General features: G+C 47.5%; 4 protein-coding genes and 1 long non-coding RNA gene across 5 annotated transcripts; 4 read left to right on the top strand and 1 right to left on the bottom strand.

Annotated features, from left to right (window-relative positions):
• Positions 1 to 68,568: 68,568 nt before the first annotated feature.
• LOC120709812 lies at positions 68,569 to 74,216 on the top strand. The gene is made up of 3 exons (XM_039995455.1): positions 68,569 to 69,016; positions 73,909 to 74,050; positions 74,195 to 74,216. The coding sequence occupies exons 1-3, from the start codon at positions 68,569 to 68,571 to the stop codon at positions 74,214 to 74,216; spliced, it is 612 nt and encodes a 203-aa protein (XP_039851389.1).
• Positions 74,217 to 92,649: 18,433 nt separating this feature from the next.
• LOC120706994 lies at positions 92,650 to 94,119 on the top strand. Its single transcript, XR_005688623.1, has 2 exons — positions 92,650 to 92,887; positions 93,916 to 94,119. It is a non-coding gene; the product is annotated as an uncharacterized LOC120706994 (long non-coding RNA).
• Positions 94,120 to 99,374: 5,255 nt separating this feature from the next.
• Positions 99,375 to 106,847, bottom strand: LOC120706993 (ELL-associated factor 1-like). Its single transcript, XM_039991749.1, has 4 exons — positions 106,557 to 106,847; positions 104,249 to 104,610; positions 103,038 to 103,080; positions 99,375 to 100,057 (listed from the first exon to the last, which is right to left on the bottom strand). Exons 1-4 carry the CDS (start codon positions 106,678 to 106,680, stop codon positions 99,624 to 99,626), a joined length of 963 nt encoding a protein of 320 aa, XP_039847683.1. The 5' UTR covers positions 106,681 to 106,847; the 3' UTR covers positions 99,375 to 99,623.
• A 4,555-nt stretch (positions 106,848 to 111,402) lies between these two features.
• On the top strand, positions 111,403 to 118,842 carry LOC120706992 (probable protein phosphatase 2C 3). The gene is made up of 8 exons (XM_039991748.1): positions 111,403 to 111,869; positions 112,297 to 112,468; positions 112,559 to 112,712; positions 113,170 to 113,233; positions 113,396 to 113,503; positions 113,598 to 113,723; positions 113,853 to 114,085; positions 118,278 to 118,842. Exons 1-8 carry the CDS (start codon positions 111,513 to 111,515, stop codon positions 118,495 to 118,497), a joined length of 1,434 nt encoding a protein of 477 aa, XP_039847682.1. The 5' UTR covers positions 111,403 to 111,512; the 3' UTR covers positions 118,498 to 118,842.
• A 22,211-nt stretch (positions 118,843 to 141,053) lies between these two features.
• Positions 141,054 to 142,061, top strand: LOC120710605. Its single transcript, XM_039996241.1, has 2 exons — positions 141,054 to 141,251; positions 141,576 to 142,061. The coding sequence occupies exons 1-2, from the start codon at positions 141,105 to 141,107 to the stop codon at positions 141,777 to 141,779; spliced, it is 351 nt and encodes a 116-aa protein (XP_039852175.1). The 5' UTR covers positions 141,054 to 141,104; the 3' UTR covers positions 141,780 to 142,061.
• Positions 142,062 to 144,179: the final 2,118 nt, after the last annotated feature.

The raw sequence follows: 144,179 nt of genomic DNA, 5'->3' as shown, positions 1-144,179 counted from the left end.
TGCTTTTCTCTCTGTGCGCTGGTGTCGCCTGCCACGCTCATGTTAGCCGCGCCAGCGCTGCGCCTTCCCCACTCCACGACAATGCGCGGAGGAGGCCACCACGTTGCCTTTTTTTCCCTTTTTCCCCCTGCTCCTTTGACCGCCCATCGCACCACCTCGAGCCAAGCCATGCCGTCGGATGCCGCCGCATGTGCTGGCCTGGATGCCAAGAATCCTCGGCCGTCCGCAAGCCAAGGCCACTCCGTGCCCTAGCCTGTCGCCTATAAAACCCCGCGGCCGCCACAAACCCTAGAACCCAAAGCTCTTTTCTTCCGCCACCGCCGCACCTGCAAAACAGAGGAGAGGGAGAGGAGTAGAGGAAGGGAGGAGAAAGAGAAGGGGAAGCCGGAGTGCCGCCGCCGGAGGGCGTCTCCGCCGAGCGCCAGGAGAAGGAAGGAGGAAGGAGAGGGACACACCGCCACCAAGGAGCTTCACCACGCCAGCGCCCGATCGACGACATCGACGAACCCGCGCGGCACGGCATGACCTCACTTCCTCGCTGCTCCGACACGCCACCGAATCGCGACGTCACCCTCGACCTGACCCGGTAGGCCGCCTCCCTCACTTTGCTCACCTCGACTCGTTGCCGTGTCTCCACCTTGCCGCTGCAGTTGAGCCGCTGTAGGAACAGCCTAGGACCCCCGTTTCCGATCTTGCCTGCAGAAGCCTGGCACCATGCCGCGGTTCTAGATTCGCCTTGACCCGCGTGCACACTCGAGCCACAGAGCCGCAACCACATTGCAGACCAGGTTCCGCCTGGCCTTGTGCCCGCGATGTCGCCACCGCGACGACGTGTGCACACCGCGCACACACCTCACCGGGCAGGACCAGAAGGCCGTGCCTTTGGACCTTCCCCGAACACAGGCCATCGCGCGCATGAATGCATGCATCTCTGGAACCAATGCACCCCCAGCGACGCCTTTGCCCTGGCCTTGTTCAGCCACCGCCGCCATCGCACCATGGCCGCGTCCATGCCGTGATGTCGCGGTCACGTCGCACCCGCATGCCCCTTGGGCACGCACGCGCACCCTGGCCAAAGGCCCTCGCCACTGTCGCCATGCATCCGTGGGCACCATAGCCCACACACACACAAACCCCACGCACGCCATGGGAGCACGCACACAGTGCATGCGTCGACCTCACCGTCGCTTTGCCGCCGCTGAGAAGCCGAAGCCGGTCGCCGCCATGAGAAGACCCGGAGCCAGGGAAGAAGGAGACGACGACGCCCATGGAGGACGAGCCCGTCGGGACAGATCCGCCGCCACCAAGCCTACGACGTTTCTCCACATTTTGGCCTCCGCTTTGACCCATGCTCGCCGTCGCAGGCATGAGTAGCCCCGGGACACCCGCCGCGAACCTGGGGATCCAGACCCCCCGCGTGCACGGCCTAGCCGTCGACCTTGCCCACCGCCGCGGGCCGGGAATGCCCGGACTCCTCGCGCGCAAGCTGCCCTCCGCTGGACCGAGCCTCGCCCTCCTCCTGCCTCAACCGTGCTCGCCACTGAGCCGTTGCTCCGGCCTAACCCCGCAGCACGACCACGCGCGGCCCTGAGCGCGTACCAAGCCTTAGCTTCGACCTCGCCACGGGACGTGGGACCACCTCACCGCCTCTACCCCGCCTTGCCGACGACCCGGAGCCACTTCGTTGTAACATCCCAAAAATTCACCAAAACAAATCACTCGCTAAAAATAATTTTCAAAACTTTTTCGTCGCTGAGCTCGAATCGTTTCAGAATCTTTTTCCGTCCGAGCTCCTAATCTCCCAAAATCTTTCCCGGCGTTTCGCCGCCCGACACCGAAATCAATCGCCATCACTTCTCTTTCTTTTCCTCGTCCCGCGTGTTGCGCTGCGTGTCGCCCGACCGCCGTGTGTGCTCGATCAACCCCGCGGTCACCGCCGCGCGTGGTCGACCGTCGCCGCGAATCCTGCCGACCGCCGCTCTCTCTTTTTTTCCTCCCTCTCTTCTTTTTCTTTTCTTCTCCTTTTTCCCTTTTTCTTTTTCTTCTTTTCTTTTTCTTTCTCTTTCCTCCTTCATGCTTCCTGTCCGCGCGCACGCGTGCCCCTGCTCCCATGTGAACCACGCGCCCGGATGCTCGCCGTGCCGCCCGTTGTCAAGCACAGCGCCACCTCCCCCGCTTGCGCCTGCCCGAGCCGTCCCGTCACCCTGTACCGCCTCACCGCTCGCACCGCCGCTCCGCGACGCTCCGAACGCAATTAATGGCCACGAGCTGCCCCGCCGGCTGCCCGACGCGCCCCGCCCTCCCCACTGCCTTACCCCGCCTATAAATAGGCTCCTCGCGCAGCCCCGACCACCATCACTGCCCCTCGCCACCGCGTGCCCCTCACCTAGCCCGCAGCGCCACCGCATCGCACGCCTCTGCCCGCCGCCGCAGGCCACCGTCGCGCCGCCTCCTCGCTCCATCCGAGCCCAAGGTCAGAAGGGAAATAGAATGCCCTCGCTCCCCTCATTGTTTTCCCCTAGACCTAGCCGCCGCCGGGCCCCGCAGCGCCACCGCCACGCACGCCGGCCGCCGCCCGCCGCCCGCTACCATGGCGCCGCCTCTACAGGCCGCCGCCACCCAAATCGAGGAGGGGAATCGATCCCCCGTGTCGCTCTCCCCGTTTTCCCCTCCTCCCGGCCGCTGCCGTGCCCAGGGCTGCCGGCAGGAGCGCCCCCTCCTCTGTTCCCCATGGGAGGGAGGAAGAAGAAGGGCAAATTTGCCCAAAACCCCCTCCCTTCCTTTCTATTCTATTAAGAGCCCCCCTCTCTCTATTTCCTTTTAAAAGAAACCCCCTCCATCTTTAATTATTCCAAATCAACCCTTCCACCATTCAAGATAATTACCAATCGGTCCCTGCACATAAGCCCCTGGATCCTTATTTAACCCTAAACCCCCCTCCGACCCAACATTTCATGCGCCAAAAATCCTCCAATCACCCCGAAACTTTACCACGCCATTTCTAAAATATTTTTGGCCGTGCCATTAGAAAATCTCCTGAAAATATTATTCCTATCTCCATATCTTGACCTTCTCCGATTCGAGCTCAATGATAAAACCTTTATTTCTTTTTATTTATTGTGTGTTTGTTTGTGTGCGCCGTAGATATCGGTTTTAATGAGGGAGAACCCGTCGAGGAGTTCGCCGAGCAGTACCGTGAGCCGGAGCCCGAAGAACCGTACCGCGAACAGGAACTCCCGGAAGGCTTTGAAGACGGCAAGTTCAATCTCATCCTTTGACTGCATATTTCGACCCAATTTTGTAAACACAACCTATTGGCCTGTTTTAAAAATTGCATATACTTTACTGCTGAAAACATGGTTGGATAGCCACCCCTTGATTTGCTATAACCATTCCTTGACCACCTAGATTAATGTCTAAATATGATTTATTCTATTTGGATGTTAATCACTGCTAGAACGCTTAGGACCTTGTGCTTAAATTACAACACAACGAATATGGTACAACTTGTTTTATAAAAGAAAAATGTGTGAGTTTGTGTAAAGGGAAAAATGGGACATTTGATAAATTAAAGAAAAGAAAGTTAGGATGGGATGGATGGATGGCATTTCTGTGTGGATTGCCATATTGGAGGCTCGTACCTTGGTGGTTGAGCGAGAAGGTTGGGAGATATCCATCTCGTCACGATTAAGGACCGAGTTGATGTGTCATCTTGCCTAACTCATCTATCGTACAAACCACTCGACCGTTGTGTGTGGCAACGGCTTAGCATAAACCCCACTAGTTAGTCTGATAGCCATCAGGAGAGCTGAGAGCAACGGGTGATCAAGGAGAAGGGATAAGGTCATGGTGACATATGCCCCGGCTAAACATCAGTGATAGGTCAATGGCCCCTTGGTGGAGCCCGGGTTGGCTAGTCAGGTCTAGCTAAGGTGGGTAATGGCTTTGTTGGGATCTGCGCCGACACTAAGGTGATCGTGCTGTGGTACCCCACTTGTGGGTAAAGTTGTACACCTCTGCAGAGTTTAAAACCTATTCGAATAGCCGTGCCCACGGTATTGAGCGAGTTACAGTTTGGTCACACAACTAGCACTTCTTCTGGGTTTGGTTGGGTTGGCGTGAGTGTTTTGGAAAAGTGTCCGGCAGTTGTGCCGTGGGCTACTGCGGATGGGAAGTCTGGTAGCATTAAAACTTGGATCCTTTGTATAGGATCAACCTCACTCAATATACGGTCAAGTAAAGAACTGCTTTGAGAAAACCCTTTTCAAAAATAAACCCTTGCATGTGTAAAATCTAGCTTTACTGCAAATAAACCTCTGCCTTATCCTTGATTTATCCTGTGCATAGCTGTGATACCCCCCTCCGTGGATGGGGTTGGACTTGTTGAGTACTTTTGTACTCACCCGATATATATTTGTGGTTTTTCTTCAGAAGAAGATCCGGACCTCGTTGTTGAAGACGTTGAGTAGAGGTCGCGTCCGCGCCCAACTTTGCCTGTGGTGTTGGTCCTCTGCAAGATGCTTCTGCTAGCGTATTACTCTGAGCCCAAGCTGGAGACCATCTGGGTCATGCTTTGGTGTATCACCGTAGCTGTTTTATTACTTATTATCGTTTGTATCGACTGTCCGCCTCTTTGGAGGTTTGCATGGTGACGGAACCATCTGTTGAATAAATGTATTATCAGCCTCCAGGGACTGATATTTGTATCACAGTTAATCTCTACTTATGTGGGGACGCTTCATTCGTCGCCGCCATCGAAGCCCGGCGGACCTGCCGCTGCGGGAGGAAGTGTTGACGGTCCTTAAGTGTCATTTTCGACCGTCAACTCTTGCAGCTTTTTGCCGGAAATAATCACCAAATGTAGATACAGGGCTTACAACTAATCATTTTCACGAGTTTTGGTGAATTGTCATCTGCAGGCACCCACATCCGTAAAAGAGGGAAAACACAAGTGAACACGAGGAAAAATGCACAAAAGATCAACACTGAGACGTGTCACTTACAAAGAGGGCCCACAAGTCAGAGCAAACGGGGGAACCAAGGCAAATGCACCACGGGATCTTGACAAGGGCCCACAGATCAGACTCTCCGAGGAAGATAAGGACGAGCAGCTGCCAGGTGGGGTCGGCCGAACCCAGGGTTCGGCCGAACCTGGCCAGCATCCTGTCCAGATACAGTTTGACGTGGCGTGCCCCCCTACTCCTCCTGATCACCTTCCATATATGCATTTGGCGGGAACCGACCCTGAAGGCTATAAAAGGGGCATTCCTCCACCTCTCACAAGACACACCATTTCATATGTGAAGGAGAAGAGTAGAGAGGCTCCACCTCTTTGTATCATTAGCCTAGGGAGTGTGTGAGGAAGGAAGTGTGGAGAAGAGCCGGACTTGTCGGCGTCTCTTCGGCTTTGTACCTCTACGGATACGGTACGGTTGGAGTACATATCCGGGTTCTTCTATTCGGTGAGTTCTAGTAAAGTTATTCTTTTGTTCTCTTTCGTTCGCGGGTTCATCATCAATTCTCGTAGTGGATACTCTAGAAGAGGCCCCCTGATAAAGATGGGATAACCCTACGCGACTCTAAAGTAGTAGTCGAAGGCATAGGCATGGTATCTGGGCCTTAGATTACCTTTGTTTGTCTCGTATCCAGCTGGTTTTATGGGGTAGATGGCAGGGGGTGACATCACTGTCCGTCCGCTACGGAGACAGTCTGCGTAGTTAGTGCACTCCCCCCCCCCCGCCTGGGTACGGCATAGAGCGATACTGGAGGTCCCTGGTAGACTAGGGTCAGACCGGTGCCTGATGTGAGCGAATGAAAATATTAGTGTATCTTCTCTTGAACCCATCCATTGGTCAGAACCACACTATCCTAAGGTCTCTCTACCTCTTATCTTCCTTTGGGGTAATCTAGTTAGAAGACAGTTACACACCCGTTCCTCGTGGAAAATACGATACCCTGAATACTCCCGGGTGAAGTGCTACAACGGTATTTCCGTGCGCTTGCGGATCACTCTGTGAGAGTTAAGAAATACCAACAAGCATTTCTGGCGCCGTTGCCGGGGAGCGGTAGCCGTAGTTGTCTTCGAACCTAGTTGCCCGTGTATCGTTTCTTTTATCCTTTCTTTTCTTTTTATCCTTATTCCATGGACACTCTTTCTATCCACCAACTTTCTGCTCCCTCGGGTGAGTTCTTAGTGCCACCACAGTCATCCAAGCCAATCACAGCTTTAGGTTTTGAACTCCGCCCTGGCTTCGTAGCCATGGTCCGGGAACAACCCTTCTCAGGTTATGAACTAGAAAATCCCTACCATCACCAACGAGAGTTCGAGCAAATGTGCTCTTGCTTGTCCATTGCAGGCATGGCACAAGAAACACTTCGGTGGAAGTTATTTCCTTTCTCCCTTGCCGAGAGAGTGAAACAATGGTATACCCATAACGTAGGAAAGGTAAAAGGAGATTGGAAGGAATTGCGAAACAGGTTTTGTCTCGCATTCTTCCCTATTTCTCGCATCGCTTCCCTGCGTAAAGAAATCCTCGACTTTCGTCGGGATGAGAAGGAGACCCTTGGGACAGCCTGGGCTAGATTCTCACAGCTCACACATGCCGGCCCAGACTTGTCCATTCCCAACCATGTGCTGCTTCAGCACTTCTTGTTGGGGCTGAACAATGACACAGCCCAACAGCTTGATATTACTGCTGGGGAATCTTTCGCCTATAAAACCACTTCCGAAGGGGTGGAACTCCTGGATCGTATCCTGGAGAACACCTCCTTCACAGAACCCCTCCCAGTAGTACAACCTTCAAGCCAGGAGGAAGTTTCGATAGCCAAACCCATTCACTCCTTAGTAACTCATGACGAATCACCGGCCGAACCTTCCCCTGAACCAGAAGATCCGGAGGAGAAAGAAATTCTGCCTCCGGAATTCCCATTTAATATTGAGGAGGATATATTCTATGACTTTGGCAATAACACATTATAACCCCTCCAGAAAAGGCCTCCATTCCCTTTAGACCCTTCAAGCAGTCTCGTTAAGGCTTCTCTTAAAGAGACCGTAAAAAGGGTAGCTGCTATCATGAATAGCGAACGGATACAAGAAGGGGAGACTTCATCTGAAATAATTCAATTTCATGCCCCCTCCTTGACCATTCCATGCTTCGTAAAAGGGGCTGCAGTCACAACCTTTTATAATCCCACAGTTGGAGTAAACATCATTTCTGCCTCGTTCGCTTCCGATTACTCGGGCGAAAAGCACGTTACTCCAACCACAAAGTCCCTTAGAATTGGACCGAACTCCATTTTAAAAGGGATTGGGATTATGCAAGATGTGCCAGTCTGGCACATGAAAACGGAGATCGCTCTAGACTTTCATATCTTCGAAGGCCAAGACTTCGACATCTTGATAGGGCATCCCATAGAAAAACTTTTCCTAGATGTTTCTACTCTAGGAAGATTAGACGTGTCTCTTGGGGGAAAAGCTTACTCCTTGCCTATCGACTCAGCCAAGATTTTCATGGCCGAATCTGTTCCCCAAGAAGAACCAATTGAGGAAGTGTTGGCAGTCATGCCAGAAGACGACACTAAGCCCTCCTTAGAACGAGATGCTGAACTCTTCATCCAAGAAGAGGATGACTTAGAGGAAAAACTCGAACTGCCCATTCACGAGAAGCCAACACGACCTCCAATAGAGCTAAAAGTCCTTCCCGACGGCCTTCGCTATGCTTTCCTCAATGGTGACACACAAACTCCCGTCATCATTAGTAGTCACCTTTCCGACGAGGAAACGGCTAAACTTTTAGCTATTTTAGAAAAGCATAGACCCGTCTTTGGCTACTCACTTGAGGATCTGAAAGGGATCAGTCCTGCCCTTTGCACTCATCGTATCACTATCGACTCTACCTGCACACCTTCTAGGGAGCCTCGGCGTAGGCCAAGGTTCCGCTAGGCGCTAGGCGGATTCTAGGTTCTGACCCTCAGCCTAGCGCCTAGTCGGGAGTAATCGCGCCTAGGCGTTGCTAGGCGTTTTTCTAGGCGATGAATAATACATGTATAAATACTTAAAAGAAAAGAAAAAAGGAGATGAGTGGTCATGAAAAAGGAGAAAGGGAAAAAGGCCCATTTGAAGGCCCAACTAAACCCTCAGACCCTCTCTCTGAGGTGAGGTGAGCAGAGTAGGAGAAACGCGTGCTCTGCTTGCAACCGCACGCCCGCTCCCACACGAGAAACGCATGCTCTGCTTCCAGCCACGAGCCGCCCGCCTCAACCACTGCCGGCCTCCTCCCTGCTGCCTCCACCGGCTCCTCTTCCTCCTCCTCCGCCGCCGCCTGATGTCCCTGCCTCCACCTCCGCCACCGCTCTCTGCTGCGCCTCATCCCCGGGTCGCCGGATCTGCACGTGGGACCACACCGGCAGGAGCAGCTAAGTAGGGCGACAGGCGGGAGCAGGGAAGCTGGCACACCGTCGCAGGTGGAGCCGCTGTCAGACCCGGAGTAGCAGGACAGCTCACGGGCATAGAATATTCTAGAGTAGGGAGTACTGCATGGGTACGCCTTATGTGACACTTCAGGTGTCAGTTTAACCAAAGCCAGGAAATTAACATAACTTCACACACAAATGAGCTAAGAAAACTTAGATAAGAACCCTATGTCTAGTTCTTGCAAACTTGTGTGTAAATGTATGTGTGCATGTGTTTGAGTGAAATGTGTTTGAAAAACAATAATTGGTACTCTTTTAAACTTGACTTGACATGTGTGGTAAATAAGGCCATAAAATACACTTTTCATAATGAGCTATAAACTTGCTATGAAAATCAAACCCAAACTGGAAAGCCCTCAAATGCAAAGATCAATGGAACCATTATTTGATTTATGAAGAGTTACTAGTTTAAACGAAATAAAAATGCGAACAAGAGGTTAAACATTCCATTGGCTCATGATAACAAAGATTTATAGGAAACAAGAATGCATCCTTGTATATGAGTATGTGAGGATATAAAACTTGTTCATTTTAATTTCCTAAAACATTCATAAAAATATAGTACGAAGACACACTCATATTTCGTCACACATAGTTTAATTTAAAAGGCTTGTTGCAGATTCAAAATGGAAACAAATTAAATAAAAAGGAGTTCAAATTCTAGTAGCAAGGCAGTTAAAATAACTTCCAAACCAATGCACTTATGCATAGGAAAATGAATATATATATTCACCATGTCATGTTAAACAAAAGCCTAGTTGAAGCCTAGGAGTAAAAGTGCCAAAATTCACATGAAATGATAAGTACATTAAATGGCAGTTTTTGAAATAATTAAATAACTCTCAAACCATTGCTCGAATGAAAAAGTGCATAACATGAAAGTTGTAGATCTCGAAAAACTGAGCAAAAGTGGTATTCAAAACTTTTTCATTTGAGGCCAAGAAGAAGAAGAAAAATTGAAATTACAGAACTGAGTTTTGGAACTTTGGTCTAATTACGAAATTGCCACTGACCGTTTCTACCACCTCCGTCTCCCTGCACCTCGTCCACCGGCGACGCCGTACGCCGGCGCCGTCCACCTGGGTAGACAGGTGCCGAGCCCCAGGCCCAAACCACACTGGCCGCCCCTAGACTCGCCCCCAAACCAGCTCTCCTGGCGCTGCACGGCCACGACACGCGCCCCTGCTCGCCACGCCATCGCCGTGGCCGAGCGACATGCCGAGTCCGCGTTCTCCCCTCGCTTCGCGCCCTGCCCCAGCCCCCTCGCGCGCCCAGACCCCCATTTCCCCATCCGCCGCCCGCCATTAAAGCCGGCGACGCCCCTGCACGCCGAGCTCCTCCCTCCGCCTCCCCATTCTACAATCCAAGCTGCCCACGACATTCTCCACCTTCCGTTGACCCTCTACAACCCAACCCCCATAGCCCAGGACCATCAGAGAGGCCACATTGGCCGCCACCATTGCCGGGCGCCGCCGGAGCTCCGTGGAGCCACCATCCCGGCCTGTTCCTCCCCAAATCGAACCCTCCACGAGCTTGGCCTCTCCCCACCGAAGCTCCTCGGTCCGACTTCACCCTCCCAGCGTCGCCGGAGAAGCACCGCCGCCGCCCAGTCCCGCCGTCGTCCGCCCTCGCCGTGGAGAGCCCCGTTCCGACCACCTCCGCTCCTCCCACGACCACCCAAGGGTAGCTCTCGAGCCCCTCTCCGTTTTCCCCCACTTTCCCCTCGCCGCCGGCCAACCCCATCGCCGGGAAACGCCGCTTCCGTTCCCTGCTCTGTTCTGAACTTCCGCCAGGGGCCTACAGTTAAAAGAAACAAAACCTCCAGGGTCCTAAGTGCAAAATGTACATGAACCTAAAAACAGCAAACTTCAAAAATGCCTAGAAAATCGTATAAAAATCAGAAAAATGCAAACTAAAATGTTTTGGAATTCTTGAAACAAGAACTACAACTTTGGTTACAGTCACATGTTTATATTTTGCTTTTATTTTAATCTAAGAAAAAGACTATTTTAAATGGCACATAAATGTTCTAGGAATTTGGTTCAGTAACTATGCTTGATTTTTGGATATTTTGAACTTATTACAGTTAGAAGAACCTGGTAAAAATATGAGCTCTGTTTGAAATTGTTTGCTTGCTCAAATGATCAAGATTCCTAAATCTACTAGTATTGCTCATGTATTAATGCTGGTAGAAATAATGAGGTTCTGTGTATGAAACTTTTTCTGTGTATGCATGCTACTAAATCCTTACTGTTGCACAGTTTTGAGAAATTATTGAACTAATTAACTATATATTTGAGTTAATGCTTGATAAGTAGGATTTATTTGTGATATATTGTTCCTGTGCTTAGAAAAATCTAGGTTTATTTCTGAAACCTTGTTTTAGTCATATAAACAATCATGAAAATTTTAAGAACCATTTACTGAATATTCTTACAGTTATAATCCATGCTTGAGATATCATACTTAGTTTTACTATTTTTGTTCTGGAAGAAATCTGTCATATATGGTCTTCATATTTGTATATGTTACTAGTTAGAATGAGAACTAGCTATGGTAAAAGTTTCACATGTAGTAGTAGTCATATTAAAGTCCAAATGAATATGCATGTTCATATCTAGTTTAATGCATGAGTAATTTATCTTCAAGAAATAATGCCTGAAAATTTTACTGAAGCATTTTTAGTCTATTTTTAGGCTCTGGTAAAAATTTGAGAACCATATCCCTAGTATAACTCTCTGTAGAATTAATCTTAGTTAATAGCTTGCTAAATTTGCTCATTTTGTCACCTCTGATGTATAAGTATATAAAATCTATAAAAATTACGATACTGAGCAGATGCCTTGTAGATGCTCCCGTAAAATTTGTAGCACCAGAACCCATGTCAAATGTTCTGTGCAAAAAGGTGAAGCGACTAGAGTAATCTACTTACATGAATAGTTATGGTAAATTGCTTTATGGTTAGATGCTGAATTTTATACCATAGATGTTAAAGTTTGGGATTTGTGTTACTTTAGTTTTTCATCACTATCTCATTAGTAGATTTGTTGTTATGAAATAGTGAAAGCATGCTATGTTTTAATGATAAAAATGAAAACCAAACCGCACAGCTCTTTTATGAAGTAAAGTGAATTTAATAACTACTTTATAAACGATTGCCCAGAAAATAAAGTTAACTAAGACCACCACAACAAACACATGCTATATCGGACTACAACTTTATAGTGAAGGAAAGAAATATGTTTATATCATGTTGTAACAATATCATTTCTGCATGCATATAGAAACGGTAAATCTACTCGACGGTGATTACGAGTTGGTGCCCGCGAATACTACCACTCCGGAGAGTGTCTCTCTTAATTATACTGACTTGAATCAAGACCCGAACCAATGTTCAGAAGAGCCCAAGGCTACTTTTGAACAGTGCCCAAGGAGGCAAGCCCCGGTGCATAATTCCATTATTTTACGCCTTATATTCATCCAACTATTTGTATATGTTGTAATAATTTTATTGCGCATTTACGTTTTCTAGGAGTTGATCGAAAACCTTAGAGGCACGATCCCTAGGTACCTATGTTTGATACCCGGATCTTTTTATCGACTAGTTGCCATGCTAATTAGGTACGGTAGAAGTCGAGGGGTTTCCTGCCTCTCGCGAGCATATAGGAATTTTACTGACTTTAAATTCCTGCTGAAATATAAGGACAACGGGCGGGGTTGTGTAGTTGTGATACCCCGCTGGTGTAGTCAAAAATGGCTAAGGTCGCGGTGTGTGGCTCATTTCGTTAAGCGTTTGAAAGTACTAGCCACATGCCGAGAAATATGGTAATCGGTAAGCTTAAGTACCTGATTGGACCAGCGAGTGGAACGATCTCGCACCCTCCTGGTAGAAGTAGGTTTATTTTTTTTTCGGACGTACGGGTGCAGAGACGTCGGGCTCTGTAGTCGGGGAGGGTGTGCCGAATCCACGGACTGTAAAGAAATGGGGAAAGTTGTGTGGGTGACTTGGTTCCCATACGTGTGGTCTAGGTTCCCCTGGCCAGGTTGAAATTCGATTCAGAATCGTTCGCCTCTCACGGCATGAGACTGCTTAATGTTTTCGGTCACACAGAGTAACAAGTGGAACTTGATGATGATAATACTGCTGGTTGATTAAATGGTTGCTCTACCATGTTTGTGTAGAGTTAGATGCAAAGTTAGAATGGTTAATCCAACTGGAAGATGGCTAAATAAAATCTGAAAATAAGGATCAACATTTATTGGCGTTTTTGGCAAAACAAACCCCACCAACCAAAAAGCCTTGCATGTCTAGTTATCGGACTATGTTATATCCGGTGACGGGTCAGTCTTGCTGAGTATTAGTATACTCAGCCTTGCTTGTATCACTGTTTTTTAGGTACTAACTTCGAAGATCTGTTTGCAAGTCTTACTTGGCCGTGTACTTTGCCTCCGGGCTGGTCTGTTGAGTGGGATGGTCCTTCAGCTGGTGCTGACCACCCTCCCACTAAGTGACGTTTTCGTACGGGCTTTATCGATGCGTCACGTTTTTCGCTAGTTATCTTTTAATGCTTCCGCTGAACAATGAGACTTGAATAATTTGAGTAGATGGAACTCTATAGTACTTTACTAGTCTGAACCTGGTTTGTAATAAATTTCTTTTCCGCTACAATCACTCTGAGATGTATGAAATGTTATGTGTTGTAATCTCTGGGCTCACCTTCGTGTGAGTGTTGTCTGCTGATCCTGGAATAGCGTGGCTTTTATCGAGGCTTCACTCGAGGAACTACCGGTGAGTGCCAATTTGGGTCAGAGTTGCTTAGCAACGAAGATCAGTGCACCCGGGCCCAGTAGTTTTGGGTGGTTCCGCCATAGCTGGTATCAGAGCTCGCAGATAGCCTACCAGAGATGGCAGCCTCGGTTTTCAAAACAACAAATTAAAACTTGACTTCAAAACTACTAAAGTTTTTGAAAGAGTTTAGGATCTCCAAGGACAAGTCTAGGACGTAAAGCCCTAGGGGATCTTATGGGTATAATCAGGTGGCTTATATTGTATGCCTAACTTCCAGCACTTTATAATTCAATATTTAAATTCCGCAATTTAAATTCTGCAACTACATCATCGCCGCGAAGGTATGCTTGCTCAGTCAGCTGAGGGAGTCTGACCTTCCCGTCGGTGATGCGAGCCGAACGCTGGAGCTCAAGCAGTGGCCTACTTGAGTTGCTGCCCATATACCAACTTCGGTTGATTATATGGGGAGTAATGGTTCGAAATTGGAATTCAATTCCCCGTCAAAGACGGTACACAGTCAATATGTTATTTCGATGATGTATGCTTAACGTTGTCCATACGGCGGTAATTGTATGGATGCCGGTTCTATAGTGATTGGTAATGTATGTGAACGCTTTCGTGGGTGCTGGCACGGAAGGTTCAATTTTATATACTATCAATTTTCTGCAGGTACGCTAACTCGAAATCGAATCCTAGGCTATCTAGCTATATCGAGTAGCTACATAGTGAGAGACGTATTATGTATGCCACCGAAGCTAACCACGTAAGTCCAATGTTGCTTGGCAATTCTTTTCTTTGGTGAGGATGATTAAGATATGCATTCATTCTCAAATTCATCAGCAAAGAAACTTTTGGAAGAAATCGTAATAAAAAAGGTTAAAACACAATCTCAAGGATCATCTAGACAGTCTGCAAATTCTGGAAAATTTGGCTTTCTCGAATTTTTAAGATATGAATATTTGCTCAAATCAAGTTGGGTCAGTAATATTAAATGAAGCTACCTAAATCACCTAACTACTTTAAAATTTTGAGAATTTTTGAAGCCTCCTAGCTTGATGTTTTTGAACTTAGATCGATCCTCTGTAAAACTGTCAGCTTTGAGCAGTCTGTACAAACTGAATTTTTTCGACCTATTTAAGTTGCTCAAATGAAAACTAGTACAATATGAAAGTTGTAGATAACTTAATGATGAAATTACCATAAAAATTTGAATTATCTTGGTCAATTGGTTTGGTAGATATGGTCAAATCACTCGCTCTCTGGACAATCTATTTTCTGGTTTGACATCACTTCAAAACCTTGAGCATATCACCTTGTTAGGATCTGAACTGGCCTTAGTGTTGACTAGATGAAATGTTCCTCACTACCTTGGCCATATTATGTAAAATTTTGAGAATGTTTGACCAAGTATATTGTCCTTGGTTAAGAAAACACTAGCCCTCTGTTTGCTGAATTTCCTGGACATCCAGTGAGGAAAACTTTTAAGGAAAAGACCATCATAAGGTTTTAATTAGACTTGGTCTTGACTAGAAAAGTTGTGCACAATTACTTAATACACATCCTAGAAAAATTTCAAAAAATTTTGGACCCCTAAATTTCGAGTTATGAAACTCTAAGGTTGCTTCCGGAACAATTGAAATCTCATTGTCCAATTTATATCCTACGGGATATTGCTAAAATTTTCACCCTTATAGATGAATTTTCTTTAATATGAGTTGAATACCAAAGTGGTCACAAAATTTCATTACCTAAATTCTCACAAATTTTCAGCTTCTTAATATTAGTGTACTCCAAGCTATAGACAAAACCCCATTTGCCCGGCCTGCTGAAAACAGCCAGAACAGAGAAGCAAAGACGGAATATTTCACCCATTTTAACCATTGTTCCAGCCTTGGGGTTGAATACCAAAGTTGGTCCAAACATCCTAAGCTACATGCCTACAAAATTTAAACTTCATTAGATGTATATAGTAGGAGTTATGGCCTAAATATAGAGACTCTATTTAGAAAACCAGAGGTGTAGTAATGGACAATTTCGACCATTTTACTCTTAGAATTAGCCTCTGAGTTGACTACCAAAGATGTAGCACGTGAAATTATCTAGTTGCTGTCAAAATTTCACAAAGTTTCGATGAACGAAAAGAAAGTTATGAATTTCTTTGTAACGACTAACGCTGCACAAACTGGTTACACAACATTTGTTGTGTTCTATTGTGTTGCACACTTGTTCATTGCATCTTGGAAGCTATACGAATCATATCGCTGATACTTGAACTCATATATTTCAGATGGTGAGAGAAACCCATAGTACTCTAGATAATTTCGGTGCCAGTGGTAGCGGATCGCAGCCACCACCACCCGGCCTTGAGGAATTACTTGCCACCCAAAATGAGTTGCTTCGACAACTTGTTCAGGGACAGCAAGCGATTTCTCATTTTCTGCAGCAACAACAATTTCAACTAGATGGGCACAAGGTCCATCAATATCCAGTTGCAGACTATCAAGAGCTCCATGAAGACACACAAGAAATAAAGGATGTTCACTCGGACTCCCTAATGCCACCATCACAACTTCCGATGAAACTTAAGGATGACCAAGTAAAGTGTCTGACCCCCAAGCTTGGCTCAAGCAATATAGACTTGACTGGATGGGAAATTACATGTACGAAATTCGTTCCCCGTGGTAAAAGGCAAACCCGCAATGCTATTGTTGCCAACACAGTCCTAAGAGCAAGAACTCGCTCGCCTGTCCGTGAAACCATGGACCCAGCTAGGTGCACTATACCCGAGAATGGTTCAGTAGATATGCCAGTGATGACATCCTTACAATGCAAACAGCACAGTGGTCCGAGTGAGATGAACCATTGTTTCATCTGTAGAAGTCCTACCCACTTCGCTCGAAGATGCCCTCAAGCCACACAGCAAAATCAGGACCAAGGTTCTAGCCAAACAAATAAAAGCATGTGCAAAAGATTGCGGGATGAGCGCAAGAAACAGGCTGATCAGGTCGAACAAGGAAGGATCAATTTCACCACTCTTGAAGAAATTCATGAAGGTCAACAGAAGTATAAAGAACTTACATAACTTTCTTGGTCAGTACACTGCATTGCAACATGTGCAACGCATGCCCACGCACATACTCAACACACTTGTGTGTACCACATTATGTGCATAAACCATGTGTACCATCACACCATGAACCGCACATCCACTAGCTTACCTCAGGACAAATGCACCAATCCGTGTGCATATTTCTTAGGAGTATGGGTCGTTGTATCCGTATATTACATCGACACAAACTTATCTCCCATGGGTGCTTTAACTCACTTAACCACATATCTGCATTGCCACATTGCACCCAAAAAAAATCAAATTCATGATTCATGATATGTTGGTATTTCCACAATACGTCATGACATTGAAACATCATGCATCTTTCTCAAAACAAGTACCAACTATTAAATAAAAGCATCTTGAGCAAGAATGTCTTGAGAAAAGTTTGCTTCTGCCGAAGAATAAGACCTCCATTCTAGAAAGCTGTCAATATAACTGGACCAGCAGGTACAGAAGGAAAACCCAAATCTTAGACCTGGCCAACTACCTCAAAATAAGTTGAGCCTGTGGAATAAGATGTAGTAAAACAAATCTCCTTACTGCTGTAAAATTTTGAAATTTTTTGGAGAATTGTAACCCTCAAAATTCGGTCTTTTGGTAAACCCCTATGATCCTGTCAACTTGTAGCAGTCTGGCCACATGAATTTTTCGACCCACTTAAACGCTTTTCCTGAGAAAACGTTCAACATGAAAGTTTCTTCTAACTAAGTCTAGAAGCTACTGAAATTTTTTGAGAATTTTATTTCAAGTGGTTTGGTACTTACAGTCAAAATACTAGCCCTCTGTTCATTCTGAAATCTGGGTCAACCTTTAGGCAAACACTTAAGAATTTGACTATATTAACCTCTGTTTCTGAGTTGGAGTTGACTAGAGCAAATGATCAAAATTATCTTAGGCACCCCCTAGTAAAAATTGAGAATTTTTAGACCTTGGATTCATCAGTTATACTCCATTTTATCAACTTCCCAGAATCATCAAGTACAAGCTCTCTTAAAGAGTGGAGAAGCCTACTGCGACAAGGATAGAGTTGTATGGTTTGAATCTCCATAGTGGATCAACTGAATCGTGATGTCAGAAAACCAATTCTTCATAGGTCACCTTTTTTCCAAAGATTTCCAATCACTTGGGTATTAACAAAGTATATCAAGACCCTAGGCAAATTTCTCGCTAAGTATATCTCATAATGCTATACCGAGACCACTTATAAATACCTGTTACACTCCAATTTTTGCCGATTATGGATTTCATGATTGGTTTGCCAAGCACCTCTCCAAGGCCTGATTCCATTTGGATCATTATCGACAACCAACTGTTTCTTCAATTACACACTATTCACACTACCAAGAAGTGTACCGGTATTCCTCTTGATCATATTGTGGTCTACATATCATACCACGTACAATTAAATTCAATAGTGGTGCTCAACTCCTAGCACACATTTTGGGAAATCCCTTGCAATCTTCTCCTGTCACCAAACTGATCCGAAGTTCAGCTTATCATCCTCGAACCGACGGCCAAACTGAAAAGTGGACCAAATCTTAAAAGACATGCTAAGATCTTACATCATTCATTATGACAACCATGAAGACAATTGCCCGTTTTTAGCAGAGTTCTAGCCCAGCTATCAAGCAAGCTTGAAAATGGCACTATTAAAGCTTCGTATGGTCAAAGGTGTCGAACTCCTCTGAGTTTGTCGCAAACCGAAGACCACTAAATATTTGGACCAGACTTGATAATCAGGAAAAATAACCAGCAAAGATAATACTAGAAAATCTTAAAGCTACCCGCTCTAGCCAAATGAGTTATTTGGATAAAAAGAAGAAAACCTTTGCAACTGGAAGTCGGTAATAATGTCTACCTTCTGGTTTCACCAACCAAAGGTACACACACTTGCCACACTTAGTTTATTCACCTGAATCTCGGGGCGAGATTGTTTTTAAGGGGGGTAGGCTGTGACACTTCAGGTGTCAGTTTAACCAAAGCTAGGAAATTAACATAACTTCACACACAAATGAGCTAAGAAAACTTAGATAAGAACCCTATGTCTACTTCTTGCAAACTTGTATGTGTGCATGTGTTTGAGTGCAATGTGTTTGAAAAACAATAATTGGTACCCTTTTAAACTTGACTTGACATGTGTGGTAAATAAGGCCATAAAATACACTTTTCATAATGAGCTATAAACTTGCTATGCAAATCAAAACCAAACTGGAAAGCCCTCAAATGCAAAGATCAATGGAACCATTATTTGATTTATGAAGAGTTACTAGTTTAAACGAAATAAAAATGCGAACAAGAGGTTAAACATTCCATTGGCTCATGATAACAAAGATTTATAGGAAACAAGAATGCATCCTTGTATATGAGTATGTCAGGATATAAAACTTGTTCATTTAATTTCCTAAAACATTCATAAAAATATAGTATGAAGACACACTCATATTTCGTCACACATAGTTTAATTTAAAAGGCTTGTTGCAGATTCAAAATGGAAACAAATTAAATAAAAAAGGAGTTCAAATTCTAGTAGCAAGGCAGTTAAAATAACTTCCAAACCAATGCACTTATGCATAGGAAAATGAATATACATATTCACCATGTCATGTTAAACAAAAGCCTAGTTGAAGCCTAGGAGTAAAAGTGCCAAAATTCACATGAAATGATAAGTACTGTAAATGGCAGTTTTTGAAATAATTAAATAACTCTCAAACCATTGCTCGAATGATAAAGTGCATAACACAAAAGTTGTAGATCTCGAAAAACTGAGCAAAAGTGGTATTCAACACTTTTTCATTTGAGACCAAGAAGAAGGAGACAAATTGAAATTACAGAACTGGGTTTTGGAACTTTGGTCTAATTACGAAATTGCCACTGACCGTTTCTTCCACCTCCGTCTCCCTGCACCTCGTCCACCGGTGACGCCGTACGCCGGCGCCGGCCACCTGGGCGGACAGGTGCCGAGCCCCAGGCCCAAACCACACTGGCCGCCCCTAGACTCGCCCCCAAACCAGCTCTCCTGGCGCTGCACGGCCGCGACACGCGCCCCTGCTCGCCACGCCATCGCCGTGGCTGAGCGACGTGCCGAGTCCGCGTTCTCCCCTCGCTTCGCGCCTTGCCCCGGCTGCTCCCTCCCCAGTTCGCCCTCCCTCTCCTTGCCACCTATAAAACGAGCCCCTAGCCCCCTCGCGCACCCAGACCCCCATTTCCCCATCCGCCGCCCGCCATTGAAGCCGGCGACGCCCCTGCACGCCGAGCTCCTCCCTCCGCCTCCCCATTCTACAATCCAAGCAGCCCACGACATTCTCCACCTTCCGTTGACCCTCTACAACCCAACCCCCATTGCCCAGGACCATCAGAGAGGCCACATTGGCCGCCACCATTGCCGGACGCCACCGGAGCTCCGTGGAGCCACCATCCCAGCCTGTTCCTCCCCAAATCGAACCCTCCACGAGCTTGGCCTCTCCCCACCGAAGCTCCTCGGTCCGACTTCACCCTCCCAGCGTTGCCGGAGAAGCGCCGCCGCCGCCCAGTCCCGCCGTCGTCCGCCCCTCACCGTGGAGAGCCCCGCTCCGACCACCTCCGCTCCTCCCACGACCACCCAAGGGTAGCTCTTGAGCCCCTCTCCGTTTTCCCCCACTTTCCCCTCGCCGCCGGCCAACCCCATCGCCGGGAAACGCCGCTTCCGTTCCCTGCTCTGTTCTGAACTTTCGCCAGGGACCTATAGTTAAAAGAAACAAAACCTCCAGGGTCCTAATTGCAAAATGTACATGAACCTAAAAACAGCAAACTTCAAAAATGCCTAGAAAATCGTATAAAAATCAGAAAAAATCAAACTAAAATGTTTTGGAATCCTTGAAACAAGAAATACAACTTTGGTTACAGTCACATATTCATATTTTGCTTTTATTTTAATCTAAGAAAAAGACTAGTTTAAATGGCACATAAATGTTCTAGGAGTTTGGTTCAGTAACTATGCTTGATTTTTGGATATGTTGAACTTAGTACAGTTAGAAGAACCTGGTAAAAATATGAGCTCTGTTTGAAATTGTTTGCTTGCTCAAATGATCAAGATTCCTAAATCTACTAGTATTGCTCATGTATTAATGTTGGTAGAAATAATGAGGTTCTGTGTATGAAACTTTTTCTGTGTATGCATGTTACTAAATACTTACTGTTGCACAAGTTTGAGAAATTATTGAACTAACTAACTATATATTTGAGTTAATGCTTGATAAGAAGGATTTATTTGTGATATATTGTTCCTTTGCTTAGAAAAATCTAGGTTTATTTCTTAAACTTTATTTTAGTCATATAAACATTCCTGAAAAGTTTAAGAACCATTTACTAAATATTATTACAGTTATAATCCATGATTGATATATCATACTTAGTTTTACTATTTTTGTTCTGGAAGAAATCTGTCATATATGGTCTTCATATTTGGATATGTTACTAGTTAGAATGAGAACTAGCTATGGTAAAAGTTTCACATGCAGTAGTAGTCATATTAAAGTCCAAATGAATATGCATGTTCATATCTAGTTTAATGCATGAGTAATTTATCTTCTAGAAATAATGCCTGAAAATTTTACTGAAGCATTTTTAGTCTATTTTTAGGCTCTGGTAAAAATTTGAGAACCATATCCCTAGTATAACTCTCTGTAGAATTAATCTTAGTTAATAGCTTGCTAAATTTGCTCATTTTGTCACCTCTGATGTATAAGTATATAAAATCTATAAAAATTACGGTACTGAGAAGATGCCTTGTAGATGCTCCCGTAAAATTTGTAGCACCAGAACCCATGTCAAATGTTCTGTGCAAAAAGGTGAAGCAACTAGAGTAATCTACTTACATGAATAGTTATGGTAAATTGCTTTATGGTTAGATGCTGAATTTTATACCATAGATGTTAAAGTTTGGGATTTGTGTTACTTTAGTTTTTCATCACTAGCTCATTAGTAGATTTGTTGTTATGAAATAGTGAAAGCATGCTATGTTTTAATGATAAAAATGAAAACCAAATCACACAGCTCTTTTATGAAGTAAAGTGAATTTAATAACTACTCTATAAACGATTGCCCAGAAAATAAAGTTAACTAAGACCACCACAACAAACACATGCTATATCGGACTACAACTTTATAGTGAAGGAAAGAAATATGTTTATATCATGTTGTAACAATATCATTTCTGCATGCATATAGAAACGGTAAATCTACTCGACGGTGATTACGAGTTGGTGCCCGCGAATACTACCACTCCGAAGAGTGTCTCTCTTAATTATACTGACTTGAATCAAGACCCGAACCAATGTTCGGAAGAGCCCAAGGCTACTTTTGAACAGTGCCCAAGGAGGCAAGCCCCGGTGCATAATTCCATTATTTTACGCCTTATATTCATCCAACTATTTGTATATGTTGTAATAATTTTATTGCGGATTTACGTTTTCTAGGAGTTGATCGAAAACCTTAGAGGCACGATCCCTAGGTACCTATGTTTGATACCCGGATCTTTTTATCGACTAGTTGCCATGCTAATTAGGTACGGTAGAAGTCGAGGGGTTTCCTGCCTCTCGCGAGCATATAGGAATTTTACTGACTTTAAATTCCTGCTGAAATATAAGGACAACGGGCAGGGTTGTGTAGTTGTGATACCCCGCTGGTGTAGTCAAAAATGGCTAAGGTCGCGGTGTGTGGCTCATTTCGTTAAGCGTTTGAAAATACTAGCCACATGCCGAGAAATATGGTAATCGGTAAGCTTAAGTACCTGATTGGACCAGCAAGTGGAACGATCTCGCACCCTCCTGGTAGGAGTAGGTTTATTTTTTTGTCCAGACATACGGGTGCAGAGACGTCGGGCTCTGTAGTCGGGGAGGGTGTGCCGGATCCACGGACTAGAAAGAAAGGGGGAAAGTTGTGTGGGTGACTTGGTTCCCATACGTGTGGTCTAGGTTCCCCTGGCCAGGTTGAAATTCGATTCAGAATCGTTCGCCTCTCACGGCATGAGACTGCTTAATGTTTTCGGTCACACAGAGTAACAAGTGGAACTTGATGATGATAATACTGCTGGTTGATTAAATGGTTGCTCTACCATGTTTGTGTAGAGTTAGATGCAAATTTAGAATGGTTAATCCAACTGGAAGATGGCTAAATAAAATCTGAAAATAAGGATCAACATTTAGTGGCGTTTTTGGCAAAACAAACCCCACCAACCAAAAAGCCTTGCATGTCTAGTTATCGGACTATGTTATATCCGGTGACGGGTCAGTCTTGCTGAGTATTAGTATACTCAGCCTTGCTTGTGGCACTGTTTTTCAGGTACTAACTTCGAAGATCTGTTTGCAAGTCTTACTTGGCCGTGTACTTTGCCTCCGGGCTGGTCTGTTGAGTGGGATGGTCCTTCAGCTAGTGCTGACCACCCTCCCACTGAGTGACGCTTTCGTACGAGCTTTATCGATGCGTCACGTTTTTCGCTAGTTATCTTTTAATGCTTCCGCTGAACAATGAGACTTGAATAATTTGAGTAGATGGAACTCTGTAGTACTTTACTATTCTGAACCTGGTTTGTAATAAATTTCTTTTCCGCTGCAATCACTCTGAGATGTATGAAATGTTATGTGTTGTAATCTCTGGGCTCACCTTCGTGTGAGTGTTGTCTGCTGATCCTGGAATAGCGTGGCTTTTATCGAGGCTTCACTCGAGGAACTACCGGTGAGTGCCAATTTGGGTCAGAGTTGCTTAGCAATGAAGATTAGTGCACCCGGGCCCAGTAGTTTTGGGTGGTTCCGCCACACCTTACATCTACTGTAACTACTCGTACAGCTGTAGAACTAGCCCACGTACATGGAAGCTACCTGACCCACTCGGAGTAGGACTCTAAACGTACTCGGCTAGAACTTCCCATGTAACCCTGTTCCCCCAGACTATATAAGGGTGAACAGGGATCCCTCCAAAGGATCGAACAATACCAGAGGGAATACAAACAACCACACAGGACGTAGGGTATTACGCTCCGGCGGCCCGAACCTGTCTAAATCCTTGTGTTCCTTGCACCATCGCGTTCTGATCTCGGCGAGACCCTACTCATAACCACTCTCCTCGGGATACCACTCGGAGAACCCGACGGTAAAACACCGACAGCTGGCGCCCACCGTGGGGCCTCTCGCCAAAGATCAACAGAAGAATTCGATGGCTTCCTTCGAATTCAGCTTCCCGGTGATCGACGCCGGAACCACCATCGTATTCGGCTCGTGGGTCTGCATCGCCGATGGATCGGGAGGTTTTTCGAGCCGCCTGATCAACACCGCGAGCACGAAGACATCCCGGCGAGAACAACTCGGCGAAATCACTTCCACCGAAATCCTTCTCCCCGAAATCACTAAGGAGATTGAGAACTTGTCCTCATCGGACCCGACACCAACTCGCTTTCCCTTCGGACTGAAGAATTCCGCCATAACATACTAAGCACTTTCCCGCTAGTGGGACTGGACCGGGACTCGGACTCCTCCCCTGTTCGACTCCTACCCGGATTCAGACAGCGACTTCGACTCGGATTCACTCGATCTCTAGAGTCTGACCATCCTGGCTATGCCTCAAAGCCGAGTCGTCTTCTGGAAGAACTCTGAATCCACCAACAATGTCAACAATGCTCGGATGGTAGCTTACCTACGGGATTTGCCCTATCAGCCAGGCAAACCTCTTTCCCAAGTCAGAGGAGAGGATGTTGGTGACACCGCTCTGGTCGATTACAGCACGACTCACTCGACCCCGGACAGACAGGTGTACGTTTCACTTCATGGAGATGAAAGTGCACTTGGCTCTCAAGCTGATCGGTACGCTAACGAGAATCTAGATCAAATTTCAGATGATGAGCTATCAGTCAACGCTCCGCAAGATGAATTCCAACAAGACAAGGAAAGCCGGTGACAACACAACCGCCGCCGTGCTCGCAGAAGGAACACAACTACTCGAGCTCAGCGCACTCCGGCTCCACATGGGCTGCGAAACCTGCAGCAAGACCTGGACGAAGCAGCCGATAATGCTTTCGACAGTCCTCTGATCAACCTAGCTGAGGCAGCTATATTGATGCAAGCCTTGCCAGACACTCCTTAAATTCATGAGATTCAACGCTTGACCAGAGATGCCTTGTGTCAGATTGGAAGACAGAACCGACTCCATCTGTGTCCCACAACAGCCGGACCCCTGCTAAACAGAAGGGGCATCAGGATGCAAACCAAGGCAACCACCCGCGTGGCCAACCCCGGCCTAGATTCCATGAGGAGAGCTATCACGCTGGTCCTTCGAGAAGCCATGAACGATATCCTAATGACGCACGGGATATCATCAATGCCAAACGTCATGGACGACCTGCGGATGAAACTGATCGATTCCCAGCCTTCAGCCAGAACATAAATTACGCCGAGTACCAGACTAGTTTCAACCCGGAAAACATACATAACCTGAAGAAATATGACGGCAAATACAATCCCCGTCAGTGGTTACGCATCTACTCGACTGCCATTGAAGTAGCTGGAGGAACGAATTCCACCAAGGTTATATACTTCCCGATGGCCCTAGAGTCCGCCCCTCTCACATGGCTGGAGAGTTTGAGACATGACTCTATCCATTCGTGGGAGGACTTGAAAAATATCTTCATCGACAACTTTCAAGGCTCCATTCATCGCCCAGCTACTCGCCACGACTTACGACTATGTAGACAGGAGCGAGGTGAAGCCCTGAGATCATACATAAAGAGATTCTTTGATACTCGAGCCACCATTGCCAACATAGCGGACGACGATGTGATCGACTGCTTCCACAATGGCCTCGCTGCTCTGCAACTATACCGAGACTTCGGGAGAAACCGACCCCGCTCAGTCGTTGCACTGTGAGACATGATGCTCGCGGGGGCTGATCAAGAAGAACAAGAGCGCGATCGCTTCCCCCGCCACGAAGACAACAATCAAAAACGCAACGGGGACTCGCGACCAGATAAAGTCCAACGTAACTTCGACAAAAAGCGAAAGCCGGAGGATACAGTGGCCACAATGGAATGGGGTCAAAAAGGCAAGAAGGGAAACCAGCAGGACGATTTCCAAAAGCTACTCGATAGACCGTGCCCTTTACACCCTAAAGGAAAGCACACGATCCTCGAGTGTGTGTTCACAAGTCTCTCCAACAATACCAATTGGAAGAAGACAAAAAGAAGAAAGATAAACAAAATGATGAAGAAGGCGACAAAGATGGGACCATGGGATTCCAACAACCCGCCAACAGGGTCAACATGATCTACGGAGGAGACTCATCCTTCAACAAGAGAAACCAGAAACTGGTCTGGTGTGAAATACTGAAGATGGCACCAGTAGTCCAGAAACTACTAAAGCACAGTGAAACACCCATAACCTTCTCAAGGGAGGATCAATGGACTAGCTTTTCCGAGCCTGGAAAATTCCCACTCGTCCTGGACCCATTGGTAGCCGGTTCCATTCTCACTCGAGTACTAATCGACGGAGGCAGTGGCCTAAATCTCATTTTTATGAGCACAATCACCAAGATGGGACTCGATATATCTGACAAACTGAAGCCTAGCAAAGCACCCTTCTACGGCATCGTCCCTGGGAATGCCTCTTTCACAGTTGGAACCGTAGTGCTCTCGGTCACCTTCGGTACACCAGAAAACTACCGAACGGAACTCATCAAGTTCGAGGTAGCAGACTCAGAGTCCTCATTTCATGCCATACTTGGACGGCCAGCATTGGCCAAATTCATAGCAATCCCCCACTACGTCTACCTTCTGCTGAAGATGCTGGGAAAAACAGGAGTCCTCACCTTCTGCGGGGACCTTCAAAGATCCTTCGAATGTGAAAAGGAAGCTATAACCTACGCCTCCACAAATCGACTCCCGGATACCGTAGGAGAAAAACTGGCAGCAGCCCAGCAATACTCTACGTCGGGATCAGAGATCCTAACAAAGAAGACAAACCGCTCTGCTCCAAAGCCACCCGACAGCATCGGGGTCAAGGCAATTCTACTGCAAGAAGACGACCCGTCGAAGACAGCCTTGATCGGGACAGAGCTTTCTGACAAATAGGAAAGCGCGCTCATCAACTTCCTTAGGGCCAACCACGACGTATTTGCATGGAAACCAGCCGACATGCCCGGTGTCCCAAAGGAGTTGATCGAGCACTCCCTGAATGTGAACCCTACTGCCACTCCAAAGAAGCAAAGGCTACAAAGATTCTCGGAAGAGAAAAGAGAAGCCATCAAAAAAGAACTCGCCAAGCTTCTCGCAGCTGGATTCATCAAAGAAGTTTACCACCCCGAATGGCTGGCAAACCTAGTACTCGTTCTCAAGAAGAACAACAATGAGTGGAGGATGTGCGTCGACTACACAGACCTCAACAAGCATTGCCCTAAGGATCCTTTCGGGCTCCCTCGCATCGACCAAGTCATCGACTCGACGGCCGGATGCGTATTGCTATCCTTCCTCAACTGCTACTCGGGCTATCATCAAATAGCTCTCAAGGAAGAAGACCAGGTCAAAACGGCGTTCATCACTCCATTTGGCGCATACGCTTACAACACTATGTCCTTCGGACTGAAAAACGACGCAGCGACTTATCAGCGCACTATACAGTTATGCTTCACCAGCCAGCTCCATCGCAACGTGGAAGCATACGTCGATGATGTGGTCGTGAAAATAAAAGAATTTGACTCTTTTATTCCCGACCTAGAAGAAACCTTCAACAGTCTGTGAAGCTTCAAGTGGAAATTGAACCCGACCAAGTGCGTTTTCGGTGTACCATCCAGAAAACTACTCGGCTTCATTGTCAGCCACAGAGGAATCGAAGCAAACCTAGAGAAGATTAATGCCACCCTGAACATGGAAGCTCCGGCATCCATCAAAGACGTTCAGAAGCTCATAGGATGCATGGCTGCCCTAAACAGATTCTTATCAAGGCTCGGAGAAAAAGGCCTCCCTTTCTTTAAGCTGCTCAAGAATCAAGACAAATTCAGATGGTCTCAAGAGGCAGCCGACGCTCTCGAAGATCTCAAGCAGCACCTCCAGTCTCCTCCCATCCTCACATCCCCATTGCCAGGAGAGGAACTTTTTCTCTACATTGCAGCCACCACACACGTCGTCAGCACGACAATTGTGGTAGAACGCAAAGAAGAAGGTCACGCCTATGGTGTCCAAAGACCAGTCTACTTCATAAGTGAAGTACTCTCTGAAGCAAAGGTGCGATACCCACCGATCCAGAAACTACTCTACGCGATACTGATCACCTCAAGGAAGCTGCGACATTATTTCGACGAGTACAAGATATCAGTCATCACAGACTTCCCACTGGGAGACATCTTACACAACCGAGACGCAACTGGTCATATCTCAAAGTGGGCTGTCGAACTAGGGGCACTCGAGCTAAAATTCACTCCAAGAACAGCAATCAAGTCCCAAGCTCTAGTTGACTTTTTGGCTGAATGGAGAGAAAACCAAGTACCTACCCCACCATCCATATCAAATCACTGGACCATGTACTTCGACGGCTCACTGAAATTGGGTGGAGGAGGAGCAGGCGTACTCTTCATCTCTCCAAAAGACGAACAACTCAAGTATGTCTTCCAAATTCTCTTCGAAGTATCCAACAACGAAGCAGAATATGAATTTCTCCTACATGGCCTCCGACTGGCTATTTCACTCGGCATCAAGCGACTACTCGTCTATGAAGACTCCCTCCTCGTGGTCCAGCAAGTAAACAAAGAGTGGGACATCAACAAAGAAACCATGGACGCCTACGTTGCAGAAATCATAAAACTTGAAAACAAGTTTTCAGGATTAGAAATCCACCACGTCGTCCGTGACAACAATGTGGCAGCAGACGTCCTTTCAAAACTCGGCTCTGACCGAGCAGAAGTTCCCCCAGGAATCTTCATCCATGAACTTCATCACCCCTCAATCAATACTTCCACCCCAATGGAAATCAACCCAGTTCCTCAAGAAACCAGTCGAGAGGTAATAATGATCGAAGCTGATTGGCGAATCACATTTATCGACTACATCAAGGACAAAGTACTCCCACGGGGAATCAAAAGGGATGACGCAGAAGCAGTACACATCATGCGTCGCAGCAAGAACTACGTCCTTATCGACAACAAACTCTACAAACGAGGCGCAGGATCAGGAATCCTCATGAAATGCGTCACAACAGAAGATGGAAAAGGAATCCTACAAGAAGCTCATGAAGGCACATGTGGAAACCACGCGGCTTCACGCACGCTGGTCGGCAAAGTCTTTAGATCAGGATTCCTACTGGCCAACTGCATTATCAGACGCAGAACTACTCGTCAAACAATGCCCAGGATGCCAGTACTTCGCCAAACAAAGTCACTTGCCTGCTCACAACTTGATAACCATACCTCCATCATGGCCGTTCGCTTACTGGAGCCTTGACATGATAGGACCACTCCCAATAGCGCCAGGAGGTTTCACACACGTTCTAGTGGCAGTCGACAAATTTACCAAATGGATCGAAGTCAACCCAATCAAGAAGATCTCATCAGATCGTGCAGTCGAGTTCATCAATGAAATACTCCACAGATTCGGTTTCCCCAACACAATCATAACCGACCTTGGATCAAACTTCACTTCACAAGAATTCTGGGATTATTGTGAGAACTCTAGCATTGACGTCAAATATGTAACAGTCGCACACCCAAGAGCCAACGGCCAAGTGGAACGCATCAACGCACTGATAATTGATGGCTTAAAGAAAAGGATTTTCGACTCTACAAGCAAGAAAGGAGGCAAATGGCTAGCTGAACTACCATTGGTAATCTGGGGGCTACGCACCCAACCTAGCAAGGCCACAGGTCAAACACCTTTCTTCCTGGTTTACGGCTCTGAAGCAATAATGCCGGCAGACGTCATGTGGAAGTCACCTCTGTTATCTCCATAAATTAACAGGGTTAATTAATGGGCCGCGAGTGAGTTGGGCTTAATGAAGAGATTGAAGAAGGCTTACGAATCGGCTCCAGCGCGAGTATTTGGGCCATGTGGGCCATGTATCTTTAGATTCAGTTTAGATTAGAGTCCGTTTTGGACGCGATTAGGTTAGATTGTTTCCCAAGTCTCCGGACTATAAATATGTACCCTATGATATTCGTAAAAAGAGAACGTCATCACGTTTGCAATCAACAACTCTCGGCGCACCGCCACCCCTAATCTTAGGGTTTCATCCAAGTAAGCGCCATGCTGCCCTGATCGCTTCTTGTGATCAGGGCAGCGTTGTTCTTGCTTTTACCTTGGTATTACTCGTACTGAAGCATTTTTGATGGCGAGTAGTACTAATTATCTTGATGTTCGTAGCATGGCTTTTAGTAGATTTATTATGCTTTTCTTGCTTACCATCTACAAATATCATGTTGTCTCTATGCAGTCACGTTTCAATCTTATGCTAATTCTTGTTGCATAGAGTTAGTTGCATGGAGGCAACACCTTGCTTCTCTTCTATCTAGTAGATCCAATCTGTTACGGTTTGTTCTTATTTTATAAGGATTAGCTCAATATCCGCTAGGTTAGGCCCTGCAAACGGATTGGATGTTCCGGTGATGTAATAGATGCTTTATTTTAGCCTTAATAGGGATTGTTCCGGGAATCGGCTCTTGCTAGTTCTTAGGCCTCTGTTTTAGGTTATGGTTTAGTTATCTGTTATGTTCGCTAGGCCTAGTTATGTGTAGGATGTTCCGATCTAGTGGTGAAGCTTTTACTGTCGTGGATCAGATCAGCTAGATTTAATTGAAGCAAGTTTCTCATAATTATTTGCTTTATTCATCAATATCCGGATACATACAGATCCAATCTGACACCGGGACTCGATCGACTCTTTAAAGCCGATGCAAGAGTCATCCCGGGGAGCCGACCACGGCTCGGACTTATGTTTCCACATGTTTGTGTATGCAGGCAAACCGTTGCAAGCATGTTCGACCTTCCTGATCGGGTATAGGTCAGGTGGCACGCCATGCGTCTTCGAAAGACGCAGCGTGTGCTGGAATTGCGGGCCGTTGACGAGGGAGCAGTGCCTGCCAGCGCCCCGGCGACCTCCCGGCTCTTCTTGTTGCCTGTCGCTACTCGCCGGTGGGTTTTGACCGACAACACATTCTGGCACGCCTGGTGGGACCTTCATCAACAACGACGCCCGCTGCAGAGATGACAGGAGCTCAGGACCAAGCACCGGTTCCGCCGGTCACCAAACCTGTCACATATGAAGAGCTGACTCTAGAGCACAAGCAAAAATACGACGAGGTCAAAGCTCAGTTCGAAGCCGATCTCATCGGCTCTTTTGAGAGGACCCGCAACCACGACATCAGGTGGAAGGGGTTCTCACCAGAGGGCGCTCTCGACAACGTTGATCTGTCCGTGCCATCAGAGGAGCGCACCAGAGCCCTACGCCAGGAGATGAACTATATGGTGGCTCATGCGCTTCATCGGCACTCAGAGAGCCTGGTGAACGAGCTTGAGCGCGTGGCACATCGCGTTGTCCAGGAGGTGATCAAGAACCAGTACTCCCCATCGGGACCAATCCTGGGATGCCACAGGGGAGAGGCTGCATTGCAATCCAGGCCGCCAGTGTCCTACTCGCTCGCGGTAGCAGGACAGCAGAGCTCGCCGATCTACGTCGTATACAAGATCGGCGGTGACCCTGGAGAAGGCCAGTTCCTGAACGAGCCACCTAAGGAGATCCCGCATGGCTACACGTGCGTGTACATACCTGACAACATCAGTGCAACGCGCGTGGGACAGATGGTGGGTACTGGAGCCTTGGGAGCAGACGCGGAGAAATAGGCATGGCTGGCAAAGTACGCTACCGGGCCGAGTGCTGAGCCCTCGTCCCCAGGAGTTCTTAGTGTGGAGCAGGTCAGTGCAATACTAAGGGACTAGTTTGGCATCCTGCCCATGAGAAAGGCGATCGGCTATTCCAAGCCGTATCCAAGTGACTACGATTTGGTCCCGTTGCCACCCAAGTATCGGCTTCCGGAGTTCACCAAATTCAGTGGATCAGAAGGAGCCAGCTCCATTGAACATGTGAGCCGATACCTTACATAGCTTGGGATGATCTCAGTATCAGATCCTCTGAGGGTCCGTTTCTTCTCTCAGTCTCTCACAGGTTCAGCTTTCAGATGGTACACATCACTGCCTCCAGATTCGATTCGGACTTGGAGACAACTGGAAGATCAGTTTCATACCCAGTATCATTCAGAGGCTGCTGAAGCCGGGATTGCCGACCTCGCCCAAGTCAGGCAGAAGCGAGGGGAGAGTGTCTCAGAGTACGTGCAGCGCTTCCGAGAGGTCAAGAACCGATGCTACACGTCACGCATAACAGAGAAGGAAGCGGTTGATCTGGCAGTTCTGGGACTCGCTAAGCCGATCAAGGATCTGGCTTTTCAGTTGGAGTTTTCCTCGCTGGCACACATGGTGCAGAAGCTCACTGTAACACCCTAATTTAATTTTTCCGATTTAATAATAAATTTAATTGGCTTTATTTAATTTTCTAAGGTTTATATGTCTAGTCTTGCATTTAATCTAAATTTTTGTTCTATAAGTAATTAAAATCTACCTTAGGTTTAATTTCGTTGTTGCATCATGCTGGAGCATTGCTTTAATTGTTTGAGTGCTTGAGTGAATTCAAATTCAGATTTGAATTCATTTGCCTTGAGTTTGAATTAGAATTAGCATTAGAAAGGAAAAGAAATAGAAAGAGAAAACCCAAAACCCAAAACCCAAACTCAAACCCAAAACCCAGCCCAAAGTTTCCAAACCCAGCAGGCTCACCTCCCCTTTTTCCTTTCCCACTCAGCCCAAGCCCACCAGCAGCCCGGACCACCTCCCCCGCGCGACCCACTTCTCCCCCACGCCCTCCTGCTCGGGCCAGCCCGGCGTTCCTCACCCCGCTCGGCTCAGCTCCTCTTTCCTTTCCGCGTGGCCTGCTCCGTTCGGCCCAGCGCACCCCCACGCTCAGCCCGCTCGGCCTACCCCGCACGCCACGCGCGTCGCCCACCCAAACCGACGGGCCCACCCGCCAGCGTCGCTCCGCAGCCGCGCTCCGCAGACCTCGCTTCGCCCGCTGCGCTCCGGGCCCGCACGTCAGCGCCCGCTGCCGCGACCCCGCACTCGCCCGCGACCCTCTCCCCGTCTCGCTGACCCGCCGGGCCCGCCTGGCAGGGTCGTCTTCCCCGCGAGACGGCCCGCCGAGATCTCCGGCGAGGCACCCGGGGATTCCCTTCCCCAACCGCGCCCGAAATCCCCGGCTCCTCCCTTTAAACTCACCCCGTGAACCCTCCCTGCACCCTATCCACCTCCGTCGCCACTCCAGGAACCTAGCAAGCCGCGCGCCTAGCCCCGCCGTGCCGCCGCTCCTCTGCGACGCCGCGCCCACGCCACCCCGCTGCGCCTCCACCCCGGAAGATCCTCGCAAGAGCACAGTCGAGCATCCTGGAGGCTTCCCGAACCCTCTACACCGGCCCTAGGGACTTGCCTCGCCGGAATCGGGCCCGAGCTCCACCGTGCCGCTTCCGCCGGATCTCGACGCCGGCGCTGCTGCGCTACGTTCCCATCCAATTACAAGCCCGGTGAGCACCGCCCCAGTTTCATGATTCTTTTGCGCTAGATGATGTAGGCCATAGCGCGCCCTAGAGGGCCGGTCACCGGCCATCGGCGCTGCACCGCCGCCGCGCCATGACCAGAGCCCGCTCTGCTGGTTGAACACTAATGCTAGGCGCTGGAGAAGATCACCCATACCCCGTTGACACTCCTAGTAGCAAGAACCGACCCAGAACGGGACCGGGACCGGGAGAACGCGGCTCGCCGGCGAGAGCCACCGTGCAGAGCCACCGCCGTCCTTGCTCTCACCGCCACGGACCTCCCAGAGGCCCGCCAAGGTCCCAGGTGGACTACGCATGACGCGTAGTCCATCCTAGACACTAACCCGCGTCGAATCGAGACCCTGAGCGTCGATTTCGGCTTACGCCGGCGATCCCCCGCCGCGGGAGAGGAATCCCGGCGAGTCCCGCCGCCGCCGTCAGTCGCGTTCGACCTCAGCCGTCCGATCAGAAGCCATCGGCCAAGATTAGATCCCGAGCCGATCTGTTCTAAGCCGCTCGATCCAGATCCAAGAGCTCAGTTTGAAACTTACCGCTTCGGCCTAGAGTTTTTGCTAAAGAGCCCTTTCCTTTTGTTAATATCAACCCGCGGTCCAGAGTTAGTCAAAAATAATTCCACTTAGGTCCTGTTTTTTTTAACGTTTTAACCCCTGAGCTCTTTAGAAATAGCACCCGCCGTCCAGAGCCGTCGGTTTTGCAGTTTAGCCCCTGAAAACTAAGGTTTAATTATGTTTAAGCCCTCAGTTTTTGCAGAAAACCCCCTGGAACTTAGTTTTTCTCGCAGAAAAGCCCCTGAACCTTGTTTTAGGCCTAGTTTGTGCGTTTTAGCTCCGATTTTAGCGTTCTTTATATCCACGCGATCGTTGTAACGAGTAGAACAGTTTAGACTTAGTTTTTCTTGCTGTTTTATTTTATTGATGTACTGTTTCTTAGCTTTTGTTAGTGTTTGCTCGTATGCTTATTTCCGTGCATTGTTTTGGCCATGTGTTCGTGAGTAGACGTTGATCCATCTGAGGAGCCCCAGTACCAGTACCCGGAGCAGCCGTCTTCCGAGCACTTTGAGCAGCAGCCAGAGCAGTACGAGGAAGGCAAGTGTAACATGAACAACCCATCACTTTTAAATACATTTTCATACTGCATTTTAATATTGTATGCCTTTAAGGATTTCCTAGCCACTTTATATCCTTTATATATGCCTTTGGGTTGCATTTTGGTTAGTTGTGCTAGGTTGCTGCGCTATAACACACTTTGGTCCTTTTTAATTAAATTGATTAATGGTTTACTTGAATTTAATTCTGAGAGTGGCACTCTGTGTGGCTTGAGTGGCTCACGTCTCGTTAAAATTGGCTTTTGTTAGAAACATGGTTTAGGGGGGCCAGCACGGTGCTTAGTGCTTGGTTGGCCACTCTCCATAAGGACCGGTTCATAGAGCGACAACCTGGGACAACAGCGCTACCACAAGGCTAGAATGGGATAGACTTGGCGTAATAATTAGATCTTTTTGGTTTGGAGTAACTTACCTGCGGGGCAAGAGTAGTAAGCTTCAATGGTCCCTGCTCCTCCGGCTTGGTCTGTGCTACGTGCTTGTACCCCTGGAGGTGGGCCCCATCGTCGCCGACCTAACTCTCGCGGTTACGCCTTACCAACGAGATTCTTTTTAAAGGCCTCGTAGTGAGTCGCTGGCCATCTCACCTAAGGAAGTGTGATGAACAACTGGCGTAGCTCACGACTTGTGGGTAAAGATGTGCAACCTCTGCAGAGTGTAAAACTGGTATACTAGCCGTGCTCACGGTTATGAGCGGCCCAGATCCTCCTTTTGATTAGTGAAGTTATCTCCTTCCGACGAGGGAGGTGCTTCTCGGGGTTACCTTGGTGGCTTGGTTTCGGTTTGGTTCTCAGTAGTTTCTTAATTAATTCTGATTAATTACTATGTAACTGGGTTAATGGTAATTCATCAACTCGTAGTAAATAGCTTTAATAAAATTTTGCCAACACTTAAAAGCTATTGCAGTTGAGTCAGCCAGCCTAGAGCCTCATAGTTTGTGTTATACTTGTTGAGTACAAGTTGTGTACTCACCCTTGCCTCTTCTCTACTTTTTCCTCTTGGCTACGCTACTGCTGCTCAGTTCCTGCCGACTCGAGGGAGTTCGTCCAGCGCTACCAGGACTACGAGGACTTCTAGGTGCTTCGTCTCCCAGTCGACGTCCCTGTGGCGCCCTGCTTCAGCTTCGGAGAGCTTTATCGTCTTTTGTACTTCGCTTCCGCTGTATCAGACATTTTGTCATTTATTGTAATAAATAACATTCGTATTCGCTTTATTATATCTTATTCGTGATATGTGCTGTGATATACTGTTCATTCTGTTGTATATACGTGTGACTTGATCCTGGCACGTATATGATTGCTCGGTTTATGTTCTTTTATAAACCGGGTGTTACAGAGTGGTATCAGAGCCGTATCGACTGTAGGACGAAGCCTAGATAGAACTGGTCGAGTTTTAGGACTTCTTCTCACCAATCCTTGTCTGCTGAAACTATTTTACTATTATACCCTTGACTTCTTTGACTTTTACCCTTCTTGCCTTGATTTCTCTCTCTGGAGAATAGTTTTCGTAGATTTGGCCTGAATCAGTCATCTGACCACCATGAGTATCAGCTAGGTGACCCTTCATAATAATACGATAGCACGTTCTGCGACGCGTTGTGGTTAGTCGAGTCGGATGTTAAACTCGGCTAAGTTGTGAAAATTGTCTGCTTGTTATTATGCTACCTGTTTGATTTGGATTTTTGACTGATTGCATAGTTTAGTAGTTTAAATTTGTTTAAAGAAAATCACTTTTATGTTAAAGTTAACTAATTAATAAAATGAGTTAGATCGTTGGGGGTAAAACCCTCCACTCTATCCTCTCTACCTTATCCTGCCTTGGGTTTCTTCCGTCTTACCTGTTGAAAAGAAGGATAGTGCGAAGAGGATGTGATATCCAGGGATCACCGACGAGGATGTCGGTTTCTGTAAGGGGGTAGGGGATGTGACACCCCGGCCTACAACTAGTACAAGAGAAGTTGAAAATCTCTCTGATGAAACAGAAGAATTATGCTTTAGTTCCTTTTTCCCGGATTTATGTGACATTTATCTGGAGTTAGCCGCAGTGATGTCTGCGCAATGTTGTCTAAATGAGATAGAACCTTAAATAGTGGAGTTTTTCTCTTTTCCTTGACCTTACAAGTCTGTGTTTTCCTCTTTACCCAGCTCAGATGTCGGCAGAACAAAAAGACCTTGGAGTCAGTGCAATGGGTGATGGTGAGAAAGCTTGCCCGTGTTGTCAATTCTATGGCATTCCTTGTCGTCAAGCTCGTGCGACTGAAGATGAAGCTACAATTAGGAGGAACCAGAGGTTGTTCTCCGGTACGAAGAGAAAGAGGTCTCATCAAGAGCAGCTGACAGAGGATTCCCTTTTCCTCGACGGTCCATCGGTCGATGAGCTACAGACTATCCAGAAGAGAAATAATCCTGAGTGCTCTAGAGATACACAGGTCAGGAACCAAGCACTCTATGATTATGTTGATGGGTTGACTATCACTATGAATGTGATCCAGCCACGCGGTCGCAAGGAGTCCAAAGAGCAAGCAGCAGAAATAATGCAAGATGTGAAGATAAGTTCACAGGGAGGTCAACCAAGTAGCGCCATTCACCGCCACCGCATGTGCTACAAATGCGGGCAAAAAGGTCATTATGCTAAAAGTTGTCCAGCACCTCAGAATCCACGGCAGGCAGGACAATAGGGGCGCCCAGCCCAACCCAGGGCGCCACGACAAGGGAAGGTGAACCACGTGACGGCCAAGTCAGCTGCTGAGGCTCCTAACGTGGTTATTGGTACATTCATGGTCAACTCTTATCCAGCTACGGTGCTTTTCGATACCGGTGCTACTCATTCTTTCATTTCCAAGTCATTTGCCGAGCAGCATCGTATTCCAGTTTCGTGTCTGAGGTCAGCTATGGTAGTTACCTCACCTGGGGGCCAGATACACACATGCTCTATATGCTCCAGAGTTAGTATTGTCATAAGGGGGGCAGAATTCCGCACTGGTTTGATCGTCATTGATTCCTCAGAGATAGATGTGATTTTGGGCATGGAGACCCTTACCAGATGGGGAGTCCGTATTGATGGTGCTCAGCAGACAGTTCACTTGACAGCATCTGATTGGCCAAGAGGTGACAGTCAGTGCTACAGAGCCTTCTAGTTTTCTTCATCAGATGGAGACTAGACCTACGGATGGTATTCACGTGGTGTCTGATTCCCGGATGTCTTTCCGGAGGACTCGCCAGAAGAAGGAAGAGAAGTTGATGAAGACATATCCGGATCTCTTTGCTAGCCAGCCCAGAATCTCGGGACGAGATTCCTGTAAGGGGGTAGGATTTGTAACACCCTAATTTAATTTTTCCGATTTAATAATAAATTTAATTGGCTTTATTTAATTTTCTAAGGTTTATATGTCTAGTCTTGCATTTAATCTAAATTTTTGTTCTATAAGTAATTAAAATCTACCTTAGGTTTAATTTCGTTGTTGCATCATGCTGGAGCATTGCTTTAATTGTTTGAGTGCTTGAGTGAATTCAAATTCAGATTTGAATTCATTTGCCTTGAGTTTGAATTAGAATTAGCATTAGAAAGGAAAAGAAATAGAAAGAGAAAACCCAAAACCCAAAACCCAAACTCAAACCCAAAACCCAGCCCAAAGTTTCCAAACCCAGCAGGCTCACCTCCCCTTTTTCCTTTCCCACTCAGCCCAAGCCCACCAGCAGCCCGGACCACCTCCCCCGCGCGACCCACTTCTCCCCCACGCCCTCCTGCTCGGGCCAGCCCGGCGTTCCTCACCCCGCTCGGCTCAGCTCCTCTTTCCTTTCCGCGTGGCCTGCTCCGTTCGGCCCAGCGCACCCCCACGCTCAGCCCGCTCGGCCTACCCCGCACGCCACGCGCGTCGCCCACCCAAACCGACGGGCCCACCCGCCAGCGTCGCTCCGCAGCCGCGCTCCGCAGACCTCGCTTCGCCCGCTGCGCTCCGGGCCCGCACGTCAGCGCCCGCTGCCGCGACCCCGCACTCGCCCGCGACCCTCTCCCCGTCTCGCTGACCCGCCGGGCCCGCCTGGCAGGGTCGTCTTCCCCGCGGGACGGCCCGCCGAGATCTCCGGCGAGGCACCCGGGGATTCCCTTCCCCAACCGCGCCCGAAATCCCCGGCTCCTCCCTTTAAACTCACCCCGTGAACCCTCCCTGCACCCTATCCACCTCCGTCGCCACTCCAGGAACCTAGCAAGCCGCGCGCCTAGCCCCGCCGTGCCGCCGCTCCTCTGCGACGCCGCGCCCACGCCACCCCGCTGCGCCTCCACCCCGGAAGATCCTCGCAAGAGCACAGCCGAGCATCCTGGAGGCTTCCCGAACCCTCTACACCGGCCCTAGGGACTTGCCTCGCCGGAATCGGGCCCGAGCTCCACCGTGCCGCTTCCGCCGGATCTCGACGCCGGCGCTGCTGCGCTACGTTCCCATCCAATTACAAGCCCGGTGAGCACCGCCCCAGTTTCATGATTCTTTTGCGCTAGATGATGTAGGCCATAGCGCGCCCTAGAGGGCCGGTCACCGGCCATCGGCGCTGCACCGCCGCCGCGCCATGACCAGAGCCCGCTCTGCTGGTTGAACACTAATGCTAGGCGCTGGAGAAGATCACCCATACCCCGTTGACACTCCTAGTAGCAAGAACCGACCCAGAACGGGACCGGGACCGGGAGAACGCGGCTCGCCGGCGAGAGCCACCGTGCAGAGCCACCGCCGTCCTTGCTCTCATCGCCACGGACCTCCCAGAGGCCCGCCAAGGTCCCAGGTGGACTACGCATGACGCGTAGTCCATCCTAGACACTAACCCGCGTCGAATCGAGACCCTGAGCATCGATTTCGGCTTACGCCGGCGATCCCCCGCCGCGGGAGAGGAATCCCGGCGAGTCCCGCCGCCGCCGTCAGTCGCGTTCGACCTCAGCCGTCCGATCAGAAGCCATCGGCCAAGATTAGATCCCGAGCCGATCTGTTCTAAGCCGCTCGATCCAGATCCAAGAGCTCAGTTTGAAACTTACCGCTTCGGCCTAGAGTTTTTGCTAAAGAGCCCTTTCCTTTTGTTAATATCAACCCGCGGTCCAGAGTTAGTCAAAAATAATTCCACTTAGGTCCTGTTTTTTTTAACGTTTTAACCCCTGAGCTCTTTAGAAATAGCACCCGCCGTCCAGAGCCGTCGGTTTTGCAGTTTAGCCCCTGAAAACTAAGGTTTAATTACGTTTAAGCCCTCAGTTTTTGCAGAAAACCCCCTGGAACTTAGTTTTTCTCGCAGAAAAGCCCCTGAACCTTGTTTTAGGCCTAGTTTGTGCGTTTTAGCTCCGATTTTAGCGTTCTTTATATCCACGCGATCGTTGTAACGAGTAGAACAGTTTAGACTTAGTTTTTCTTGCTGTTTTATTTTATTGATGTACTGTTTCTTAGCTTTTGTTAGTGTTTGCTCGTATGCTTATTTCCGTGCATTGTTTTGGCCATGTGTTCGTGAGTAGACGTTGATCCATCTGAGGAGCCCCAGTACCAGTACCCGGAGCAGCCGTCTTCCGAGCACTTTGAGCAGCAGCCAGAGCAGTACGAGGAAGGCAAGTGTAACATGAACAACCCATCACTTTTAAATACATTTTCATACTGCATTTTAATATTGTATGCCTTTAAGGATTTCCTAGCCACTTTATATCCTTTATATATGCCTTTGGGTTGCATTTTGGTTAGTTGTGCTAGGTTGCTGCGCTATAACACACTTTGGTCCTTTTTAATTAAATTGATTAATGGTTTACTTGAATTTAATTCTGAGAGTGGCACTCTGTGTGGCTTGAGTGGCTCACGTCTCGTTAAAATTGGCTTTTGTTAGAAACATGGTTTAGGGGGCCAGCACGGTGCTTAGTGCTTGGTTGGCCACTCTCCATAAGGACCGGTTCATAGAGCGACAACCTGGGACAACAGCGCTACCACAAGGCTAGAATGGGATAGACTTGGCGTAATAATTAGATCTTTTTGGTTTGGAGTAACTTACCTGCGGGGCAAGAGTAGTAAGCTTCAATGGTCCCTGCTCCTCCGGCTTGGTCTGTGCTACGTGCTTGTACCCCTGGAGGTGGGCCCCATCGTCGCCGACCTAACTCTCGCGGTTACGCCTTACCAACGAGATTCTTTTTAAAGGCCTCGTAGTGAGTCGCTGGCCATCTCACCTAAGGAAGTGTGATGAACAACTGGCGTAGCTCACGACTTGTGGGTAAAGATGTGCAACCTCTGCAGAGTGTAAAACTGGTATACTAGCCGTGCTCACGGTTATGAGCGGCCCAGATCCTCCTTTTGATTAGTGAAGTTATCTCCTTCCGACGAGGGAGGTGCTTCTCGGGGTTACCTTGGTGGCTTGGTTTCGGTTTGGTTCTCAGTAGTTTCTTAATTAATTCTGATTAATTACTATGTAACTGGGTTAATGGTAATTCATCAACTCGTAGTAAATAGCTTTAATAAAATTTTGCCAACACTTAAAAGCTATTGCAGTTGAGTCAGCCAGCCTAGAGCCTCATAGTTTGTGTTATACTTGTTGAGTACAAGTTGTGTACTCACCCTTGCCTCTTCTCTACTTTTTCCTCTTGGCTACGCTACTGCTGCTCAGTTCCTGCCGACTCGAGGGAGTTCGTCCAGCGCTACCAGGACTACGAGGACTTCTAGGTGCTTCGTCTCCCAGTCGACGTCCCTGTGGCGCCCTGCTTCAGCTTCGGAGAGCTTTATCGTCTTTTGTACTTCGCTTCCGCTGTATCAGACATTTTGTCATTTATTGTAATAAATAACATTCGTATTCGCTTTATTATATCTTATTCGTGATATGTGCTGTGATATACTGTTCATTCTGTTGTATATACGTGTGACTTGATCCTGGCACGTATATGATTGCTCGGTTTATGTTCTTTTATAAACCGGGTGTTACAGAGTGGTATCAGAGCCGTATCGACTGTAGGACGAAGCCTAGATAGAACTGGTCGAGTTTTAGGACTTCTTCTCACCAATCCTTGTCTGCTGAAACTATTTTACTATTATACCCTTGACTTCTTTGACTTTTACCCTTCTTGCCTTGATTTCTCTCTCTGGAGAATAGTTTTCGTAGATTTGGCCTGAATCAGTCATCTGACCACCATGAGTATCAGCTAGGTGACCCTTCATAATAATACGATAGCACGTTCTGCGACGCGTTGTGGTTAGTCGAGTCGGATGTTAAACTCGGCTAAGTTGTGAAAATTGTCTGCTTGTTATTATGCTACCTGTTTGATTTGGATTTTTGACTGATTGCATAGTTTAGTAGTTTAAATTTGTTTAAAGAAAATCACTTTTATGTTAAAGTTAACTAATTAATAAAATGAGTTAGATCGTTGGGGGTAAAACCCTCCACTCTATCCTCTCTACCTTATCCTGCCTTGGGTTTCTTCCGTCTTACCTGTTGAAAAGAAGGATAGTGCGAAGAGGATGTGATATCCAGGGATCACCGACGAGGACGTCGGTTTCTGTAAGGGGGTAGGGGATGTGACACCCCGGCCTACAACTAGTACAAGAGAAGTTGAAAATCTCTCTGATGAAACAGAAGAATTATGCTTTAGTTCCTTTTTCCCGGATTTATGTGACATTTATCTGGAGTTAGCCGCAGTGATGTCTGCGCAATGTTGTCTAAATGAGATAGAACCTTAAATAGTGGAGTTTTTCTCTTTTCCTTGACCTTACAAGTCTGTGTTTTCCTCTTTACCCAGCTCAGATGTCGGCAGAACAAAAAGACCTTGGAGTCAGTGCAATGGGTGATGGTGAGAAAGCTTGCCCGTGTTGTCAATTCTATGGCGTTCCTTGTCGTCAAGCTCGTGCGACTGAAGATGAAGCTACAATTAGGAGGAACCAGAGGTTGTTCTCCGGTACGAAGAGAAAGAGGTCTCATCAAGAGCAGCTGACAGAGGATTCCCTTTTCCTCGACGGTCCATCGGTCGATGAGCTACAGACTATCCAGAAGAGAAATGATCCTGAGTGCTCTAGAGATACACAGGTCAGGAACCAAGCACTCTATGATTATGTTGATGGGTTGACTATCACTATGAATGTGATCCAGCCACGCGGTCGCAAGGAGTCCAAAGAGCAAGCAGCAGAAATAATGCAAGATGTGAAGATAAGTTCACAGGGAGGTCAACCAAGTAGCGCCATTCACCGCCACCGCATGTGCTACAAATGCGGGCAAAAAGGTCATTATGCTAAAAGTTGTCCAGCACCTCAGAATCCACGGCAGGCAGGACAATAGGGGCGCCCAGCCCAACCCAGGGCGCCACGACAAGGGAAGGTGAACCACGTGACGGCCAAGTCAGCTGCTGAGGCTCCTAACGTGGTTATTGGTACATTCATGGTCAACTCTTATCCAGCTACGGTGCTTTTCGATACCGGTGCTACTCATTCTTTCATTTCCAAGTCATTTGCCGAGCAGCATCGTATTCCAGTTTCGTGTCTGAGGTCAGCTATGGTAGTTACCTCACCTGGGGGCCAGATACACACATGCTCTATATGCTCCAGAGTTAGTATTGTCATAAGGGGGGCAGAATTCCGCACTGGTTTGATCGTCATTGATTCCTCAGAGATAGATGTGATTTTGGGCATGGAGACCCTTACCAGATGGGGAGTCCGTATTGATGGTGCTCAGCAGATAGTTCACTTGACAGCATCTGATTGGCCAAGAGGTGACAGTCAGTGCTACAGAGCCTTCTAGTTTTCTTCATCAGATGGAGACTAGACCTACGGATGGTATTCACGTGGTGTCTGAATTCCCGGATGTCTTTCCGGAGGACTCGCCAGAAGAAGGAAGAGAAGTTGATGAAGACATATCCGGATCTCTTTGCTAGCCAGCCCAGAATCTCGGGACGAGATTCCTGTAAGGGGGTAGGATTTGTAACACCCTAATTTAATTTTTCCGATTTAATAATAAATTTAATTGGCTTTATTTAATTTTCTAAGGTTTATATGTCTAGTCTTGCATTTAATCTAAATTTTTGTTCTATAAGTAATTAAAATCTACCTTAGGTTTAATTTCGTTGTTGCATCATGCTGGAGCATTGCTTTAATTGTTTGAGTGCTTGAGTGAATTCAAATTCAGATTTGAATTCATTTGCCTTGAGTTTGAATTAGAATTAGCATTAGAAAGGAAAAGAAATAGAAAGAGAAAACCCAAAACCCAAAACCCAAACTCAAACCCAAAACCCAGCCCAAAGTTTCCAAACCCAGCAGGCTCACCTCCCCTTTTTCCTTTCCCACTCAGCCCAAGCCCACCAGCAGCCCGGACCACCTCCCCCGCGCGACCCACTTCTCCCCCACGCCCTCCTGCTCGGGCCAGCCCGGCGTTCCTCACCCCGCTCGGCTCAGTTCCTCTTTCCTTTCCGCGTGGCCTGCTCCGTTCGGCCCAGCGCACCCCCACGCTCAGCCCGCTCGGCCTACCCCGCACGCCACGCGCGTCGCCCACCCAAACCGACGGGCCCACCCGCCAGCGTCGCTCCGCAGCCGCGCTCCGCAGACCTCGCTTCGCCCGCTGCGCTCCGGGCCCGCACGTCAGCGCCCGCTGCCGCGACCCCGCACTCGCCCGCGACCCTCTCCCCGTCTCGCTGACCCGCCGGGCCCGCCTGGCAGGGTCGTCTTCCCCGCGGGACGGCCCGCCGAGATCTCCGGCGAGGCACCCGGGGATTCCCTTCCCCAACCGCGCCCGAAATCCCCGGCTCCTCCCTTTAAACTCACCCCGTGAACCCTCCCTGCACCCTATCCACCTCCGTCGCCACTCCAGGAACCTAGCAAGCCGCGCGCCTAGCCCCGCCGTGCCGCCGCTCCTCTGCGACGCCGCGCCCACGCCACCCCGCTGCGCCTCCACCCCGGAAGATCCTCGCAAGAGCACAGCCGAGCATCCTGGAGGCTTCCCGAACCCTCTACACCGGCCCTAGGGACTTGCCTCGCCGGAATCGGGCCCGAGCTCCACCGTGCCGCTTCCGCCGGATCTCGACGCCGGCGCTGCTGCGCTACGTTCCCATCCAATTACAAGCCCGGTGAGCACCGCCCCAGTTTCATGATTCTTTTGCGCTAGATGATGTAGGCCATAGCGCGCCCTAGAGGGCCGGTCACCGGCCATCGGCGCTGCACCGCCGCCGCGCCATGACCAGAGCCCGCTCTGCTGGTTGAACACTAATGCTAGGCGCTGGAGAAGATCACCCATACCCCGTTGACACTCCTAGTAGCAAGAACCGACCCAGAACGGGACCGGGACCGGGAGAACGCGGCTCGCCGGCGAGAGCCACCGTGCAGAGCCACCGCCGTCCTTGCTCTCACCGCCACGGACCTCCCAGAGGCCCGCCAAGGTCCCAGGTGGACTACGCATGACGCGTAGTCCATCCTAGACAATAACCCGCGTCGAATCGAGACCCTGAGCGTCGATTTCGGCTTACGCCGGCGATCCCCCGCCGCGGGAGAGGAATCCCGGCGAGTCCCGCCGCCGCCGTCAGTCGCGTTCGACCTCAGCCGTCCGATCAGAAGCCATCGGCCAAGATTAGATCCCGAGCCGATCTGTTCTAAGCCGCTCGATCCAGATCCAAGAGCTCAGTTTGAAACTTACCGCTTCGGCCTAGAGTTTTTGCTAAAGAGCCCTTTCCTTTTGTTAATATCAACCCGCGGTCCAGAGTTAGTCAAAAATAATTCCACTTAGGTCCTGTTTTTTTAACGTTTTAACCCCTGAGCTCTTTAGAAATAGCACCCGCCGTCCAGAGCCGTCGGTTTTGCAGTTTAGCCCCTGAAAACTAAGGTTTAATTACGTTTAAGCCCTCAGTTTTTGCAGAAAACCCCCTGGAACTTAGTTTTTCTCGCAGAAAAGCCCCTGAACCTTGTTTTAGGCCTAGTTTGTGCGTTTTAGCTCCGATTTTAGCGTTCTTTATATCCACGCGATCGTTGTAACGAGTAGAACAGTTTAGACTTAGTTTTTCTTGCTGTTTTATTTTATTGATGTACTGTTTCTTAGCTTTTGTTAGTGTTTGCTCGTATGCTTATTTCCGTGCATTGTTTTGGCCATGTGTTCGTGAGTAGACGTTGATCCATCTGAGGAGCCCCAGTACCAGTACCCGGAGCAGCCGTCTTCCGAGCACTTTGAGCAGCAGCCAGAGCAGTACGAGGAAGGCAAGTGTAACATGAACAACCCATCACTTTTAAATACATTTTCATACTGCATTTTAATATTGTATGCCTTTAAGGATTTCCTAGCCACTTTATATCCTTTATATATGCCTTTGGGTTGCATTTTGGTTAGTTGTGCTAGGTTGCTGCGCTATAACACACTTTGGTCCTTTTTAATTAAATTGATTAATGGTTTACTTGAATTTAATTCTGAGAGTGGCACTCTGTGTGGCTTGAGTGGCTCACGTCTCGTTAAAATTGGCTTTTGTTAGAAACATGGTTTAGGGGGCCAGCACGGTGCTTAGTGCTTGGTTGGCCACTCTCCATAAGGACCGGTTCATAGAGCGACAACCTGGGACAACAGCGCTACCACAAGGCTAGAATGGGATAGACTTGGCGTAATAATTAGATCTTTTTGGTTTGGAGTAACTTACCTGCGGGGCAAGAGTAGTAAGCTTCAATGGTCCCTGCTCCTCCGGCTTGGTCTGTGCTACGTGCTTGTACCCCTGGAGGTGGGCCCCATCGTCGCCGACCTAACTCTCGCGGTTACGCCTTACCAACGAGATTCTTTTTAAAGGCCTCGTAGTGAGTCGCTGGCCATCTCACCTAAGGAAGTGTGATGAACAACTGGCGTAGCTCACGACTTGTGGGTAAAGATGTGCAACCTCTGCAGAGTGTAAAACTGGTATACTAGCCATGCTCACGGTTATGAGCGGCCCAGATCCTCCTTTGGATTAGTGAAGTTATCTCCTTCCGACGAGGGAGGTGCTTCTCGGGGTTACCTTGGTGGCTTGGTTTCGGTTTGGTTCTCAGTAGTTTCTTAATTAATTCTGATTAATTACTATGTAACTGGGTTAATGGTAATTCATCAACTCGTAGTAAATAGCTTTAATAAAATTTTGCCAACACTTAAAAGCTATTGCAGTTGAGTCAGCCAGCCTAGAGCCTCATAGTTTGTGTTATACTTGTTGAGTACAAGTTGTGTACTCACCCTTGCCTCTTCTCTACTTTTTCCTCTTGGCTACGCTACTGCTGCTCAGTTCCTGCCGACTCGAGGGAGTTCGTCCAGCGCTACCAGGACTACGAGGACTTCTAGGTGCTTCGTCTCCCAGTCGACGTCCCTGTGGCGCCCTGCTTCAGCTTCGGAGAGCTTTATCGTCTTTTGTACTTCGCTTCCGCTGTATCAGACATTTTGTCATTTATTGTAATAAATAACATTCGTATTCGCTTTATTATATCTTATTCGTGATATGTGCTGTGATATACTGTTCATTCTGTTGTATATACGTGTGACTTGATCCTGGCACGTATATGATTGCTCGGTTTATGTTCTTTTATAAACCGGGTGTTACACTCACGGCATATGAGCACTACCACTCAGAGCTATACCAGGAGAAATTCAGGCGCCAGGTCAATATGGCCCAAGCAGGAGATTCTGATGATTCTGGTGAGGAACAAGAAGTGGTTGTGGTAGAGTGGACCCGGGGGGCAAACCCCGTCCCGTGCAAGTGGGTCAAACAGAAGGGGCTCGTGAAGGGTTTTGACTTTGATGTGGCCAAGGCAGAGCAGATATTCGATCTACTGCTCAAGGAAAAGCAGTTGAAGCTCCCAGAAAATCACAAGCTGCCGACGGCACAAGAGCTGCAGGGAAGGCTGTACTACAAGTGGCACCACTCGTTCACCCATGCCACAAACGACTGTAAAGAGCTACGTTGGCAAATCCAATCGGCTATCGAGCAAGGCCGATTAATTCTGGCCTAACACATGATGAAAGTGGACAGTCAACCGTTCCCACAGGCTAACGTGGTGGAGCTGTCAGATTTCGGACCCAAGGGGTAGAATTTGGCGTTTCAGATCAACATGGCGGGACCCGTGCGCCACCGTGACAAGCAGAGGAAAGAGGCCGCTTCTGGCAAATGGCCCCAGAATGAACATGAGCTGGAGCAGCAACATGTGACAGAAGAGCAAGTGCGTCACATCCGCAAGCAGCTCCCAGCTTCTAATCGGCTTCTGGAGAAGTACCAGTATCAGTACAAGCTGCGCCGCCGATACGAATCGGAAGAAGATGAGTACAAGCACCACACAGGGAGGACGCTGGGGAGACGCCAGGCTGTATGCGACCACTGGCATTGCCCGCTCTTCAGGTACTGTTGGAACTCCGACATGAGCCGATTGCCTACTATAGATGATTGCTTGGAGTGCAGGCCTCGGGGACGCCAGCAAGGCGAGACATCGGTGTTCCAGCGCTTAGGGCCCAGGACGCGCCATGATGACCGTGTGAGGCGGCCATCCAGGGATGATCTTGAGCTAGAAGAAAAAGACAAGTATCATCATCCGCGGTGGTGTCCTGACGGGCTCAGCCGATCACAGAAGCGCAGGGTGCAGCGCTTACGCAACCTCGAAGAGACGGAAGCAAAGTACCTTGACGTGCTGAGGAAAGCACGTCCAGATCTCGTAGAGCAAGTCAGGCGCCCGCAAAGGGTGGAAAGGCACCCTCCAAGGAGGGAGTGGCGCCCCAAGAAGCCAAGAGCCGATGACAAGCCATCGGCTGATGTCAACATGGTGTTCGTGCTCCCGTCGGAGTTTCGGGCACCCCAACTGGAGGAATTGGCCATTGCGCAGTTGGATCTTGGCCCACAGCCGATCATCTTCGAGAAGCCCAAGGAGAAAAGCTACAAGCACCTGAAGGGATTGTATCTCAAGGGCCTCATCGATGGCAAGCCTGTGAATAGGATGTTGGTCGACACTGGCGCCGCGGTCAACCTGATGCCGTACTCAGTGCTGCGCCGATTGGGTCGTTCCACTGCTGATCTTATCAAGACCAATGTGATGCTCAATGATTTCAACGGTCAGCCATCGGAGGCACAAGGAGTCCTCAATGTGGAGCTGACAGTTGGCCGCAAGACCGTCCCAACCTCGTTCTTCATCGTCAATAGCAAGAGTACGTATATAGTGCTGCTTGGGAGGGATTGGATTCATGCCAATTGTTGTGTTCCTTCCACGATGCACCAGTGTTTGGTCCAGTGGGATGGCGATGAAGTGGAGGTGGTCCGTGCAGATGACTCTAGCGAGGTTTCGCTCATAGACATGAACGCCTGGGATGCGGAAGGGCAAGAGCCGATCTCAGGAATCGCGCTGGAAGATTGTGATCGGATCGAAGCGACAAAAAATGGGCTGAGGCTGGTCTTATCCACTGGCCTCACAGAGTAGACACATCTTGGCGAGCTACAAAATCTAGCAAGATTAGAGAGGCCAGTCCCAGCGACCGGCCTTAAAAAATGAGTAATATATGTTTGGAGTTAAAGTTGTTACATTATGTAAAAACAATGGCCCGCTCTGTTAGCTGGCCAGTTAATGTGCATTCAGTCTCAAGGAGTAATATAGAAACGGCCGGCCCGTGCGGCCGGCCGAAAATTTTCTTTTGTCATTTCCCCGTGTTTGCTGTCGACGTGGCAGATGATGACGAGTCGCCTGCGTCCACAGTCGATTTAACAGGCGACGGCAAGTTGGTGTACGGGTTTACATCAGCTGACGATTTGGAGGAAGTCGATATTTGTCCCGGGGATAAGCCGCGACCAACATTTATCAGCAAGAAGCTAGACCCGAGTCTGCGTGAGCCGATGATTGCACTCTTGAGGGAATACCGGGATTGTTTCGCATGGGATTATACTGAAATGCCTGGTCTGGACAGAAGCATCGTTGAACATCGGCTCCCACTTAAGAAAGGATTTCGGCCATTTCAACAACGAGCAAGGCAGATGAAGGCCGAAGTCCTAGAGGAGGTCAAGAAAGAGGTGCAAAAGATGTTGGACGCAGGGTTCATCAGGCCATGTAGGTACGCAGAATGGATCTCTAGTGTGGTCCCTGTACAGAAGAAGGATGGCCGATGGAGAGTCTGCGTGGACTTCAGAGACCTCAACAGAGCAACGCCAAAGGACGAATATCCGATGCTCGTGGCAGAAACATTGATCAACGCCGCTGCTGGTCACAAAATGCTCAGTTTTATGGACGGTAACGCTGGTTACAACCAGATCTTCATGGCCCTAGAAGACATAAGCAAGACTGCGTTCAGAGTACCAGGTGCGGTCGGCTTGTTCGAGTACTTGGTTATGACCTTTGTATTAAAAAATGCCGGTGCAACGTATCAACGCGCCATGAATTACATCTTTCATGATCTCATCGGCAAGCTGGTAGAAATTTACATTGATGATGTTGTGGTCAAGTCCATGTCAGCTGGGGGCATCTGGAACATCTGCGTAAGGTTTTGGAGCGAACTCGGAAGTTTGGGCTCAAAATGAACCCAAAGAAATGTGCCTTTGGCGTGTCAGCCGGTCAGTTCTTAGGATTCCTGGTGCATGAGCGGGGAATCGAGATCGGCTTGAAGAGTCAAGAAGCGGTAAAAACAATGAAACCGCCTACTACGAAGAAGGAACTACAGAAACTCATCGGCAAAATCAACTTTGACAGACGATTTATATCCAATCTGTCTGGGCGTATCGAGCCGTTCATGGGTCTGGTGAAGATCAAGTCCGATGATGAATTTCACTGGGGGCAGAGCAGCAGCAAGCTTTTGATGAAATCAAGGAATATTTGTCGAAGCCTCCAGTTTTGGTTCCTCCACGGCAAGACAGGCCTTTCTACGTGTACTTGTCCATGGGTGACACTTCCATCGCCTCAGTTCTGATACAGAAGCATGACGACCAAGAGAGGGTTGTCTTCTACCTTAGCAGGCGCATGTTGGACGCCGGGACCAGGTATCCTGAGATCGAAAAGCTTTGTCTTTGTTTATTCTTTACAATTGTCATATGTAAATCGGATGTCATCAAGCATATGTTGTCGGCTCCTATTCTGAAAGGCCGACTGGGAAAATGGATGTTTGCATTGTCAGAATTCGTTATCCGATATCAACCTGCAAAGGCAGTCAAGGGGCAGGCACTAGCGGATCTCATTGCAGACAGGGTCAACACTAGTGTGTCCGCACTTTTTGTACGTGCCTGGGCCATGTTCTTTAACGGATCGGCTTGTGATGATGGGTGCGGCATAGGAATTCTGTTGGTATCGCCTCGTGGGGCGACATATTCTTTTTCCATCAGAATGGCTACTCCATGCACCAATAATTTAGTAGAGTATGAAGCCGTTCGCAAGGGAATGGAACTACTTTTGGAGGTTGGTGCAGAAGCAGTGGAAATATTTGGGGATTCGAAGCTTGTGATTTCTCAGCTCACCCGAAGAATATAAATGTGAGAGCGAGGCTCTCTTTCCGATATGGATGCAATGCCGTGAGTTGATGTCACAATTCAGGTACATTAATTTCCACTGGATACGAAGGACTTTGAACAGTGAAGCCAATGATTTGGCACAGATGGCTTCTGGATACAAGGAAACAACCGATGGAGTCGATGTAGAGGTTCAATTTCTAGAACCTGGAGACTGGAGAGCCGATATCTTCAATTATTTGAAGGATTCAGCTCGGGGGGCACCCAGAAGGATAAGACTCAAAGCCATGAAGTATGTTCTGATAAGGGACGATATGTTCTACAGGACTTTGGAAGGGCTACTGCTTAAATGTCTGGGACCTGCAGAGTCGAATCGGCTTTTGCATGAGATTCATGAAGGAGCCTGCGGCACTCACCAATCGGCTCATAAGATGAAATGGCTGATTAGGCGATCGGGATATTACTGGCCTACCATGCTTGAAGATTGCTTCAAATATTACAAGGGGTGTCAGGCATGTCTGAGATTCGGCAAAATTCAGCTGGTACCGGCATCAGTAATGAATCCTATCATTAAGCCATGGCCGTTTAGGGGTCGGGCCATGGATATGATTGGCCAGATTAACCCACCATCTAGTAAAGGTCACCAATGGGTGCTAATTGTCACGGATTATTTCACAAAATGGGTGGAGACAGTACCCATGAGGTCGGTGGCATCGAAAGATGTGATCAATTTTGTTAAAGAGCACATCATTCATAGGTTTAGGATCCCCCAGACCATTACGACCAATGGAGGATCGGTCTTTATATCGGAGGAATTCAGAAAGTTTGCCGATGACACGGGGTTCAAGCTGATCAGATCATCTCCATATTATGCCCAGGCTAATGGACAAGCTGAAGCATCCAACCAGAGCCTGATCAAGTTGATTAAAAGAAAGATCGATGAATATCCTAGGTGCTGGCATGAGGTTTTGTCAGAGGCTTTTTGGGCATATCGTATTTCGTGTCACGGATCCATCAAGACGTCACCATACCATTTGGTCTACGGCCAAGATGTTGTGTTACCATGGGAGATTACGGCCGGATCAAGACGTGTTGAGTTTCAAAATGATCTATCGGCTGATCAGTATGCAGCCTTGATGAGCGATAATGTGGAGGATCTTACAGAGCTAAGACTTTGGTCGCTAGAGAAGATCAAGGAAAACAAGGCTAATGTTGCTCGTGCATATAACAAGAAGGTCAGGTCGAAGGAATTCCAGGTTGGAGATTTAGTTTGGGAGGCAGTGTTACCATTGGGAACCCAAGATAGAAAATATGGAAAGTGGTCTCCAACTTGGCACGGGCCGTACAAAGTTGATCAGGTTTTGCCTGGAAATGCCTACATGCTTGAAGAATTGGATGGTGTCAAGTTTCCTGTGGCGGTTAATGGCCAACACCTCAAGAAATATTTACCGAGCATGTGGGAAGGCGATTGACAAGAGCCGATGAGATCCATCTGGCTGCAGTATAATAGGCCAACACGTTGAGTTGGCCAATGAGATCCATCTGGCTGCAGTATAATAGGCCAACACGTTGAGTTGGCCACTAAAAAAATCACGAGAGGCCAACACGCTGAGTTGGCTAATAAAAAAAATCATGAGAGGCCAACACGTTGAGTTGGCCAGTAAAAAAAGAGAGATAATATATGAGAAGCGAGATAGCCGATGTGTGACCATCGACTTAAGATGTTTTAAACAGTTACAAGTTTCAGGTTAACAGGCAATACTAAATATTTCTTGAGCCTATCTATTAGTTCAGAAATTCTTCAATGGCATGGATGGCTTCTGTACGGACAGCGTCTGCTCGTGCTATGATTGCTTCATCATCTTTGTCATCGCCTGATATTATCTGTCGACTCAAGGTGCTTACCTCTGCAAGCTCTGTCTGTATTTGTTCAGACATTTCTTGGGCTTCCTGCTTGGAGTTTGCGATCGAAGCTTTCTCCTCTTGGATTAGTCTTTGGGTATTGCGGACCTTTTCTTCAAGTTCCATCAGTTCCTTTTCCAAGAGGTTGAGTCGTCTTGTGCTCTCGGAGATATCAGCTTTAGCATCCAGAGTTGCCTTCTTTTGGTTGAGTAGTTTGCACTTCTTAGCGATGTCGGCTTTCAGAGGGATTTGAGAATGACGCAGTTCTATTCTCTGTTGTGCTGCCTTCACCTCTGCCCGAAAGAAAGGAAGATGGCCGGCTGGCCAAAGTTTGACTCGAAGTGATTCTAGAAGCTGGGATTCTATCTGCTCAAGAATTTCTTTTATCTTGCTGGAATCATCAACCAGAGTAATGATCGGAGCATATAGCAGATCCTTGATGAGTTGAAGCTGATTTGCCAAGTTAGCCAATTGCTGCAAAGATGGTGCTTTTGCTCCAGGGGCAGTCAGACCCATTGATGCCGGGTCAAAGGAAAGCAAACCTGAAATGTCAAAGCCCTATGGACATATCTGAAGTTAGAGCAAGGTGCATTTACGAAGCTATCGGCTGGTTCAGAATTGGTTCTTGTAATGTTACCTGTTCTGAAGAAGAAGCATTGGGCGGTTCAAGAGCGATCGTCCTAATAGAGCTTGTGTCGACATCAAGAACATTGACTGTGTCAGCTTGCCCCTCGCTTGCCTCTATCAGTACATTAGGATTTGCTGTCATCTCATGTTGTACTGGGCTTTCTGCATTGGGGATGTCTTCAGCCATGTCCTGAAAATAAAATTATGGTCAACCAGAATATATGTGCATAAGGAAGAAGTTTCAGAGAAGATGAATCACCTAGTTGGAGTTAGTATCTGATGGACTTGGGGAAGATTGGACAATTTTCTTAATGATCCTTTTTTTAATCATCTTCCTCTTTTTGGTTGGAACTCGGGGGGCAACAATTGCAGAAGCTTGTCTTCGTTTGGAAGCCAACTGAACTAAGTCTGGATGAATACTCATTATCACTTTCTTCATTGATGGTGATCCCTTGCAGAAGAGTACATCAGGGGCAGTTGGAAGAAAGTGGAATGGCTCCCGTTGCTGGTCATAGGTTCTGGACCATCATGTTGCTGCAAACAGGGTAAGCAGGATTAGTTTAGAGAAAAATAGAGGACTTAGAAAGAATGAATGCATAAATTCAGTACCTCTTTTTCGGGGATTACGTATTCAGGGTCAATTTGCTGCAGTCGAGGACCTAGAGCTTTCCTGAATACATGTGTTTTCCACATTCCCCACCATGTGCTAAAATCGATTGATGAAGGATCAAAGGACAGATCGGCTGGTATTGGAATGTGGAGATCATCGAACATACTGTAGCATCTTGAACTGGTGATACCGTCAGGCAGATCGGCTCAACTCTCCACCAAGTGGTGAATATGGAAGTGGGGAGGGACCTGTCCTAAGCCAAATTGCCGAGCTGCTACGACTGGTTGATAGGTTTCATAGCCTGGTTTGATAATTCTATTGGAAGTACTCATGCCAACAGGGAGGAAACCAGAACGAATCATCAGGGAATATAGATGCCGAGTGCTGTCGTCATCGGCAAAACTATCTAGTCTGAAGGCAGTTGGGTTCTCAAAAGCTTCAGATTCAGTGAATGGGAAATAAAGGGGATTCTCTAAGCCTTTATAGAAAACTCTGAACCAGTTTACTGCATCTGTTGGATTCAGTTTGCTGCCAGGAAGGCTGAATAAGGCTTGGCCATAGCTAGTGCATCTAATTGGCTTGCCGTTTTCGTTGGGAAAGGAGTTCTTTGTTAGGTTTTGAAGGTTTGGGATCTGATGCTGAAAGTAAAGTTGTGCCCATAATTGAATAAACCACCAAGGGCCTCCAGTTCTGAGTTTCCTTTGGTTGAGTAAATTGGTTGTCATCAAGTGGAGACATCTGTATGTTTCTCCAAGAAAAAGTTTGCCTAGGCCGGTGCGATTGCCATGGGCCAGGTGACAGGCCAAAGGGAGGTAATTCTTAGTTGGAGCTAAAGAAGGACCACATAAGATGAAATGTTCTAACCAAAGATTTAAGAAGGCTGTGTGTTCCTTTTCAGTCACTGGACCTTTTGTTTTCATGTGTTGGTTCATGTAAGTGCCCCAGTTTGTGCAATTTGCCTTGGATGAAAGTCTAAAGGGGAGTTCTGCCATTTTGTGGGCAGCTAGATTAGGAGATCCAATGTCTAAGCCAGTGATCATGGTGACATCTAGCAGAGTAGGGGTCATGGGACTGTGGCCAAAGAGGAAACAGTTCAGGGCATCAGACCAAAAATAGCCGATGATTTTCAAAAGATTCTCATCTTTGTCAAGGGGTGATAATGATAAGCTAAGTGCATCAGCTATGTTCAATTCTTGCCACAAGGGCATATAAGTTTTGGCTACTCTGCTGTACCATGTAGTCCAGCTCTCAGGGGGGTTAGGCCAGGCTCTTAAGCAGTCGGCCCAGAGGTTCAAATCAATATTTTGACTTACGAAAGGATCCTATTTGCTTCACAAGAGATCAAATCTATGGGATTTTTGTAAGCTCGTGGGCCAAGACAGAAAGATTTTGGATTGGAAGGATGCGGCAAAAGGATGTCTGACACCTGAAGTTCAGAGATTCAGAAATTTACATATGGTGTCATGTTTCAGAGTTTAATTTGTTCAGGGGCTTGATAAGTTGAAGAGAGTTAAAAGGATTGGGCTGGATGTTACCTTTAGGCTGTAGATTGCCGCATCATCAATTGCAGGATTCGTTGTCTGAACTACAGAATTCGCCATGGTTCAGATCTACCGACCTAGGGTTTGGTTGTGTTGCGGGTTTTGATTCAAATTCTGGATGGCTTTACGAGTTCTTGCTCGAATTTATAAAGCGGGGTTCTCGAATTATGCTCGAACTTGGAGTGTCTATTACGAGTCAGATTCAGAGTGGAAGTGGTGTTCTGTTCTTATATGGATTGCTTCCAATTTTGAATTCCGTCGGCTCTTGGACATTAGTAAGCCTGATGCGGTGCCATCGGCTTTCTTTTTTGGGAATAATTAGAATGAACAAGATAAAGAAAAGGACTTCATTAAAAGATTGAATTCTTACAAGCGAGAAGCCGATTTGACAAAGGATAATTCCTTCGGCTTTACAGTCTTACTCCTACTCTACCACCTACACCTACTGCTCGTAGGTGCCTAGTACCTACGGCGCTTGGGGCTTCGAGCCGGCGTGTCTTCACCGTCGCTGTCGTCGTCGTCGTCGTCGTCATCGCTGGCGGCGTCGAAGGCGCTGCTGCCGCCATCGCCATCGTCGCTCCAGCTGCCACCGCCGCTACTCTCTTCCTCGCTGTTCTCCTCGGAGGACCCGAGGAATCGGAAGGGTTTCCCTCCCATCGGGTCGTCGCCGGAGGAGGAGTCGATCTCCTCTTCCGAGGAAGAGTCGACTCCATCCCAAGAGAAAGTGTCGTCGCTGATGCTCTCCAGTTCCTCCTGGAACAGGAAATGGAGGTCTTCCCCCTTGGTCTCGGGCTCGTCCGCCTCGGAGACGACCCCGAAGTCGAACTCCTCTGCATCCCAATGAAGAGGAGCCAGCGCCTCATACGCTGCCCTCGAGTTCCACTCAGGAGTCGGCTCTCGGCTCTCCGGGATGGAGTCGTTGGAAGAAGCGGAGAGGGAAGAAGGAGAAGAGGAGGAGGAAGAATCTCCCAAGGAGTTGGAGTCGGAGGAGGACGAATTCGCCATGGCTACTGGCTGATGAAGGTTGGGGTATTTTTCTGTGCTACTTGGCTTTGGGAGGAAGATGAGTTTGCCGTGAAGAGAGCCGATTCGGGGTGAGGTTAAATAGTAAAAGATGGAAGATGGATCGGCAGTTTCACATTCTACGAGGAGCCAGTTGCAGAGACGTTGCGTCTTCTTTGGTGGTTGCAGCGGTTTTTAATGAGCATTAACGGGAAGATGAAGTAACGGAGTGATTTTGGAATTATCATTGCCAAAATCAGGGGGGCATATGTTATCGCCATAAATTAATAGGGTTAATTAATGGGCCGCGAGTGAGTTGGGCTTAATGAAGAGATTGAAGAAGGCTTACGAATCGGCTCTTGCACGAGTATTTGGGCCATGTGGGCCATGTATCTTTAGGTTCAGTTTAGATTAGAGTCCGTTTTGGACGCGATTAGGTTAGATTGTTTCCCAAGTCTCCGGACTAAAAATATGTACCCTATGATATTCGTAAAAAGAGAACGTCATCACGTTTGCAATCAACAACTCTCGGCGCACCGCCACCCCTAATCTTAGGGTTTCATCCAAGTAAGCGCCATGCTTCTTGCGATCAGGGCAGCGTTGTTCTTGCTTTTACCTTGGTATTACTCGTACTGAAGTGTTTTTTATGGCGAGTAGTACTAGTTATCTTGATATTCGTAGCATGGCTTTTAGTAGATTTATTATGTTTTTCTTGCTTACCATCTACGATTATCATGTTGTCTCTATGCAGTCACGTTTCAATCTTATGCTAATTCTTGTTGCATAGAGTTAGTTGCATGGAGGCAACACCTTGCTTCTCTTCTATCCAATCTGTTACGGTTTGTTCTTATTTTATAAGGATTAGCTCAATATCCGCTAGGTTAGGCCCTGCAAATGGATTGGATGTTCCGGTGATGTATTAGATGCTTTATTTTAGCCTTAATAGGGATTGTTCCGGGAATCGGCTCTTGCTAGTTCTTAGGCCTCTGTTTTAGGTTATGGTTTAGTTATCTGTTATGTTCGCTAGGCCTAGTTACGTGTAGGATGTTCCGATCTAGTGGTGAAGCTTTTACTGTCGTGGATCAAATCAGCTAGATTTAATTGAAGCAAGTTTCTCATAATTATTTGCTTTATTCATCAATATCCGGATACATACAGATCCAATCTGACACCGGGACTCGATCGGCTCTTTAAAGTCGATGCAAGAGTCATCCCGGGGAGCCGACCACGGCTTGGACTTATGTTTCCACGTGTTTGTGTATGTAGGAAAACCGTTGCAAGCATGTTCGACCTTCCTGATCGGGTATAGGCCAGGTGGCACGCCCTGCGTCTTCGAAAGCCGCGGCGTATGCTGGAATTGCGGGCCGTTGATGAGGGAGCAATGCCTGCCAGCGCCCCGGTGACCTCCCGGCTCTTCGTGTTGCCTGTCACTACTCGCCGGTGGGTTTTGACCGACAACAACCTCGACTAGAGATGTATGACTCAGCAGAAGCCGATGGGAGCCGACAACTAGAATTGGACTCGCTCGATGAGATAAGATGCAACGCACTGTTATGATCAACTCGATATCTCCAAAACATGCGAAGATATCACGATCACAACATCCAGTCAAGATATTTCAATGTCGGAGACATGGTCCTCCACAAAATACAAGATGAGACAGGCCTCCACAAACTCAACTCAAGATGGGAAGGACCTTTCATCGTCACCAAAGTCACGGGACCAGGATCCTATTGACTGATCTACGCGGACGGACTAGAAGTTCCCAACTCTTGGAACATCGAGCATCTTCGGAAGTTCTACCCATAAGCTGTCAGAAGGCCTCCTATCGGATTTCAAAATCTCAATAAAGAAACATGATCCTTTGGAGTTCAATTCAAGCACCCAAGATAGCTTCAAGAGTCATCGATTCCTTCGGTTACCTCGAATACCAACCTTTCTTTGTTCACTCAAAGTCAAAGGCAGGGCGAATCGAGTAGTCGGGGCTAAGGGACATGATCCTTGCGGCCCTAGAGACAAGTTCTCTACCACCTTCAGGAGTAAAATCTGGAGACCTGAGCTCCCCCCTCCCAAGGGGTTACTCCTTCAGGAGTCTTCACTCCATCGACTACCTCGAATACCAACCTTTATTTGTTCACTCAAAGTCAAAGGCACAGCGAATCGAGTAGTCGGGGCTAAGGGACATGATCCTTGCGGCCCTAGAGACAAGTTCTCTACCACCTTCAGGAGTAAAATCTGGAGACCTGAGCTCCCCCCTCCCAAGGGTTACTCCCTCAAGAGTCTTCACTCCATCGACTATCTCGAATACCAACCTTTCTTTGTTCACTCAAAGTCAAAGGCATGGTGAATCGAGTAGTCGGGGCTAAGGGACATGATCCTTGCGGCCCTAGAGACAAGTTCTCTACTACCTTCAGGAGTAAAATCTGGAGACCTGAGCTCCCCCCTCCCAAGGGGTTACTCCTTCAAGAGTCTTCATTCCATTGGCTACCTCGAATACCAACCTTTCTTTGTTAACTCAAAGTCAAAGGCACGGCGAATCGAGTAGTCGAGGCTAAGGGATATGATCCTTGTGTCCCTAGAGACAAGTTATCTACCCTTCCGTCCATGCGATGATATCATCGACTACTCCAGTACTCGATCTTCGGATGGGACCTGCTCCCTATCTTTCTTGTCCATGAGACAACTATCATCGATTACTCCGGTACTCGATCTTCGGATGGGACATATTCCCTATCTTTCTTGTCCATGAGACAACTATCATCGACTACTCTGGTACTCGATCTTCGGATGGGACCTGCTCCCTATCTTTCTTGTCCTTGAGATAACTATTATCGACTACTCCGGTACTCAATCTTCGGATGGGACATGTTCCTTATCTTTCTTGTCCATGAGACAACCATTATCGACTACTCCGGTACTCAATCTTCGGATGGGACACGCTCCCTATCTTTCTTGTCTATGAGACAGCTGTTGTCGACTACTACGGTACTCGATCTACATATGGGACATGTTCCCTACCTCCTAAAAAGAGCCACCTGTCCACATGAAAGAGACACTATCTCTACAATCACACTAGATGGACAATTAAGAAAAAGTCATATTTACAAGGCAAAAAGAAAGAGGCAGTACATCCTACTGATCTACCAACTTTACAATCCGGTCAGCCACAGGCTCTGCCTCTTCTACAAACTTGACAAATTGGTCATGGTCACAAGTCGAACACATGCCACCGCCAAGGACACCTATCTTGGCCCGAGGCCAGTACTACTTCACAAGACCTAAAGCCTGCGCTACATAATTCCTAGAAGCTTCGGTCAAGTATTCAGCAAACTTCTGAGGAACCCTCCGCAGCCGATCAGCCAAACTGCCGTCAGACTCCTCGGCGGAACCTACGGACTCGACCACGGTCTGAGCTGCCTCTCGAAGCTCCTGCAACTCCTTCTGGTGCTCCTCAGTACCATCTGCAGCCACAACAAAAAGGATGTGAGCACCAGTACAACCAAAAAGAAAAGCCTCAGAACACAGATCAAGAGGCTACCTCGGTTCTTCTGGATCACCTCCTTCAGCATCCGGACCCTCTGCTCGAGTGCGGCTTTGTCTTTCTTCAAAGCAACATTCTCCGCCTCCAGCAGAGAGATCTTCTGACGATCCGCCTCAGTCACCTTCAGCTTCTGAGACTTCAGATACGACCGATTGGCCATTTGCTGCAACAACAAAGTCAGCACACAGAAAAATCCACACAAGGAAAAAGTACTCGACAATAGTACTTACCAAAGAGAACTTGGTAAACTCCCGCACAACGGCCTGGAACTTCTTCATGTTTCCAGCCGTCAATTGAGGATCATCCACAAGCTGCTCGCCATGATAGCATTCAAAGGGAGGAGGAGACGCCCTAATCTCATCCAGCAGACTGTCGCCCGACTCCTCCACCTCAGCATCTGGCGAGACACCTGTTGTCTTACCCGCGTGAAGCAGTCGAGCAACTGGAAGAACCTTCAAACCATTGTAAGGAGGAACGATGGGCTCACCAACTGGAATCTCCTCCGGAGACTGCGATCCCGCCCCACCAACCCTCCTCGAAGACTCCGCCACATCAGAAGGAGCAGCAGCAGGAGGAACCCTCTCCTCAGCTACTCGCCTATGCTTAGGCACAGGACCAGGGCTGAAATCAGAGGCAAAGATGTCAGAGAACAAATTTCAGGATGGGAGAGAAACCACTCGACCAGTTACCTGACGTCATCGCCAACCCTTCTCTTCCGCACAGTTGTCAACGGCTTTTTAGGACAACTAGTGCCAGCTTCAGGTCCCGGACTCCCCTTGCGAGCCAATGGATCGTCTCCTCCCATCTTACCCTTCATCTGTTCCACAAGGGTAGCACGATCATCGGAGTCGGAACTCGACAGAGTCTCCGAGACAGTTGGGTCTAAATCTGGCCGATAATCATGTGGCCGCAAATGAGCGCTAAGCGTCATATAGCTCGGCCGATGAACTTCTACCAACGGAGGATCATTCCAATAGACCAACAAATCATCCTACAAAAGACCGAGAGTCAGCCGAAGCCCAAAAATGATATTTCAGAAAACCACTCGATGACAAAGAACCTTACCTGCTTCGGAGGATTACTCGCATGATACAAATCCAGAAGCTCAGGCATGGAAGTAACACCCTCAAAGAGGTTATAAAGAAGCACCATCGCCTCATCTCGACTAGTCTTCTCCGATGAAAATCGAGAGGGATCGAGCAATCCTGTGTCCTCGAATCCAAGATGACTACGACACTGCAAGGGCTGAACCTGCCTCCTAAGCCAGGACGAGACAACTGTAGCCCCAGTCACCCCTTCCCTTCAGAGCCTAGCAATCCGCTTCAGAAGCTCCCCCACCAGATCGGCACTACCAGCAGGCACACACCACTCATGGTGCAGCTTCGGAGGTCCAGGAGTCCTCTCTGGAAGAGCAAGAGCATGGTTATCAATATAAAACCACTCTGCTCTCCAATCCCCAATCTGACGGCGCAGAGAATACGGGATATACTTCTCCACCATTCCAGGACGGAACTGGAGATTAGCACCCCCACCCTGGCAATATTCCTAACATTGGGATACGGATTCAAGGAGAAGAGACTTTTGAAAAGCTCAAAATGGGGATGAATCCCAAGAAACGCCTCACATAGCAGAACAAAAATAGCTATATGCAGGATCGAGTCAGGGGTTAAGTGATGAAGCTGAATACTCCAGAAGAAAAGAAGACCCCGCAAAAAATTGCAAGCGAGAACGGCAAGGCCACGCTCAACAAAGGCTTTGAAAAGAACAATTTCAGAAGTCTTTTCAAATGGCCTCCCATGACCCTCGGCCGGCTGCCACTGAATCAAAGTACTGGATTGCAAAAGACGGCAGCTAACAAAAGATGAGATCGCAGCTTTAGACAACTTACTCTTCTTCCATCCATCAGCCATAGTCGCCTCCTTCTCGGACATTTGGCGCTTGGATCTCTTCGGCGCCATCTAGAAGGTCACGAGCCTCTTCTCACGCATATGCTCGGGGGCTGAGGAATCAAAGGAAGATAGAAGACAAAACCTAACACAGAATGCTAAAGAAATGACCGGAGGCAAGAGAAGATGAAAACTCAGATCAGATCTCTGCTGTTAAATAAACAGAACAATGGCATTTCTGGGATTACCAAGAAAACGAAAGGTCACAAAGAACGCCTTGGTTTGGGAACCTTAACCCTAAATCGAGGGATTTCAAGTCAAGGCTCAGGGGCTGCGAGACATGTGCCATAAATGGCAAACTTTTTTCAAAAGCAGACTTGAAGACAGAAATGACCCTCAGCCTGATCCATCAGTTCAACCTAAGGCCCGGGGGCTACCATATGGAGCGCGAGTACATCGCACACTATATCAGAAGGAACAATTCAGGGCTAGAGCACCTCATAGCCTCGACACAGCCAAGGAAGTACTCGGAAGACCACTCGAAGCGTTCAAAGGACTCCAAGCCTGAGCAAAGGACTCCGAGAATTCTCGAAAGCACTCGATGGACGTCTTCAGAAGCACTCGAAACCTGCAGAACTCGACTACAAAGAGCTCGGGGGCTTGTCAGACCCGGGGCAGCAAGGATTGCTCACGGGCATAGAATATTCTAGAGTAGGAGTACAGCATGGGTACGCCTTACCTCTATTGTAACTACTCGTACAGCAGTAGAACTAGCCCACGTACATGGAAGCTACCCGACCCACTCGGAGTAGGACTCTAAACATACTCGGCTAGAACTTTCCATGTAACTCTTTTCCCCCAGACTATATAAGGGCGAACATGGACCCTCCAAAGGATCGAACAATACCGGAGGGAATACAAACAACCACACAGGACGTAGGGTATTATGCTCCGACGGCCCGAACCTGTCTAAATCCTTGTGTTCCTTGCACCATCGTGTTCTGGTCTCGGCGAGACCCTACTCATAACCACTCTCCTCGGGATACCCCTCGGAAAACCCGACAATAAATGTGACATCCCAGAGTTTTAAAATGCTAAACAAGAAATATTAAATATGATTTCATGCTTAATAAACAAGAAAAATTCAAATTATGCATTTCTTTTGGAAAATAATATATGTGTATGTTTGAATATGCAAGTGTATGTATGTGTGTCTGTGTATTGGAACACAGGTCAGAAAATCTAAATAATTTTTTTAAATGTTGCTCAAATGGACTTTTGCCCAAAACCAATGTTATAGGTTTTCGAATGACGAACAACTTTCGTGTTCAAAGTTTTTCGAGTTACCACACAAAAATGGAAGAAACATTTGAATTTTGAAGCGTATAGGACATTTTCAAATGAACTCAAGGTTCAAATTTTATTTTTCAAACCATTGCTCAAATGAACTTTTGCCTAAAACGAAAGTTGTAGATCTCGAAATTTTAAGCAAGTTTGGTATTCAAGAGTTTTTCATTTGAGGCAAGGAAGAAGGAGAAAAACTGAATTTACAAACTGCATTTTGGAACTTCAAGTTAATTACGAGACTGCCATCAGCTCCATCTCCTCTGCTCGCGCCGCCGCAGTTTCTCGGCGTCCGCGTCCACGCGTCGCCGTGCCGCTGCTCTCATCGCCGCTTAAGCTGTCATCAAAGCCAACTTCGACTTCGCTTCTTCACTCCTCGCGCCGAGCCCAGGGCCGAGCTCCCCTCCTCCCCATCGCACGACTACGCCGCCACCGTCCTCCATGGCCGCGGAGTCAAGCTCGCCGCGAAACCCCCTGCCCTGCTCCTCCCCTGCCACAACCCAGCACCCAGCAAGCATCTCCCTTGCCCCGTGAAGCTCCTAGGCCAAACCATCACTTCTCCCTTCACGCGCGGAGGCGCCACCACGCCATGGCCGGCGCACCCCCCCCCCCACCTGAGCCGCCGTGGAGCTCCCTCCTGCGCCCCTCCTCCCCAAAACCGACCCTCTAGCAAGCTTCCCCGGCCTTCACTGGTCCTCCCCGACCCCTCCACCGCCGCCCCAGGCCACCGGAGCGCCGCTACGCCGAGCGGCCATCGCCGCCGGCCGCCTGCTTCCGTGGAGCCGCCGCCACAGGCCACCCCAGCCCCCACCGAGACCATTTACAGGTGCGCACAGACCTCCTCTAGCTCCTCCACCCCTTCCTCGCCGCTGGCAAGCACCCCATCGCCGGAATCGCCGTTCTCCATGTTCCTCTGCTCAAAAATCGTGACCAGGGACCTTGTGCAGCAATAGAGTCAAGTCCAGGGGCTTTTCTGCATTGTCATAGACTCATGAATAGTGCCGCGGAGGGTCTTTTTAAAAAACTGGTTGAAACTTTGAAAATTCATAGTAAATTGTAGAAAAAATGTAAAATAGCAAATGAAGATGTTTTGGAATGCTTGTTAGTAGATCAATGCAGTAGAATCATAATATGATGAGTGTTAGTTGAAAGTTTTTGATACAAAAATAGCTTTATGATTAATAGTATATAAAGGCTAGTTGTTCTTACCCTTTTAGTAACTGATGCTTGGGTCCATGTCATGCTATGAAATTTTTATGGTGAGATGTACATATGACTATAGTGTTATTATAAAAATTTGAGACCCACTACTGTTACCAAGAATTAGTTTTTGATAAATCTTGTTTTAGGAAAGGAAATGGCAAATATATTGTTCAGCATGTTATGGTGAAGATGTGCTTGTGAAATTTTTACAGTATGTCACACGTTACTAGGATAGCCTTGTGTAGAAATTTGAAGGGCTTTAGAGTCTTTTAACCTTAGGTTTGAATAAAACTTGGTTTCTACTAGAACTTGGTAGCTTTATTTATTCTGGTTGTTATACTATGTTTATTGATCTGGAATTTTTTACTGTAGCCTTATTTAGAAACCATGATGCTATAGAAAAATTTGAAACTTTTCCAGTATGCTTTAGATACTAAATGAACAATATGATAAAAGTTTAGGAGCCATCACAACTCTTTAGCTTTGGTTTTGATTTAATCCATGGTTAATAGTGCTATTTCATGATAAATAGTTCTAGTGCTTAGAAAAATATGAAACTTTGTCCAGTTGCTGTAGTTGAGTTAAATAGCTCTAGGTACTTATGTTAGTGTGTTGTACCTTATGAATGTTTTGCGTGGTGCTCTTCTATGCATTCATACATATGCATTGTTGTATTTCATTTAGGTACGATAGATGAACCACCTGAATAATGTGATGTTGGAGACGAGCCAGCAGACGGTGAATGGTGGACACGTCTAGAAGATGGACGGATGGATCCCGATGTGCACGACCGAAGGAAGATACTCGACGAGTGACTATCCTCTAACTAACACTGACCTAGTGTTAATTCCAGGCAAGCCCCGGAGCATGTCCTATCTATTTTAAATTTATGCCACTTATTATTGTTTCTATCTACTTGCGCATTTAAATTTATAGGAGTTGCTTGGAACCATAGCTGCATGATCCTAGGTACCTATGCTTGAACACTAGTATGTGTAGATCGCTAGTTGGCTAGGCTAATGGTTCGGTAGAAGCCGAGTGATTTCCTGTCACTCGCAAGAATTATAGGAGTTAAATGTCAACTACATACTGCAACTATAAGGCTCATGGGCGGAGTTGTGGTACTTGTGATACCCCGTCTGTTTAGTGAAAATGGATAAGGCCGCAGTGTGTGGTTTTGGTGGTTAAGCTTTTGAACGTACTAACCACATGCCAAGAAATATGGTAATCGGTAAGCTTAAGTACCTGATTGGCCCGGCGAGTGGACTTTACTTTCACCCTCTTTGAACTGGGTTCACATGCGGCCACATGCGGGTACAAGAAGGCGCACGCCGGGCGTGGATTCTTGCAGTCGAGGTGGGTGACCCTGATCCACAACCCGGAAAGAAAGGGGAAATGTTGCACGTGTGACTCTGGGAGTAACCACGTGACGTGTGGTTAGGTCTGCCTTGCAAGGTTAACAAATTCAATTCGAATCATCCGCTTCTCATGGTTTGGGACTGCTTAATACTTCTGCCACATAGAGTAAGAAGTGGAAGGTGATGATGATGATGAATTTGGCTGGTTGGATGATGAAAGATAATTGTTTTTACCATGTATGCTATTGGATAGATGCTCACCTAGAATGGTTAATTGAACTAGAACCTGAAAGCTAAAACCTGAAGTTAAGGATCTACTCTTTACTACTTTTCGGCAAAACAAACCCCTCAAGCCAAAAGCCTTGCATGTCTAGATAATGGGCTAAGTATACCTTAGTCGGGTAAGCCTTCCTGAGTATTAGTATACTCAGCCTTGCTTATGGCTTTGTATTTTTTTCAGGTAGTACATCTGAGGATATGGTTGACGTCATGTATGGGCTTCACCATGACGTCTTGTTTCGTCGGTAGAATATTGTTCATTTCTCCGCCGCACTTAAACGCTGTTGTACTTTTATAAATTCAAACTCAGTTTGTAACAATAATTCAGTTTCATACTCTGTTTTGTAAAATTTGCGGAATGTTGCATTCTCTGGACTGCTTTATCGATCCTGTTTCAAGTGGTTTAATCGGGATTTTACCCGATAGCACTGCCGGATTACTCCGTTTTAAGTGCGTGTTAACCCTGGTTGCCGTTTCGGTGATGGTTAGCGCACTTAAGTCGGATTAATTTAGGCGGGACTGCCACAGTAAAACACCGACAGCCGCCGAGGAGGATGTGTGGGAGCGGCCGTCTGTGAGCGGGTGCGTCTGTCTGCGCCCGCCTAAGGGTCCGACTACCCCCCTAGGCCAGGCGATGGGCCTTGACTCGCGATTAGTCGTGCGGAATCACGCCTAGGCGAGCGCCTAGCGGAACAGGGGCGTAGGCTAAACAATACAATGAGAGATATCATTAAAAAAGGGGTCCTTAAACTCTTGCATGCCATGATCATTTATCTCGTGCCACATAGCGAGTGGGTGAGCCCGGTACAAGTTGTACCAAAGAAGGGAGGTATGACGACCATTCAGAACAGCAAGAACGAACTCATACCTCAACGACCTATCACGGGGTGGAGGATGTGCATAGACTATCGGAAACTTAACTCGGCCACAAAGAAAGATCACTTCCCACTGCCCTTCATTGACGAAATGTTAGAGCGGTTGGCTAAGCATTCTTTCTTCTGTTTCCTTGATGGGTATTCCGGTTATCACCAAATTCCCATCCACCCTGATGATCAAAGCAAGACCACGTTTACTTGCCCATACGGAACCTATGCTTATCGCAGGATGTCTTTCAGGCTTTGTAACACTCCTGCATCGTTTCAGCGGTGCATGATGTCTATCTTTTCAGACATGATCGAGGAAATCATGGAAGTTTTCATGGACGACTTCTCCGTCTATGGGAAAACTTTTGATCATTGTCTTGAAAATTTAGATAGGGTCTTGCAACGATGCCAAGAAAAGGACCTGGTGCTGAATTGGGAAAAATGTCAATTCATGGTCCGCAAAGGCATCGTCCTTGGACACCTTGTGTCCGAGAGGGGGATTGAGGTGGACAAAGCAAAAATTGATGTAATAGAACGTCTCCCACCTCCAGTCAGCATTAAGGGGATCCGTAGCTTCTTGGGTCATGCGGGGTTCTATCGCCGTTTCATCAAAGACTTCTCTCAGATCGCTAGACCCCTTACAAACCTATTAGCTAAAGATGCGCCTTTGAGATCCTAAAAAAAGTCACTCGTCTCGGCTCCAATCATTCAACCCCCAGATTGCAGCCTCCCGTTCGAAATAATGTGTGATGCTAGCGACTATGCCGTTGGTGCGGTCTTAGGCCAAACCAAAGATAAGAAGCATCATGCAATTGCCTATGCTAGCAAAACTCTGATAGGAGCCCAATTAAAGTATGCCACTACTGAAAAAGAGCTCCTCGCAGTTGTTTTCGCTATTGATAAGTTTAGATCTTACTTGGTTGGAGCAAAGGTTATTATTTATACTGACCATGCAGCTTTGAAATATTTGCTCACCAAGAAAGATGCTAAATCCCGTTTGATTCGGTGGATTCTCTTGCTCCTAGAATTTGACCTTGAAATAAAAGATAAAAAGGGAGTAGAGAATACTGTAGCCGATCATTTGTCGCGTATGTAAGTTACTAACCTGTAGGAACCACCAATCAATGACTTCCTACGCGACGACATGCTGCTTAAGGTGACGAATTCCAACCCATGGTACGCAAACATTGTGAATTTCATGGTTACAGGCTATGTACCACCTGGGGAAAACAAGAAAAAGCTGATCTTTGAGAGCAGACGTCACCTTTGGGATCCACCATACCTGTATAGGGTGTGTACGGATGGATCATTGAGGAGATGTGTTCCTACAGTAGAAGGGGTGCAGATTATAGAAAAGTGACATACTGCAGCGTATGGAGGCCACTTTGGAGCTTTCAGAACACAAGCAAAAATCTGGCAAAGTGGTTTCTTTTGGCCCACAATGTATGAAGACACCAGAGAATTTATTCGAAGGTGCCGAAGATGCCAGCTGCAAGGAGGTATCACTGCTCGCAATGCAATGCCCCTCACATACAACCTTCAAGTTGAGCTATTCGATGTCTGGGGTATTGACTTCATGGGGCCATTCCTAAAGTCCCATGATTGTGAGTACATCCTGGTTGCTGTAGACTATGTTTCCAAGTGGGTGGAAGCGTTACCTTTCCGAGCTGCAGACGCCAAGCATGTGAGGGAGATGTTTCATCAAATCATCTTCCCTCATTTCGGAACACCAAGGATGGTTATAAGTGACGGGGGGGTCCCATTTCATTGACAAGACCTTCCGCCGCTTCTTAAAAGAACTTGGTGCAAGACACAACATCGCTACACCCTACCACCCTCAGACCAGTGGACAGGCAGAAACTTCTAACAAATAAATCAAGAATATTCTGTAGAAGACGGTGAATGAGATGGGTAAAGGATGGAAGAATATGCTGCTTGATGCACTCAGGGCATACAGAACAGCATATAAGACCCCCATCGGCATGTCACTGTATCAACTGGTCTATGGGAAGACGTGTCATCTTCCAGTTGAGCTTGAGCACAGGGCCCACTGGGCCATTAAGAAATGGAACATGGACTACAAGCTCACTGGGAGAAATAGACAAATGCAGCTGGCAGAGTTAGAGGAATGGAGAGAAAAGGCATATCACAGTGCCAAGATTTACAAGGACCGTACCAAAAGATGGCACGACAAGAGGATCAAGCCTAAGGAGTTCAAGCTAGGAGACAAGGTACTAATATTTAATTCCAGGGTAAAACTCTTCGGAGAAGGAAAACTTCATAGCAAATGGAAAGGCACGTACACCATCATCAACACATCTTCCCACGGGGCAATCACACTCCAGGACGACGACGGTGAGTACTTCAAGGTAAATGGCCATCGGCTTAAACTTTTTCATGAACCTTTCCGACCCAGTGAAGTTTTCGATGAAATTAAGTTAGTAGATTTCGATTCTACGCATCTTCTCCATAGAAATGAAGCCCATGCACCCCCTGATCACCTAGCCCACGACCTTAGAAGCCCACACAAAGAAACTGAGGCCCAATTGAGCCCAGAGGGGGGCGGCCGAACCTAGGGGTCAGCCGGCCCCACCTTGTGGCTGTTGGTGCTGGATCTTTGAATTTAAACTCTCCAACGTCCCTTTTCATGTTTCCTTGTGTGGAGGCACCGAGCTTCGGAAGGTTTGGCACCATTTTGATCCTCTCTTCCCTTTAAATTCATCTCCTCTCCTCTCCTTCTTCTCATTCACCCAAAGTCCAAGCACTCCACCCTTCCTCAGCCTCTTCTCACCTGCAAAGCATCATCTCCATGGCCGGAAAGTCCATCATCCCATTCGTTGGGTCCGAGTCCACATACGGACTCAACGGCAAGCCGTCTCCAGCCAATCAAGCTCTAGCAAGTCTAGCAAGTAGCAAGTCCAGCCAATCAAGCTCTAGCAAACCAATCATGCCAGCGTTTGGGAGGAAGATGGCGCCAAGGGGCGGCGAGGAGGGGGCGGCCGACCCCATGGTTCGGCCGAACTAGGGAGGAGGCTCCTCGGCCTCCCCTTCGGCACGGCGCATCGTCAAGAAGGCTACTGCCCAGAGGGGTAGGGGAGGGTGCCCAGGGACTACACCGAGGCCGATGACAGGAGAACTTCGCCCAAAGGATGTCACCGTTCGCCTCTTCGCCGATCCGATGCCTCCGATGCCCATGGAGGAGGGAATGCAGCACGCTTACACTGTGAGGTACAAAAGCGGCGACGTAGTTAGCCACCATTACACCACTTCTCTCACCCCCATTAGCGACAACTCTCCAAAATGCTTTAGGGTCATAGAAGTACGGACTCCCGAAGGAGGGTACGGTAAGGGCCTCTTTCCCGCACTCTCCCCCAAAGAAAAGGGAGAGGCCAAATCCGTTGCATCCACCCCTAAAAGGGTGAAGAGGCACCTAACTCCTCCCATCACATGTCCCGGGAGGCAGTACGAGAGTGAGGACGAGAAGGTCCTAAAGGGGCCTAAGGTTGTCTAGCTTCTGAAGACTATAGTAGCGTTGAAGAAAGACGACCAGCTGGCGGAGTTGTCCTTAGAGTTGAAATCGGTCAAAGACGACCTTGATACTCTCCGTCGTGGCCTTAGCTCCGGGATCTCACGCCTGGAGAAGGGTAAGGACATCGCTTAGGTGTGCACCTCCACCAAGCGACAGGGCGCATTTACTTTTCATATTTAGCTCTTGAATTTTATCTTTGCATCATGTAATAAGCGCCCTTTTCTATTTCAATATAATAAAGATTAAACTCCCCGGATTCCAATCCGGCAGAGTTCCTTTTATCTGTGCCATATTTTGTCATGAGATTTTGTACAGGCACAGAAACAAGTGTGGGGGGATGCACCCCACAAAATTGCGACACAAAACCGACACGACTAGCACGCGAAAGAGGAGGGCGAGAGGTCCCACCTCAGGGGCGGTCGAACCCATGGGTCGGCCGGCCCCTGGTGGGGCCCACTCGACCCCATCCAGCTCCAGATCGTTGGTTTGCGTCTCCAAATCCTTAAACCTCCCTGCATTCATTTAAATTCAATGAATTTCTTTGCGGAAAATTTAAAAACTCCTTATGCTTCCAAAGAATAAAACCTTGCATGCATTTTATTCTTAGCTTTCTTTTTAACCTTGTGAATAAATTCTTATAGGGACCCCATGCTTTCTAAGTAATTGATCAATGAGATATGACTTGGTTTGATGGCCCCATTCTCTTCCTTGCTAAAAGCACTAGTTTTCCTTTTCAAAAATAAAAATAAATATAGCCTGACTCCTCAAATTATCATGATTTCCTACCAAAGCCTAAGTCAAGTTTTCTTGCCCAACATTCAAATGTTGTTTACCCTTGCTTTGAGCTTTGTCAAATTCTTCGACCCCTGTTAGAAACTTGTCATGCTCTCTTGGTCAAGATCACGTACACATACTATACTTCCACACTGGGAGATAGTTGTCACATCCATCATTCCACAAAATAAGAACTCCATGACCACTTCTCTCCAAAAACAATGGGGCTATGCAAAAAGAAAATAAAAGATGTCTACCCAAAGAAGGTAGACCACATGCTCAATGAGTGTGTTAAAAGAGAGAGAGAGAGAGAGAGAGAGAGAGAGAGAGAGAGAGAGAGAGAGAAAGAAAAGATGCATACCCAAAGAAGGTATGCCACATGCTTGCAAAGGCATGTCAAAAAAAAAGGGTGTTGATAGCCCGTGTTGGAAATAACAAAAGAGAGAAAGTCATGCAAAAGAGTTCATCCTCAAATCACTAGAAATAGTCTAAACACTTGCACATCTTGATCAGACTGTATGACTCGTTTCTGCTCGGATCTTGTTTTTGACTCAGCAATACAAGCAAGGCAAACATGCCTCTCCACTCCTACCCTGAGCTCCACATAAGCCTGAATAGATGGTAGGAGAAGGAAGGCAGCATCTTTGCCTTGGTGAGGATACAAAACAAAAGAGTGATTTAGAGAGTAATTTGAGGAGCAAGACTATCTTTTTGTTTGCAAAATAAAAGGTGCTAAGTAGGAAGAGCCAGGAGCCAGAATTTTGAGTCATTCCTTTGTTCAATCACCCAAGACTGCTTGGTAGCCAGACAAAAATTCACAAGGGTGAGAAGAAGCTTGGAATAACTTGAATACCGGTTGAATTCAAGGAGTAGCATCCACCTTGGTCCTTCAAACTTTACTCGAGGATGAGCAAAGGACTAAGTGTGGGGGTGTTGTTGACGGTCCTTAAGTGTCATTTTCGACCGTCAACTCTTGCAGCTTTTTGCTGGAAATAATCACGAAACGTAGATATAGTGCTTACAACTAATCATTTCCACGAGTTTTGGTGAATTGTCATCTACAGGCACCCACATCTGTAAAAGAGGGAAAACACAAGTGAACACGAGGAAAAATGCACAAAAGATCAACACTGAGACGTGTCACTTACAAAGAAGGCCCACAAGTCAGAGCAAACGGGGGAACCAAGGCAAATGCACCACGGGATCTTGACAAGGGCCCACAGATCAGACTCCCCGAGGAAGATAAGGACGAGCAGCTGCCAGGTGGGGTCGGCCGAACCCAAGGTTCGGTCGAACCTGGCCAGCATCCCGTCTAGATACACTTCGATGTGGCGTGCCCCCTACTCCTCCTGATCACCTTCCATATATGCATTTGGCAGGAACTGACCCTGGAGGCTATAAAAGGGGCCTCCCTCCACCTCTCACAAGACACACCATTTCATATGTGAAGGAGAAGAGTAGAGAGACTCTACCTCTTTGTATCATTAGCCTAGGGAGTGTGTGAGGAAGGAAGCGCGGAGAAGAGCCGGACTTGTCGGCGTCTCTTCGGCTTTGTACCTCTACGGATACGGTACGGTTGGAGTACATATCCGGGTTGTTCTATTCGATGAGTTCTAGTAAAGTTATTCTTTTGTTCTCTTTCGTTCGCGGTTTCATCGTCCGTTCTCGTAGCGGATACTCTAGAAGAGGGCCCCTAATAAAGACGGGATAACCCTGCGCGACTCTAGAGTAGTAGTCGAAGGCATAGGCGTGGTGTATGGGCCTTAGATTACCTTTGTTTGTCTCATATTCAGCTGGTATTGTGGGGTAGACGGCAGGTGGTGATAGCCCTATCCGTCCACTACGGAGACAGTCTGCGTGGTTAGTGCGCTCCCCCCCCCTCCCGCCTGGGTACGACATAGAGCGATACTAGAGGTCCCTGGCAGACCAGGTTCAGACCGGTGCCTGAAGTGAGAGAGTGAAAACATTAGTGTATCTTCTCTTGAACCCATCCTTAGGTCAGAACCACACAATCCTAAGGTCTCTCTACCTCTTATCTTCCTTCAGGGTAATCTAGTTAGAAGACAGTTACACACCCAATCCTCGTGGAAAATACGATACCCTGAATACTCCCGGGTGAAGTGCTACAATGGTATTTCCGTGCGCTTGTGGATTCCTCTGTGAGAGTTAAGAAATACCAACAGGAAGTAGAGGATCAGAGGAGAAGAGGAGAAGAGGGAAGGGAGGCACTGACGGGTGGGCCAGCCCCGTCAGTCAAAGGAAGAAGGAGAAAAGGAAGAGAAGTAAAGAAGTCGGGCCGCTTTTGGCCCAGTGAACCCGAGCTAGCCTTTAAAGCCCAAGCCGAGCCGACTGCCTCTTGAGCCAAGCCTGCTTAGCCGGCCAGCGAGCTGCAGGCCGAGCCGGTCACCTTTTTAGCCGAGCCTTGTTTGGCCGCTTGTTCACTTACGGCCCAATAATCCTCAAACCCTTTTTCTTTTCTGGTTTAACCCTACACGCGGGCCCTACCTGTAAGCCTCTTCTGAGAGACTGACCTGTGGGACCACTAACTCGCGGACCCACTGACCCGGTTGACCAGTCAAAGGTCAATGTTGACTTGGTCAACGCCGACGTCAGCAGGGCCCAATGCTGACATCAGCAGAACTGACCTGTGTGGTGACATCATGCTGACGTCATCATGCCACGTGGCATGCTCTGGTGTTGCCACGTGTCACCTCTATGTTTTTCCATTTACGATAATCATTTATTAATTCCAGAAAATGCTTTAATCTTAGAAAATTCACAGTAATTCAACCGGAGTTCCAAAAAATTTGAAACCAGTTTTATAATTCTTCTAAAATCATGATCTACGCGTTAGAATAGATTTTGTTGTGAGTTGGATCCCTTTTGAGCCTATTTTGTGCATTCTTGCACTTTGGCCCCTAACTTTATACATAATTACAACTAGGTCCTGACGTGGAGGAATTGACCGACGTCCCGGACGACCAGAAGATCCAGAAGGACTACCCCCACACCCGAAGGACTCAGAAGGACGTACCGGATGACCAAAAGACGTCAGAGGACCAAGGAAGACCACAAAGACCTATCAGGTTCATGCCCATTCGCGATTGTATATCTATTAGGCATTGCTTGCTAGATACGCTACGCTCCCAAATTGAGTGTGATGAGATGAGCTTGCATGGCCATTTATTTACCGTATTCCTTACTTTCCATACTTATCTTTGATTTGTTAGATGCTTTGGCTACTATGAGTGAGATTTGGGGTATGGCAGTATAAGATGTGATAGTCCTTGCTTGCTGAAAGTTGCCTCCACATATATGGGAGTTGGTGATTAGGTTACAGCGGGGGCGAGCAGACCCTTTTCCCTGATCTTCGGATCAGGAGCCGGGGGATTGTGTGTTGGACACAACCCTGTGAGCACCTGTAACATCCCAAAAATTCACCAAGATAACTCACGTGCTAAAATTTTTCAAAATTATTGTCATCATTGAGCTCAAATAATTTTTTCGTCCGATCTCCCAATCTCCCGAAAAACCGGTCCCGACATCCGAATCCATCGCTATCCTGTCTCTCTGTTCGCCCTTGTCCCGCGCGTCACGCCCGACCAGCGCGCGTGCGCGTGCAGTCGCGGTCGTCGCCATGATCAGCGCCGGCGCGATCTCTCTCTCTTTCTCTTTTCCTTTTTCCCTCCCCTTTTTTTTCTTTTCTTTTTCCTTTTTCCTTTTTTCCCTCTGCCTCTCTCCTTTCTCACTCTCCCCTGCCGCGCACCCCCGAGCACCGCTTAGCTCGTCGCCGCCCTTGCCCCACATGCTGTCACGCGCGCCCCCGCTCCCGTCCACGCGCGCATGTGCGCGCCCCTGGACGCCGAGCCCCTCACAGCTTTGACGCAAGCCCTACCCGCACGTGTGCACGCGCACCGCGTGGCCGTGCCGCGCGCCGCCCGCCGCTGACGGCTGCCCTGCCCGCCTGCCCACGCGCCGCGTGCGCGCAGCACGCGTTCCACGCGCCCCGAGACTCGCCGCACCGCCCGTCGCTTCGCCTGGCCGCACAGCGCCGCCGTCTCGCCGCCCGAGCCGCACAGGCCTCGCGCAGTGACGCCGCCGGCCGCACAGCATCCCGCCTCGCCGCTCGAGCCACGCAACGTGACGCCGAGCTGAGCCACCGGTCCCTCCACGTGCGCGTCCTCCCCTGCACGTTCTACCTACCCGAGCCATCGCGTCACCGCCGCGAATCGCGCGCCGCACCGCTCGCCGGCCTCCCCACCGGCCACCACCGCTCTGCCGCCACTCTCGAACTATAAATAGGCCCTTACGCCGCTTCCTCACCACCACGACGCTGACCGCCACCTCTAGCCTCCTCCCCGAGCTCCTAATGCCGCCACCGCCCACCATCGCTGCCGAGCCCCGCCGGCAACCGCGGAGCTGCCTCCTCGCTTCACCTCTGCCCAAGGTAAGGGCCGCATTAGGACCCCCTTGCCTCCCTTTCCCTTTTCCCCCAGCTCTGGGCCACCGCCAAGCTCTGCAGTGGCGCCGCCATGGTCGCCATCGACCGCCGCCGCCCACCGCCGTGGCCAAGGCCCCACGAGCCACCTCCGCTCGAGCCGCGGCCGGGAATCCACTCCCCGTGCCGCCCTCTTCCTTTTCCCCCTCCTCCCGAAGCGCTGTCGAGCGCCAGGCCACCGGCCTTTCGCCACCGCCGGAGCGCCGCCCCCTCCCCTGTTCCACGGGTAAGGGGAGGAAGAAGACAGGCGCTTTTGCACAAAACCCCCTGCCTTTTTCTCTATTCTGTTAAGAAACCTCCCACCTCTCTAATACTTTTGCAAAATAAACCCTCTCCTTTATTATATTCCAAAATAAATCCTTCCCCCATATAAACATATTTCTAAATAAACCCCTGACCTCTTTCATAATAACCCGAGTATTTTCTAAAATACCAATCAAGCCCCTATCTCCTCAAAAATAATAACAAACAGGTCCCTGGCTCCTTATTTAACCCCTAAACCTCTCTGTAACCTATCATTTCATGCGCCAAACAATCTCCGATCGATCTGAAACTTTACCACACCATTTCTAACATAGTTTTAGCCATGCCATTAGGAAACCACATAAAAATATTACTCCTATCTTAATTGTTTCCGATTCGAGCTCAACGATAAAAACTTTATTTCTTTTTCTTAATTGGGTGTTTGTTTGTTTACGTCGTAGATCACGGTGTGAACGATGGAGAACCCATCGACAAGCAGTACAGCGAGCAAGTGAACGAGGACCAGTTCCACGATCCCGAACCCGAAGGACAGCATCCCAATCAAGACTTCCCGGAAGGCTTTGAAGACGGCAAGTTCAATCCCGCCCTTTGATGCATATTTTGTCCTAGTTTTTATAAACACGACCTATTGGCATGTTTTACAAAACTGCATATGTTTTGCCTGCTGAAAACATGGTTGGATAGCCACCCCTTAATTTGTTATAACCATTCCTTGACCACCTAGATTAATGTCTGAATGTGATGTGTTTGGACGTTAATCGCTGCTAGAACGCTTAGGACCTTAAACACGATACGACTTGTTTTATAAAAAGAAAATGTGTGGGTGTGTGTGGGAAGGGAAAATGTGAAATTTTCAAAAGATGAGTATAGACGGGATGGATGGCACTTCTGTGTGAATTGCCACATGGTGTGCTCATACCCAAGTGGTATAGCAAGGAAGGGAGATATCCATCTTGTCACAACAAAGGACCGAGTTGGTGTGTCATCTCACCTAACTCCACTATCGTGCAAACCACTCGACAGTTGAATGGGCAATGGCTTAGCATAAACCCCACTAGTTAGTCTGATAGCCATCAGGAGAGCTGAGAACAATGGGTGACCAAGGAGAAGGGATATGCTCAGTGTGACTTATGCCCCGGTTATACCTCAGTGATAGGATGATGACCCCTTGGTAGATCCCGTGGTGGCTAGTCAGGTCTAGCTAAGGTGGTAATGGATTTGTTGGGATCTGCACCGACACTAAGGTGATTCTGTGTGGGTCAACACTACGTGTTACCCAGTACAAGGAAAAACTTGCTTTGAAAATCCTTTCTTCCAAATGAACCCCTACATAAAAATTTGCTTTCCGCAAAATAAACCCTAGCCTTCTCCTTGATTTACCCTGTGCATTATATTCTGTTTATTCCCCCTCCGCGGGTGTGGTTGGACTTGCTGAGTACGTTTGTACTCACCCCATTCTTAATTTTTACAGAGGAAGATCCAGACTTTGTTCCCGAAGACGTAGTAGAGGTTTCGTCCTGCACCCAACTTTGCCTATGGATAGGGTCACCCGCAGGAAGTTTCGTATGGCGCAAGACTCTGATGACCCCCTCTTCGTAGTTAATATCGTTGTGTGGGTGTTAGTTATTATTCTCGTGATAGTGGCGCTTCACTGCCCACTTCCGCGTAGAGTTGTACGGTGATGTACCATCTGATGTAATAAAAGTGTTATCAGCCTCCTGGGACTGATATTATATCACATTTAAGTCTTCTCTTATGAGGGGATGCTTCAGGTGGTATCAGAGCCATAGGTTGGCCGTAGGACGCGACCCTAGGAGCGAGACTCTTTCAGGCCTTTTCACATTAGGACTTTTCCTTACTTAATCCTTTTTCCACACAAACGCTCACCGCTGATTCTTGCCCTGTTCCAGATGGCTGACAATGGATGGAGTGGCGGAATCTGCCACGCAGAGCCCGGCCTTCCTAAGCTATTGATACTCAGCCTGGAACGCGTCGAAGTTGTGGACCAACCAGAGTATGTCTACCGGGAGTACGACTCTAGGGGCACTCTTCGATGCGACCTGATGATCTTCATGGGGAAAAACACCCGCTATCCTGACGTGGACCCCTGGTTCATCTCCACCACTAGATTTCGCTTCCCGGACCCCTACCGAAAGGCCGTCCGAAAAGCCCTCCGACGTCTGTGTGTGGTCTACAAGCATCATCTTCAGTGGACTCCTATGGGATTTCTCCCGCCTACTAGAGAAAGAGGACGCTCATGGATTTCCCGGATGAGAGGACTTGGGAGAGAAGAAGAAGACCTAGAAGATACGATCTCTCACCTATCCATCTACCTCACCGGCCTGGATAAACTTTACCACGAATAGGCGGCACAACTGAAGCACCAAACCCACAGGGCAGAAAAAGGCAACCCAAGAACTGGAGGAACAACAGACAAGAGCCGCACGTGCCGAGTATTCCCTAGCCGCTCTCCAAGCCCAATGGCAAGAATACGAGGCTCGCAGAGGAATAGGTGGGTGGATAGAAGAAGAACCCGAAGAAACCCATTGGGATAGAGGTACTCAGACCGAAGATGATCAGTGTCTTCCACCAAAGAAGCGCCCTATCCGGATCGACGAAGAGTCCCCATGATAGGAGTAGCACTCCAAGCTAGAACCCTATCCTAATAATCGTGTACCCATGGAATCTGTACCCCAACTATGTTGTAATAATAAATACCATCTACCCCCTTTTGTACCCAAATATTCGTGCGAGACTTGTTCACTCTACCTTTGCTTTCAGATGGCTGAGGAAGGATGGACCCAGGGCAATTGCCAAGCTGCGCCTGGCTTCCCCAGCCACTTGATCAATGCCCTGGAGAGCCTTGGTGTTACGAAACGCCCAAGGTACTACAGCAGAGACTACGAGCACCATGGTACCCTCCGCTGCAGGGTGATCCTGGTCATCGCCAGAAGTGACCGCTACCCCGACATCCAGCCATGGCGAGTGATCGCCATAGGGTTTAGGCACCAAGACACATATCCCTTGGCCGTCAGGAAGGCACTCTATTATCTGTGCCGTATTTTCGAAGGACACCTCGCTCCCACACCAATGAGGTTCTTCCCGCCGGCCATCAGAATCCCAGTTTGGGAAGCTCGTATGAGAAGCCTGGAACGGCGCCGCCATGAAGAAGATCCCCTGTACCAAGTGACTACCTATTTAGCCTCCTTGGACCAGCTCTTTGACGAGCAAGCCAACATCCTGAGGGAGCAGACCCATCGAGCCGAGCAAGCAGAGCTCGCGGTAAGACTGCAACAGATCCGGGCAGCCCAAGCCGAGGCAAGAGCCGCAGCCGTGGTCAGCAGTAAAGCAGTTGCCCAGGAGAGCCTCAGGCAAGCACGGGACTGGCGTATGCAAGAATGGACTAGAAGTGGGACGCCAGTCCCGGCAATTGGGGAAGACTATGTTCTACTCGGGACAACCGACATAGGATGGGGACCACTCTTGAGAACCCCACAAGCCCCACCCGAGAACCCCGAATGGTCTACTGCCGCCGTTGAAAGAGGAGCCGGTGCGCAACCCTTGGAAAATGGAAATCTAGAGGACGGCGAGCAGTGATTACTCGCACACCCCGCCCCGGAAGAAGGCTCGCCCCGCGAGTAGAATGCCCAACGCCACCCTAGTGTTGTACCCTCCCAGCCCCTTTGGTTTGAGTTGTAACCTTAAGTGTGAACCTGTACGCGAACGTGTAGTACGCGTTTTAGTCTTGCCCCGTGTTGTACCCTCTCTTGCAGTAATAAAGTTGTGTGTGCTTGTTGCTTGCTAGTTTGTGTGCTTGTTGTTAGTCTGTGGGCCTTCTGGCAGGAGGTAGATTCTGCCTTTTCAAAAATACGAATTAAACAACTTAAACATCACTTAATTCTAATCCCAATCTCACAAAGACTCTACCCAATCTACAGATGGCTTCCCGAAGTGGTACGAGGGCCTCCCGCAACCGGATCCCTGCAGCCGCTGATGCAGGAGTACAGCCTAATGGGCAGAACCCTCCTCAGGAAGAACAGGAAGTGAGCCAGAACAGAGGAGAAAATCAAGGAGAAGTGCCACTGCCACCACCACCACCACCCCTCGGGGACCTGGCACAGATAATACACAACCAGACCCTCATACTGGAAACACTAGCCAATGCCCTCGTCAACAAGCGGCCACGAGAGAAGACCATAAATGATAAGCTGGCAGCTTTTCTGAGGATCAAGCCGCCCACCTTTGCCGGATCCAGCAACCCCTTGGATGCAGACGACTGGCTGCGGGTAATCCAAAGGAAGCTCGAGCCGTTCGAATGTCAGGATCGAGACAAAGTCCTTCTGGCAGCCCACCAACTCACCGGGACTGCCTTAGCCTGGTGGGAAAATTTCTGTGCCGCTGCCGAAGATGCCTCCACTATCACTTGGAAGGAGTTTGTGAAGGAATTCCGCCGCTATCATATCCCCTCGGCCACCATGAAGCGTAAGGCGGATGAGTTCCGAGCACTGCAGCAAGGAAGCATGTTAGTAGAAGAGTACACCTACCAGTTCATGGAGCTGGCCCGATATGCACCAGAGGAAGTGAACGATGATGAAAAGAAGCAGGACATGTTCAAGAAGGGATTGAACCCAAAACTCTGGACCTTGCTTACCCCTCAGATCTACCCCGACTTCAATACTCTGATGAACAAGGCTATTCTCACAGAGAGGGCCAAAACTGAAGAAAGGAAATATAACAAGTGCAAGTTTCTGGAAAGCAAGGCCCGCCAGAAGACCGCTTCCAGAAACCAAGAAATTTTAGCTATATGGCACCAAGATATCAGGCCCCAATGCAGTATAGAACCCAGTCACAAGTGACAGAATCCCTAGCCCCTAACACACAATTCAGAAGCAAGAACACCATGAAGGCCCAGCAGAGCAATGCAAGCCAAGTCACCACCAACAACAGCAATGCTAGGGCATGTTTCAGCTGCCGTGAGATAGGGCATTTCATTGCTAATTGCCCATATGCCAAGAACAAGCCTGCTACATTAGCCTTCTCCAACTCTGTGAATGGACCAAGGCCAGTTCTGTCAGGTGCCAACCGAGTGCCCATCCGCAACAACAACAACATCAACAACAATAGTCAGCAGATAAGGCAGCCCCAGCAGTCATTTGGACGAGCCCATGTCAATCACATCAACGCGCAGGAGGCTCAAGGAGCTCAGGGCGTGGTGCTCGGTGAGTACTTAGTCAGCTCAGCTCTTGCAACAGTACTATTTGATTCTGGAGCATCACACTCGTTCATATCCTCAAGTTTTGTGGAAAAGCACAATATACCTACAGTACTACTAAAAACACCCCTATTAACCTGGATGCCTGGAGGTGACATCAAGTGTCAACTGGGTTGTCTATGGGTAAGGATCAATTTAAGTGTGGTAGAATTTCTAGCAGACCTAGTAGTACTTAAGTCTAAGGGAATAGACGTGATCCTTGGAATGGACTGGTTAAGCCGACACAATTGTCTCATAGGTTGTACTGACAAAGTGGTACACCTAACGAACCCAGAAGGAATACGAGTGACCTGCCATACCCAGGGAAGTGGATCTAACCCAATGGTGTTTAGCATGGAAGCCAAGTCCTTGGAAGAAGTCCCGGTAGTAAACGAATACACAGATGTTTTCCTTGAAGAGCTTCCTGGAATGCCACCAGATAGAGATGTAGAGTTTGTCATCGATCTTGTCCCTGGAACCTCTCCTATAGCCAAGAGACCCTATAGGATGGCAGCCTCTGAATTGGCAGAACTAAAAAAGCAACTAGAAGAACTACAACGAATTGGCTTCATCAAACCAAGCTCGTCGCCTTGGGGAGCCCCAGTCCTATTTGTCAAGAAGAAGGATGGGAGTATGAGGTTATGTGTAGATTACCGGGCACTGAATGAAGTTACCATCAAGAATAAGTATCCCATCCCCAGGATTGACGACCTTTTCGATCAACTAAAAGGAGCCAAGTACTTCTCCAAAATTGATCTGAGGTCAGGATATTTTTAGCTCAAAATTAGAGAAAGTGACATTCCAAAGACAGCTTTTGTCACCCGTTACGGGCAGTTTGTGTTTACGGTGATGTCTTTTGGACTCACCAATGCACCTGCATATTTCATGAATCTCATGAACAATGTGTTTATGGATGAGTTACATAAGTTTGCCGTAGTCTTTATCGACGACATACTTATTTACTCCAAGAGTTTGCCGTAGTCTTTATCGACGACATACTTATTTACTCCAAGAGTGTTCAGGAGCACGAGCAACATCTGAGGGTAGTTTTGGAAAAGTTGAGAGCAAACAAACCCTATGCAAAATTCAGCAAGTGTGAATTTTGGCTAGAGAAAGTGGCTTTTCTTGGACATATTCTGACTACAGAAGGAGTAGCAGTCGACCCTGAGAAAGTCGAAGCGGTTTCCAATTGGCAGCAACCAACTAATGTTAGTGAAATCAGAAGCTTTCTTAGATTAGCTGGGTATTATCGAAGATTTATCGAGGGATTCTCCAAGATAGCCCGGCCCATGACGGAACTACTTAAGAAGGAAAAGAAGTTTGTCTCGACAGAATCCTGTGAAAGGAGTTTTCAGAAATGAAGCGGAGGCTGACAACCGCTCCAGTACTAACCCTACCGGACATTCATCGGGATTTTGTCGTTTATTGTGATGCATCCCGACAAGGATTAGGGTGTGTACTGATGCAAGACGGGAAAGTTGTTGCGTATGCTTCCCACCAACTCAGGCCTCATGAACAGAACTACCCAACACATGATCTGGAGTTTGCAGCCATAGTGCATGCCCTCAAGATTTGGAGGCATTATCTAATTGGAAATAAGTGCGAAATCTATACCGACCATAAGAGTTTAAAGTATATTTTTACCCAGCCAGATTTGAATTCAAGGCAAAGGAGATGGTTAGAACTAGTTAAAGATTATAATGTGGAAATCCATTACCACCCTAGTAAAGCTAATGTGGTAGCCGATGCCTTAAGCCGGAAATCTTATGGACCCAAGGATGCCCATCTGCAGGAAGAAATGGCACGATTGAATGTGCACATTGTCCCTCGAGGTTCCATTCGCAAGATGAGCATTCAACCCACTCTAGAGAATAAAATCAGAAAAGCCCAAAGTTCGGATAAGGACTTGATGGAAATCCGAAAGCAGACTGGAGAAAATAAGGCACCGGATTTTAGAGTAGATAATGAAGGCACTTTATGGTATAAAAGTAGGATTTGCGTACCCCAGGAAGGGGACTTCCGGCACATAATCATGGATGAAGCCCATAACTCGGCCTACTCCATACACCCAGGATCAACCAAGATGTATATGGACTTAAAAATAAATACTGGTGGAAGTGAAAGAAAGCGGATATTGCACGGTTTGTCGCCCATTGTGATATTTGCCAAAGGATCAAGGCCGAACATCAGAAGCCAGCAGGATTGTTGCAACCCCTACCCATCCCGATTTGGAAATGGGATGAGATAGGAATGGATTTTGTAGTGGGTTTGCCCAGAACACAGAAAGGACATGACTCTATATAGGTAATAGTGGACCGACTCACTAAAGCGGCTCATTTCATACCCGTACGGACCAATTACGGTGGAGAGAAGCTAGCTAAGCTTTATGTGGAAAACATAGTGAAGTTGCATGGTGTGCCTAGCAGAATTGTTTCAGATAGAGGGACCCAATTCACCTCTAGGTTTTGGAAAAGTTTGCATAAAGCCATGGGCACCAAATTGGATTTCAGCTCCGCTTATCACCCACAAACGGATGGCCAGACAGAAAGGGTGAATCAGATTATGGAGGATATGTTGAGAGCATGTGTCCTTACCTATGGCAAGGATTGGGAGCGGAGTTTGCCCTATGCAGAAGTTTCATACAACAACGGTTATCAAGCAAGCCTGGGCATGTCACCATTCGAAGCTCTTTATGGCAGAAAATTCAGAACTCCCCTGATGTGGTCAGAAGTTGGAGAACGTGCCCTAGTCGGACCCGCACTCATAAAGGAGGCTGAAGAAAGAGTGGCCAAGATTAGAGAAAAGCTGAAGGCCGCCCAGTCTCGACAGAAGAGCTACGCAGACAAGAAGAGACAAGAAATAAGCTTCAACCCGGGAGAGTTCGTCTAACTTAAGGTTTCACCTATTCGAGGAACTCGAAGATTTCAAGTGCAAGGAAAGTTGGCCCCTCGGTACATTGGACCGTACCAAGTCCTGAAGAAAGTCGGACCCGTGGCATACCGACTGGAGCTACCAGAAGGAATGTCGGATATACACCCGGTGTTCCATGTGTCCCAGCTAAGGAGATGTTTGAGAGTACCGGAGAAAGATCATGTGCCAGATGAAGAGATAGATCTACAGACAGACCTACGGTACCAGGAAGTACCTATCAAGATTTTGGACACTGTCACTAGGAGGACGAGAAACTCCGAAGTATGGATTTGCACAGTTCAGTAGAGCAGACATGGAATAGAAGAAGCTACATGGGAACGTGAAGATGCCCTGAAGAAAGAATTTCCCCATCTGTTTAGGATCCAGCCGAATCTCGAGGGCGAGATTCATTTTAAGTGGCGTAGGTTTGTAACATCCCAAAAATTCACCAAGATAACTCACGCGCTAAAATGTTTCAAAATTATTGTCATCATTGAGCTCAAATCATTTTTCCGCCCGATCTCCCAATCTCCCGAAAAACCGGTCCCGACATCCAAATCCATCGCTGTCCCATCTCCCTGTTCGCCTTTGTCCAGCGCGTAACGCCCGACTAGCGCGCGTGCGTGTGCAGTCGCGGTCGTCGCCGCGATCGGCGCCGGCGCGATCTCTCTCTCTCTTTTTCTTTTCTTTTTCCCTCCCTTTTCTTTTTCCGTTTTCCTTTTTCCCTCTCCCTCTCTCCTTTCTCCCTCTCCTCTGCCGCGCACCCTCGAGCGCCGCTTAGCTCGCCGCCGCCCTTCCCCGCTCCCGTCCACGCGTGCGTGTGCGCACCCCTGCACGCCGAGCCCCTCACCGCCTTGACGCAAGCCCTGCCCGCGCGTGCGCACGCGCACCGCGTGGCCGTGCCGCTCGCTGCGCCGCCCGCCACTGACGGCTGCCCTGCCCACCTGCCCACGCGCCCCCGAGACTCGCCGCGCCGCCCGTTGCTTTGCCTAGCCGCACAGGTCGCGCGCAGCGACGCCGCCGGCCGCACAGCACCCCGCCTCGCCGCTCGAGCCGCGCAACGCGACGTCGAGCTGAGCAGCCGGTCCCTCCACGTGCGCGTCCTCCCCTGCATGTTCTCCCTGCCCGATCCATCGTGTCGCCGCCGCGAATCACGCGCCGCTCCGCTCCGCGACGCCGAGCACGTTTAAAGCCGCCCCGCACCGCTCGCCGGCCTCCCCACCGGCCACCACCGCTCCGCCGCCTCTCTCGGCCTATAAATAGGCCCTACGCCACTTCCTCACCACCACGACGCTGACTGCCACCTCTAGCCTCCTCCCCGAGCTCCCAACGCCGCCACCGCCCACCATCGCCGCCGAGCCCCGCCGGCCACCGCGGAGCCGCCTCCTCGCTTTACCTCTGCCCAAGGTAAGGGGCGCATTAGGACCCCCTTGCCTCCCTTTCCCTTTTCCCCCAGCTCCGGGCCGCCACCAAGCTCCGCAGTGGCGCCACCATAGTCGTCGTCGACCGCCGCCGCCCGCCGCCGTGGCCAAGCCCCCACGAGCCACCTCCGCTCGAGCCGCGGCTGGGAATCCACTCCCCGTGCCGCCCTCTTCCTTTAACCCCTCCTCCCGAAGCGCTGTCGAGCCCCAGGCCGCCGGCCTCAGGCCGCCGCCGGAGTGCTGCCCCCTCCCCTGTTCCACGGGAAAGGGGAGGAAGAAGATAGGCGCTTTTGCACAAAACCCCCTGCCTTTTTCTCTATTCTGTTAAGAAACCTCCCACCTCTCTAATACTTTTGCAAAATAAACCCTCTCCATTATTATATTCCAAAATAAATCCTTCTCCCATTTAAACATATTTCTAAATAAACCCCTGACTTTTTTCATAATAACCCAGGTATTTTCTAAAATACCAATCAAGCCCCTGTCTCCTCAGAAATAATTACAAACAGGTCCCTAACTCCTTATTTAACCCCTAAACCTCTCTGTAACCTATCATTTCATGCGCCAAACAATCTCCGATCGACCTGAAACGTTACCACGCCATTTCTAACATAGTTTTGGCCATGCCATTAGGAAACCACCCAAAAATATTACTCCTATCTCCATATCTTAATTCTTTCCGATTCGAACTCAACAATAAAACCTTTATTTCTTTTTCTTAATTGGGTGTTTGTTTGTTTACGTCGTAGATCACGGGGTGAACAAGGGAGAACCTATCGACGAGCGGTACGGCGAGCAAGTGAACGAGGACCAGTTCCACGATCCCGAACCCGAAGGACAGCACCCCGATCAGGACTTCCCGGAAGGCTTTAGAGGCGGCAAGTTCAATACCGCCCTTTGATGCATATTTTGTCCTAGTTTTTATAAACACAACCTATTGGCCTGTTTTACAAAACTGCATATGTTTTGCCTGCTGAAATCATGGTTGGATAGCCACCCCTTGATTTGTTATAACCATTCCTTAACCACCTAGATTAATGTCTGAATGTGAAGTGTTTGGACGTTAATCACTGATAGAACGCTTAGGACCTTAAACACGATGCGACTAGTTTTATAAAAAGAAAATGTGTGGGTGTGTGTGGGAAGGGAAAATGTGAAATTTTCGAAAGATGAGTATAGACAGGATGGATGGCACTTCTGTGTGAATTGCCAAATGGTGTGCTCATACCCGAGTGGTAGAGCAAGGAAGGGAGATATCCATCTTGTCACAACTAAGGACCGAGTTGGTGTGTCATCTCACCTAACTCCACTATCGTGCAAACCACTCGACCGTCGAATGGGCAATAGCTTAGCATAAACCCCACTAGTTAGTCTGATAGCCATCAGGAGAGCTGAGAGCAACGGGTGACCAAGGAGAAGGAATATGCTCTGTGTGACGTATGCCCCAGTTATACCTCAGTGATAAGACGATGACCCTTTGGTAGATCCCGTGGTGGCTAGTCAGGTCTAGCTAAGGTGGGTAATGGCTTTGTTGGGATCTGCACCGACACTAAGGTGATCGTGCTGTGGTGCCCCGCTTGTGGGTAAAGTTGCACACCTCTGCAGAGTTAAGAATCTATTCAAAATTTCAAATAGTTGTGCCCACGGTATTGGGCGAGTTACGGTGTGGTCACAGAACTAGTGTTTCTTTTGGGATTGGATGGGTTGGCGTGAGTTGTTTTGGAAAAGTGTCCGGCAGTTGTGTCGTGTGCTACGGCGGATGAGGAGTCCGGTAGCAGCTTAAAACTTGGATTCTGTGTGGGTCAACACTACGTGTTACCCAGTACAAGGAAAAACTTGCTTTGAAAATCTTTTCTTTCAAATGAACCCTTGCATAAAAATTTGCTTTCTGCAAAATAAACCCTAGCCTTCTCCTTTATTTACCATGTGCATTATATTCTGTTTATACCCCCTCCGTGGGTGTGGTTGGACTTGCTGAGTACATTTGTACTCACCCCATTCTTAATTTTTACAGAGCAAGATCCAGACTTCGTTCCCGAAGACGTAGTAGAGGTTCCGTCCTGCACCCAACTTTGCATGTGGATAGGGTCGCCCGCAGGAAGTTCCGTATGGCGCAAGACTCTGATGACCCCCTCTTTGTAGTTAATATCATTGTGTGGGTGTTATTTGTTATTCTCGCGATAGTGGCGCTTCACTGCCCACTTCTGCGTAGAGTTGTATGGTGATGTACCATCTGATGTAATAAAAGTGTTATCAGCCTCCTGGGACTGATATTGTATCACTTTTAATTCTTCTCTTATGAGGGGACGCTTCAGCACCTGTGATGGTGTTGACACCATTTTTTGACACGTGTCAAGGAAGGTAATTTTTGTGAAGGGAAGGTGGCCGATTTGGAAGAAACCAAAAGATGCACAGGGTTGGAATCGGCCGATGGAATCTATCCGATGGACTAGAAGAATATGTTTTGAAGATGCTGATCCGCTAACTCTGGTGCTCTGCCGATGGAGAGTTGCCGATGAAGTCAAGGAAGGAGAAGAGGATCCGGACTTTACGAGAATCTTGATGATTCGGTTGTAATATTTAAAATAGTTTATCTTTAGAAAGTCTTTTCTTTATAATCAAGTAATGTTTGCCGTGATCGGCTAGGACTTGGTAGCGCTAGGTGGAAGCATCGACGGGGTGTCCGACCCTAGAGGGGGAGGGGGTGAATAGGGTCGCTAATTCGCTTTCTAACCTAGGGCTCAAACTACTTGCATAAGATAAACCTAACACGTCCTACATATGCTAGTTATGACTAAGGTTTATCTATGCTACTCTGTACTTACCCCAAAAGACTTACAACCTATAGCCAATCCTAATCAAACTAACTAGGAAAGTAAAGGCACACAAGATAGAGTGAATGCGGAAACGTAATATGGTAAGTAAAGAGATAAGAGAGAGAATATGCAAACTCCCGTGAAGACACCAAGACACACGATTTAACGTGGTTCGGTTAGGACACCAAGTCCCTCCCTACATCCACGGCCACTTGTCCAACAAGAACAAGTGTGATGCATTTTCCCAGTAACTAGCCGTTACTGCTCCAACGGCTACTTGATTAATTGCACCGACGCTCTTGAATTCATCGTTGGTTTAACCGGTGTATGTAAGCTCAGAAAACCCCCAAAAACGGAGTCTCTGGACAACTGCACCGACGCTTGTCTTCGGGCATCGTCGGTTCAACCGACGCTAAACCCTAGCCTCAGCTTCTGGGTCCATTGCACCGACGCCATCATTTTTCCCATCATCGGTTCATCCGGTGCACTCTGCTGACTGAGTCTTCTCTGAACTCATTGCACCGGTGTATGTAATTTACCTCACGTCAGTTTAACCGGTGAGTGCAAATTACCTCTGTCTTGGTCCTTTCGACCTGATTTCTACGGGGTTTTGTATCTTTTCATCCCTTGGGCCTATAAGCCTGATAATGATCATTTTAACACATATATTAGTCCAAGTGTTGTGTGTGTCATCAATCGCCAAAATATTATATTGAAATATGGCATGAGAGGCCATTTTCGCTACACTAGGCTATAAATATGAGTTGTAAGGGACCGGAAAAACTTGATACACATCCAATACAACAAAAATTTACAATTCCTTTGCACTTTTTCGGCGACTTCACCTTTTCTTTTCTTTTTCAACGAGTTCTTTCAAGTTGATCAAGGATGCCTCACATTCGAGCGACTTAATTTGCTGGTGAGTTTTCATTTTACCGAGTATATTTGAGCTTTAGTTACCGGGCGCATCGCTATGGCTTCATTCAAATCTATTCAAAAGTTATCGAGTTCATCTAGTCTTTGACTTTCGGGCGCATCACTGTCGTCTCGTCTAGATTTATTCACCAATTATCGATATCAGCTAGATTTGTAGGTTTTCCTATGCTTTTTGGCCATTATCACATCTAAAAATATATTAGATCGGCTTTAGGTTTTGCAGTAACACCTTTGTTATCTCAAGAGCTGGTTTAGATCTGTTTTTAGTTTACATCATCTGAGTTACACATTCGTAGCTTAGATCTTGCTATACACGTATAATCGACTATTCAAAGCCGGTTTTGTCGTCTAGTGCATCGGCTGATCCTGCCGACGCGCTCGTTTATTACACGCTTGCATTTAATACTCTTTTGTTGTGTATTGTATCGGCAGAGCTTGCCGATACGCCTGTCTGAGAGATATTCGGAATCCCAGCCGATACGCTCTCGAATTTGACTTTATTTTCTCCCTTGTCAATTTCAGGTCAAATTGACTGGCACACTTGGTTGACTTTCCATGACTTGGAGAACACTTGCCCTCGAATTCTAGTGTGTTGATTTTTGCGTCAACAGATGGGTGACGAGCACCTGTGGCAGGTGCGAGACTGTTCCGGTGGGAACTTTAGTAGAGGAGTAGTTGAGGAGGAGATACTTGTGATGGGTATCGATTGCAAACCATGTTGACGAAATGCTACTTTGGACGAAGACGCTCGCCTCGGCTGAATGAAGGACTTGACTTTGTGGCCCTAGTGATGGAACTATGTCAAATGTGCACACCACTTATCATTTATGAGGGGGACCCAGCCCGAGCTAGCTATGCGCGGCATTATTACTGTAGGAGGATAGAGTTTTAGTGTCACGGGGAGAGGGCAGGGCCCTATCGCCCCCGATCGCAGGATCCATGGAGATTCCATTATAGATTGCTTCACAGCCCTGGGCGACCTTCTGCTGGAGGATGCGGCCCAGACCGGAAACAGGATGGTGTCGTAGCCGTTAGTTTCGTTGACTGGTGCGTCGGAGTTGGTCGGCTAATCCCCGGCTAGAGATGGGGCGAGTGGGTACAGGTGTACAACCCCTGCAGGGTGAAAATTATACGTATATCCGCATACTCGGTCATGTACAACTCTGGATCTGGCAGCACAAATGTAGCTAGAACCACATATACTTTTCTACCTCCCTCTAGTACCACTTTTCCTGCTCGGATAGCAGCTGAGGTGCGGGGAGAGGGAGTTCCCGCCCCGAAACAGGGTTGAGATACTTGGTATAGGAAGATAGGAGACCGGGAGTCCGGGATGCCGGAGCTGCCCGTGCTGAAAGGTGATTTGGATGACCTATATATATTGCTTGCATTAGGAAAACACAGCCTATCATTGGCATTATTTTTCTACCGTTTGCATCCACAAAAAGTTTGCATACGGATGGTGACGTGAACCTATCCCGTCCTTGGGGATAGCTTGTTAGATGCAGGATCCGAGTGAAGGAGTCGACAGGACGACAACAGAAGAAGATGTGAAGGATGGCCTGAGCTACACTCCGAGCTGCCTGTGGAGAGGATTCGTGAAGAAGAAGTTTGCCCAGAAGATTAGATATCGTTTCCGCTTTCTGTTTGTTTTCTTTTAGCCCAAGGGGCATGTACTCTGAGATTCGTATTACAATCCTTTGGATTATATAATAAATAAACCCATGTGATGTTGTAAACGTGAGTTATGTCTGTGATGTTCGATTGAAACGAGTTCTATATGTGATAGCTACTGATCCAGGGACTATCACGACAATACAGAGAGTCGGGTTCACCTTTCGGGAACCCGGTCTGTTTCATCTAGGAGTAATCGAGTCGCCGAAGTTGCTAGGGAGTTCTGGTATGGGTTCATCTCTAATTCTCTCTTATAATATTCGATCGTTTGTAATAGAATTAGACTATAGTTACCGATATCTGCTCGAAGTATGTTCTGAGTTATCGGATATATGCTTCTTGATCTGGTTGTATTATTGTTCAATGCTTGCATTGCATGATCGCCATGTTCTTGCGATTGTTAACATAACGGGCTTAGAACTCTATCAACTGCTCCAGTATTCGTATGTTTGCTCTAGTGTGATGTCTGTCCATCCGGAGGGTGGGGGCTCCGCGCGGGATGCTAAAGTATCGCTTACTAGTGTAGACATGGTGTCTAGATTAGCTAATAGTTGCTGGATGTCAACTATACCCACGGTTTGTAGAGGTAGCCGGCTGGTGGTGACAGCCTTTTCGAGTTTTAGTAATCCTCCACGTTCGGTATGGGGGGTCGGAGGTGCATAAAGCCGTCGGGGTGTACGGGCTTCTCTCGTTACTTCGATAGCAGTCTCCCTATTGTGTAGTTTAATCTTTGAAGATCTAACCATAAGATAGCATATATATAGCTAGCGTAGCACAGTTGACTCGAGCTCTAACTACTACCTTGCTCCCGGCCTACAACATATTCTTTTTCTTTTATTTATCATGAGAGTAGTGTGTGTGTCACACTACCTACTACCATATTATCTATCTTACCCTGTTTATGCATTTGAATATCCAATCTAGATAAAGTTCATTAACTAGCCTATACACCTTCATCACCGCCTTCCCTGCGGAAATATAAATGACACCCCGGTATACTCCCGGGTAAAATGCTACAGCGGTATTTCATGCGCTTGCAGATTTATTCGTGGTTCATGAAATACCTGCCACCCCAATTGGCGTCTGCGGGCGTCATCGCTGTTTCCTGGTGGTGACGCTGGTAGGTGCCAACAATGCTCCGAAAATTGTGCACCGTTATGTACCGAACATGGAGGATTATTAGGCTCTAATAGAGCTTTCACCTCGCGTTCACATTATAAAATTTTATCAAAATTAAATAAAATTTGTTGGAAATGACTCAGTATGATTAGCAGCTACTCTGTGCAAAGCAGTGTAGCTAGACCTACACGTGGGCCCCGCGTCAAGAACCGGACCCTGAAAATAAAACCTCGCGTTCACACTATAAAATTTTATCATAATTGACTGAATTTATTGGAGATGACTCAGTGTAACCGGCAGCTACTCCGTGCAAAGCAGTGTAGCTACGCATACACGTGAGCCCCACGTCAAGAGCGGAGCTACAGAACATAAGAAAATAGAAAAGAACTAACTAACGGGTACATGGGTAAAACGGGTATTATCCTTATATACCCTACCCATATTCATGTTGAGAGGGATAATCTATACCCCACCCAAATACAACTGGTATGGATTTGGATAAGGGTGGGTATCCAATGACAACTTGATGTGATGATGCGCAAAATGTAAACGATATGTGTAATTTGTTTGTCAAGTCATCTGTCCTTAAGATCTAGGTTAGCACAAATACATAATAACTTTCATCTTAATTTATACTATAAAGATCAAAAACAACTGAAAAATTTTCTCACACAATTCGGACTCGCCGTACCTCTCACGCTGGACCCGCTTGTCGGGGTGGAGAAAGGTGGGAGGAAAGATAGACCCATAAAAACTACAAGTTGGGAGATGTTTCTACCAAAATTAACCAATTGTTTTTCTCACCCACCCCGCCCATACCCTCCTCTACCGTACCCGCTGCCCGCGCCGATCTGCCCCGTGCCGTTCCGCCCGCACCCGCGCATGCTCCGCCTCACCGTATCCTGACGCCCCGCCAGCAAGGGGACGCCTTCCGTTGGACCACATGGTGCTCAGCTTGATGAAGGACGCCGCGACTGTCGAGCAGCCACCGCGGGGGCGCTGCAACTGCTTCGACGGCACCAACCACGAGGAGAGCGGTGAGGAGTAGTTCGACTTCCTCCCCTCCGAGTACGCCTCCGCGCCGGTCGCCGCTGGCGCAGGCGACGCCGCAATTTGATGCCCCATCCCGGCGCCAAGCTCCCAGGCCGGATCTGAGCTATTTGCGTGAGCTTGGCGTCGCGCGCCCCATCTAGCCATCTTCACTCGCTTCCTTGCACTAGCACTAAATCCCAATCGATTGAAACCAAATCGGAGACGCGCGGGGGGGGGGGGGGGGGGGCTCCTAGTGAGGGAAATCGTTTTCCCAACTCGGCGGTGATTGGACAGAGGAAGATAGATGGTCCGGTTGGCTTAATTTCAATGTAAATACTTTACCGGTGCCCTGATTCTTCTCGATTTGTTTTATCAGGGAGAAGGTACGTGGAGAGAGGAAGATGGATAGCGCTGTTAGATTAATTTCAATGCGAGTGTTTTGCTGATGGCCTGATTTCAGTGTGAATCCACTGGTGTCTTAGGATTTCAGTTTTGTTATGTTGGTCATCATTAGTTTCCTTGCATGATGAATCTATACTGTGGTCCCAATGCGAAAATCTCCTACTAACCTCCATATATATCTTTAAACATCTTACATTTTAGGGAAAATTCGATTAATGCCACCACAACTCCGTGAAATTGGGTGTCATGTTGAAAATCATGACACTCAATGGCATGATTTTCAACATGAGATCCAATTTCAAGAAATTGGAGTGGCATGGATCCAACTGACCCTAAATTTTAACTCCGTTGTACTCCACTAATGTTTGGTTCATGTTGGTCTATGCTACAGGATAGCAGTAACATTTATCGTAATCTATTTTTTGAAATTTAATTTGGATGTTAATTTAATTATTACTTAATTCAATGTATTTTCGAATTAAAAGTTTTAATTAGATTTTTAAATCAGTGTTGCACGTACATCTATGCTAGTAAAATAAAATGACCTATGATTCACTTAAGTCGTGCAAATTGGACGGGTCTTACGTAGTAGTCTGTATCTGCTTACAAATTTGTATGTATGTTATGACAGGAAATGTATATGAGAGGAGACGCACAGCAACCAACTGAACAAGAAGCCATCGCCAAGCACGCGCATCGGCCGCGCCCACGATCCAGCAGTTACCTTTATTTCAATTCGTGTGTAATCAGTTGTAAACAAGAACCTATAACTATTGTATTCAGAGGTTAATGCAAGTTAAGCTAGAGATCAATCTGATCTCTGGGCGCCTGTGTCTTTCCTGCGTGTGTTGCTCCTCTGTCTTGTTGCTGCACTCCGCTCCGCCTGACGCCGACCGCCAGGACGGCGTCTCGTCCTCGCCGCTGCCGGGAGCCGAGTCCCCGGCCGCCCGTCCACCACGACTACGCCCTTCGACGCTCGTCCTCTGACAATCTGGTATCAGACGTCTCCACGATGTCTGGGACCTCCGCCACACCTCCCTTCGCCGCCATAACCGCTCCTGTGTCCAGCGCGCCGCCGCCGCATTCCGCACCGGCCGCCGCATTCCGCACCGGCCGCCGCCGACACCCACCAGCCCCCATTAGTGCCGCCGCCTACGAATCCACTACCAACCACCTCCGCTTCCCCATCCACCGAGAGCTCCGCCGCTCTGCACACCCTCACGACCGCCATCTACGGCCTGCAGCGACAAATGAGTCAATTCGCGACTCGTTTGGCCATCGTGGAAGGGCGGCCACCGGTGTTCTCCGGCGAACCGGCCGTCTCCGTGCGCGGGATGTCCCACGCAGGTGCGCCACAACCACCGCCGGGATATCCAACCCCCGGCATGCCCGGCTACGGCGGGATTCCACTTCATCAGCCATCGTCGTCGGTCGTCGTCCACACCGAACAACCACACCAACCCATTCCAATCACCCAGATTCAATTTCCCCACTCCCCATCCCAAATCCCCACCTTCCAGCACCCGCCACAAGATACCTACGATGAAGATGCTGAGGGCGTCGCCGTTCCACGCTACCACAAACTGTCGTTTCCGACGTTTGATGGCAAAGAAGACCCCATCGGCTGGCTCAACCGATGCGACCACTTCTTCAGAGCTCAGCGCACTCGTGAGGCAGACAAGGTGTGGCTTGCATCATTTCACATGACCGGCGTCGCACAACATTGGTTCTATATGCTAGAACGCGATGCCGGCAACATCAATTCCATCTCCTGGCCGATGTTCAAGTCCTTGTGCCAGCAGCGCTTTGGGCCACCGCTTGGCACCAATCATCACGCTGATCTTGCGCGGCTGCCATTCCGTGGGTCTGTCTCTGATTACCAAGAGATGTTCCAGACACGTTTGGCCCACGCTGGTCCTCTGTCCGCGGCACAACAAGTTCAACTCTTTACTAGGGGTCTTCCACAGCCACTACGCACTGACGTCGAGTTGCTAGCACCTGCGGACTTGCAGCGTGCCATGGCGTTGGCGCGCGCATTCGAACGCCGTTCGTCTGCTCTTTCGCCAGCTACCTTCAGTCGCGCGTCCAGACTGCCGCCCCGCCCAACGGCCACATCGGCCACTACTACAGCAGTCACGGCGCCGGCTCCTACATCAAATTCAGTCACTCCGTCAGGTCCACCACGGCCGCTTCGCCGTCTCACTCCAGCCGAGATGGCCGAGCGCCGGCAGCAAGGACTTTGCTACAATTGCGATGAGCAATATACCCGCGGCCACAAGTGCCCCCGGCTGTTTTACTTGGAAGTGACAGATGCTGAAGAAGATGACACTGAAGAGTCCACAGAACAGCAGCAACATGAGGAACAGCCTCCACTTATCTCTCTGCACGCCATTGCCGGCATGACAACAAATGACACGATACGTGTTCGGGTCAAAATTGGAGAACATGAGCTCACAGCACTTCTTGATTCTGGATCCACTTCCAATTTCATCAACCGAGACATGGCTCATCAGATTGGTCTTCATTTCCATGACAGCCCAGGCGCTAGTGTGATTGTGGCAAATGGTGACCGTGTCGAATGTCAGGGCCTAGCTCGTGATGTTGCCACCAGAATTGGCTCTGATTTCTTCTCTGTGGAATGCTACGCAATTAACCTTGATTGTTTTGACATGGTGCTCGGCATTGCATTCCTCAAGCACTTGGGCCCCATCCTATGGGATTTTGATGAGCTGTGCATGTCCTTTTGGCATCGTGGCCATAGGGTGCTCTGGAGAGGCATTGGTTCCCCCCAACGTCCTGTGTCCCGACTTTATTCAATCACCGAGCCAGAACATCCATTGCTTGATCAACTACTGGAATCCTTTGATGATGTCTTTCAACCACCATCAGGCCTTCCATCACAACGCTCCTGTGATCATCAGATCCATTTGCTCCCAAACACAGTTCCAGTTGCAGTTCGTCCATACAGGTACCCACACCTACAGAAAGATGAACTAGAAGCTCAATGCAAAACTATGTTGGAGCAAGGTATCATCCGTCCAAGTACATCACCATTTTCAGCTCCAGTTTTACTTGTCAAGAAACAAGACGGAACGTGGCGCTTTTGCGTTGATTATAGAGCCCTCAACGACAAAACAATCAAAGACAAGTTTCCAATTCCAGTGGTAGAAGAACTAATTGATGAACTACATGGAGCTCGCTTCTTTACCAAGTTGGATCTCCGATCAGGTTATCATCAGGTTCGTGTGCACCCAGATGATGTTGCAAAGACTGCTTTTCGTACACATCACGGCCATTTTGAATTCTTGGTTATGCCCTTCGGACTTACAAATACACCGGCTACATTTCAAAGCCTAATGAACAGTGTGCTGCAAAAGTTTCTCCGCAAGTGTGTACTTGTTTTCTTCGACGACATTCTGATTTACAGTAACTCATGGGCCGAACATCTTCAACACCTCCGTGCTGTGCTAACTGTCCTTCGAGAAGCCCAGCTTCATGTCAAGCGTTCAAAATGCTCCTTCGCCACCAATTCAGTTCACTACCTGGGACATGTTATTTCAGATTCCGGAGTGGCTATGGATATGGACAAGGTACAGGCAGTCCAATCTTGGCCACAACCAGCATCAGCTAGGGCCCTTCGAGGGTTCTTGGGATTAGCAGGATACTATCGTCGCTTCATCAAAAATTTTGGCATCCTTGCTGCCCCGTTAACAAATCTCCTCCGCAAGAATAGCTTTCAGTGGTCAGATCAAGCATCTGAATCATTTACAGCACTCAAGTCGGCTCTGTCCTCAGCTCCAGTGTTGCATTTGCCAGACTTTGCAAAACTGTTCGTAGTTGATTGTGATGCATCGGGCACTGGATTTGGTGCTGTCCTACATCAAGGAGAGGGACCATTGGCTTTCTACAGCAAGCCGTTTGCCCCTCGCCACCTCAAATTGGCAGCATATGAGCGGGAGCTCATTGGTCTCGTGCAAGCAGTGCGCCATTGGCACCCATACTTGTGGGGCAGACGATTTGTAGTCCGGACAGACCACTATGCTCTCAAGTTCATGCTTGATCAGAAATTGTCAACGGTGCCACAACATCAGTGGGTAAGCAAGCTCTTCGGGTTTGACTTCTCTGTGGAGTATAGACCGGGTCGACTCAATACAGTGGCTGATGCTCTTTCCCGCCGAGACCAACAAGACGCAAATCTGCACACACTCTCCGAGCCGTCATTTCAACTGTACAATGATCTCCGTCAAGAAATCAATGCTGATCACAATCTTCGCCACCTCCGTGATAATATTGTAGACATCCGTGGCCAACAGTGGCGCACCGAACAAGGTCTGATCCTACATGGTTCACGGGTATATGTACCCCCAAATTCACCAAGCCTCACAGCCGTATTGCAAATGTCTCACACCCCAGCACATGAAGGCATTCAAAAAACATTACACCGGCTGCGCATAAACTTTATTATAGACCATGATCGTACTATGGTTCGGGATTTTGTTCGCTCCTGCACCGTTTGTCAACAAAACAAGACTCAAGCACTACATCCAGCAGGCCTGTTACAACCCCTACAAGTCCCTGATCAAGTTTGGTCTGATATTTCCATGGACTTCATCGAGGGACTTCCAAAAGTGCATGGTAAAAGTGTCATATTAACAGTGGTTGATCGTTTCTCAAAGTATGCACACTTCATTGCTCTGGGACACCCCTACACAGCATCCTCAGTAGCCAGAGCATTTTTTCATGATATAGTTCGCCTTCATGGGTTCCCAACCTCTATAGTCAGTGACCGAGACCCCGTCTTCACCGGCCATGTCTGGAAGGATTTGTTCAAGCAAGCAGGGGTCAAACTCAAGATGAGCACCGCTTTCCACCCACAAACTGATGGTCAATCAGAAGCTGTCAACAAAACAATTGCAATGTACCTCCGATGCATCACCGGTGACCGCCCTCGTGCATGGTTAGATTGGCTACCTTGGGCGGAATATGTATACAATACAGCATATCACACAGCTCTCCGATCCTCACCATTTCAAGTTGTTTATGGTCGCCCTCCCCCGACATTGCTACCCTATACACCATCAACAGCAAGTACAACGACAGTGGACACTCTACTCCAAGATAGGGATGCATTCATCGCTGATGTCCGTGAACGCCTGCTTCAAGCGCAGCAGCATGCAAAACGCCATTACGACAACAATCACAGACCATTGGAGTTCACTGTCAACGACTGGGTGTGGCTGCGCTTGCTCAATCGCAACACTCACTCCCTACTTCAGGGCACCAAGACCAAACTCAGTCCACGTTATGCTGGTCCATATCAGGTGCTCGAGAGGATTGGACAAGTAGCATACAAACTTCGTCTCCCAGCAAGTGCAAGGATACATGACGTGTTCCATGTTGGTCTCCTCAAACCATTCCACGGCACTCCTCCAGTGTCAACTCCACCATTGCCGCCACTTCAAGATGGTCGCATGCTGCAGCAACCAGTTAAGATTTTGAAGTCCCAGCTCCGCCGCGGCGTCTGGCATGTGCTGGTCCGTTGGAGTGGCCTACCAGAAGCGGAAGCCACATGGGAGCCAGTTCCGAGCTTCAAAAGATACATACCCGGAGTTTCAGCTCGAGGACGAGCTGTTTCCGGAGGGAGGGAGAGATGTTATGACGGGAAACGTATATGAGAGGAGACGCACAGCAACCAACTGAACAAGAAGCCATCGCCAAGCACGCGCATCGGCCGCGCCCACGATCCAGCAGTTACCTTTATTTCAATTCGTGTGTAATCAGTTGTAAACAAGAACCTATAACTATTGTATTCAGAGGTTAATGCAAGTTATGCTAGAGATCAATCTGATCTCTGGGCGCCTGTGTCTTTCCTGCGTGTGTTGCTCCTCTGTCTTGTTGCTGCACTCCGCTCCGCCTGACGCCGACCGCCAGGACGGCGTCTCGTCCTCGCCGCCGCCGGGAGCCGAGTCCCCGGCTGCCCGTCCACCACGACTACGCCCTTCGACGCTCGTCCTCTGACAATGTATCTGCTTACAAATTATATCACTCTGTTCTGCTAGCAATCAGCAGCAGTATTTTTCTCACACCAAATCAGCAATAGCCACCAGCCAGCAATACTTTTTTATCACAGCAAATCACCACCAACCATCGGCCACAGCCGAACAAAGTGTATGCTTCTAGGCCAGATCTACAAACACAAAACCAACCAACCAAGTTTGACATAATAGTTCAATGTACCTGTGCGATATTTGTCAACATATTCAGACCTTACTACTTCTTTTGCTAAGAATGAATAATCGTGAAACAAGACATGCCGAAAGAAAACTTTGTATATCAAGCTCAGATATCAACATCAGCTCCGGAGCTTGCCGTATCACCATCACTTCCATCGCTATCACTGCTCCCGCTCCCACTCCCACTCCCACTGCTGCTGCTGCTACTGCTCCCACTGGAGCTAGAGCTGTCCTGCTCCTCCTGCTCCCCTTCTGCATTCACTTGAGCTCTCAGTGCCTCAGCTGCATTGAGCCCCTCGTCAGCCTCATCATTTACATCTACATCAGCAATTTCATCATCCATATTGCCCTGATCTGGTAGGTTGATGTCGAAACCACAATCAGATGCCCCATGTCCTGAGGTCATGTTATTTGGTGAAACATTGTCATCGTCATCTCCAAGTATGTCTAGGTTCTCTTCGTCATTTGGACCAGGTGAAAGTGCAAATGAGTCTGTGGTGACTGGCTGATATCTGGTGCTTTTGTTATTGTGTCTTGGGCCTGCAATGAACATGAGAGCAACGAGTGCAGATGATAAATCATGACTTAAAAACAAAGACATTAGCATAATGTAAAACAACACCATAACAGCATAACCTCTGAACAAATAGAACATAATTAGTTTTCTCATTAACTCATCTTTAATAGATAACAATCTATGTCTCTACTCTAGCATGGAAAATATGCCAAGGAGGAGAAATCACCAGAACAACCTTACTTAATACTCCTATAAAACTATATCCACTGCCCTTTCATCTCTAAGGTATGCACTTCTCTTCAAAAGCATCAAGTACTTTGTGTTAGTATTAAGGCGAGGCATTGCACAAGTATTTGGAGATTAACATTATGTTTTTTGTGGGTATAGATTCGTAAGAAGAAAATAAGAAACATTAAAGAGAAATTAAACACCTTTTTATCATCGCCAGTTACCAAAACTGAAATTTAGTTTATTTTTTTCTTCTCCGTTAAACACTCTTAGCAGTGTTCAAAATTTTCTCCATGAAAAGACTCCTGGAACTAATGGAAACTAACATTTAGTAAACCAAACAAATTGGAAATATAACAAGTATGGAAGCTAATCAACCCATAAATAGTATGGAAACTAATTGATATCAATACATATCCAGGTTCCTTTGTGCTATCGTAAGCCTTCCTCTCACTGCGTAAATTTATCTCCACATTAAACATTGTACAACTTGTGAAACGTCCTAATCTTGAATAGAGTCGATAGCAAACTCTGATGGGAAGGTGGCAGTCAGGGTTGAACCGTAGATCATCAGACTAACAGAAGAATTGCAGTTGGAGATATGGCTACCTTAATAGTAGAGATTATCACAATTCTCAATGCACAGTGAATGGATTATGAGCTTTGTCCCAATCTAATGTAGAATAAAGCCAGTGTGACTGGTGCAATCAAGTTGTAGGTTGACCATACACCAAACACTAACACTTCCTAGTGCTCATTGCTGGCAAGGATCCTGGAGCAAAGTTCTTCAAAGTTCGATTTTGTGCATCGATGTCACATGTCTCAAGTGATATGAGGCATGGCATGATAATCTAATCATAGGAAATAAAAGTCCTCTATGACATAACCTCCATCGAATCAAACTGATTTTGGCGAACATAATTTTCATCTTAATCAACTACAAAAAAAACGGATGTGTTGACTTCTACTTATATATCCTCTAGGGTAAGGTAAACATTAGTGAGTGAGTGGACAACGAAAGAATCTAAGAATGTGTGCAAACTAATCATGTTTCTCTATTTGACCTTTTGCTTCCCGATAATTAATTAATTATAATGCCTCCTTTTATATTCAAAAAAGAAGTGCTGGAAAACATAGCAATACAGTCGTAGTGACTCCGGCAGGGGTTTTCTAATTACCGAGCGCACGCCGGGACGGCTCCTGGCGACCGATTGGACAGCTCTGCCACTTTACTAGTTGTACCTTTCTTTCACTAGTACTTGGCTTCCACGAAATCGCTCCTGAGTCCCTCTGTGCTGCCGTGCATGTCCACTAAGACCACTACGTGTACACCGAAGTGCTCATTCTCTTTTATCATGCAATATAAACAACTATAAAAAAAATATAACACAAACTTATATAAACATACATTATATACAAAATATATTTGGACAAAAAATCGTTTTAAAAAAAGTTATATAACAAAAATTGTGTACAAAGTTATATACAGTATATGTACATAATAACAAAATTTATGTTTATAAATTATGCATAAAAAGCAAAACATTATGTGCATAAAATATGTGATAAAAAGATTATGTGTATAAGTTGTACAACAAAGTTTAGGTTCATAAGTTGTGCATAAATATTTGGATAAAAGAATGTGATAAAATGTTACACGAAAAAATGCTAAGACAAAAAGTTTTGAATAAAAAGAAATAAAATAAAAGGCATGTTGGAAGCCGAATAGGCAGGCGAGTTTGCTCCTGCCGCAAAGCACAACAGCGGTGTCACGTACTCACATGTGGACTCGTGAAAAAAGAAGAAATGAAAATAAAAGCTGTCGATGGGATCCACGTATAGGAGCGGGAGTGGGAAATCGAGCGCTCGGACGCTCCCTAGCGAGCGCGCGTGGAATTGGATTTGCACCTCCGGCATAGGCAGAAAGTAGGCCTAAGTGGGAGTGGCAAGTAACATGATTTGCCTTGCAATTAGCCAACTAGAGTTTCTATGAATTCATGAAAGCAGGTTTCATGGGAATCCCAAGTATGATGTCCAATGCCAGGATACTTATGAAAGCTCATGTTCATGTATCAGATATAGATACTCTTCAGATACCTATAATTTCCAAACAAAAAGAAATTCAATACTTGGTTGACAATTCTCCTATACTTTTTTAACACCTTTGATCCCTTAACCCCTCGTGTTTCAAGAGCCATTCTTCCGATGCCTTCTCTCACCACCACCCAAAAAAATATTATCATTCCCTTACTTTGAAGTTGATGCCTTCCTAGCAATGGTTAATTCCTGTATTTTCTCTTTTTATTATATATGTATATATGTGTATCACCGTATTAGCATTTTCAGAAACATAGCGCATTGGAGTATCCATTGTGTATGCATATCTATGCCAGGGTAGCCAGGCAACATGTTTTAATATATTGAAATCTATCATGCTTCCATGCGGCTAATATGCTCTAACAATGAATGCCTAGCTCCATGCCACGACATTAGACAAATCCAGTGAAATAATAAATCCAACTCAATTTGAATCTGTAGCATGGGGTTAATAACCACAAACTACAACCATTGTCCCCAATTGACCATTCTGGGCAGCTGATCTTGAATGAGCTAGGACCAACTACAGCTGAGCTCTCAAACCTGCCTCTTTCTCGAGTACCCTTACGTGAGCAACCACCCACCACCCACCCACACACCCATCCCACCCCCGCAACGCCACCGACCCCCAGTCCACCAAAAAAAACAGATAATTTATGTCACACAGAGTCATGTTACCTGGATTTTCAGGTTCACCGATGTCAATGCGCTCAACCTCAACCTGCAGAGTCATAATTGATTAGTAGTCCCTTGAAACATCAAAAGAATGGAAAGTTTGAAACTACTATATATTATCACATAATGATGGTAGCAAAGATCTGTTCAACGGTTATGTGAACATACCAAAATATTCGTAATTAACAAATTTGACTAAACAAACATTTTCATCCTAAATGTGCCGATATGACAGACTTTTAAATTGACCAAAAGCAAGCACCCAGTAATTAAGTAAACTTTATGTAATGGTTGAAACAGTACAGGACTATCTTTAGAGAATTTGTTTGCATCCCAATTCCCATATTCTAAAGCCCAGAAGGCTATGTTCCCTATTCAATGCTAAAAATAGAGCAGCATGTATCAGATGCATGAATGCATTAGCTGCCATGGTTCAGAGTTATTGTAACAGTTTGAAACAAAAACAACATTTCAACATCATTATTTAATTGAAATGACTTCGTGGCATGCTAACAAAATTGTCACACTTTTTATTGACAAATTAGACATAACAGTCTAATAAAAAAGATCGCCATCATGAGAGTCCCTTGGTCAAGTTTCACATCCCAACCAAAGATAAGTTTTTCACAACAACACAGTCATTTCTTAACAAAGTGCCATGATTCACAATAACAAAGTACCATATTCTGAAAACAAACCTTCATAACCAATAAGTAACCAATGAATTACAAAATGATCGAATGGATAGAAAATTAAGGGCGTGATAATGCACAGTAATCGGATGCCTGCAGTCTATTGATATCTTTGTATACTATCGATACAACACTAATCCTGTAAAGCAAAAGGGGATACCTGCAGTCTGTTGAACTCAAATAAACTTTTGAACCAATTAAAATTTGAACTTAGGCAAACATATAACTTGTGGATAACAATTCCTACCCAAATATTTCACCTTTATAAAGCATGTTCATAGGGTAGCATGTTTTACAACATTCCCAGTTTCGAGAAATTTGCCTAGTGTGAGATACTATTAATGAAGATTTTAGTGTTTGGTTGGTTAAATAGAACTTATCAGATGTCTTCATACTAATTATTTAATCCCATATGCCAGGTGTTGTTTTGGCGTTTTGCTCAATTTATAAAGTGAAAAGCTAACAAAACAAAGAATAATGACAAACAAGTATCTATGGCCTAAAAATAGTAACAGAACGTACTGGGACTGAGTGACCAGCAGGTTTGCTCATGGCCTGTGACTTGCTGACTTTAGCTAATGGTGGAGAATGTGATTCTGCACCCATTCCAGTAGTCGTAGTTGCCAAATTAGCTGCTGCAGACTCTCCCGGAACTCGTACATACCTTAGTCTCTTGACAGCCCGATGTAACCTCTCCAGGCGAAAGGTCTCACCATCAAAAAACAAGACACCATCACTATCCTTGTACTCTTCTTGGCTTCCCTCAAATGTCGCCTTTGGCTTGCCAGGCTGATTATTATGGAATTCCACAGTAACCCGGTTATCCTTGGTACTCTGCAGAGACCCAGCTTGAGTTTTGTCAATTGATGCTGGCTTAAATTCATCTGTCAAATAAAAGGTAAGAGAATTGTTAATTGCAAAACATCATTTTTGGCTTATAATACAATCAATGGCACACGATTTTTACAGATCACAAGTGTAGCTATATTTTTTCATTAACAAATAGTCAATGATCAGAAAGAAGATCAAGTGGCCTGTAACTTCTCACAGACAATTAAGTGGTCACCAACTACTCACAGGCATTAGAGAATGGTTGAATCCACAGATAAAACAAAGGGAATATGATCAAACGTCCTTAAAGAATTTCCAACCCAGGCAAGCAACCAACTTACTGCAGAGGAGCCTGTGGAGCGAATCACAGCTTTACTAGAGGCTGAAAGGGGCTTGGAATCCATCAAATTCTGGGGTGGATATGCCAGAATGTGTAGATAATTATGTGTGATGATGGATACGATGTAGAAAGGAAAATGGATGTTTCCCAGTATAATGTCCATGAGAAAGATGAGATGAACAAGATTACAATAAGCAGCCTGATGTGATGTCCTCCTCCAGTTTTGTATAGAGCAAGTACAAGGTCTCAAGGGCAACTCCCATTCCTCTAAGAGCTGAGAACATATGGGCCGCACTGAACCAAGTAGAAGCTTCTTCTGATATATTCATTGTGCTACAGTCTTTAGATAGTAATGTTTTAGCTTGTGCTACTGTCGAATGCAATGTATAAACTAATAATGAAACAAATGATGTAATTAAATGTACGAAAGTCAAGGAAATAGCCCAAGCAACTCTAGCAGCAAAAGGTAAACAAGGTAAGAGTAACTCAGAGATAGAGGAGTTAGACAGTGATGACAAACACTAAACAAAGAAGAAAGTGAAAAATGGAGAAGTTGACAAAGGAAGACAATATCATTCAAAGGAAAACAATGTCCCATCAGCAGCAAAGCTTGCACAAAAAAAATGAAAGGACCGTCATTGAAATGAGGCTAAATTGCATAAGAAAGAGATGGCCAATTTCACTCTCCTGTAGCTGTAGGAGGCAACGATCAATGCTCTTTAACTATGGATCTTCATTCAAAATAAAACTATTGTTCTCCAATAGAGCAATACCAAGCGCATAATTCTAAAACCCAATGGGGAAAATTCAAGCAAATAAAAAAGAACTCGGCTGGGAGGGAAAGACAGCCCCACGGTATTGCACAGGAAAGTACCCGAACCCCAGCGTCACCCGTATAGGGCCACACCATTACCTAGGACGGCAACCACTGCCACTACCGAAGTAAGCGCACCATTACCACAGGCTGGTGCCCTGCCACTATTTTCTAGGGTTGACCTTTTCTTTATTGTGCCACCAGGATTTGAACTCTTGCTGGCAGCTCCCTCACCTGGTGAGCTAACTGTTACTCTATGAAAGCATTGGCAGAAAATTCATTCAAGCTAATAAACAGTTTGACATAAAAGATTATGCAACAAAGGTCTGATTCCATAATACCTTCTAGTAGAACAGATAAAATTTCCACGACATCATGCACAAAAAATTGAAGAAAGGGTATAATTCTTTTGAAGACCTATTTTGCTATTGTTACCAAAATGATTGATAATTTAGAGGTGCAGCATATCCTTTCTTATAAACCAAATTTAGAGATACATTAATCAGAACAAAATCAATCAACACCTAGCACCATGAACGCTAATGAGTCAAACAAAGAAACGCTGTGGAGTAATCAAAAACCAAATGCCGTGTAGCAGCAAAGGTCTGCAAGCCCCCAACTCAACGAGTTCTAGACCTCGACATAAGCGCCAGACACCCCACACACGACCAGCACTCAGTCCATCAACGAGTTCTACCTCCTCTGGTGCTAACCAGCGCTTGAAACATCCTGATGCGGATCCTAGGCTAAGTCGCCGCAGACAGGATACTCAAGCTTGCCGAGTTGCTGACGCGATCCGCGAGTAGAAAGAAAAAATAGAGCAAGAAAGGGGATGATGGGCCTACAGCGTAGGGTGCAGAACTTGGCGGTGGGGGGAGAGTCGCGGCAGGAGGAGCCCAATCGGAGGTCGTACCACCGATTCGGCTGCGGTGCCGTGCTCGGCTCCCCGTTGCTGCTGCCGCTCGCCATCCTGCGCCGTGCGCCGAGCCCCTCACTGGCGGCGGAACTCGGTTCTCTTCGATTCGGGCGCGATGGATCGAACCCTAAGCACTTGCTGCCATCGCAAGACCACAGCCCTAATCTCTACCCCTACGAGAACATATCCGGTGCTACAAAGCACTTGGGTGCTACCATGTTACCCAAGAATTGTGGCCATTCGCGAGGAAACGAATGGATGAGATGTGATCTTCGGAAAATTTTGTAGTCTATTATATGCAAACACCTCTAAAATAAACCCGCTTTTCACATTTATGTCATAACCCGCAGTTAGGAGTGGTAAAGGCCTTGGAATTTGATCCAGAGAATATAAGGATTGGACCTTTAAAGACCCGATTCTAATTCTATACACTCAGTTCTGAGTTAAAATATTTAAGAGCCATGTTGGGCTGTGAGATTATTAGAACTATGGGTCATTATCACTCCTACCCGCAGTACATCTATTAGTTAATCCCTCGATTTTCTACATATTTCATTTTAGCTTCGTCTCTTCTATCTCCCACTAGATGGATTGCTCTCCCCCTCCCGCCTACCTTGAGGTCAGCAACTCGCTGTGCATCTATCACCAGCCGCCCTATACCTATGCCTCCCCATCGGCCTCCTCATGTACGGACTGCTGCTCCCTCCCTTTCTGTTACACCCGTTGTCGTCGGTGATCTACCGAGCCGTGAGCTCACAGAAGGAATCGAAAGATGGGTAGAGGACTGAAGGAGGACGTCTCCTTTCAGTCGAATTGTTTCGAAATAAATTCAGTTCTGGTTCTTCCCTTACACGAGCTCGGGCTATATGCTCGAGTACTCGGACGCTGCCCACTGGGCCCCACACACTTTACGCCACACACGTGTGGTTAACTATTACATATCTGACACATCAAACACGTAATGGACTTTTACACCGATGCCGAAAGGTCTTCAGGCCTTACATCTCCCCCGCCTGAGATGTTGATTGTCCCCAAGCAACAGCAGATGGAAAACGCTTCGTGATCACATACCAATCCTCCCAAGTTGCTGAAGAAGCAGGAACATGAGACCATTTAATCAGCACTTGTGGAACAACATTATTTCCCTTCTTGACAAGACAACGATCCAGAATAGCTTTCGGCTCCAATGTGAGAGTCCAGATCCACTAACTTAGATAGATCAGAGTAAACTGGTGTGTAATCAGGTGTAAAAGGTTTCAATTGCAAAATGTGGAAAGCCGGATGCACGAGACTACCCGATGGAAGATCCAGACGATAAGCTGCAGTGCCAATTTTCTCGACAACAGTATATGGCCCAAAGAATTTGAATGAAAACTTGGGATACGGACGATTGACCACTGACTGTTGAGCGTAAGGTTAGAGTTTAAGAAGTACCTGATTGCCCACATGAAAAGAACGATCAGTACGCATTTTGTCCGCTTGGGTTTTCATCCGATTTTGAGCACGAGCTAGTTGTTCCCGTAATAAAGCTGTTTGCAGCTTCCGTTCCTTCAGAATGTTCACGGCATCAAAGTTATCAAGCGTATCCAGATGCATTGACAGACCAAGGTTTGGATCATAACCATATAACGCCTTGAACGGTGAACAACCTATAGCAGTGTGAAATGCTGAATTATACCAAAACTTAGCAAGAGGGAGCTGTCAGACCCGGGACAGCGGGACTGCTTATATGCATGGAATATTCTAGAGTAAGGAATAGTACATGAAATATACCTTACCTCTTTGTAACTACTCATACAGCAGTAGCACTAGTTGATGTATATGGAAACTACTCGACCTCGTTGGAGTAGGACTCTAATAATACTCGGCTAAAACTTTCCATGTAACCTTGTCCCCCCAGATTATATAAGGGCGGGCAGGGACCCCTCCAAAACATCGAACAATACCTAAGGCAATACAAACAACCACACAGGACGTAGGGTATTACGCTCCGGCAGCCTGAACCTGTCTAAATCTGTGTTCCTTACACCATCGCATTCTGATCCCGACGAGTCCCTGCCTACAATCAATCTCCTCGGGGTATCCTCGGAGAGCTTGGCGGCTAAACACCGACAGCTGGCGCGCCAGGTAGGGGGTCTCGCCAACGATCAACAGAAGAATTCGATGGCATCCTTCGACTTCGACTTTTTGGCGATCTGTGCCAGAATCACTTTTGTCTTCGGCTCGTGGGTCTGCACCGCCAATGGATCAAAAGGTTTCTCTAGCCACCTGATCAACCCCACGAACACGGAGATAATTCGGCAGGAACAACTCAGCAAGATCACTTCCGCTGAGATCCTTCTTCCTCAGCTCGTCAGCGAGATCGAGAAGATGTCCTTCTCCGACACGACTTCAACTCGCCGCCTGTCGATCCACCTTCCACTCGCTCTGAGGAACTCGGTTGCATCATACTCCGCGTTCACCCGCCGTGAATTCCACCAAAGGGGTCCTGACGGAGGTACATCCGGATAGCTCCCAGCTGAGTAGTTATCTCCCGACTGGGTACCTACTCGGCCAGGACCACTCTGCACGACTACCCGGCGGACAGGCACTCGGCTGGACGTCAGAAGGTTCCTCCGAGGATCAGGATCAAGGCGCGGATATGAATTCCATATATCCAGGGATATCAACCGACCTGATTCCATGTAACAACCCGAGTAGATATTCTCCCTTACTTGTAACCCACGACACCTGGCCTATAAAGGCGCCGTGAGGGGACCCATAGATCGCATCTCATTCATTCATTATCATCAAGCTCATACAATACACACAACACCGGACGCATGGTATTACGCTCTCGAGCGGCCCGAACTTGTCTAAACCCTAGCGTTATCTCGCAACCATCTAGTTCTTGGCTTCGGAATCCCCCCTTCACCTACAAATCTACCGCCGGGCATACCCCTGGTGGACTTGCCAGATAAGCAATCCGACAATTGGCACGCTAGGTAGGGGAGATTTCTCAGGAGTCCTTACAGCGAGCTCGATGGCATCAAGATCCGGCGTCTTCTTCTCCGCCAACGTCAGCATCCAGATGGAGGCCGCCGCCGGATTCGCCTTCACCTTCAGTAGTTTTCCGAAAACTACGGTTCCCCGGAACCCACCCACCAGCCCCTCGATCACCGAGAGCGGCACTTCCACAAGCGTCAGATCCAATCTGACGGCGCAGAGCTCCATCGTTCATCGGGTTTCCGAACTCGACATCAACGATCCTCCGATCGTTCGCCCCAAGGCAACGCGTCGCCCTGTTATCGCCAATACCGATCTAATCTCCGGAATAGATCGCGTTACCAGATCCATCGCCGAGTGCATACAACTCGGCGAGAGTGTGCTGGGTCGTCCAGGCGACTCAGCCATCATGCCACATGCGCTCCGCAACAACTCCGCGGTCTACTCAGATCAAGTCCGAGTACGCATGAGCAACACAGAGCTAGATCAGTCCGACTCGGAGCAGATCTGATCTGATTCACCCTCATCACCTTGAGGCTGAATATCAGGTCGCTGTCTTCACCCTCCCGCCCAACGGCAGCAGCCCTGACGGCCGGCGCCAAATCTCGGTCATCTCGCTGGACTCCGAGTCCTTCACCGGCGAGGACGACCAACAGCGGGCGCAGCGTCTTCACTGCAACGGCCTTCGTGCTGATCGTCGGGCCAACGAGGAGGTCATCACCTCTCGGAAGATCGGGTCTAGTCCTCATCACCCTCTGCCTTGCCACGCGTCCTCGCTGCGCCCCCTCGCCGGCGGCGCGTCCCTCCGTGCGGAGCCATGGCGGTGGCGGGCGAGGCGGCCACTAGGCGTGGTGAGGCAGGTCCGCGGCGGTCGAGGTGGCCATGGCGCGCGGCGAGGCAGGCCCGCGGCGTCATCTGTGGTGGCGGAGCAGCAGGGATAGGCGGGACGACTCGGCCCCGGCGAGGCGGAGCGGGGTGACCCGGTGGCCGCGGCGGAGGCGTGCGCGCTGCGAGGCGGACCCGGCGGGCCTCGAGCTCCTCTCTGCTCTCTGCTTTGTCCACGGAGGTCGCGGCGGTGGTGAGGCCAGGCAGCCCCCGGCGGCGCCGCGGGCGGAGCGGCGGCCCAGCCTCCCCACGAGCGGATCCGGGCAGCTGTGGCCCGACCTCCGGCGCCGGCGGAAGGCTTCGATTCGATTCATGGCGGGGCGGCCAGTGAGCAAGCGCGGGGCGGCCCGCTCGGCGGCATCCGTGGCCAGGCTCCCTGGCTCGGGGCGGCAGCGGCTCTCGCGGTAGAGGCAGCTCGGGGGTGGCGGCGCGCGCGGCACCAGCTCGGGGCGGCGGCACCCGCGGCAGCAACAGCTCGGGGACGCTGGCGGCCAGGCTTCGGCGCCGCGCAGCGGTGTTTGCGGTGAGGCCCGGCGAGGAGGCGTTCGTGGACGTGCTGCACAGGAGGCCGCCAACGGGCAGATTCGGCGCGGACGCACAACAGCTCGGGGCCACCTTGTTCCGACGTGGAGGGCGCCTCCCACTCCCTCGCCGGCGCCCGTCCTCCCTCGCCGACGCACCGCGATGGCGGCGGGAGCATGGAGCGGCGGGAGGCGGTTGGGGACGAGCGCGACGAAGGGCCCCGGCACATTGATGTTTTTCGTCTCGTCCATACTGCGGTGCACTTGCCGGACCGAGGCCATCCGAAACGGTACCGTATGGATTTCCGAGATTTCCAGTACCCGCTGCAGGAAAATGAAAGATGGCGTAGCGGATGGTTTAGAGGACCCATTGCGGACAGCCTAATAAAACCAAAACCGCGTCTCGCCTCCACCCCTCTTTCCTCGCGCTCGTGCCTCTGTCCTCCGTCCCCCCGCCTCTCGATCCAATCGGGGACGGGTCGAGGGGCAGGGGAATGTCGTCGTCTTCGGCGGCGGCGCACCAGCACCCACACCAGCACCCCTGGCGCCAGGGCGGAGGGAGCGGGCTCGTGCCGCTCGCCGCGCTCATCAAGGAGGAGGCCCGCACCGAGCGCCGCGCCGGCGGCGGCAGCAGGATCTGCGCGCGCGGCGAGGACTCAGGAGGCTCCGGCGTGGGTGGGGAGCCGGCGGAGGAGGAAACGCGGTGGCAGCGCCCGCTGCTGCGTTACGGGTGCGCCGCACAGTCCAAAAAGGGCGAAGACTTCTTCCTTCTGAGGACGGACTGCCCGCGCCCCTCCACCTCTGCTTCCTCCTCCGCGGCCTCGCCGCACCCCACCTTCGCCGTCTTCGCCGTGAGTAACTCACCCATCTCGCGTCTCCGCTCTCTGGGCATCCATCTCTCTAGTCTTGGTCACCTAGTGGGTTGAATTGCGGCAGTAGTATCGAGCTATTCTGCATCTGTTGATTTGGAACTCGCGAGTAGCCGAATACCGAGCTAGCGAGCTTCGATTCGCTGTCCGTAGCCACTGTGCCGCATTGGTAGCTTGGAGCTTGCTTTGCATCTATCAGGGTGGTCGCTGAAAAATTGTCCCCTGCTGCAGATCTTAGTAGGCCTATTCGCTGTTTAGGACCTAGAGCATGGAGCTATGAGCTCAGAATTCGCAATTACGCACTTAACTGTTCCATGGGTGATCTATAATGCGGAATGCTTGACACTAGAATTGACATCTATAGACTGGAGTGGCGCCAAGTGCTAATAGTACGTTTCTCTGTCTTCAGGTACTTGATGGCCATAATGGTAACGCTGCTGCAATATACGCAAGGGACAATTTGCTCAACCATGTCCTCAGCGCGATGCCACGTGGGCTGTCCAGGGAGGAGTGGTTGCACGCATTGCCCCGAGCACTGGTCGCAGGGTTTGTTAAGACTGACAAGGAGTTCCAGAGCAAAGGCATGTACCTGCAATCAGTATTTTTGCAATTACTTCTGCCCTATGCTATCAGGAGTGCTGATGAATTTCTCCTTTTTGGATGTTTACCAGGCCAAACTTCTGGCACAACTGCTACTTTTGTGATAATTGATGGATGGACTATCACTGTTGCCTCTGTTGGCGATTCTCGCTGTATTTTAGATGCTCAGGGTGGGACTGTTTCTTTGCTTACTGTGGATCACAGACTAGAAGAAAATGTTGAGGAGTGAGTATTAGTTGCTTTCCAAATTATCTGTTGATATGATATTTTACTGGTAAAATTGCATGCCAGCAAGCTTTTCCATTGCTTCATCTGGAATTGGGATTACATGCATGTGTGCTTTTGTCTGTTACTAAATCAGCTGTATGTACTCAATTGCTAGTTGCTTTGAATGTTCACACCTCTTCATGCAGCAATTACTCCTCCCCATGTTACTATTTCCAGACATTAATTGGAGCATGCCACCACTATTAATAGAAGTTACTGATTACTATATTAGCTTGTATTAGTTTCCAACATTCGAAAGTAGAAGACTTGGTTTGATGAACTATAATCGGTAGCACTTCTTAATGTTCTTGCCTCGTGTGCTAGTGTGGATATTATTGTTGACCAATTGTTTGGCTGGAAAAATAATAAATGGTTATTTTTGCTTTACCAAAACTATCACGTGAAATAATGGCAGGAGGGAGCGCGTTACAGCAAGCGGAGGTGAAGTTGGAAGGCTTAGTGTTGTTGGTGGAGCTGAGGTGTGATCTCACTTATTGCATTTCTTCTGTCAAAAGAATAGGATTTTACATGCTACCTTTCTATGCTATTTGTATTATACCATGCCTTAAGTACTAGTAGCTTAACATTTCAATTTTCAAGGATTAGAAAACAACATAACAATTGTCCTACCCTGTTACAAGATTGGCCCACTACGATGCTGGCCAGGAGGACTATGCCTATCAAGATCCATTGGAGACATTGATGTTGGCGAATTTATTGTTCCTGTTCCTTATGTGAAGCAAGTGAAGGTACTCTATTGTTTTCATAAATGTCAGAACTCCATGTAGATGCTATCAATCACTATGCTATTTGGTTGACTTGGTTCATTTGTCTTTCCCTTAGTTGTCGAATGCTGGAGGAAGACTTATCATTGCCTCCGACGGCATTTGGGATGCATTATCCTCAGAGGCAGCTGCTAAGTCTTGCAGAGGTTTGCCTGCTGAGCTTGCTGCAAAGCAAGTTGTTAAGGTGAATGGTTCAAAACTAGGTTATAGATTCTTGTTTAGCCTTGATGATGCTTCTTATGGTTCCAATAACCATCGTTTTATCACCAGACAAGTTTTTCTTACCAGCCACATGTTTGCAATAATCATTTAGGAGGCGCTCAGGACAAGAGGGCTAAAGGATGATACAACTTGCATTGTTGTTGACATAATCCCACCTGGTCAAACAATACGGCCTCCATCGCCACCTAAAAAGATGAACAAGTTGAAATCATTAATCTTCAGAAAGAAAGCAAAGGAGCCTTCTCAGAAATTGACTAAGCAGCATTCAGGGGCTTGTGCCATTGAAGAGATATTTGAAGAGGGTTCAGCCATGCTATCAGAAAGGTAGGTTTAATTCTTTTTCCAAATGTTTTTATTTTTCAGAATCTTCTTGTATTTTTGCACTAACTCCATGTTTATAGGGGTGAGTAAGAGGGTTTGCAGTAGTATTTTGTTGTGAACCATCCAAATATACTTACATGCCAACTAGGTTAGTCAGTGTAACAGCTAGTTCATTCATTCCCTGCCTCCGCCTCGTTGTTCTGTCATTGCTAAACATCTGACTTGAACATTGATCGATTGTAATATGGAACCTCTGTAGATTCAAACCAGTTTGACATATTATTAGTTCTCACCACCTACTGTTTATGATCCAGATCAGAGTTCATCGTTTTCTCTATGGTTTCCGGATTTATATCACAATTCTTCAAGTGAAATGACTCCCCTCAGATTTTAAGGACTGTTCCATTTGACTTAGTGCTAAGTGTGTTTCAAACTAGTTAGAACGCCTCACCTAGCCAACCCGACCATAAAACCCAGGTGTTATAGTGGGAGGGGTGGGGACCTTTATACTTGGTCCAACATTTCCCCTACGGCGTGCGAGCAAGGCGTAGCCCACAGCAGGTTCTAGTGCCCGGCGTAGCCCACAGGTCTCAGGACACGAGAGACGCAGGGGAAATCGCGCAGCGGAAATGCATGGCCGGTGGGTTTCGAACCCAGGACCTGGGACTGGTACCAAGTTATCGAACTCCCGCCTGTTGTCACACTGGACGGCCTTAACGGTGAGGCCGAACTGAGTGGACACTCAGGCAAAGAAGTAGAAGAGGGTGGGGAAGGTCTCTGACTTGGCACGCAAAGGAAACGTCCAAGAGTAGTGCGAGAAGTCGTCGACCACCACCAGATAGTACTTGTAGCCAGAGAGGCTGAGTACAGGAGAGGTCCACAGGTCACAGTGAACAAGGTCGAATGCATGCGTTGCATACGAAGAAGAGGAAAAAGGAAGTCAAACATGACGACCGAGCTGGCACGCATGGCAGAGGGGCTAAGCGGGAGCCCTAGTACCAGGAACATCGGTACTACGACCGAGCTGAGCCAGAACGTCGCGGCCAGGGTGACCAAGACGACGGTGCCAAGTGGTGGAAGACGGCGTCGCGGCAAAAGCGGCAGACCAAGACGGCCAGGGCGAAGAAGAAGACGAGAGTGGTGCAGCGGAAGAAGGAAGGCGAAGGGTTTAAAGGGGCCCGTGCTGTCACACCGGAGTAGCGGACGCCGGGAGGCCGAATCCTTTACAGTGAGGCCAGAAGAATTAAACTCGATGAAACAAGAATTGTCAGCTGTAAACTGACGAATGGAAAGAAGGTTATGAACCATCTGAGGAGCAATAAGGACATTGGGAAGACGAAAAGAGCCTGGAGCAGAACCCACGGCGGTGACAGGAAGGCAAGATCCGTCACCAACCATGATGGAAAAAGGACAAGAGGGGTGTGGGGGTCGGACAGAAGAGGATACCGGCATGTGGGGTGGTGTGGAAGGAGGCACCCGAGTCGGCGATCCACTCGGTGCTGACCGGCGCCGTCCGCCCCATGGCGCTGAAGGACTGCGCGAACAGGGGAGCAGCTCCGGCAGTAGCAGCACCGGTGGCGATCGGCTGCCCGCTGAAGGCGTTGGCTGCGAACGGCGCGGCCGCGGGGGGGGGGGGGGGGGCATCCCGAACGCAGGCCCCGCGGCGGCGAGGGAGGCAGTGGCCCGCGCGGAGTCCCTGGGCGCAACGGCCTGCGCGGCGCGCGTGGCGGCGAGGGAGGCTGCGGCCCGCGCGGCCTGCGCGGCATGCGCGGCGGGCGCGACGGCGGCCACAAAGGTGGCAGCAGCGGCCAGGTCTGCGGGCGCGACGGCCTGAGCTCGCGCGGCCCGCGCCCTGGAGCAGAGGAGAGGGGGTAGGGGCCGTGGATCCAGCGCCAGGGGGCAGCGCGTGGCCAGCGGAGGCACACGCGCCCTGGGGCCACGCCACGCTGTGAGTAGGGGCGGCAGCAGCCCAGGGGCCGGGGGCCCACGGGGAAGGCGGCCCTGGCGGCGGTGGTGCGTACCCTGCGCCACACGAGGCCGGCCGCCCGTCCTGCAGGGGAGGCTGCAGGGGAAACTGCAGAGGCCCCGTAGCTGCAGCACTTGCGGGCTGCAAGGAGCACGGCAGCTGCGCCTCCACGGGGCCTGCGGCGGCGGCGCCCATGGCCAGGGCGGCGCGCGGCTGCAGGTGCGCGGCGGCGGCGCAGGAGGCTGCGCCCATGGCCTGCGTGGCGTGGGTGGCGGCGGCAGCCCCGAGCAGAGGAGAGGGGGGCGCCCCGACGGGCGGCTGCAGGGGAGGGGCCACCCCAGCGGTCGACTGCAGGGGAGGAGGAGCCCCGACGGCAGCCGCGCCCGCGGCCCCCACGCCCCTCGCGCCCACAGCGGCAGCGGAGGCGGCAGGGTATGGTAGGGCCGGCACCGGCGGCGGCTGGGCCAGGGCAAGTTCCGGAGGAGGCCACGCGCAAGCCGCGCAAGGCGCAGGCACGCGCCAAGGAGCCGCGCACGCACCTGGGGCCGCGCCGGCGATGCCTGGGCCATGCAGGGGCGGGGCGGCGGCGACACCCAAGCAGGGGCTGGATCCAGCGGCCGCGCCAGTGTTAGCAGCTCAATTTTCACTCTCATTGAGCTGAGAGGATGACACTCAAGTTGGGGAAGTTTTCTGGGTTTTTCTTCATTCACAATCACAATGCCATGCTCTCCACGGGAGAGGTGGGTACATATTTATAGGCAGCCAGGTGCAGGCAGCCAAGGCACATGCCAAACTAGTCTAAGATGCTAGTCTAAAAGCTAAAACTAGTCAATCCTGACGCTGAAGCCCCGAAGTTCGAGCTGCGGACTTGGTCTTCTCGCCCTGTAGGCCTCCGGTTGCCCGGCTCTTCGGGTCTAGTGTCCGAAGGTGGCTTCCCCAACAGTAAGGTTTTGGGTTACCCTTGAAAACATTGGTAATAAATTCCACTAGTCAATTTTGTGGAAGTTAGATTCTATTTCTTTAACCTTGAAAGTTAGATTCTCATTTGGAACACAGTTTTGATCTTCGTAGTGGTTGTTTGAACACGCTTTTTCGCCCCTAGTGATTAGTATCAGTTCCTTAGACATTGCCCTGGATTCTTTTCAACCTTTTCTTTTGGATCCATTGAAATTCCCTGCACAAGTTATTGACTGCTTGCTGCACCCAATAGCATACTTAAACATGCAAATGCACCTTTTTGTCAGTAGCATATCGTTCGTCATTGGCTGAATATGCAAAAAAAAAACCCCCAAAGCAAGTGCTGCCTATAGTCCTTACCAACTTTCTGCAACCCATGGTGCATTTTTTTATTCACAAGCGCAATCGTATGCCGTTAATGCACAGGTGAGTAGATTGTATAAGCTCATAAGCATGATGTCTTAATGTGCAAAATCTGGATGCAGTGTCTCCATGCTGTGGGTGCTCCTTTTATCTGCCAGTATGCCCTTTTATTGTTCCCAGCTTCATTATGGGCTTTGGCATTGGTCTTGTTTTTCTAATGTGAGAAATCAATTTTTAATTTTTCAGAGTTAAACATTATGTTGTTGCTTTCTATCCATGTTATCCATTATATATGCATTCGCTATGGCTGTATATTATTCTTTTTTGCAAGTGGTTAATTTTCTGCATAATAGAACATCTTGTGTTTGATCTCTTATGTTTGCCTCACATTATTTACCTGGAAAAGAAGCTGGTTGAAACCTCACTTTGAGTTTCAACATCTTGGGTTTTGGAACTCAAGCTATGTCAATAAACCTTCTGAGAGAGTTGGCTATGCTCAATAACAGTGACATGAAATATTAATATCTAGGAAACAGTGGATGTCAAAGGGAAATCCTGCAGTAATCTATAGACCATATGAAGGTTATTGGGCTGCTGAACTTGGTTTGAACTGTCCAGTTTTTCAGATTCTGGGGAGGAACCCACTTTTTGGGTTAACATCTGGGCTTGAGGTGGGGTGGTTGGCCTCAGCATAGCTCGATTCTGTTGAATCTGAAATTACATTGCTGGCTGCAAAATTCACATACTGACATACATTGTCATCGCTAACTTGGTACTAGTACTGTTGTACTAGTACTAGTAGGGTGCTAAAAACAATTTTAAATTGAAATGCTATAAATCTATTGTAACCTGTCATTTGGGATATCTACAACAAGTGCAGCGCTAATTTTCATGTACCTCTACCTGCAGGTTAGGTCCCCATTCGAATGGCGAGCATACATCCTCAAGCTTGTTTACATGCGCCATCTGCCAGGTAGACCTGGAACCAAGTGAAGGCATATCTGTCCATGCTGGATCCATCTTCTCTTCGAACTCCAAGCCATGGGAAGGCCCATTCCTCTGCTCTGATTGCCGCGACAAGAAGGATGCCATGGAAGGCAAACGGCCCAGCGGCCTCAAGGTTCTGTAGTCAACGGCAACCGATCACCATTGTAGCTTCCCGCTCTCTTTTTTTCTTGGTGAGCAAGGACCCTTACGTTACAGAAATTTTTCTTAATTTTTAGATGATTTGGATAATTTTAGGCTGCATTTTATTTTGTTTTATCATGCGAGGAACTAGCCGACTGTGTAAGTAGGTCTTGGCAAAAGGAAATGTGAAGTGAGTGAATAGGGTATGCCTTCATTTTTCTCTCTATTATATAGGAATGGACTAACTGTAGCTCGCTGCTCGCGAGGTGAGTATGATGGCTAAGCTATTCTTTATTTGTAACCTATTGATGCCTTTGCTAATAGAGTATTTAGTTATTGCGTTTTCGGCCCGCCCCTGCTGGCTTTTCTACTAAGAAAATGAACCCCATTGTTTGTTCGGTTTCTCCCAGCCCTGTATGTATGGAGAACGTTTCTCGGGTTACTGTCTCTTTAGGTGTTACTGTGCTACCAAATTTAATTACACAAAAATTTGTGCATCAAAAAATTCAAAAATATGAATGGATAGAGCACGTAAGCATCTATCATCATGCAAAGTTTGAGGTTAAATAAAAATTTGTGCAACAAGAAATAAAAAAGAGAAATTTGCACATGTATATTTGGGGCAAATATTCATGTGCAAGTTTCTCTTTTTTTTTGTTTCTTCTTTTGTTGGCTTCACAAGTAGTGTACACATGGTCTATCATTTAAGTTAGTTTAGGTCCTTATCAAATACCCATATAACATTAAACACACTCTCTTCGACACAAATTATTAGTTTTATTTTTTTTCTAGATTTTTAGTTTTTGTTATGCATCTACATATATGTTATGTATATGTGTATAGCAAAGTCTATGAATTTATAAAAGCCAAAACGACTAATAATTTGGGATTGAGGGAGTAATTCCCAAACATTTAGTAGTGGGGTTTTAATTTTTTATTGTTATTGAATAAAATGGAGCACCTACATTCCAACTCCCCCTCCCCGGTTTTTGACGCTTCTCATTTAGCTGTAGTACTTTGTTTATGCACGTGCACACACTCAGGATCCACTATTGTAGCAGGCAGGGTAAGGGTTTGTACTGGCTCACACTCTTGTTTTTTTTATTGACACTTAGCACATACTCTTGGTTGAGATTTCGTAGGCACTGGGGACGAGAGTTGACTGAATCGCCAAAGAAAGTGCCGTTTGCCATTGTTGTGCACTTGTGAAATGCTGGGAATTTAATCTCTTCAAGTAAAAACTTAAAAGACTGGATATAAATAGATAAAGTCACTAATTGAATGCCCGTGCGTTGCTACGAGAGCTAACAAATCAAGTCTAAAATTGTGAGTTACTAAGTCAAGACCCCTATTTGGAGAACTATCCCAGAGTTATTTTTTGGGATATTCTTTAGCCCATAGAAATAGCCCCTTCGCCAAATAACCCTTGACCTGTTTGAATCCAAGGGCTATTTAGCATTTTATACTCTTTCTCAATCATTAGAGTCGGATTATCTCTCTCATGCTGCAGGATCTAGAATGCTTGCTGCGATATGGCCTTTTGTGTGGCTGTGTACTAAAGAAAAATGGTTAGTTGGATCCATGCCACTACAATTTCTTGAAATTGGATTTCATGTTGAAATCCATGCCATTGAGTGGCATGATTTTGAACATGAAACCCAATTTCACGGAGTTGTGGTGGCATGAATCGAATTTTCCCAAAGAAAAAGGGCACATATGCTTGCGGTGATTGTGGCCCTGTGTGCACCAGGCGACCGGTGACCGATGCCATGGGCTCTTGGGAGAAGAAATCGAAGCTGCCACCATCCATGGACAGCAAATCGAAGTCCTGAGCGCCGGAGACACCGATGGGAGGTGCCGGATCGGATCTGCAGGTGGTGGAGCCGGCGGTCGAGGAGGTGGGAAGGGGCGGAGGTGCTCGCGGTGGTAGGCCGCGGCGCTAGCCCTGGTGGTAGGAACGGGCGGCGGCGCTGGCGGCAGGAACGAGCGGCGGCGCTCGCGATGGGAGGCCACGGCGCTGGCCTAGGCGGAAGGAACGGGAGGTGGCGCTCGCACTACCGGAAACAACACATATGCCGAGTGCCAGATACTTTGCCGAGTGCATAATATCGAACACTCGGCAGAGTTTACATTTGCCGAGTGCTTCACAAAAAGTCCTCGGCAAAAACCTGACACTCGGCAAAATTAAGGTTTGCCGAGTGCCGCTCATCTGACACTCGGCAAAATCAATCTTTGCCGAGTGCCTCAAAAAATACACTCGGCAAACATCCTCACGTGCCCCGCACGCGCCCGTTACCGTGGGGTGGCGTTCAGGCCGTTATTGTTTGCCGAGTGCCGGCTACGGGACACTCGGCAAACCCAGCTTTGCCGAGTGCCTGACAGTAAACACTCGGCAAACAATGTCACGTGCACCGCACACGACTGTTATCACGGCCGTTACTCCGTTACCCCGACCGGTACCAGTTACCACGTCCGTTACAGTTACTAGTTGCCGAGTGCGAGGTGTAGGACACTCGGCAACGTTCTGTCAATGCCGAGTGTCTTTTTTTTGGCTCTCGGCAAAGTTAGAGAAAAACATTTTCATTTGCCCTCCAAACTTTTTTCTCTGTTATTATAGTATGTGATGGACATCATATATAATTTTGGTAAATTATCCTTGAAGTTTACCATATTTACATTATTTATTTCATTAAAAGCGTATTTTGTGGATAGTTCAAATTTGAACTACAAATTGTAGTGTAATTCGTGGATAATTAATGGAAAAAGTATATTCATGTTATTGAGTCCAATTTGATGCGTTGTCCAAGAATTCCATGGAAAATTCGACCGTCTTATTCAAGAGATATGGCAATGTATTTGTGGCCGAATAGATTTTAAATTCTATAAAACTCAAACGTAGTCCAAAATTTTTGAAATTTATCTTGCAATCATGATATCATATGTGGAGGCTGTGAAAAAAAATTGAGGACATTTCACAAAAGTTATCACATATGTTAGTTATAAGATGAAGTATCTCGTAGAAGGTTCAAGAGAGCTGTGAATGGTACAGTTAAGATTTTGAGTCCAAGTGACAATCAAATTGATTTTTGACTTCAAACTTTTTGTGTAAGCAATGGACATGATGGAATGATGTATGTTTAATTTTCATTATTTTTTGTGGCCATTTGATAATATTAGATTTTTTTTTGCTGCATCTGTGTATGTAATATCAATATGAACTTATACTGCATGAAATAATGGAGTTTTTTCGCTAAAGCATGTTACATTTTTTTATATATGCAATAGACATCATAAATTAATTACTGTTAAATTTTGGGTATTTAAATTGTTTCGTAATTTTTAATTTATTTTGTCAAATGTAGAGAATTAGTCCATATAAATGGAAATATAGCTAATAGTGATTGAAATAATATAATATTTTTCGTTAAAGCATGAAATAAGAATTGTTTCATGAAATATAAATTTTGAAATGAAATGTCGAATTTCATTCAAAGGAATATGTGAAAACAAAATTTGTATTCAAAGGAGTTGAATTAAAACAAATAATGACTTTGCCGACTGCCAGATCAGGGCACTCGGCATAGCTTTCATAGTTTGCCGAGTGCCGTGATCTGGCACTCGGCAAAGCCAGTGTTTGCCGAGTGCCAGATCTCGGCACTCGGCATAGAGGCGCCAGCCCACAAATGACTTAGCCGCGCCGCCACACCCGCACACACACAAACACACCCACGCACATGCCAGCCACGCCGCCGCGCCGCCGCTCCACGCCGCCGAGCCAGCTCCCTGTCGCCGCAGCCCCTCCACGCCGCCTCCACGCCGACGGTCGTGCCCCTGGCCGGAGCTGCCCGCCCCGGTGCGCGCCACGCCCCCGCAAGGCCGCCACCTCCCTGCCCGGCCGGCGCTCGCCACGCCCCCGCCCGGTCGGCGCTCGCTCCGCCCCCGTCCGAGCGGAGCTCGCCCCGCCCCCGGACCCCAACACGAGTGGCAGCGGCCCCCCCGGCTCCCGAGGCCCCCGCCCCGACCCTTGGTTCCCGGCCTCCGTCCCCGCCCCGCCCCCGACCCGGAGTGCCGGTCCCCGCCTCGCGGCCGCCCCGGCTCCCGGCCTCCGTCCCCGCCCCCGGTGCCTGCCCCCGCCGCCGGCGCCCAGTCCCTGCGCCTGCCCCCGCCCAAGGTTGTGATTTCCCTACTCGAGGTACGTGCCCTCCCCCTGACCTGTCTTTGTTACTGCATAACGTCTTGGATTGTCGTATTTCTTAATTGTGCTGCTACTGGCATTAGCTTTTTCATGGGCTTTGCTTTTCTGTAACTAAGATTTGAAAGACCTGGATTTTAGGTTCGGCATATAGTTATCTCCACTGTAGATGGCAATTGTTAGATGGTCTGGCACAGATTGCTTTGCCTGTGGTAGATTGGATGAGTTTGTTTCCATTTAGTGTAGTATCTCTCTATGAAAAGGACGTGAAACATCACCAGTGTGCTGTTTTGGGCTTTAGGGGTATCGGGCTCCGTCCCTGCCCCCGGCACCAGAACCACGTGTTCGGCGAGAGCACATCGAGAGCACCGGAACCGCCCGTGACGTGTTCGGTGAAAAGCCGGAACCACGAGTCGATAATGTTCATAGATCATGCAACCGCAACTCAGTTAGGCGTCTCCTGTTTGGAAGAGATACAGTTGAAGATATGCGGATTTTTGTATATCTATAACTGTATCTTTTCCGAATTGTCCACGTTTTTTTGGACAGCCCGAGGATGCGTAGATATGGTTAGTTTTCATGGTCCAATTCTATCTGAGACAGTCTCGGCATCACCTTCCCGTTGTTCTCCGGATACACAATCTCCCTTTCGGGACGTGTATCTGGAGAACAGCGGGGAGGTGCTGCCGAAATTTTGTCTCGGATGGTAGTGGATCATGAAAACTGATCATATCTACGCATCCTCGGGTCGGATTAGGACCTACCTTCACCTATTAGAATGTAGGGACAACATGTAGATGCATTTGATTTTTATTGTACTCACTCCGGTCTAGAGGATGGATGACCGTCATTGGATGTACACGGGCCGTCCAAGTTAGGCTACCATGACCGATGAATGGATTCGAAAGACCAATGATTTTTTGGAAGCCACGTGGAGTCAGGCTGAAGGATCGAGTTTCTTGTGGTGTCCGTGCAACAGATGTGGAAATAAGAAACGGAAAATGAAGAAGGTTATGGGCCAACATCTTTGCAAGTATGGATTTACGCCGGACTATACCCGGGGGATCTTTCATGGTGAAGGCCACCGTATGAGGGACGAGGTCGTGAGGCAACGCATCGATGATTGTGATGCTGATGGTGGGGTTGGAGACATGTTACATGACTATCCTGAAGCACATTTCGGAGAAGGACCGCAGGAGGAGGAGCCAGAGGCATCCGCAAAGGCGTATTTCGAGATGTTGGAGGCTGCACAGAAACCACTTCACGGTCATACAAAGGTTTCTCAACTGGACGGCATCGGACGGCTAATGGCCTTGAAGTCTCAGTTTAGCCTGAGCCAAGACGCCTTCGACAGTCTGTTGACCGTGTTTGGAAGCATGCTTCCAGAAAATCACATTCTGCCAAAGTCAATGTATCAGGCACAGAAAATTCTCGGTGCACTTAAGATGCCATATGAGCAGATACATTCTTGTCCAAATGAGTGTATCTTATTTAGTAAGGAGCATGAGAAAGATGCTTACTATCCAAAATGTAAAGCCTCTAGGTTCCTCGAAGTGGACTCTAGTGATGGTCAGCCTAAGAAGCAGCTCACGATTCCCGTGAAAATCCTACGCTACCTTCCTTTCATTCCGAGGATCCAACGACTATTCATGACCGAGGAATCCACGCAACAGATGACCTGGCACAAGAAAGGTGTTCGATACAACCCTGACAAGGTGGTGCATCCATCCGGCAAGGGCGCGTGCTGGGAAATGATGGTGGACATGTGGCTTAGCAAGGAGTGGATTCAACGGCACAACTAATGCCGGGAGCGCCGCTTGTTGATGCAAGGTGCGCCACACCATCAAGGCAGCCGAGGCTTTATACTTTTTGGTACTTTCAAACTCTAAATTCTGCATTCTCACTAATCATTGTATTCTTTCGCTTTGCTTGCAGTCGGAGTCACATGAAAACTAGGAATGCAACGACTTCCAGGCATACTGTATGGCGCACAAGGGCAGGGTGACGTCCAACGTCTCCTACAACCCGGCGGATCCACCCGAGGCGTACAGCAACCCGAGCGTCCACATGCGCATCACTGAGTACATGGAGATGGGAAAGGCGCTCCATGGGGACACATGGGATCCGGCTACCCAGCCCCTTTCTGGAGAAGCCATCATGAGGGCAGGAGGAGGGAAGAAGCATGGCCGTTACTGGATCGCCAACAGCCTTGTCGACACAGCTAGTACGCCAACTCTCTCCCAGCTTCGGGCAAGGACCACCGACTCGACCCCGCCAATACGCCCACGGCCTGAGACTTCAGTGGCCAGCGTGCGTGCAATCCAGGTTATTTCTGCTCCATTTGTCGTTCGTTGCTTTTAGTTATCTTTTGTTCGCATTGTAACATTTGGTTGAAATCTTATAGGCCCGGATGGACGAAGAGACGAAGAGGCGGGAGGAGATTGAGGCGAGGCTAGAGGAGGAGCAGACGCTAAGGCAGGAGCAAGAGCGTAGGTGGCAGGAAGAGCGGATGTAGGAGCGGCAGAGGATGGAGCAGACGCTTCTTGCTTAGCGACAGGACGCGCAACAACAGATGCAGACCATGTTCTCATACCTCCAAGGCCTTGGCGCGACAATCAACTATCAACCGCCGCCAACGATGCCCTGGTCTCCACCACCGCTGCCACCGCTAGGCCTTTCTATCTTTCCTCCATCTGGCACTACAGGCACTCCTGTGAGTATGATATATAGATTTACTTTGCTTGCACATACATATTCAAATTTTGAGATACTTTATGTCAATATATCATGTGCTATATCTGAAAGAACATCTAGACTCACTTAGTGGTTGGTTGATTAATGACATATGCTTTAATAAGAATGATTAGAAGGTATCACAGCTGATATATACATGAGCTAAGTCAAGGATATGAAAGTTGAAAAGCGGCTATTCATTTAATATTTTATCTTTTCAAATTGAGTTTAGGAATGTCATACTATCAAGAGGGACATGAACTCTTACAATTTTCTCAAGATGTAATCCTATGTCCATTTTTTTTGCAGAATCAATCGATTGTGGGGGGGGGGGGGGGGGTCAAATGAGCCTCCGGACGAGAATTCACCGGCACCGGCGGCGTCGCAGTGGCCACCCTACTTTGGAGTGGCCGCCTATTGAGATTGAGGTGGTTGGATATCGCCTTGTAGACGCTTTTGAGACTGCAGCTCTCAAAGCTATTACCACCTTCTGTGAGCACCATCCGGACGAAGTAGCCGCTTATCCTATTGGCTTGTTTCCGGCAGTCAGTGCTGGCAACGCAGAGTGGCTCTTCAGGACCACCCACTTTGGTCATTTAGTTGGAGATGTGGCTGATGAGACTATCCAGACAGTGGTTAGGTATATGAATGCACAGTACCACTATCAGGCTCTTCAGCAGAGGCATATGGATTAGGTGATAGACTTGGCCCAGACTTTTCAGCGAGGTCTTAGCTTGAGAGACACTCAGATTCAGGGGCTTCAGGAGGCTGTTGCTGGGAGAGATAACGCTATTGCACAATACGAGCTTTAGGTTATGGAACATGGTGCTGAAATAGTGCAGCACAACACAGTGATTGCTTTTCTTCAGGAGCAGGTTCACGAGCTCCTACTGGAGCTGGGTGATGCTATGGACCATATTGGTATGCTCCATGAGCAGCCAATACCCCCAGTTGTTCTAGCCGAGCCTGCAGCAGAAGAAGAAAACCCAGAGGAGATTGAGGGAGTTTCAGAGATAGATTCCGAGCACGCGCCTGCCGAGCCTAACCCTCAGCCGGACGACTCTTTCTCCGGCAGTGCTTCCTCTGTGGGCAACCTCGATGACTTCTAGGCATCTTAGGATTGTCTTAGATAGTATGTGATCTTCCTTGTTGTAGTATATGTACATAGGGAAGGAAATGTTGTAAAATAGCCCTAGGAAGGAGTGCCACTTGTTGTAGCATATGTGGTAAGGAAGTTTGATGCTAGGTTTGTAATATAAAGACTACCTTGGATGTAATATAGTCATGGCTACCAGTTTGGAAATCTTGATCTTTCTGCTTGCCAAATTCTTATCTCTTCATTGGTGCATTTTTAGGTTGTTTGATGAATACCCAAACGATAGAGTGTGAAGTTATCTAATAACTGACCAATTTTGAGATATGTGCATTGAGAAAATGTGTGTTATGCATATTGTGTTACACCACATTTTGTTAAATTTTGCTGAATTGATTTTTGCTATTCAATGTATGATCATTGCACATACCATTGATTTTGGGAGCAAGAATAATGTATCTAATGGATGTCTTCCATAATTACAGATGGTTGGTCATACCCGTGGATCGCCTGAAGGTTTCGGCTGTGAAACTGGCAGTGGATCTCAGCAGCCACCGCCACCACCGCCGAATCTGGCCGAGCTAATGGCCATGCAAACCGAATTGCTCCGTCAGCTGGTGCATGGGCAGCAGAATCCACCACGCTAGCAGCATGGAGGACGTGATGCACAACCAATGGGTTACTAGGAATTCTTTGGTACCCAACCTCTGCTGTTCAGCCGGACTGATGAACCTTTGGACGCCGATGCTTGGCTCCATACTATTGAGTCCAAGTTTGCTTTGCTAGCAGTACCTTGTGCTGATGCGAACAAGGCTCAATTCGCCACCCAACAGCTTCGTGGTACTGCTCGCATTTGGTGTGATCACTATTGTGCTATGCAGCCTGCTGGACATGTTATATATTGGGAGGAATTTCGGAATGCTTTTCGGACACATCATATTCCCGAGGGACTGATTGAGAGAAAACTGAATGAATTCTTGGCTTTGAATCAAGAGACCCGCACTGTTCTTCAGTATGCATAAGCCTTCAATCATTTGTGCCAGTACACGGGCCATCATGCGGATACTGACGCCAAGAAGCGCGACCGTTTTCATCGTGGCCTCAACACCAAGCTCAAGGAATGCCTGAACCTTGTTCAGCCAAATACTTATAATGAGCTGGTCAATATGGCCATTACTCAAGAAGATTGTATCGCCACGCATCGTGCCGAGAAAAAGCGAAAGGCACCAACGGGAACCCCGAGTGCTCAGCCACCAAAGTATCGACTGGTGTAGAATACTCAACCAAGAGCTCTACAGAGAAATGCCCCAATGGGCAGGTTTATTTTTAGGCCGCCTCAGCAACCGGGAGGATTCAGACCTCCAGTTTTTCAGCAGCCGCAGCAGTTTGGCCCAAGGCCAAATGCCCCACAGTTCAATCGTGGGAACGGTGACAATCGATGCTTTAATTGCGGCAGTACTTCCCATTTCTCCAGGAATTGCCCGCAACCTAAGAAGTCTTATCCAGGACAGAACTCCAATAAGAACAACAAGGGTAATGGCAAGAAACAAATGGTGAAAGTCCGACAGGGGCGAGTTAATTTCACTACTCTTGTAGAGCTTCCTGAAGGAGCACCAGTCATGTCGGGTATTTTCTCTATCCACAATAAACCCACAATCATATTATTTGATTCTGGTGCAACTCATAGCTTTATAAGTGCCAAATTTGGAGCAAGGTTAGGATTGGATTTTTGTCATACCAAGAGGTCTTGCATGATAGCAACCCCTGGTGGGAAGATAGCTTCCAATCAAATCATTAGACATGTGCCAATTAAGTTGGGTAGCAATTTGATAAAGACAGATTTGATCTTGTTGAATTTAGAAGGCATGTATGTTATTTTGGGCATGGATTGGATGACTAGACATAAAGTACTGTTAGATATCTCTTCCCAAGCTATTGAGATAGATTCACCTTATTAAGGAGCCACCATACTCTATCTGCCACAATGAGAGTGCTTCAACTCTTGTGCCTATGCCACAAAAGAAATTAAAATTGAAGATATTCCTGTGGTGTGTGAGTATGCGGATGTATTTCCAGATGATTTGCCTGGAATGCCCCCTGATAGAGATATCGAATTCGTTATCGAACTTCAACCCGGTACCGCCCCTATTTCTAAGAGGTCGTACCGTATGCCTCCAAAAGAGTTAGCAGAATTGAAAATCCAACTTCAAGACCTTCTTGACAAGGGTTTTATACGTCCGAGTGCTTCACCATGGGGATGTACAGCCCTGTTTGTGAAGAAGAAGGACAACAGTTTGAGGCTATGTGTTGACTATCGACCACTCAATGCGGTCACTATTAAAAACAAGTATCCTCTTCCCCGCATTGATATCCTGTTTGATCAGTTAGCTAGAGCCAAGATTTTCTCTAAGATTGATCTTCGTTCTGGCTCCCATCAAATAAAGATAATGCCTTGTGACATTCCAAAAACAGCTTTCTCGACCAGATATGGACTCTATGAGTATCTGGTTATGTCTTTTGGTATTACCAATGCCCTGGCATATGTTATGTACCTGATGAATTCAGTCTTCATGCCGGAGCTTGATAAATTCGTGGTGGTGTTCATCGATGACATTTTGATCTACTCCAAGAATGAAGAAGATCATGCTCAGCATTTACACATCGTTCTTTAGCAATTACGAGATCATCACCTTTATGCCAAATTCTCCAAATGTGAATTTTGGCTAGATAGTGTGAAATTTTTAGGTCATACTATCTCCAGTGAAGGTATATCAGTTGATCCAACTAAAGTGCAAGAAGTGATGGATTGGGAACCTCCTACTTCAGTTCATCAGATTCGTAGTTTTCTCGGTTTAGCTGGATACTATCATCGATTCATTCCTGATTTCTCCAGGATAGCTAAGCCTATGACGGAGTTATTAAAGAAAGGAGTGAAATTTGTTTGGGATGATAAATGTGAAGAAGCTTTTCAAACTCTCAAAGCACGATTGACTACTGCTCCAGTGTTGGCTACACCGGACAGTACCAAACCTTTTGATGTCTATTGTGATGCTTCTGGTACGGGACTTGGTTGTGTACTTATGCAAGACAACCGGGTGATCGCGTATGCATCAAGAGCTCTCCGGAATCATGAGAAGAACTATCCAACACATGATCTGGAGTTAGCAGCTGTGATTCATGCTCTTAAGCTCTGGAGACATCATCTTATGGGAACTCATTATAACATTTATACTGACCATAAGAGACTCAAGTATATCTTCACCCAAGCTGATCTCAACATGAGGCAGAGACGTTGGCTAGAGTTGATAAAGGATTATGATCTAGAAGTGCACTATCATCCAGGAAAGGCTAATGTGGTTGCGGATGCACTCAGCCGCAATGTCATAATGCCATTGTCTATTTGTAGAGCCATTCAACGAAACTTTATGCCAGAAAATGATGAAACTAAATCTAGAAATGGTACCTCAAGGAAGTCTGAACCATATAGTTGTTGAGCCTACACTTCATGATAGCATCATCATGGCACAATTACATGATGAAGGTATCAAAATCATTAAGGAAAAATTATCCCAAGGAGAAGCAAAGTATAAATGTTTCCGTGTGGATCATAAAGGAGTTCTGTGGTTTGAATTTCGTCTTGTTGTATCCAAGAATCACCAGCTTAGAAAACAAATCCTTGATGAAGCACATCTATCGAAGTTTTCTATTCATCCCTATAGTACCAAGATGTACCAGGATCTTAAACAGAATTTCTGGTGGACTCGAATGAAAAGAGAGATCGCCAAATATGTTTCTGAGTGTGATGTCTGTCAAAGAGTTAAAGCTAGCCATTTGAATGTAGCTGGTACTCTCCAACCTTTACCCATTCCATCCTGGAAATGGGAGGACATCAGTATGGATTTTATCATTGGTTTACCCAACACTTCACAGAAACATGATTCTATTTGGGAAATCATTGATAGACTCACTAAGACCGCTCATTTTATTCCGGTGAATACAACTTATTCTGCCAAGAAGTATGCAGAGATATATCTCGACCAGATTATCCGCCTGCATGGAATTCCAAAGACGATCATTTCTGATCGTGGGGCGCAGTTCATTGCACATTTTTAGGAGCAATTGCAAGAATCCCTTGGAACCAAATTGATTCGTAGTTCAGCCTATCATCCACAAACAGATGGGCAAACCGAAAGAATCAATCAAATCCTTGAAGATATGTTGAGGGCATGTGCTATTCAATATGGCAAGAATTGGGATAAGTGCCTAGCACTGGCAGAGTTTTAATACAATAATAGTTACCAATCCAGTTTGCAAATGGCACCATTTGAAGCGTTATACGGTTGAAGGTGTCGAACTCCTTTGAGTTGGTCACAAGCCGGAGAACGCAAATTTTTTGGGCCAGATCTAGTCATTGAAGCAGAAGAGAAAGTCAAAGTTATCCAGACTAATCTTAAAGTAGCCCAATCAAGACAGAAAAGTTATACCGACAAAAGAAGAGACCCTTTATAGTTCAAGGAAGGGGATTTCGTATATCTGCGAGTATCTCCTACTAGAGGGGTTCAATGTTTCGGCATAAAAGGGAAATTGGCACACCGATATATCGGACCATTTGAAATCATTGAAACTTGTGGTCCGGTTGCTTACCGACTCCGTCTTCCTTCTCAGTTGGCCGCCATTCATGATGTTTTCCATATCTCTCAACTCAAGAAATGCATCAAAGTGCCCACTGAGATCATTAAATCACAAGATATCGAAATTGATTCCGATCTATCTTATGCTGAGTATCCAATCAGAGTTCTTGACACCAAAGAAAGAAGTACTAGAAGGGAGAATGTTAGAATGTACAAAATTTAGTGGAATCACCATACCGAGGAAGAAGCCACTTGGGAGACTGAAATTTATCTCCAAAGAAATTTTTCTGACTTTCTTAGAACCAATCCAGGTACTAAATCTTTCCATCCTTATTCTTCATATAATCTCGGGGCGAGATTCCTTTTAGGGGGGAAGGCTGTGACACCCTAGGTGTCTGCACAGTAGATTTGTATTTATTTTATGCATCATGTGCTTAATTTGCTTGAAAAAGGATCTTATTGTAAAAATAAAAGGGTAGTTGTGTAAATATGATTTATTGCAGGGTCCTTTATATAGTTTAATTTGAATAGGGAGAGCTAATATTGCTTTTGTGGAGAGTTTATGTGTAAAATTCAGTGTAATCATTACATGGCAGAAAATTTTACTTTTTAGTTTGAAATTAAACTGAATTTGCAATGGAAAAGACAAAAGTCCATTAAATTCAAAATCCTTCATATGTTTTCAAAATAACTCTTTAACCTTTGGTCAAATCAATTTTTGCACAACATCAAAGTTGTAGATCTTGAAAAGTTGAACAACTTTCATGTTGGGCACTTTTTCGATTGAGCCCTAGTTCAAAAGTTATTGTTCATTTACAGTAGGGTCCTTGGAATTTTCAGAAATTGCAAAACAGTCCACCCTTCTTCTTCCACCTCTCTCCCTCTCTGCTTCACCGCCGCCGGCGCAGTTCAGCGCTGCCCGCCGCCGAGGAGGGCCGCAGGCTAGCTCCTGCTTCCCCACCGCCACACGTGGCGCCCCCGCGACCCTCTGGACCCACTCCACCCCGCGCTGGAGCCCTGCTACCCTCGCCACGCCACCCCGACGAGCTCCACGGCCGCCACCTCGCCGTCGCCGTGGACAACTTGCTGCAGAGCCTCGGCTCCCCAACTCGCGCGCGCCTCAGTACCAGGAGTAATTCCGTTTCATTTTCCCCTCTTTGCCTTGCCTGCTCCCTGCTCAGAACCGCCAGAACATCGTCGCCGCCCGCCCGAACGCCGGCGAACTTGAAGCTCACCGTCGCCCCGCACCTCCAGACCACCTCCGCCCGCGCTGACCCCACCAATAGCTCCGCCTTGTCCTCGCGCAGCTCACCGACCCCTCCTCGTCACCTATTCTCCACCGGAGTTACCTCGCCGCCATTTCCCAAGCTCCGACCGCCGTTCTTCTCCGCCACCGTCGCCCTGCTCGCAGTGGACCACCTCGCTCCGACCATCCCAGACCCGTCCAAGCACACCATTAGGTGCGCCTTGACTTCCTCTTGCTTCCACGCCTCTCCACCCTCGCCGCCGGCGACGAGCCTCGCTGGGATTCGGCCAGTCAAACCCCTCCCATCGCTCTGACTCCGGCCAGGGGCATGGTTGCTAGGATTTGAAATCTTCTAGGGGCCTGGATGCAAGTCTTCAGTTCTTTTCCTTTTGATTTTAGGTTGAACTTTGAAAATGCCTAGAAATTCGTAGAAAAATCATAAAAATACAAATCCAAATGTTTTGGAATCCTTGTTACAAGGCCTACAACTTTTGTTACATACACATCTTCATTTTTAGTCTTTATTTTAATCCAAGAAAAAGGAAATAATAAATATGCTTTATTTGTTCTAGGAGTTCTACTTAGTAACTGTCTGAGATTTTTGGCTTGATTGTGTCTTACAGTGTTACTAGTGCTTGGTAAAAATTTGAATCCTTTTTGTTATCATTAACAAGGTCAAAGTTTAAAGATTCTTAAATCTAGTAGTTTTGCTAATTTATTTGTTATGGTAGAAATATTTAAGTTCTGAGTGTGAAACTTTTTCCATGCTTACATATAACTATAACCTTGCTGTTACCCAAGTTTAGGAAATTTTAGAACTGTCTAACTATATCTTTGATTTAATGCTTGTTAAGTAGGCTTTAATTTGGTCATATTTTAATGGCTGTAAAAGTTTAGAACCAGAAACATTATAGAACGCTCTGTACTAATTGGTTTTACCATATGTGGTTTAATTTTGTCAAAATTATTACTTCAGTTTTTTGTCTAAATAAATTCTGAAAAATTTATGGAGCGTTCTTAAGCAAATGAAGCATGTTCTGAAAAATTTTGAGCTTCATAAGTGCTGTTGTTTGTTCTGTAGAATTCAATCTTGTTCTAGGTGTTGTCTGAGTAAATGAATTTTTCTGAATAATTGGCTACATGAATTGATATGAAATTTTCAGGATTAATTACTCTATATATCTTCTGTTTAGAGTAATTGTTTCTGAATTTCTTGCTGTTTGAGTACTGAGTTGTTGATTTATTAGCGAACCATGTTTTATTTGCTATAGGAAACAACTACCACTTGCTTTGTGAAAATAGTGTAGTTCTTTTGTGAAGTTGATCATGTTGTTCTGTGGAGTAAGAGATGTTAATTAACTACTCCATAAATGACTGCCCATGTGTTAAGTTTGTTTGCTAATCGTTAGACTGCAGTGTCTTCACCTCGTGTGTATGTTTATAATACTGTTCTTGCATCACATATAGATATGACTGATCTAGCTGACGGGTCGTACGAGTTGATCTCGGAGTCCGAAGAAGGTGATCCAGAAGTCCAAGTGAATGCCGCCATACGGACTGAAGACCCGGACCAAAGTTCGGAAGAGCCCAAGGCTGTTTTAGCTAGCAACTACCGCGAAGGCAAGCCCCGGACATAACCCAGTATTTCAAATTATTACAATTTATCGTTATTACTTACTTGTGCATTTACAGTTCTTAGGATTTCAATTGAAACCCTAGATGCATGATCCTAGGAACATATGTACTGAACACACTAGACCTGAGTTCGAATAATTGCTAAGCTTATAGGACCGGTAAAAGTCGAGTGATTGCCTGTCACTCGCGAGCTCTATAGGAATTGCTTGTTTACTTTCCGCTATCAATATAAAGATCACGGACGGGGTCGTGTTCAATATTATGACCTTGGGTGAGGCCCCGTCGGTGTTGATAAATTCTGCTAAGGTCGCGGTGTGTGGTAGCGGTGGTTAAGTTTTTGAACGTACTAGCCACATGCCGTAAATATGGTACGCGGTAAGCCTAGTAGCCGTAAATATGGTACATGTAAGTGAGAGGCCCAGCCCAGCCTGGCTCCTCTGGTTGGCCTGCTCACGCGTGCGCGCCATGGCCGTGGCCACGGCAATGCGCGGCACCGCGGCGGCGACGGCGAGTTTCCCCTCCGGTGGGGTCCGGCCGGCGGCGCGGCGGGGCGGGCCGCGGCCAGGATGACCGGGCGGCAGCGGGGCGCACGCGGGGTGGGGTGGGGGTGCACTTGGGGCGGCGGCGGCCCAGACCGGCAGAGGGGCGGGGCGCGCCAACGGCCAGGGAGGCCTGCCGGCCCCGGGGCGCACGGCGGCGGCCCACGGGCTCGCGCAGAGCGGGCCCGCGGCGGCGCTCCAGCGCCGGTGGTGCGGGGTTCGGAGGGGGAAAAGGTCGGGAAGCATGAGAGTGGCGCTGGGAAGCTCACCAAGGGCCGGAAGGGGGTCGTCGAAGGCGAGGGCGAAGCTTCGGTGTGAAGCTCTAATGGCGGCCGGCGATAGCGGGGCCGATTGGACCGGCGTAGGGCTCAATCAAGCTCGGGGATGGGTGGAGTAGGTGAAGGGTGAGGCTGCGCGGCTTGGGGCGTGAGGAAAACGGGCGGACGGCGAGGTGAGGCCGGCACAGGGCTCGGCGATGTGCTCTGCTCGAGCTCAGCTCGACCCGCACGCGAGGAAGAAGGGGAGGGGCGAAAACGTACACAACTCTGTGGGGATAAGGACGGGCGCGCGAGTGCAGAGGGCGAGGTTCGCCGATGGCCGATGCGTGGAGTCGTCGGCAGTCGGTCGCGGTATGGGCGCCGAGCACAGTAACGCACAGGGAGAAATAGTGATCGTTTTGTCTAGTTTTGACCGGACTTTGACCAATTGAAACTCAAAATTTCATATGGCAACTTGAAATTTGACCAAAATAAGAGTTGTAGAGGAAGAGAAGATCTACAACTTTTGTTTTGGGCAAAAATTTATTTGAGGCTTGGATTAGGGAGAAAAATACGGTCGAACACGGCTAATTCAAAGTTTACTATGCGAACTCGATTAGCACTAATGACATGCTTAAGCCATGATTAGCAATTAAACACATGATTAGCACCTTGATTAACACAGGGGTGTTACAGCCCTTCCCCCTTAAAAGAATCTCGTCCCGAGATTCACGCACGATAGAATATATAAGGCAAGAGGATTCAGATGTGAAGTACCTGGATGAGCGTTTAAAAAGTCCGGATACTTGGATCTCAGAAATTCCTCTTGCTCCCAAGTAGCTTCATCTTCGGAGTGATTACTCCATTGAACTTTGTAGAATCGGTTGGTGGTGCGACGAGTAACTCGATCTTTGCGATCAATAATCTTGATAGGTTGCTTAGGGTAAGTGAGATCAGACTCTAATTGAATCGAGTCACTTTCCACAGCTTCAGTCGGAACTCTAAGACACTTCTTGAGTTGTGATACATGAAATATGTTGTGAATTGTAGAAAGATTTACCGGAAGATCCAAGCGATAAGCCATAGGACCACATCTTTCCACAATTGGATATGGACCAATGTAGCGGGGAGCTAACTTTCCTCTTACTCCAAACCTTTGTACGCCTTTCCAAGGGGATACTCTTAAGTAGACATGGTCACCGACTTCAAAGACCAGTGGCCTCACTAGTAGAAATGTGTTAATCTATGATGATTTCCTTTTGACGTTCACAAAATTCGTCACTAAACATGATACACCAATGATCAAATTTTAGGTTTCGTCATGGATCACGGGTGACGGAGCCCGGCCACTAAAAAATTATGATGAACTGCAACTGAGCGTCATAAAACAACAATGAATTTCATCACAGATCATATTCGCCATTTAGGTAATGAATTTTGATGAATCTATATCGTTACAGATTACCTCATGTGGGACTGCAACCTTGTGCCACCCGTGGGCCCACCTGTCATGCCGGACCCACCTGCCACATGGCACCCATCTTCAGATGTCCGGAACCCACCAGCCACATGGGCCCGCAACCTTGTGCCACCCGTGGGCCCCACCTGTCATGCTGGACCCACCTGCCATGTGGAACCCATCTTCAGATGTCCGGGACCCACCAGCCACACGACACCCAAAGGGCCCACCGGTCACGTGTCTACCTAGGCATCCAAAGGGCCCACTAGACACGTGTCTACCTAGGCACTAATAAAGTTAAATGGGGCAAAAACAACAGCAGCCAGGAATCGAACCTGGGACGTGGTTACCAACACCACGTTTCTTCTCCACTGGACTATGACATCTTCCTTGGCTTGCTGTCGTTTGACACTTTACTTGAATGAAATAAGCAGTGTATGTATACTTGAATGAAATTTGCATCTGTGGGGTGGGGCACGTTTCGCATCTGTGGGGCGGCGGCCGGCCGGCCGGCAGGCACGCGGCGGCGGCGGCGGCGACAGCCGGCACGCACGCGGCTGCAGGCGCGGCTGCGGGTGCGGCGACGGCCGGCATGCACGCAGCTGCGGGCACGGCTGCGGGTGCGGTGACGGCCGGCACGCACGCGGCTGCGGGCGCGGCTGCGGCGATGGCTGGCACGCACGGGGCTGCAGCGACGGCGGCCACCAGGCTCGCCTACGGCAGCGTCTTCGAGCAGGCACACGAAGGGCAAGGCAGCGCCCCAGTGAGATTCTCCTAATTGATGGTTACCTCAATGTAGATTGTTGTCTGAGATTTATGCCTTCATTTATTCCTAGCATAGACATTAAACTCTTGCCATGGATAATGGATTGCACATCTGATTGTTAAAGGGGCTTGGCATGATTATGAGGGTTAGTAATTTGGTTGCTATGAGGAGATGTTGAACTGGCACTACCTTTCTACTCTGATGTGCAGCAGAGTAAAATCATGCTACCTTTCTACTCTATGTGCAATGGAGTAAAATCATGTACCTAGGAAAGCATATGAAATCAGCAGCATATATAAATTTGTGCACTTATTTATTCCTTCTGAAATTGAGTTGCATATACAGTTGCTTGAATTTATAGTGTAATTGTTTGATAAATTTGCTCTGAAATTAATATTGTTATGTTCAACACAGATGGATAGAAGATGGATACATGGAAGACAATTCATAGCCGAGTATATGGCTGGAGTTGATCAGTTCATGGAATTTGTGGGACAAAAATTTGGGAAGGATGTTCAGATACGTTGCCCATGCCGGAGATGCCTGAATCTGAAGTCATGGCCTCAGCAAGAAGTCTATAACCATATACATATTTTTGGGATTTCATGTATGTACACTCAGTGGATTCATCATAGAGAATCTGTGGATGGTGTAGAGGTTGAGGTTGTAGAGGATGAGGCTCATGAAACTGGCAATGATGGTTTTGAGATGGATGCGGACGAGCATGATGATGAGGACGATCATGGAGTGCCAGAGTTAATAGGAGACCTGTATAGAGCAGCAGAGGTAGATGGAAAAGAACCTAATTTCTTCAAAGTCCTTGAAGATGCGAAGCGGTCACTTATTCCTGGATCTAAGCATTCAAGGTTTTCCTTTATGGTGAGGTTGCTCCATATCAAATCATTTTATCAGATCAGCAATACGACATTTGATGCTTTGTTGAATCTATTGTCAGCCGCTCTTCCAGAATGTGACCTACCAAAATCGTATGATGATGCTAAGAAGTATCTGCGTGAGTTGGGCCTTGGATATAACTCGATCCACGTGTGCAATAATAATTGTGTGTTATTTCGGAAGGACTATGCAGAGCTCGATGCATGCCCAAAATGCAAGGAATCTAGATGGGAGGATGCAGGTGGCAACAAACGGGTTCCTCATAAGGTGTTGAGGCATTTTCCTATTATACCAAGGTTGAAGAGGATATTTGCCACCAAAGCTACAGCCGAGAGTACCCAGTGGCACAAGAAACAGCGTAGGCAGGTGGATAATGAAATGAGTCATCCAGCAGATGGCAAGGCTTGGAAGCACTTTGACAGGAAGAATCCATCTTTTGCTGCAGAAGCTAGGAACTTGAGGCTTGCCATAGCTACCGATGGGATTCAATCCATTTGGGAAGATGGATGTATCCTATTGAGCGGCGAATGGGTACTTTCAAGAATTCAATGAGGAACATGGCTAGACCAGAGGGATCAATAGCTGAGGCCTATGCTGCTACTGACACCTTGACATTTTGTTAAAGGTACATTGAGGATGTGGACACTCGATTTAATCGGGATGCCCATGGCACTAGTGGGGATGAACCTATTGAGGATGATATCTCTGTGTTTATGCATGGTGTTAAACTCATGGGAGGCAGTAGTGTTGATCGCGCCTCCGATGAAGACTTGGAGAAGTTGGTCTGGTACATGCTGAATAACTGCGACGAGGTTTATCCATATGTGGAGTAAGTATCAAATGAAAGGTTCTTTTTATAGTTGTCTATATATGGTGCTACGCTACTATGTCCTAATACAACAATTGTGTCCTACTTTGTTATGCAGGTTGTTCAAGGAGGAGTTGGAGAGAGCCGGAGTTCGTGATGTTGACAAAGGCTTCAAAAAGAATTTCCTAAGTGGTTCAGGAGGCATGTAAGTATTCTCATGCATGTTCTCATGGCTGTAGGAATAATGAGAAGATTTCCTTTTTGTGGTCCTGAGTTTTTCTATTGCACATGGTTTGCAAATTTCAGATCAGGGAGCTTCAAAAAGAGAAACCAGAAGATGTTAGCGAAGGGTTGTTTGCGTTGTCATGTGGACCTGATCCTCGAGTGAAGACTTGTAAAGCTTGCAGCATAAATGGAATCCGGTATAGCACCCTTGATCGTGAGTTCTTACAGACCCAAAATAGTGGAGTCATGACTGAAGGCACACATGAAGACACAACAATTGATTATTATGGTGTCCTGAGGGAGGTAATAGAGCTGCAATATAATTCCAATGTGGATGTTCATCGGTCAGTGGTTTTGTTCAGATGTGATTGGTACAATCAAGTTGGGAAGACAAGAGGGGTCAGAGATGATGGACATTTCAAGTCCATCAACATCGAATCATTTTGGTATAAATCGGACCCTTTCATTTTAGCCACTTAGTCGAAGAAGATATTTTACCTGCCTGATACAGCTCTAGGCAAAGATTGGCGGATTGTGCAGAAATTTGAACACAGGGCTATGTATAATGTTAGCGAAAAAGATGATCACTGTGCTTTTGTACACCAAGATGATAGTTGCTCGGATACAGAGCATGATGTCCAAGAAGGTGATGCTGATGAAGGCATGCACAATTTGCAAGATGATGGAGAAGTCACTATTGTTGAAGGTAAATTGGCAGACCTGATAGCAAGGAACAAGAAAGCGGCCTTGCAAGACAGTGATGATGAAATGGAGGAAGATGACATGATATTCCAGTACTACAGTGACAATGGCAACATGGAAGTCGATGATATGGATAGTGGAGACAGCGATGATGATTGATCCACTATGTGCTGTTGTGCTGGTCCGTGTCACTGAGCTAATTTCCTATTTACTTAATTAGTAGCAACTGTAATAAATATTTATGCTTTCCTTCGCCAAACATCTATTAGTTACGGAGTTACCAAACATCACTTTTTCCTGCTTTTGCTCTGTTAAAGCATATCTTATTAAACTCAGAAAACAGAGTTATTTCCATGTTAAGTGATTTGCATGCTCTATACAAATATGGCTTATAGAATAATCTGTTCATTTGGAGTGGACACAGCATGTTCAATGTACCTAGTTTTTTTAAATGAAATGTTTAATGTAGCTGTTCCAGACTTTGTTAAAGTATAGGGGTTCCAGACAAGAACTGGAGTAAGCTCTTATCTTTTATGTAGAACTCATTAATATTGCATTACATTGATCTAGTTTCCAGATTGTACATGTTCTTCCATTATTCTGATGCATTGCTTTTATTGTGGGAAATCCAAATCTACATGTTCCGCATTTCACAGTTTGCAGCCCCATTACCAGCTTCTTTTCATGTTAAGCAGATGGAATATTTCATCAAAACATGCAGTGTTAACTGTTTTATGCATTGCAGGACTCCGACTCAGTGGAATTGACATGATGCCACCTGCACCCTCAGCGAGACCCTTTAGTGAAATCAACCGAAAAGGAGCAGGAGCTGTACCAAATGGATGTGCTACAGACCTACATGATGAGTCGGAGGATAGTGACCACAAGATGTGATGCTTTCCTTGTACTTGTGGAAATTACCTGTAGTTTTTGCTTTCCTTGTACTGTTGATGTTTTAGCTCCGTCATTGTGCTGATCACTTGCCTAATAAAATGGGAAGGATAAGTTTGGTTTCAGATTCTGTACTTATGCTCAGTTCTTTCTGCAGCTCGTCTCTATTATCTGAACAAAGTTATGTGACCGAGCGAGGCTTGTTCTGAAGATTTTGCTTGCCTATCTTTTTCTACCAGGCCGCGTTTAGTTTCCAAAAAAATTTTGGGCAAAAATTTGTGGGGACTTTTACAACACTAATTAGTAGTATTAAACATAGATTAATAATCCATTGTCAATAATATGCGCTATTTCAGATTCATCCAGTGAAAGTGGACACATCACTTTGGAGCTGAGTGGAGTGGCATGGGACATGCAATCGCCCACAGCTATATATCATGCTGATGAGGTCCCCTTCTGCGCGGATGATTGAACCGCTTACTGCATCCGGGCCCCATCTGCCTTGAGCAGCTCACGACCTAGGAACGAAGATTGAGGATGGGGGACAGGGTATATGCAGTTGGATTTGGGGGAAAGGAGGTTGAGCCCAGCACAGAAGATGAAGAGCTTGAAGCAGTGGAGGCCTTCAAGTCCTGCCATACAAGCTCCAAAACGGGACTGACAGATGAGGCACAACGCGCTGTTGTAAGTGCCATTCTGATTTGTGATTTATTTATTGTGCATGACCTTATGTATCAAATACTGTTGGCAGTTAGGAAAGTATCAATTATGGCTTGGCTGGCATGTAAAATATGTGCATTAGGTGCAGTTTTTATCATAAACTTGATTTGAGATAATGTGTTGAGAAAATATGTGCAGTTTTTATCAAAAACTGTTGCACTAATGTACTATATGGCTTGCATTGACTTATATTCTGCTGGTTTGCATTGAAGCTAAGTACATACATGCATAGTATTTATTCATGTTGGCTTCTACCCACCTAATATTCTGTCGTTTGAATTTTTTTAGTCTGAAATGGAGGCTTTGAAGGCAGCAGCTGTACCTGATGGTGAAGAGCAAATGTCTAGTGCACAAGTTGTTGCCAAGGTGCTCACCGAGGACAGCTCCATGTCAAACACATTTCTGAAGAATGCTGGTCTACAGTCTCGGTGCTCCTCAAGATCAGCTTCATCAATTGAAAGGGATCTTCAGGAACAACTTGAAGCTGAATGACAAGCCAAAGCTGCCCTCGAGGAACAACTTGCAACCTTGAAGAAGAAGAGTGAGGTTACCAAGGAAAATCTTGCCAAGGCCCAAAGGCAGTTGGATGAAACCACAAAGACAACAGAAGAGACCCAAAGGCGTTTGGAGCAAACCGAAAAGACAGCACAAGAGAACAATATCATCCTCCGCCATTTCTTGAGCTTCAATGGTAACTCATCCTAGACTTATGAGCTGTTCCCTTGTCCCAATCTAATGTTAGTCAAGTTCTGTGTTGAACTTGTGTCAGTCCATGGTGTGTTGAACTTATGTTGATCATGGTGTGTTGAACTTGTGTCAGTCCATGGTGTGTTGAACTTATGTCAGTCCAGTGATCATGTGGTGAACTTATGTCAGTCCAGTGGTCTGTGTTGAACTTATATTGGTCTGTGTTGAACTTATGCCAGTTCAGAGATAATGTGGTGAACTTGTTGAATTTATGTGTGGTGAACTAAGATGTAAGTTCTATGACCTGCTATGTGATCTGAGCTATTGTACTTCTGTGATGAAAGAAGACCAAATACAGTGACATTTTTTGGTGCTTTTTGTGATGATAAGGATGTTTTCCATGATGAAAATGGACATGTTTTGTGACGAAAAAACATTTCAATGGCAGACACGTGGCGCAATTTGAAATGATCCACATGGTAGGGCCAGTGAAGGACACATGGCAGACGCCACATCATCGGCCAGCGTGGTAGATGCCACGTCATCCACTACGTGGCAAAAGCCACGTCATCTGCCAGTGTGGTCGACGCCACGTCACCTGCCACCTGGCACACGCCACGTCACCTGCCACATCATCTGCCAGCATGTCACCCCAAGACACATCAGCCGCCGGCATGGTCCACGCCACATGGCATTTCCTTTAGTGACGAATTTGGCGATGTCCTGTGACGTATATACTTTTGTCACTGAAGATTGTCTGTTCCATGACAAAGGTCGTTTCGTCATTGAAAAGTTCACTTCTCTGACGAATTTGTCGATTTCATCATGGTGGGATAAATGTGACGGCATATGCATGACGAATGAGTTTTCATCACTAATTCGTCACAAAACATCTTCAGTGACGTTTTGATGGCCTACTGTGACAAAAATGAATCGTCATCTTTGTGAGATTCCCTACTAGTGCCTACGCCTTTTATCAGCGTAGCTTTTCTGACGAGACTGTGCGATCTTCAAGTTCTTTTGGATAAGATGGACTTGTTCTTCGGCCTCTTGAACCATGTCAGGCCCAAAGAAAGTTCTTTCTCTGGATTCAGACCAATTCAAAGGAGTACGGGATCGACGACCATACAGTGCTTCAAATGGTGCCATTTTGATGCTTTCTTGATAACTATTGTTATAGGAAAATTCAGCTAATGGCAAACATTCATCCCATTTCTGCGGATAGGTTAAGACACAGGCACGAAGCATATCCTCCAAAATTTGATTCATCCTCTCGGTTTTGCCGTCTGTTTGAGGATGATATGCAGAGCTGCGAATAAGACGGGTTCCCAAGCTAGTTTGTAGTTGCTCCCAAAAGCGAGCAACGAACTGGGTCCCTTGATCAGAAATGTTGGTCTTTGGCACACCATGTAAACATAGTATGCGATCCATGTACAACTCGGCATACTTCTTTAACTCGGCATACTTCTTTGCTAGATATAGAGTTTTGACTGGAAGGAAATGTGCTGACTTAGTCAGTCTGTCCACCACGACCCAAATGGAGTCGTAACCCTTTTGAGTTCGAGGTAAGCCTACGATGAAATCCATACTGATATCTTCCCATTTCCATTCAGGAATATTCAAGGGTTGAAGAGTTCCAGCTGGCCTAAGATGACTAGCTTTAACCCTTCGACAAATGTCGCATTCGGACACATACTTAGCTATTTCTCTTTTCATCCTCGTCCACCAAAATTGTTGTTTCAGATCTTGATACATTTTATTGCTACCTAGATGGATTGATAGTCGAGAAGTATGAGCACCATCAAGAATTTGTTTTCTGAGCTCAAAATCCTTAGGCACCACTATTCAATTTTTGAACCATAACACATTCTCACTATATTGGTGGAAGCAATTGACTTTAGGATCTCCTTCTGATATCCTTCTCTGAATTTCCTTCACCCCTTTATCTTTCTTTTGTGCCGCGATGACGAGATCACGAAGAGTCGGAGTGAGTTCTAGATGGGCCAATGTGCCATGTGGTGCAATGCTTAAATTCAGCTTTTCCATTTCAAAGCAAAGAGACTCGCTTATTGGTATAGATGAGATACAATGACAGTGAACTTTGCGACTTAGCACATCGGCAACTACATTTTCCTTGCCAGGATGATAATGCACTTCGAGCTCATAATCTTTAATCAACTCAAGCCATCTCCTTTGACGCATGTT

Source organism: Panicum virgatum, chromosome 5K (assembly GCF_016808335.1).
Source record: "Panicum virgatum strain AP13 chromosome 5K, P.virgatum_v5, whole genome shotgun sequence".
Lineage (NCBI taxonomy): Eukaryota > Viridiplantae > Streptophyta > Magnoliopsida > Poales > Poaceae > Panicum > Panicum virgatum.
Note: the sequence above shows the minus strand (reverse complement) of the source record. Positions and strands in the feature narration are given on the sequence as shown.

What these genes read in the sequence shown, in the direction of transcription:
- LOC120709812 (XM_039995455.1), top strand. Translation starts at nt 68,569, where the DNA reads ATGGGTAAAGGATGGAAGAATATGCTGCTTGATGCACTCAGGGCATAC. An exon ending in CACACTCCAGGACGACGACG is followed by an intron (nt 69,017 to 73,908) that starts GTGAGTACTTCA and finishes AATTACAACTAG; the next exon opens with GTCCTGACGTGGAGGAATTG. An exon ending in AGACCACAAAGACCTATCAG is followed by an intron (nt 74,051 to 74,194) that starts GTTCATGCCCAT and finishes TTGATTTGTTAG; the next exon opens with ATGCTTTGGCTACTATGAGT.
- LOC120706993 (XM_039991749.1), bottom strand. Translation starts at nt 106,680, where the DNA reads ATGGCGAGCGGCAGCAGCAACGGGGAGCCGAGCACGGCACCGCAGCCG. An exon ending in CTGCTGGTCACTCAGTCCCA is followed by an intron (nt 103,081 to 104,248) that starts GTACGTTCTGTT and finishes ATGACTCTGCAG; the next exon opens with GTTGAGGTTGAGCGCATTGA. An exon ending in CGGTGAACCTGAAAATCCAG is followed by an intron (nt 100,058 to 103,037) that starts GTAACATGACTC and finishes TGTTCATTGCAG; the next exon opens with GCCCAAGACACAATAACAAA.
- LOC120706992 (XM_039991748.1), top strand. Translation starts at nt 111,513, where the DNA reads ATGTCGTCGTCTTCGGCGGCGGCGCACCAGCACCCACACCAGCACCCC. An exon ending in CCACCTTCGCCGTCTTCGCC is followed by an intron (nt 111,870 to 112,296) that starts GTGAGTAACTCA and finishes CTCTGTCTTCAG; the next exon opens with GTACTTGATGGCCATAATGG. An exon ending in CTTATGTGAAGCAAGTGAAG is followed by an intron (nt 113,504 to 113,597) that starts GTACTCTATTGT and finishes TCTTTCCCTTAG; the next exon opens with TTGTCGAATGCTGGAGGAAG.
- LOC120710605 (XM_039996241.1), top strand. Translation starts at nt 141,105, where the DNA reads ATGGGGGACAGGGTATATGCAGTTGGATTTGGGGGAAAGGAGGTTGAG. An exon ending in ATGAGGCACAACGCGCTGTT is followed by an intron (nt 141,252 to 141,575) that starts GTAAGTGCCATT and finishes GAATTTTTTTAG; the next exon opens with TCTGAAATGGAGGCTTTGAA.